Consider the following 144179-nt stretch of genomic DNA (forward strand, 5'->3'; position numbering starts at 1 on the left):
CAAGAGGAAATGAAAGTAAGTGTTATGATGTCTGATCTGTATCTGACATCCTGGCATTGAGTTCTGCAATATTACTCTAGTACTGTACAAGGAAAAATAATTAAAATTAAAAGGGAAATGTATTATATTTAAAGCAATATCCTGGCAAGTCTGGTTGTCTTTGCTTTAATGATCGGTAATACTGAAGTATTGTAAACCATTTTCAATAATTATATCGATCTCTTGCCCACAAATTTAAACTGACTACTTTCCATCACAATCAAATGGATTCCTTGTCGGCAATCAAGACAGCCATGTTTCTCAAAGAAGGGGTAGGAATGGCTTCAATATAATATGTGATGAGAAATGGCTTTCAGTGAGAGATCTATCATCAGGCAAAAGAGATTTGAAACAAATAAATAACTACTTTTCATATCACTATCATGAAAAATGTGGTACCTCATTATCTACAGTTCTGTTGAACAGAAGCTTCCCTGGATATTGCTGCAGTTCATTAAACTACACACCATTCATGATATCCTGCAGCCCGAATATTTCACATGATTAATAATATTTGATATGAGTCTGACCACACAGTATTACAATAACAAGTTTTAAAAATATTGTTGAAACTCTACACATATTGCTATAGTGATCAATTAAGCATATTCTTGACTGAATCCGCATAATCTTAGTGAGAGTAGTCGACTTTGTCAAAAGCTTGAGACTTTTAGGAATCAATTGTAGAAACAACACAACTTTGTGCAATCTTTAACGTTATCTTAAAAGTAATTTCTCCCAGTTCCTCACAAAATTGACCCTGCTTCCTGTTCGAAGGAATAGGCTGAATCGCCCTGACTGTCTTTTGTGTCCCAGGAACTCAGATTTCCTCACAAGAACAAGGAGACGCCAATGTCTGAAGTTACTCGGATCCTGGCCCGGCTGGGCGGCCAGTCCGTTGGCGGACCCATTGTGGAATCCAGCGGCAGGAATGCTGCAGGAGAGCTCTGGGTTGCATCTGAAGCTCCAGCAAGAGTGGTGTAAGAGTGGCAACCTAGTCAAGTCGAGTCAAGTTTATTTGTCACATACACATACAAGATGTACAGTGAATGAAAGTGGCAATGCCTGCGGGATTGTGCACAAACACCAGAACAAACAGAACAACAGAACCAAACGGTATTTACATTAAAAAAAAAAGACACAACAACAATTACTCCCTGGTGAGATCAGTGTTTACAGTCCTGAAGGCCTGTGGGAAGAAACGCCTTCTCCATATAACCATATAACAATTACAGCACGGAAACAGGCCATCTCGACCCTTCTAGTTCGTGCCGAACACGTATTCTCCCCTAGTCCTATATACCTGCGCTCAGACCATAACCCTCCATTCCTTTCCCGTCCATATAACTATCCAATTTATTTTTAAATGATAAAAACGAACCTGCCTCCATCACCTTCACTGGAAGCTCATTCCACACAGCCACCACTCTCTGAGTAAAGAAGTTCCCCCTCATGTTACCCCTAAACTTCTGTCCCTTAATTCTCCAGTCATGTCCCCTTGTTTGAATCTTCCCTACTCTCAGTGGGAAAAGCTTATCCACGTCAACTCTGTCTATCCCTCTCATCATTTTAAAGACCTCTATCAAGTCCCCCCTTAACCTTCTGCGCTCCAAAGAATAAAGCCCTAACTTGTTCAACCTTTCTCTGTAACTTGGTTGCTGAAACCCAAGCAACATTCTAGTAAATCTTCTACTAATCTTCAACATTCTAGTAAATCTCATCCTCTTTGTTTTCGCAGCGTGACAGCGGAGGCGCTTGCCTGACCGTAGCGGCTGGAACAGTCCGTTGCTGGGGTGGTAGGGGTCCTTCATTATCTTGCTGGCTCTGGATCTGCACCTCCTGGTGTATAGGTCCCGCAGGGGGGTGAGTGTAGTTCCCATGGTGCGTTTGGCCGAACGCACTACTCTCTGCAGAGCCTTCCTGTCCTGGGCAGAACTGTTTCCAAACCAGATCGAGATGTTTCCAGACAGGGTGCTTTCTACAGCACCAGAGTAGAAGGATTGAAGGATCCTCAGAGGGACTCTGAATTTCCTCAGCTGCCTGAGGTGGTAAAGGCGCTGCCTTGCCTGAACTCACCTGTGATTGATCCTGTGGGAAAAGGTAAGAGAATAATGCTTTGTTTATTCTACTTTACCTCAGTGCTTTTAATAAATTGCTAAAGTTTGTTGACATATTTGCAGTTTAAAAAAAGATATACATTTATTTGACTGCTAGGGACATTTAAAAATTGCTAAACGTCTTTGATCGAGGTCAGGTTATCCCGGGGGTTTTGCCGCAGATACGCCACTTGATGGTGACTTCCAGTTGGGAGCCTATTGCTTGCTGTCCCGCCACAAGTGCGGGTGGGGTCTGAGTGCAGGCAGCCGAACAGTGCCAGGACAATGAGTTCCACTCAGCCAAGCGAGTCCCTGCTACTTGTGCCGGTTTGCTGCCACTCAAAACCACTGAAAAGCTCATTTACAGCTCTTTTTTGCATATTAAGGCATTTATAATTTATTGAGAAACACCTGTATATTTAACTGTAGGTCAATTTCATTATTTAAGACCTGGTTACCCAAAGACGTTGAATTAGAGCCATTAAAATGCTTTTTATTTTTTTTTAAACTATGTTTTCTTCAGATTACCACTACATGTATATTATTTAAGATTTTTGCAGTTGGTTTCATTCATGGCGTTTTTGCATTTCTGTATTTTTGTTTTAGCAGAAGCTTGCACTTAAGGAACACAATTTAGTCCAATTTTCCATCCTATCCCCAGTAAACAATTCAGCATCCTAAAAGCAGGCCATTTGGCCCATTGTGTCCATACGTAATAATGCACAATGATTTATTTGTGTTTGTCTAGCTGAATTGAAAACCAATCTTTGGTCCAAATATTTGTCATTGATTTGGATTAGCTTGATGGGTGTGTATACAGGTAGTTTAAACTGACACTGGTAATAGACTAGAAATCAGTCACTCTCATTTATCAGTGACATTGATGTGCAGTTGTGTTTGGGAAGCAGTGTATGGAATATTTGAAAAGCTGAATCATTTAATATATGATGAATTTTAATTTTGGTTCAATAAAGCAAATTTAATGATATACTGTATGGTGTGCTTCAATGAAATATTTTTAAGTATCACATGTGCCAGAGATACAATAGCAAACAGATTACGTGGGACAGCATTTAAATGGCAGGTTCAATAAACAATAGTTTACTTGGAAAAATAAATCTGATAAAAATCTAGATTGAGTAGGAAGGAACTGCAGATGCTGGTTTACACTGAAGATAGACACAAAGTGCTGGAGTAACTCAGCAGGTCAGACAACATCTCTGGAGAACAGGAATAGGTGACATTTTGGATCAGGCTTCTCGATCCGAAATGTAATCTATTTCTTTTCTCCAGAGATGCTGCTTGACCCGCTGAGTTACTCCAGCATTTTGTGTCAACGATCTAGATTGACTTTTGTTTTAGTTGTCGTTTTGAATTTCCACTCTAATTTTATTTTAAATATGTGAAACCCTGGAGTTCATTCCCAAGGTTGAGTTTTGATGGGCACAAGTAAACTGCGTTTGCCTCAGTGACTTCCTTTAATGAAACAAAAGCCTCCCAGCTGCATGTTAAGAAAGAAGACTTGGAAAGAGTTGCTATTTTTAAATAAAAGAGAAAGACAGCCACTTTATTCAGCTTATCATACAAGTCAGGCAACAAATTTATGATTGAATTTCAGTACATCTGAGCTGCCAGAGAAATTGTCCGACAACCAATTCTTGCTGTAGATAAGAGAGAAATAAATTAAACAACAGCTCAGGAATAGGACACAGCAGGATAGAGATACTGCAGTCTAATAGCTTGTGCGGTTGACATCTGAAACATATTATTTACATATATTTTCAATTTTATCCTCCAACTATATAAACAAGAACCTATCATTTCTCTTTCTCATTTTGTTTTTCAAAAGCAAGAAACCCTGAGGAAGGATGCCAAGAATACTTGGCATACTTGATTAATGAAGAATGACTTGAAGAATACTTGATTAGTTAAGGGTGTCATTGCTTAGTAATGGTGTCAGGGGTTATGGGAAGAAGGCAGGAAAATGGGGTGGAGAGGGAAAGATAGACCAGCCATGATAGAATGGCAGAATAGACTTGATGGCCCGCATGGCCTAATTCTGCTCCGACAACTGATGAACTTATGAACTTACTTCAGACCCTAAAATCTGTTCTCATTTGTAGAACTGACCAAAGAAAGAATCCTGGGCTGTCACCTCCTTTCCCCATGCCAGTCCTTGCGTTGCTAAATTCGTGGACTGACGTATATAATCTAATTAGGGTATTGAAGGAATGGTGCAATAAAGAGTTCAGCAATCAATGTGATATTAATTTGTTGCTTTCTGCAGAGAGGTTGATTGGTTATGATGGTGAGGAAGAGAGATGAAAAGAACATGACTACCTGAGTTCTCCGTACGACACTACACTAACAAATTCCTCAACGTACCTTCTCCCAGCTAACAATGATCTATTCTACATGTTCCTTGATCTCCATCCACTTTGTCCCGGTTATACACCTTACACTTCCTTATCTATGTATCTCACACTCCCCTGACATCAGTCCGAAGAAGGGCCTCAAACTGAAACGTCACCCATTCTTTCTCTCCTGAATTGCTGCATGTCCCGCTGAGTCACTCCAGCATTTTGTGTTTATCCTCAACAAACCTGCTGAGATTTGGTCGTTGATGGAACCCTAAATTACATTGTTTGTTGATTCTAGATAACAATGCAGTGGCAGCAAACATGACCTTGTTGTGATCACTCAGGTGAAAGTAATTTAAATTTCTCACTAGTGCAGTTGCATTGCCACCCCACATCCTCTCCCAGTTGTACTGAATGATTCAGCTACCTACACTGAACTGGCCTGTATTAGTTGATGCATTACATCTGGATCAACTAAGAATAGAGATAGACAAATTATCCAAGGAAAGTGATCTTGTAGTCTCCCATTGCCTTCAGTAAGTGAATGGATGGTATGATATCTAATTGTAAAATATCACACACCAACATTTTACTGAAAATAATCAATTAAATATGAAACTTATTGAAGCAACTTCTTTAAACGTTATGGCATGTTGTTAATGCAGCAAATTGGAATGCACAGTGTTTATTTGGAAGATATCACCTTGGTTGATCAATTAAGCAGTTAAACTTGGTTATTCACCACTTTGTCTGGGGCTTGGTGGATAACAGAGCTACATCTGCCATCTTTCCTGTGTAATCTTCAGAAATCCACTATCATTTAGGAGTGAATTATTTTGGCTGAAGACCTGCTTGTGGGATGGAGGTGAGTTCAGGAGGATAGATGGTTTATTCACCTTGGCAATTCTGGATGCACATGGTTCAAGTGCTTTAGCTTTGTCTTTTAGTTAGTTGTGTAATGCTCATCTGCCCTGCTGTTTCCAGTATTTGGAATGTACCCTGTCCTGTATTGTAAGTTCATCGCATTATCATTTCACTTTTCAGCATGCATGATGGTAATCCTGACACAATCTTCTGAGCTCCCTGTTGAACCGTTCAATCTCCCGGCCTGATAATAAAGGCATAGTCAATGATATAGAAAACCATGAGGTTTCTGGTTGAGAGGGATATAATTCTACTGATGACCCTCTCTGCTTTGTGAATATCAAATTTTGACCTATGTTATTGATCAGTTTTTGAGAGAAGATGGGTGAATTTCCAGGACAACCTGGAAAGAGCCTGTGTGGACCTGATGGATCATCTGGTGTTTTCATGCTGAAAATATTCTGTGATTTACAAATTAGACTTGTTTCAGTCATTGATTTGGAGACTGTGATCAGATTACTTTCTCCAATAGAATTATATTAGAATAAAATATAAACCATGTTTTGATATGTGTTGATGACACTTCTCTGTTAAGGATTCTAAATATACAAATCTAAACAATCCAGGTCTGTAGATCAATGTCACTCATGTTATGAGTCATGCTCTTGTAGTTACGCCCACTAGCTTTACAGTAACCCTCCTTGCCTGGTTCCCTTAGAATTAGAGAGACGTGCAAGTATGAAGTCATATTTGCTATGTTGTTAATAATGTCTTTGGACCTTTATCATGGTGCAAGGCTTCAGTTATTTACAACAGCCGAAACACAAGAAGGTCCCTGGTGGCATGCGTTATATCTAGACCACTTTTCCAATATCTGAAGCACAGTTTATTTTTCTAATTTCACCCATGGAAAGCAAGCTTCAACCTAACTGAGCGCAGCTGGTACTTTCTGCAGGAAGATGGTGGGCCCTGTTGTTACCAGGTAGTGCCACACTGCATGTTACTAATACAGCATCCCATCACAGATGACCATACACACTATATGGACACAAAATGCTGGACTGACTCAGCAGGACAGGCAGCATCTCTGGATAGAAAGAATGGGTGATGTTTCGGGTCGAGACCCTCCTCCAGTCTTGACCTGAAACATCACACATTCCTTCTATCCAGAGATGCTGCCTGTCCCGCTGAGTTACTCCAGCATTTTGTCTCTATCTTCGGTGTAAACTAGCATCTGCAGTTCCTTCCTATACAGTACACACTATGTAAATGAGAACATGCAAACGTTTCCCGTGACCTTGTCCAGTATTAGTTTGGCTAAACTGGTAACAGTCGTCTCTGTCAGAAGGTTGCGGGTTCAAATTCCACAACATGACGTAAACTGAATGCCCCATTTGGAAGCTATTGCTCTTCAGGTGAAATATTAAGGCAGAGCTCTTTATTTTAAGCTGCATATTAACCAAAGTTTGAATATCAGGCATCTTTTATGACTGGACATCAGATTTTCTGAACTCTGGTTGAATGTGTGGTGGGACCATTAATTGAGCCTGACCTGCCAGAAATTAGCTAAAGGGCCCATGTACCGTCGTTCCATTAAATAAACAACCCTATTGCTTAGAAGGAAGGCGTTTGCAGAAATGAAAGATGGGTTCATGTCATAGATGAGTTTCCATAGACTCGTACAGCAAAGGGAGGTGCCCCCACTTTTTCCTGAACTGCCTTGGTTTTATGGAGATAGACACAAATTGCTGGAGTAACTCAGCAGGTTAGGCAGCATATCTGTAGAAAAGGAATAGTTGTCGCCTCGGGTCGAGACCCTTCATCAGACTGGCGGTTTTAAGGATGACAGTTGATGAGGTGGAGGTGAGTTAATCCGATCCCTGCCAAAATGATGCTTCTGTTGCTCCTCTGGCTTCAACCCAGCCCAGAGTTGTGCCCAGGGTGCTGGTGTTTTCGGGCAGACGTGCACTGTCCATAGTGCTGGTCTTCAGCTCCTCCTGGCCTGTCTACTGGTGACGGGGATCAGAGTGGCCTTCCGGAAGGGCGTATCATCACACACCTCACACTTACCTGCATTGAGCTCCACCAGCCATTCCTTAGCGCATTTGTTCTCACCTGTTCTATAAATCTGGGGATGAAGGAGACTGCAGATGCTGGAAACTCGAGCAACAAATCAACTGCTTGAGGATACACAAAAAAGCTGGAGAAACTCAGCGGGTGCAGCAGCATCTATGGAGCGAAGGAAATAGGCAACGTTTCAGGCCGAAACTCTTCTTCAGACTGATCGGGGGTGGGGGGGGGGGGGGCGGGGACAAGAAAGGAAAAAGGAGGAGGAGCCCGAAGGCTGGGGGATGGGAGGAGACAGCAGGGGGACTGAGGAAGGGGAGGAGATAGCAAGGACTAACAAAATTGGGAGAATTCGATGTTCATGCCCCCAGGATGCAGACTCCCCAAGCGGAATATGAGGAACTGCAGGTTAGGCAGTATCTTTGGAGGGAAAGGGACAGATGATGTTTCAGGTTGGGACCCATCTTTAATCTAAAAAGGGTTCCAGGCCAAAACATAGCCTGTCCATATCCCTGCACAGATGCAGCCTGACCCTTTCAGTTCCTCCAGTGTATATTTTGCTGCTGTAAATCTATCTTTGAATTTTTCCCTTCACACTATTGTCGTAAAGAAGTGCACAAGCCTATGAAGGCATTGTCTCATTGCTGTCTATCAGACGTTTCTGTGCATGGAAACAATATTAGTCTTCGTGGACCACTTTTATTTCATAGATTACAATAAGACGATGCATTAAAGTTAATTATTGATGGATTTATAACATTGCCTGCAGAAGGCTGGAGGAGAATCTCTCGTACACACATGCCACTGTAATGTTCTGTTCCTTTCACATCTTAATGTTTTTCTTTTGTTTCTATTCGAGAACTTAGGTTGCCCAGATTCAGAGGAGGGTTAGGGTTATGGTATTACTGAAGCCGGAGTCTGCATTGATCAGGTTAGCTGACCTTTGCTCTTTCTATCCATCCCACTCATTTTCCTTTAATCCTGTGCACCCTTAACCTTTGCTTTGTAATTAATCCCTCACATTTCCACCACCCCATGGACCTCTCCCCGCCAGAACTATTTGCCTTGTATCTTTCACTTCTCACTTCTTCTTCGTCATCCAGTCATAATTTACTCCTCACAGAGGCAGAGAGAATCTGGTGAGAGAATCCATAGTGCTCAAGTTGTTAAGACAGCTGCAAGGAAGTCCAGGTTCTGCAGTTCTGAGGAGTGACCACAAAATGAACCTCAATCAACCAAGGCTACAGTGCCAGGGACATTGAAATTGTGACTGGACAGATTTTAATAGACAATATGAAGAACTCCATAGGCACTGTTAATGCGGTATTTTTAAGGAAATGGCATTATTAATAGATGATACTACTTTCCATTGAGGCACATTGAAATAATGGCAAAAACCAAAGCACGCTATATATTTTCTTGCAACAGACCAAATATACCATCTGCTCACAGAAGTAACATTATCTTTTTTCAGATGCTGGGAAATACCATTATGAGAACCTTCAAAATTGCACAAGATGCATCGTAAAATTTTGCTCCGTTATAGGTGATAAACTTGTGTGTATGCAGTTGTCTGGGCTTGTTGCTCTGGTACAATGCATTACATCCTGCAACAGAATCTAAAGCATTGGGTGTCTACAATGTAAAATGGCATATTATGGAAAATACCCATCAGATTAAAAAAAAAAATGGTTTGCTGTAAGAACGTGTTTTTATCAGTGGTTGAAAAGTATATTTATGCAACATCTAAATGTTTCACAACTTAAGGGCAAACCAAAGTCTTGGTTTGAAAATCAAGGAAATCGATTGTGGAAAGAATATGGGCTCAGAGACGTAATGTAAAAGATGGAAATCAAGCCAACTTGGGAATTATTTTGGATGGGAAATGAAATTGTATCCAATTATAGCCAGTTACTCAAGAGCTTGAAAATTTGGATTTTAAAGCAAAGGATACTGAGTTGGATGATCAGCCATGATCATATTGAATGGCGGTGCAGGCTCGAAGGGCCGAATGGCCTACTCCTGCACCTATTTTCTATGTTTCTAAATTCACAAATTTCACTATCTGTAGTGTACTAAATTTACACAACTAATATTTTAGCAAAGCTGTCAGGATGACGGCATTAATATTTCCTGGCTCCTCTCTCTCTCTCTCTCTCTCTCTCTGTTCTCAAAAGAGGCAGTGACCGAAGCCTAAAGATACATAAGTGGATTCTCCCTGCGGTTGGAAGTGATTCCATTGCCATGTTAGAAATAGTGAGAAGCCGGTTCTCCTTACACCAATAATGCTTAAAATTTCAATGCATTTTATTAAGTTCAAATCCTTAAAAAGGTACAAGCTGAAAGAAAGCATACATCATTTCAGGGAGAAAGAGATTAGTGATACCTTAACACTGCAGAGTAATGTGCAAACAGCTGGTCTTTAAGCATGCTGTGTTTGTGCAAACCAGCGTTATACTCACCCTCATGGAACCCAGGACTTGGGAATGCTATTAATGTGTGTGATACAGATGCAGAATTACAAGTTGTGGGAAGAGGGAATTGGCCAAGGGCAGTTTTGGGAGATTGAGAGTGAAAGGAATTGAAATGAGGGAAGATGATGAAATGTTCATTTTTGACGATCACAAATAATGACATCTTTCTGTTCAACCACAGTTAGTGAAATTGCAGTTATACTGCATTCTCCAGCTTGGAGCATGGCTCTGAAACTCCTGAATCTAGAGCCAATTCCAGGGTTTAATTATGAATGCTTCTAATGATATAGAATACTCGCAAAAGAATATGAGATAAGAAATACATAATTTAAAAGCATCTTAGGCAGATTTACTGCATGAAAATAAAATACTAACAAATCCAGTATCTGTATTGTATCAATATTGAATCAATTTTGATGAAGATTATGGCAACAGTACACTGATTACTTTGCCTCCTTATATTATGCTGAGTTCTGTATTGAGATGGAAAGCATTTAACCCAACACTACAAAATAATTCTTAAAAATATATTTTGACTGTGCACAATATTTTGCCCTCTAAGTTGGGGTCCAAACATTTGCACGGTTCGTAGCACAACTGGTGTATTCGAAGCCTGGGGCTACTGTGAATTTTCCGCCTTCTTATACGCTAGGTGAAAGACATCTATATTCTGGAATGAAAGCCATGTTATTTAAGTGCACTAAACAGAATGAAACATCAACTGTAATTGAGACAACTGGTACGTTCATTTATGGGTCAGATTCTTATTTTCTAAGAACGAGCTTTCAATAGGTCATTTTGAGGAAGGCAGAAAAAATGTGAAGCCCTTAACCTCCTGTGGACATTTTCAACAAGGTTTGTCAATTTCACAGTTGTAACACCTTAAAACCAAAACTACAATGATATTTCACTTTACTGCATTGCCATGGTAACTTCTAAAATTTGTATGCAGGCTGATATCCTGAAAGTGTTGAATACATCAAAGAAAACCTATCAAAGTAAAATTTCTATGTACAAGCTATTCTCTAAAAACAATAAATAAAAGAGACATTGGGTGATTTATTGTTTAAAGGAACAACACTCATTCTCAACATTGTAAAGTGTAGGATTCAGAAATATTGTAGGGATATAAAAGTACTAGACTGGATATGAGGGGTAAGATTATGGGAATATTACAAATTATGTGAGGCTAACTATTCATTCAGCAGTCAGTGCTGTTAAGATGATGTTATATTAACATGACCAAGTACTGTAAGTAATTTATTACTTGGATATGAAAGGGAATGTTTTATCTTTGGTAGAGGATCATTAAAATAAGGTTTGCAGCAAATGCTTTTAACACAGAGATGCTGGAAGATACAATTTAAATTACTCATGAAAATGGAGGAACATTATAGAGCTACAGAGGGCATGGCAACGATCTTAACTCACATAAAACTGTTCTTGGATATACTCCTTTATAACCTGCATTAGGCCAGCTTCCAAGAAATGTGGCTGAAAGTACATTTTTAAATACCTTCAGACTGAAACAATGCAATATTTAGTAGCACTTCTCTGTGTTTCTGGGTAACAGCTCTTATAATATTTGCTCTGTAATTTCTTTGGGGAGGTGGGGTGGTTGAGTTGACCTTCCTTTTCTCCTCACCACCCCCCCCCCCCCCCCCCGCCAAGGCATCACCTTTTGATGAACGCAAATTTAATCGTGGAGGGTGAGAGCTGGATCATGAGAAGCTTTATTGTAGTGCCTAGAAAGGATGAACAATAAAACAATCTCTATATTCCCAAAGCTAATGTATTGAGCCTTGGTTCCAGTAGATCAACTTTGGGAAATGGCACCCTCTACAAGGTTGAGAAAGCAGAATTAAAAGACATTGTGCAGCCTATTTAATTCAAGCTGTTAGTTTCCACCAAGTGAAGAGCATGCATGGGGAAAACTCCTATTCCTTCTCTCGCCTCGATTCCCAATCTGCGACTCACAACTCCCAGAAGAATCATGATTGTGGCCAATTGTTTTCAAAACTTCATTACACTAGGTGGCAGTCTGCACTTGCAACACTAGGTCCAAGTCTGCCCTCTCATTTAACTTGAGGAGTAATGCAGTTAGAATCACTTTTATGCATCCTGGGTTTCTTACCAAAAAGTGTTTCTCCAAATTGACTCCAATGATGCCCTCATCAATTTGAAACCTTAGACTTTGTTCCTTAATGTAGATATGTTGAAATGAATTAGTTTAAATGTAAGTCCTTTTATTCCCATTCATTGTGAACAATATTCATGGATTCTTAAGGACATGTTAGGTGATTATGTTAAGGAGGCAGGTCAGATCAGCATAAGATAATTCCGAGGTGATGCACATGTTAAACTTTAAATGTTGACATGAACTTTTCTTTACAGTACTGTGTTTCAGTGATAACATTGGTGCCTTTTGTAATGCCCTTACTTAAACCCCTACTGCTAATTTTCATACTATCATTATAACTAGATACATTGCACCGTGTGTCATCTCACCAGTATTATGTCGAGCAGTATCCTCATAATTGCACATTTTCTAAGTTTAATGCTTGTTTAAATCAGCCTCAATGACATGGCAGTATTCAATCTTTAAGTGAAGGTTGTGTCTTTGGTTAGAGCAATTCTTATTCCAAACCTCAAAAATCTTAACATGCATTGATTTGACAGCAAGTAAGCAATGAAAGAGTTTAACTACACATTTGTGGAAAATAATCTCTTCATTTGCATTGTGGTACACACTACAAATCATTCTTAAATTTAAAAATATATATTTTATAGGCTCTTTTCAACATAACACTTTTTTTTCCTGTGAATAAAAGATACTTTAAAAAAATGTAATACAGGTACTCGATTGCCACTTGGATTTCATCCCAGACAGCACATAGCTGATAATGTTTTGGCATCTGCCAGGATACTGACCCCTTTTATAGTACCTCCACATATCCTGAACTAATCTAATTTAATGTACAATGTGCCAAGTGAATAATTGAGAAAAAGAGATAATATAGAACATAGAACAGTACTGCACAGGAACTGGCCTTTGGCCTCCAATGTCTGTGCCAAACATGAAGCCAAGTTAAACTGATCTCCTCTGCCGACAATAGATGAATATCGCTCCATTCCCTGCATTTTCATGAGCCCATCTGGTCTATAATTTCCTGGATTATCTCCACTTTCTTTCTTTAACAAAGGACCAACATTTGCTACTCTCCAGTCCACTAAGACTTCCGTGGCTGGAGAAGATATTCACCAAAGGCCGCTGCAATCTCCTCTTGCCTCTCTCAATAAGCTGGAATCCATCCCATCAGGCCTCGGAGTTTTATCCACCTTCATGTTTTTGAAGAGGCCCACTCCTTCTCAATCTCAAATTGCCCCAAGCATATTAGTAAATCCCACACTGCTCTCACTGTCCTCCATCTTTTTCTTCTTGGTGAATACAGATGGAAAGCATTTGTGTAACTTGCTGAAAGTATGTATTGATTTGCCAATGACACATCATGGCTCTTTTGACTCTTCTAATTGCCTGCTTGAGTTCTTTCCTGCTTGCTATATATTCCTCAAAGACTCTTCCTGATTTCATTTTCCTAAACCTTACATATGTTTCCTTCTGTTCAAAAGGGAACTGCAGATGCTGGAATATCGAAGGTACACAAAATTGCTGGGGAAACTCAGCGGGTGCAGCAGCATCTATGGAGCGAAGGAAATAGGCGACGTTTCGGGTCGAGACCCTTCTTCAGACTGAACTATGCTTCCTTCTTCTTGGCACCCTTATCACTCTTCCTTACTGGAACTCTGGGCAACTGGTTTATGAGCGACTGTAAACCCTAGTTTTTATGGACCTCTATAGATAACAGATTTCAGTTATAGGTGGACTGGCCTACCGACCATCGTTGCCAGGCCAGGCTGCTAACGCCACCCCCGCACCGCACCCCCAAGCTGGGCAGTCAACTACCCCCCCCCCCCTCCCCACCTCCCCACCCCACCAGCCCACACCACCTCCCTGGCTGCTTCTAAGCCGCACTTGTCGCCACTACCAATCCTTAAAGGGCTGTCCCACTTGGGCGACATAATCCGTGAGTTCTGGCGAGTTTGCCCTTGACTCGTACTCGCAGCATGGTCAACACGAGGTCCTAGGAGGTCTTTGTAACTCTCCTTCATGCTCGAGAGTAGTCTCCATGTACTCGAGGCCTCAGCTAGGTTGCTGCGTATTTTTCAACATGTTGTTAATATGCCCGAGAGTAAAAAAAGGTTGCCGTGGAAAAAATCAATACTTTTTTTACTTGTAGGTTTAGTCGAAGTAGGTCGTAGTAGGTCGGCATGTTAGTCGTAGGTAATCGAGGGTAGTCGAAGCTAATCAAAGGTAGTCGAAGGTAGTCATAGATAGCCTTCATCATAGTCGAAGGGAGGTCGAAGGAGATCGAAGGAGGTTGTCTTCACTCTCCACTATTCGGTGTCCAATTGTCCTGAAGTTAGTCGTAGCTAGTCAAAGCTAGTCTTCAACATAGTCGAAGGAGGTCTTCTACATAGCCAAAGGAGGTCTTCATCATGACATTTTTTCAAACTCTCCTTAACTCTTCTAAACTCGCCAATTAGGACACGCAAGTGGCACAACCCCTTCACTTGCACTCCGGCCACCTGCAGGGCATGACCAATGACTCAGCCGATCCTTGCCTCACTCCCGGCTGCCAGCAGGCCAGGGGTATAAACTCACCTGGATTCCAAGGCCAGTTCCAGACCGAGTCTGAAGAAGGGTTCTGACCCGAAACCTCACCTATCCATGTTCTCCAAAGATGATGAGTTACTCTAGAACTTTGTGTTTTACTCAAGGTTCCAGTATCTGCAGGTCCTTGTGTTTTCACATAAAAATTATATGATTGAATCACAGCCATTTGGGCCATTGATATCTCTCCTTATAATTAATCATGAGCAGTCACAAGTATCTGCCAAAGTTTCAGGATTTTTGTGACAATCTCTCAGTATTAATCTTCATCAATGGCTTCTTGAAAATGGCAGTTTGATGTTACAACAGCAATGACGACCTTCCACAGAGCATTGAATAATCCTTTGATGCTGAGTTTGGGAATTATTCTCATAATTACTTCCTTTCTCTAAATCCTGTTTTCTAACGGACTGTGTGCCAACACTTTAATTAAAAAAGAAACAAACTGCTGGAGAAACTCCATGAATTGGGCAACATCTGTGGATGGAAGCTGCCAGACAACATTTTGGGTTGGGATAGACACATAATGCTGGAGTAACTCAGCAGGACAGGCAGTATCTTTGGAGAGAAGGAATGGTGATGTTTCAGGTTGAGACCCTTCTTCAGACTCCTGGGTTAAAACATGCTCATAGAGCTGGAGAGCTGGAATCACAGAGATGGAGCATCAAGAGAAGTGTTGCAGAACTCTGCAAGAAGGGTCTCAACCTGAATCATTACCCATTCCTTCTCTCCAGAGATGCTGTCTGTCCTGTTGCATCAGAATGGTTACACTGAGACTAACGTTTAGCAATGGATGTTACTTGATGGTGCTGGATATAAAATATATCCACACTGCAGTGCTGCTGGCTTCATCCTTTCATTATTGCCCTGATACGTTTTAAAATTGCTGTGTTCTCTTTCACTGGGGAAAACTTGCAAAGTTTAATGCAGGTGTGCGGGGCGTGTTTTTCACACGGTGGGTGCCTGGAACACATGATAGAGGTGGTGGTGGAGGCAAATACAACAGTGGCATTTGTGAAACTTTTCGAGAGGCACATGGCTATGTAGGGAACGGAAGGATATGAATCAAGTGCAGGCAGAGAAGATTAGTTTAACGACATCATGTTCAGCATAGACATCATGGGCTGAAGGGCTTGTCCTGTGCTGTACTGTTCCAAGGTTTATATTTTTGCGTTGCGTGTCTTGTATAAAATCCAGCATGTGTATTCAAAACAAGCTTATACTTTTTAACCATACATTTTCAACGAATTAACCAATTCCATGCATTAAAATATTACTATGTACCTCACAAATATTGTTCATTTTTAATGTCCAATAAATGAAGTGACTTGCATCAAAATATCCTGCTTAATGCAGGCAATGCTCATAGGACTTGAAATGCAGGCGATTTTCCAAGCAGTGAGACAGCAGTGTTGAACCTTTGTTGTAATGCACTGTCGGATAGCTCGAAGTTCAGTGCAAATCTACCATGACAGTGTTCTGATGTTTCAGATAGTAGTACCTGCCATGGGCTTCTGCGGCTCACTGAGTTTCTATTACAGCACAGACTATAACCAATCACCACATGAAGATCAGGCTATAGCCTGCAATGAGACCTGTCTCCAGCTATGAAAGAAATATAACTCAAAGCTAAGTAGCTTGAATTTAAAATGTAAACTACTTCTCTTTGTTCAGAGACATTTCCCAGCTACTTACATTTTGTCCTTTGTGAATTTGCATTAAATTGCCAATAATGTGCTTCTAATGAGCAAATCAATGACGATTTGAGCAAATAAAAGGAAATGTTTTACTGCTGCAGCCGTTTGTGGGAGAAAAAAAAAGATTATTCTCTATCTGCTGCCTGATTAGGCAAGTGGAAAAATAAAACTCATTAAAAATGTTCATGTGCTCTATGTAAAATTGTTCAGATTGCAACAATTAGACCTGGAGTGGATTGAGTTTCCAAGAAAATGTTAAATAACAGATAAGTACATTGGAAAGCACAGGAAATAGATGTGGAAATTGTGAAGACCTGGCTTAGACTGAAAGGACTCGAGGGCCTGAGCTACAGGGAGAGGTTGAGCAGGCTATGACTTTATTCCTTGGAGTGCAGGAGGATAAGGGGTGATCTCATAGAGGTGTACAAGATCATGAGAGGAATAGATAGGGTAAATGCACAGAGTATTTTACCCAGAGTCGAGGAATCAAGAACCAGAGGACATAGGTGAGGGGAGGATGATTTAATAGGAACCTGAAGGGCAACTTTTTTACACAAAGGGTGGTGGGTATATTGAACGATCTGTCGGATGAAGTGGTTGAGGTAGGTACTACCACAATGTGTAAGAAACATTTAGACAGGAAAATGGATAGGACAGGTTTAGAGGGATATGGGCCAAATGCAGGCAGGTGGGACGAGTGTAGATGGGGCATGTTGGTCGGTGTGGGCAAATTGAGCCGAAGGGCCTGTTTCCTCGGTGTACGACTCTATGAAAGGTTCAGGTTCAGCGAGTGCTGCCTGTGGTGTAAACAAACTGCTGGAAGAACTCAATGGGTTGAGTAGCAAATGTGGAGGCAAAGTGATGGTGGACAGTTTGGGTTGAGGACACCACTGATTGGTGTTGATTCGTACCTCTTGGTTTTAGCAATGACCGGCACCAGTTGACGTTGATCACCTGTACCCATTAAAGAGGAGCTTCGTTGTGGCATCAAACCACCCCCAATCCCTAGTCAGCAGGCAACCTATCAGCGAATCTCCTTGCCTGACGTCATCTGTTGTCAGCCCTGCTTTCCCTTGGGCTTTTCTTGCTTAAAGGCCCCTACCCCACTATTAGTCTGAAGAAGGGTCCCGACCAAAACGTCACCTGTCTTTGTTCTCCAGAGATGTTACCCGACTCGCTGGATTTCTCCAGCATTTTGTGTCTATCTTTGAAATGTCCCAATGGTTGGGTAATGCATTGTTAAGATTATATTTGAGAATAAAATTTAAAAACTCAGAGAATCCATTAGTAGTTCATGGTTTGTAACCTCCTTTTGCACAAAGCCAGCTGCGCTGAGTTACAATGTGTTTGCTCTGACCAACTATCTTATCTTTGTCAGCATAGTCCTGAATTGAAGCATATTAAACGATGGACATTCATAAGTTCATAAGTGCTATGATCAGGAATAGGCCATTCAGCCCATCAAGTTTACTCCGCCGTTTAATCATGGCAAATCTATCGCTCCCTCCTAACCCAATTCTTCTGCTTTCTCCATATAACCCCCGACACCCGTACTAATCAAGAATCTAACCATCTCTGCCTTAAAAATGTCCATTGACTTGGCCTCCACAGCTTTCTGTGACAATGAATTCCACAGATTCACCACACTCTGACTAAATTAATTCTTCCTCATCTCCTACGTAAAGGAAGTCCTTTAATTTGAGGCTATGACCTCTGTTCCTCGACTCTCCCAAAAGTGGAAACATCCTCTCCACATCCACTCTATCCAGGCCTTTCACTATTTCGCAAGTTTCAATTAGGTCCCCCTCATCCTTCTAAACTACAGCAAGTAGAGGCCCAGTGCCGTCAAATTAATTATTGGTGCAGCAGGGACATAGAAGGCATGCCTTGGTAGAGGAGAGAAATGGCCACAGCAGATTCAAATTCATTGCCCATTCTAAATTACATACCCAGCCCTTCATTTTAATTGTATCTATTGAATAGTAAAACAGCAGACAATTTATAGCAGAGTGAAGTAGAACTGATTAGAACACCAATTTTCTGTCGTTAAAGTTGCATACAATTCTAGATGATGAAAATTAAAATGCCATATCACCCTTTTAGTGTGGTGCTTGTGTGGAATATGATATGAATATGACACATGTATGTAGAGAGATGCAGTATCTTTAATGATGAATGGAATGGTCATCTTCACACATGCGTTCGTGAACACTGTGCTCTAGGAATTCAGGACCAAAGCACATCTGTAAAATTCTGCTTGGGGTTTTTCAATATCAGACGGGAGGCCATAGACCAGTGGGTATAGTCAAGGAGACATAAGATACTGCAGATGCTGGAATCTTGACCAGAAAATAAAGCCCTGGAGGAATTCAGTGGGTCAGGCTATTTCAGTGCAGGAAGCAGCTTTCCGGTATTTCCGGTTAAGGCTCTTCTTCAGACTGATAGAATAGGGGTGGGGGGGGGGGGTGAGAAACTGGAAAAGAGAAGTGGGGAAGGCGAAGGCCTGGTAAGTGATAGGTGGATACAGTTGAGAGGAGTGTTGCCAGATAGGTGGAGATAGTGTTGAAGGCTAGAGGTGAAAAGGAGACAAAAAGGTGTCCAATAAGGAAGAGGGAGAGGAGAAATATTAAAAGGGATATAGGTGGAAGGAGCTGGTGGATGGGCAAAAGGGTGGATAATAGAGCATGGGAGATGAGCATATGGAGGAGGGGAGAAAGGAGCAGGGGAACTGGGTGGTAGGTGAAGTGTGTGTGCTGGAGGGGGAGGAGGATGGGTGGTGTTATTTCAAATTGGAGAATTCAATGTTCATACCAGGACACAAAGTGTTTGAGTAAATCAGGTCATGTAGCCTGACCTGCTGAGTTACTCCAGCACTTAGTGTCTCTTTTTGTAAACCACCATCTGCAGTTCCTTGTTTCTCAACATTCATACCGTTGGGTTGTAGGCTACTCAAGTAGAACATCAGGTGCTTCCATTTTTGGCAATGGAGGAGGCAGAGTACAGCCAGCATCACTCCGAGATGCCTGTGATAAAACCGAAACCATATGCTCTTCTAATAAAAGTATCCCTCTGTATGTAGTGCGGTCTCTCCTCCTGCTCCTCCAACACCCTGGCCACTGCATCATCATTTGTTTGCTTACTTGAAAGAGACTGACACAATTGCAACTTCACTGAGCAGTGAATGGGTGAACGTTTTCACACATCCTGCGGTCAGCTGAGAATGAAGTCACTTTGGGTATTCTTGAAAACTACCTTAGTTGCTTTCAAAAATACCCCAAATAGCTGTTGAGATGGCTATTAGCTTGAAGAATTCTGGCAGGAATTGCCTCCAAGGCAGAAAAAGAGATTGAATGTTAATAGTATTGTGTATTATTACTATTAACATTTTCAACAATATATTTAAAATGATATCACCAAACAAGCAGCGGTTATGAAAAATGAATGAGATTATATTGTGTTATAGAGGATTTTCAAATAGTGTGACAGGAAAAGTGACACCTGGAAATACATGCAAGGGTTTACACGGATTCTTTTCTATATACATTGCTTAATGTACATTCATGTGCTCAAACAAAACGGTATAGTGTCCATTCTATAAAGCAAATTCCCAAGGTTCACAAATAATGTGTTAAGAGAACCAAATGACTAATTGAGAATGAGCTTTAATGTTCTATAAGATATGTCTTTATTTCCATAATATTTATTATCTCATTTAGAATCAAATATTTTTGCTTGACATTTAATTCCCTTTCCTACTCTTGTAGATAAGTAAGCTGGAATAGAGATTTACCATTGATGCCCAAAGTTTCTAACGTAAAACATTATTGTCCTTAATGATTTAATCTAAATTGTATTATTCGTTATCCATGCTCAAACCACACACAAATGAAATGTATTAAAGTAATTGTACTCGTCGAGTATCCAAAATGATTGCAGTTAAAATCCAAAATGATTAAAGTTAAATAACATTTTTAAAAAGGCAAAAACAAACTGTTGGAGGAATTTAGTGGGTCAAGTGGCATCTGTGGAGGGTAACGAACAGCGCACGTTTTCGAATTGAGACTCCTCTTCAGACTGATGGAGCAGGGAGGAGAAAGTTGTTAGAATAAGGGATGGGACAAAAGCTGGCAGGTGACGGATAGATCCAGCTAAAGAGGAGTTCACGGTTTTTGCTCAAGGTACCAGTATCTGCAGTCTCGCATGTCTCCGTTTTAGAAAGCTAATATTGTTAGAAAATATGAGCATGGACAGATATCAGTATCTGTTTTAACATTAGAATATATTGCTGACGGCATCCCTTACTCTCAATTTCTTCCTTCAACTACAATCAATCTGAAGGGTCCCGACCTGAAACAACACCTATCCATGTTCTCCAGATATGCTGCCTGACTCGGCAAGTTACCCCTATCCATGTTCTCCAGATATGCTGCCTGACTCGGCAAGTTACCCCAAACTTTGTATCTTTATTGTCAAACAGAACCTGCAGTTCCTTGTCTTCAGCTAATATCAATGTCTAAACATAACACGATAGTGTGAAAGGTTAAATGTACACTTATTAAATGCAATATGAGCATTCAGTATTTTCCTTCGACACAAAAAGCTGGAGTAACTCAGCGGGACAGGCAGCATCTCTGGAGAGAAGGAATGGGTGACGTTTCGGGTCCAGACCTCCTACATTGAAATAAGAATGTAAAATATACATCATCTACACAACCATTTCCTTTCATTGGGTTGACTGTTTTGACTGATATCTCTCCAACCACACAGAAGTGTCTGAGATATATCTTCTTCATTATCCTCTTAGTGCCTGTCTTTTTGTAAATTATCTTGCACATATTTTATCTCTCGTTATAAATAGTCCTTACTCTTTAATTAATCAATCACTCTCTGCTCTTTTGCAGAGCTTGGTAATAGAGCCCATATCTATATTGTACAAGTCTATGGCCCACCACGTCCACGTCAATGTTTTTACACATCTACACGATTTGCCAGCATTAGGACTGTGTCTTTCTATGCCATGCTTATTTATGTGCCAGTCTAAATGTCTCCTGAGCACACTAATTGTATCAGATTCCACCACCTTCTTGGGCAGCTCATTACATATATCAACTATTCCATGTATGCCCTCAAGCCCCCTTCTCTCATCTTAGACTCATGCCCTCTTTTAAAAAAATATTATTTTGGTGGGACAGATTCTATCCACCCCATCTATTCCTTTGAATGTTATACTTATGACAGCTTATTCAGCCTTCCCCACTCTAGCGAAAACAAGCCCAGTTTATTCAATCTCTCTCCCGGAAGCATCCTGGTGAATCACTTCTGCATTATCACATCCTTTCAACTGGCAGAAAGCCAGCAGCCAGTACTGCACATAATAGCCCACTTGTAAAGTTGCAACATAGTGCCCCAACTCATATAATTCTATACCCTGACTTATGAACACAAGCATGCCAAATGCTATCTTCATCATCCCATCAACAATTGTTGCCACTTTCAGAGAAATGGGCTCTTGGAAAATTCAAAAGTTCAGATTTTGGAGGAGTGATCTATTCATATCCAGAAGCCCAACAAATCCCTGATTTTTAATGCAAAATCAAGATATTTGCCATAGGGATTTTTATAAAATGTTATTCAATTAAATGGTGGAGAGCAGAAATTGACTAGATGTTAATTAGGCAGCACGGTGCTGCACTTATTTCCTAGTTGTATATGCCCATCTTGTTTTCAGAATATTGACCCGAAAATGACGAATAAGGACTTTTTCCTCTTTTTATTATTCTGTTGTTGGTACATCTTGATAAGTTTCAATTGCTTATTTCTTAACGGATTGATCAGACCTAGAATCTTTATCCACTGACCGAGTGAATCCTGGCAGCATTGCTACTCATAGATATTTTATGTGTTTTCCAAAATACTATACAATTAGTCTTATTTTATTAACTGTCTCAGTACATTTTAGAAATAAACACAATGGCATTTTAAACACCTTTATTTGTACAAATGAATACCAGCAAACATTTTTGGGAATTAATAATCATCCATTTTCACAGCTACCAAAATAATAACATCTTTATCCACAACTCCCCAGTTCATTAAGCCAAATAACAGCTCAAAATGTTAGGATATCAGTGATTTAATTACTTGCCAACAACATTTGTAGTAATGGGAAAAGCAGGAATGTTGAAAATTAATTTTAAAAATGCAGAAAAAGTGGGAACTACCATTTGGGACCAGCATTTGGAAAAGGGTAAAACGAATAGTATCTTGGGTAAAGTGTCTCCGAGGCTTCTCCTCTCGTATGCTGACAGGTCTGTGTTTAGTTTTTATTTCTAATCCAATGACAAGCAAGCTATAAAGAAAACAGTCAAACCTGGAGTTTTGAATGTACACGCACAAAATGTCTTACTGGGTGAACAAATAAAAATGGAATAATTTCAATACATTAATACAAAACAATCTTTATATTTCAGCATCAATGTGTACCATTAAAATGCAAGATGGAATTGCAACTTTCCGAGTTTATATGTATTAAGGGTGAAAAGTATAACAAGTACATTTACATCAGAACAAAAATATTTAAAAATGCAATGCAAACCAGCTATGTTTTCAATGAGTACACCGGGAATTTGTTTGTAATAAAATGCCAATTGCTTTCTATAAATTCCATGTCTACCCGTTTGACAATACTGGAAGAAAATGAATATGGTTTTGATAAAGATAAATTATTGAAACAGATCATTGGTTGCACTTTCGAAAAAAGCTGAGTGTAATTTAATTGAAATGATCTCCAGAGTGGTGATCTTTAGTCAATGGAATAACATACTGCCCCATCAGCATCAATCTTGTTGGGAAAGAGGCACATTTTGCAAGTTTGTTAAAAATCAATACCACTGCCAATATTCAAAGTATAGTGAAGATTCCAGTGTGCCCGCTGGAGTACTTCAGCGTGACGGCTTGCTACGCATTTCTTGAAACATCTCTAGCAGTTGCAGGTCTGAATGACACTGTCATCTTAGAAATTTTCAAGAAGTGCCAGGATTCTTTTCTGTTCACTCTCTTTAAACTCGTCATTCTTCCCGTCACCAATGTTTTCTGCGTATTCTGTAAAACAAATTTCGAAAGAATGAATGAATTTATTTAAAATCTCCATAGATTTTGTCTTAAAATGGGGGATAGGGAGTTCTATCTTCGAAAATCTTTTGTGACCATTCAGTTTGATATGCAAAATCAAATCTTCAAATCAGATAACAATGTGAATGTTTCTAAGGTGACTAGAAAGTAATCATGTACAATATTTTAGTTGACTGGATAGCACACCACAAAAAGCGTTTCACTTGTAATCATGTATCGATTGTAATCATGTACAGGTGCACAACCTTTTATCCGAAATTCCAAATAACGAAAAGCTCCGAATAGAGGACATTTTTTCGGTCCTTGAAGAAAGGTCCTTGAAGACGTTCACCGAGGGCGGCCCGCAGAGGTGACAGCGGAACCTCCGGTCGGTCCTCGAAGAAAGGGGAACTAAATCCCCATTCATAAAAGAGAAGGTGAGGGTATATTGCGTGGGAGGGTTAATAATTGACAATCTGCTGCTGCCTGCCCGCTGAGTTAAAAAGTTCCCACGGTAGACTCACGATACACAGTGTATCGTGAGTCTTGCGTGGGAACTTTTTAACTCAGCGGGCAGGCAGCAGCAGATTGTCGCTCCCTTCAGTTTCACCCCACCTACACCCCTCTGCTTCCCGGCCATGTGTGTGACCCCTTCCCTCCCCTCCCCCCTCCAGCTCCCCGCCCATTGCACCGGCGCGGGGGCTTTGCTCTGTCTTCACGTCGGCGATGCCAGCAGGTCAGTGCCAGTCACCGGAGACGTCAGGACCAACGGGACACCGACCCCCAGGCCCACTGCAAGCACGGAGATCCCAGAGACCCACAGCCAGCAGCAGCCCAGCCCCGTTCCAACTCCAGAGGAACACGCTCCCCGTAGGGACAGAAGCTGACGGTGTGCAAGGTACGTCTTGTTCTTGGGGTTGCGGATGAGGGGGCGCAGCTCGGGCTGTGACGTCTCCGGCCACCCCCCTGTACAGGAGCTGAGACTACACTGTACAGCCCTTGCAGGTGAGCAGGAGAGTGGGGTTGTTTGCAGTTGCAGAGGGAGGGGGCAAGGGCGGTACAGTTCCCAGTCTCAGCTCCTGTCCAGGGGGGTGGCCGGAGACGTCAGGACCAACGGGACATCGACTGCAAGCACGGAGATCCCAGAGACTCTAGCCCAGCCCCGTTCCAACTCCAGAGGAACCCGGGTTGCGGATGAGGGGGCGCAGCTCGGGCTGTGGGCGAACTGCCACTTGTCGCTGTAGCGGCCCATCGGGGAGCGGGTTCCTGTTGGTCCTGACGTCTCCGGCCACCCCCCTGTACAGGAGCTGAGACTGGGAACTGTACTGCCCTTGCCCCCTCCCTCTGCAACTGCAAACAACCCCACTCTCCTGCTCACCTGCAAGGGCGGTACAGTGTAGTCTCAGCTCCTGTACAGGGGGGTGGCCGGAGACGTCAGGACCACCAGAAGCCGCTCCCCGATGGGCCGCTACGGCGACAAGTGGCAGTTCGCCCACAGCCCGAGCTGCGCCCCCTCATCGGGACACCGACCCCCAGGCCCACTGCAAGCACGGAGATCCCAGATCAGCAACTCCAGCCCAGCCTCGCTCCAACTCCAGAGGAACACGCTCCCCGTAGGGGCAGAAGCTGATGGTGTGCAAGGTACGTCTTGTTCTTGGGGTGGCACAGCTCGGGCTGTGGGCGAACTGCCACTTGTCGCCGTAGCGGCCCATCGGGTAGCGGATTCCTCTGGAGTTGGAGGGGGAGGGGGGTATTGTGCTGTTTGATCGCCCCCTGCTATCCCAGGGACAGGGAGACACAGCGGCTTTTGAGAATGGTGGGCAATCACTTCCAAAGTTCTGCCCACACAGTCAGTACACCTCTCCTACACTTGTCTCCCGCACTAAGATCATCTCACAGAGAATGATCCCAGCCTAACCCTCCCTATTCTGCAAGAAAAAACTACATTGAAGACTCAAACTCGTGATCGAGTAACTGCCGGGATCGAGGCGCAAACTCGCGGATATGAGCCGAGCACTCTACCACTGAGCCAGCCGTTAAAATCTACGCTAAAAATCTTCCATTCCAAAAGCCGAAAAATTCAGAATTACGAAAAGTGTCTGGTCCCAAGGCTTTCGGATAAAAGGTTGTGCACCTGTATCGTCTTTCCACTGACTGGTTAACATGCAACAAAACCTTTTCACTGTACCTCGGTACACTTGACAATAAACTAATGACTAAAGTCATTCATACTGAGAGGTTTTCACATTCTCCCAATGACAAGTGATATTTCACCTTTTATTGTGACAAACTGCATGTTATGAAATGAAATGCTTTGCTCAACTATTAATTTATGGCTTATAGATAACAATTAGTTGTAAAGAGGCAAGAATAATATTGAGTTATGGCGACATGTTGGAATTCTAGCTTAATTGTAAAGAAAAGCTGTTCACTCCATGTTGTTAACAATTAAGTTGGATGGGGCAGAAGCACAATTTGTGTGCAGACTGAGTAGAGTTTTGATCTGTTAGCACTTGGCTTTGCATCACGTAAAGAGAAAGAATATGATCGTGCAACTGACAGAGACAAAAGCGTGAAGAGTGCAGCTACTGTTGGCCAGGATTCCTCAAAATAGTTCCGTATCTTAACAGTAGTTCTGTTCGTCAACACAGAAGCATCGCTGCAACAAACAACTATTATTACTAAATAGCAAGAGATCTGGGTTCCTCTTCAAATAAAACAAATTCTTATTGTTACAACACCTATAAATTATTTAATTTGACAAAGGACCTAACAGAAAAGCTTAAAGGTAGACAAAAATGCTGGAGAAACTCAGCAAATGATGCAGCATCTATGGAGCGAAGGAATAAGTGAGGTTTCGGGTCGAAACCCATCTTCAGACGAATGTGGGGGTGGGGGGGGGGGAAGAAGAAAGGAAGAGGCAGAGACAGTGGGCTGAGGGAGAGCTGGGAAAGGGAGGGGAAGGAGGGAGAAAGCAAGGACTAACTGAAATTGGAGAAGTCAATGTTCATACCGCTGGGATGTAAACTACCCAAGCGAAATATGAGGTGCTGCTCCTCCAATTTACGGTAGGACTCACTCTGGCCATGGAGGAGGCCCAGGACAGAAAGGTTGGATTCAGAATGGGAGGTGGAATTGAAGTGCTGAGCCATCGGGAGATCAGGTTGGTTATTGCGAACTGAGCAGAGGTGTTGGGCGAAGCGATCGCCAAGCTTACGCTTGGTCTCACCGATGTAGAGCAGCTGACACCTAGAGCAGCGGATGCAATAGATGAGGTTGGAGGAGGTGCAGGTAAACCTCTGCCGCACCTGGAAAGACTACTTAGGTCGTTGGATGGAGTCAAGGGGGGGGGGGGGGGGGGAGGTAAAATTAAAGATGATCCTGGGGGAACTAGTAGACATTGAAACAATACTTTCACATGATGCAATAAGTCTGGATTTATACCACCATGGAAATAATCAATAAAACATTAGGAGAATTTACTACGATACCAGAATAGTTAAAATATTAAAATAGAAACATTTAAGAGAAAGCTAGATAAATGTGAGCGAGAGAGGAACTGAAGGACACACTAACGTGGTTTGATGAAATAGAGTTTAGTGCGCATTTGTGGGTGAGGGTGAACATGAAGTGTAAAGTTATGGATCTGGTTGGATGAACAGCCTGTTTATATGTTTATTAACAACATGTTAATAAATTTATGCTTAAACTGAAAATAAGGAGAAACTCCATGATGGATTTACCAGTATAGAGAAAAACGATGAAATAAATCATTGTTATAAACCAATTATTTTATTCAGAGGTATTTAAAAATACTTAATACAGGGGTTAGCAATTGGAAACCATATGTTGTGTAAAGGGGTAGGATTATGGGCCTTGAGCAAATAGCCATAATCCTCCCATTGTCACAGACAGTACACCAAACACCTTTGCATCATGGATTTGGCTCTTCTTATTAATCCATCAGGTTTCCTTTATCCTGGGAAACTTGACCTCCATTGTTTAAAAATAAAATTGCACAGGCACTTTAAATTTCAACCGCACCGAACAGATTGGTTATTTCCCTTTAATTTTCCTCAATTGGATCAGACACACGTGTCCAATTTGGTAGAGAAAAAAGTAAACATTTATACAGCATCTTTCACAATGTTCCAAGAAGTGCTATACAGCCCTTGATGTGTTGTCACTGATTTAATTTAGAAAACACTGATCCAAATTATACACTCAAACCACATTGTGAACGCGATCTGTGAATGAAATACTGACTGAGGGGCAAGTACAGGTACATGCCCGCCTCTCCCAAAATAGTGATGTCCTGCAGTGATTTAGATACTCTGGACCAAAATCAGTCTCCAGTCACTCTCCCTATTCTATATAGCTGTTCTCCACATCTGAAATTGGGAATTAAATTTCAGAAATGGAGACACTGTATGTTAGCATATTTACATTTAATGCATGGAACTATAAATTTCCAAAGCTTTCTGTCACACCATAATGATTCTCTCTACATTAGACTACGTTAATGATGTAGATAATTAAACTATAAATTCCATAATGCATTTTTAATGCAAATCAGCTATTTATTATATACTGTGACAGGATTTAATTGTCACAGAAAAAGGACAACATTCACAAACTCAAGCCCTAGGCCTTACTACATCAAAAAAAGAGTGATACTAAATTTACTGAGCCAGAGCATAGATTTAAAATAGAGGTGGGCACAAAGTTATAGTGCTATATGAATATTACAGTTTGCAGGAATGAAGTAGGTTTAACATACTGAGAGTTACTACTATAAAACCATTATTTCTACAATGCTACACAAATCTGAAACCTTGCCATCTGCGGCAATTTTAAAATACATATTTGTAATGGTTGTGGATAGAGCCCCGTCGCTCACGCGCGCATCAAGTTAATATTTTACAACCACTGTGCCGTCGCTCGTGAGAACCCGAGTTCCACTCCAACCGCCAATCCTTCGAGTTCCAACTGCCGAACGGCCCGCTCCCGACCGCGTGATTGGTCGGCCCGGATCACGCGGAGTTCGAGCCTGACCGTTCAACAACGGTTCAATACCAAAATGGCTCAGGACGCCACATGGTGTTAATTTATAACATTATAACATTTCCTGTAATAAAATTTCAATGGTGCAACTAACATTCGTGGAAGAGTGTGGCCTCAAATCAAGTCATGTGATTCAATGACTGAAACTGGCCAATGGCCCTGCAAAGGCAAGAAAAGTGTTCCCCCAAAAAAGAATACAACAAAAACAAAAGTCAGCTCCCATATGGACAAACAGTTACACACATCACCATCTGGAATGACTTAGAAGACATTTTGAACCAACCTTAGTTCCTGATTTATGATTGCATGAGACCAGTTTACATAAAAGTTTGTCTGATTTTTAAAGTATGAGATGCTATTTTAGAAGGAAGAACCATAACCTAACAATATTTGATTTGGAGGATAAGTTAAAACAACCCATGGGAACATGTAGTCATAATTTGTGGTCAGCAGCAGTAATAGTTGCCAGTGACATTGAAAGTGACTCCATAAAGATCAAGGGAGTTCTGTAATTTGGCTACAGTTTACTATCACTTGCTGCATCAGAACCAGTTCAACATGATCCTTGGGACCAACAGTTGCAGTTGAGATGTTAGAGCTGCCTGAACAGCTATTCTCAGCAAACAACACTCATCAATAACATAATCAGGAAGCAGCACAATGACTGACTTTTTAAACAACACTGAGCCTTAAATTTAAAAAAGTGAATATATCCCTATGATTACTAAAAACAAAAACTCAAAAACAAAGTTACATTAAAATTCGTCATTTGGAGCCGAGGGGAAATTAAAAGCAAATACACTTATGTAGTTGGTTTGTTAAGCACTAATTATAGGTTAGGAAATTAGAACACCACTTAGAACATGCAACAAAGTGCAAGATTTAGAGGATGCTTTACAGTAGAGTTAGCTCACAGATAGCTGAAGTTCACAGAAATACAAGTGAATTGCCTTGGTTGGCATGCATATGCCTGCAAGCAGTGTAACACCTGGAAGAGCAATAATATACCTACGTGGGACGTCGTGTCTAACAAATCTGATTTATTTTTTTGAAGACGTGACCAAAAAAGGTCGATGAGGGCAGAGATGTAGATGTTGTGTACATGGATTTCAATAAGGCATTCAACAAGATTCCGCATGGTAGGCTGCTCTGGAACGTTAGATTGCACGGGATCCAAGGAGAGATAGCCGAATGCATAGCAAATTGGGTGATGGTGGAAGGTTGATTCTCGGACTGGAGGCCTGTGACTAGTGGTGTGCCTCAAGGTTCGGTGCTGGGCCCGTTATTGTTTGTCATCTACATCAATGATTTGGATGAGAACATACAGGGCAAGATTAGTAAGTTTGTTGATGATACAAAAAGTGAGTGGTTTTGCAGATAGTGAAGGTTGTGAAAGATTGCAGCAGGACCTGGATCGATTGTCCAAGTGGGCGGAGGAATGGTTGATGGAATTTAATACAGAGAAGTGTGAGGTGTTGCATTTTGGGATGTCGAACAAGGGCAGGACCTACACAGTAAATGGTAGGCCTCTGGGTAGTTGTAGAGCAGAGGGATCTAGGAGTACAGGTGCATGATTCCTTGAAGGTCGAGTCGCAGGTGGATAGGTGGTCAAAAAGGCTTTTGGCACTTTGGCCTTCATCAGTCAGAGTATTGAGTATAGAAGTTGGGACGTTATGTTACAGTTGTATAAGACATTGGTGAGACCGTATTTAGAATATTGTGTTCAGTTCTGGGTACCATGTTATAGGAAATATATTGACAAACTTGAAAGGGTTCAGAAAAGATTTACGAGGATGTTGCCAGGACTAGAGGGTGTGTGCTATAGGGAGAGGCTGAGTTGGCTGAGGCTCTATTCCATGGAGGATGAGGGGTGATTTTGCAGAGGTGTACAAAATCATGAGAGGAATGGATCGGGTAAGTGCACAGAGTCTCTTGCCCAGAGTAGGGGAATCGAGGACCAGAGGACATAGGTTCAAGACTATCCCATTGTTTAAGAAACAGTTAGACAGGTACATGGATAGGACAGGTTTGGAGGGACATGGATATGGACCAAGCGCAGGCAAGTTGGACTAGTGTAGCTGGGACATTGTTGGCCAGTGTGGGCAAATTAGGGCGAAAGGCCTGTTTCCACACTGCATTACTCTTTGACGATTGCAAATTCCAGATTTCCAGTTAAAACTACAATTCACCATTTTAAAATCCAGGTCAATTCAACAGGTTTTCTATCAGACAAGAGAATTAAGTACCTCAAACTAAAATTAGTTCACGCCATATTCTGTCGGTTAGTGCTTTCAGTTATTTTACGTCCATAAAAGTAATGATGTAAAAGGTATGCAATGCATTGAACAATGTTATTTGAATCGGTCAGTTTAAGCTTGATTCAGCATGTACTCCTTGGAGCATTGTTTGTAGAATTGCAGGAAGTCTGGCTGCATGGCTATCTAATTTGCTAGAGAAGCCCACAAGTGGCAACCAGACCTTAAGTGGCAGTTCCCTTGGCCCCATTGCCAGACTGTTTTGGTCTCCATTACACAGCCGATGGCCTTTGAAATGTTATTGAATATCAACAGTTCAAATAGGTTGAAATAATTACAGAAATTTAAGAAGTATTAGAAATTAAAAACAAGGATAAAGAAAAGTAAATAAATCAATTGTTTTTTTAATCAAGGTTTGTGATCCCATTCAAACAAATGTTTGGCAGTTAGAAAAGTGGAATATATTGGACCGCACAGCATAACAAAACAGAAATGTTAAGGAGCAGATATTGCAAAGTGACTTTGTGCTGCGAGAGAAAAATTAGCAGTGTAAATTTAATTAAACAATTCCTTACCATGGGTTCAAAGGGGCCAAAAGAAACTACAACAGAGACCCATATTGTAATTACTGCCTGATTTAATATCCAAATTCCTTGCAACTTAATGGTAAAATAAAATTCATGGAATCTATCATAATCCATTAGCATGATTCATACATTAAAAAGGTATTAAAAAAACATTAATTGGATAAAGCCGCATATTATTTTGGATTTTTAATCAACAATTGCTTGATGTCAATTCCCTTCTTGCCCCATCGACTCTCCATCCCAAACATGAAGACCCATATGTATGGATAGGTTCCTTCTCTCCAGAGATGCTGCCTCAATCGCTGAGTTACTCCAGCATTTTGTGTCCACCTTGGATAGGTTCAATGTTCAGAGAAGTTTGGTGATTCTTCACAACTAAATTATTTAAGTATTGCTTTGAGTGAATCATGTGAACTAGAATTTTGCCCAAGGCTGTCAATTGCACCCACTGAAAGTTTGGAAACAAATAGGACCTATTCTTATTATTGTCATTATTGTGCATATTTAACCTACTTCCAGCTGAGGTGAGTCAAATGTCATGGCTGATCCACATGGGCTCCAGTCATATAAATATATATGCTTCATGATATGATTAAGTGAAAATGTGTACAATCACACACACACACACACACACACACACACACACAGAGAATCAGTAGTCTTCTTTTGCGTTATATTTAACAAACTGAATCAAGGCTCAAGCAGACTGGAGGGGAAATCAAATATTTTCAAAACAGAGCAGATGGTATCTGGAATTCTGTTTGTGTGTCTACTCACTTGAAAATCTATGCCCTTTGAAACATCTCATTTCTTTTTTCCTTCATGAAAATCTTTTCTTCTGAAGTTGCAATACATGGCAAGAATTTACATTGATTTAACCCCCGGTTAATTCCATAGATATCTGCACACTTAACTACAAATTATTTTCAAGGCTGTGTTTAAATGATGCCATACATGCAGTTCATACAGTGGTTCCATTATGAACAATGGGTCAAGGCTGACAAAATTATGCAGGAACACATTACATGTAAGCAAATAAAAAAACATTGTTCAGCCAAATGAACAACTGATAGAAAAGAAGTGGACATGTTATTAACAATTCAGTTCAGTTACCTATCAATGTAATATATTCATAAAGAAATAAATTTAAGCAGGGAAGATACATTTCATTTTGCTGTAAACCCCCAGCTTGAACATTTGAATGAATATAATGAGGGACAGCTTTAAATAAGACATTCATCAGAACATATGTTTTTTTTTAAATCACTGCTGAGGTGTAAATGAGGTTATTGAAAATTCTATCCATCTACTATATTCTCATCAAAACTTCGACAAAAATATCGACAAAGAATACTTCAGATCTTTCCGCTGAAAGGTTAATAAACCATTGGTAGCTTTAGTTAAGGGAAATCTTTGAGAAGTGTAAAAGATCTGTAATTCAGTGTTATACTGTAATAAAAGTGCTAGATGTATATGAGATGGTATTTAACACAAGGAGGGATGCCAAAAGATTCAGAAATTACAATAGGGAAAAAAGGTGCAAATTGTTTCATGAGAAAATTGAATATTTAGTGATTTTTGCATCCTTAGAAGTATTTATACCATATGACAAGAATTTACATTGATTTAACCCCCCGGTTAATTCCCTAGATATCTGCACGTTTTTAACTACAAATTATTTTCAGGGCTGTGTTTTAATGATGCCATACATGCAGTCCATGCAGTGGCTCCATTATGAATAATGGGTCAAGGCTCACAAAATTATGCAAACATTACATATAACGCAATTCAAAAAGATACAATTATTTAGATTTCAAATGTGTGTTTTTTGGTGTTTTACTGAACAATTAGTGCAGAAGTTGGCCAAAATGCATCAATTTAACAGAATGTGAGCAATTAATTCCAGATTATTAAAAAAGCTATTCTCAGTTATGGTGGCGATGGTCAGTTGAATGACTAATGTGAAATTGATGCTTTACAAGCATCCCTATCCTCAGTGATGAGGTTCAGAGTACTTGATCATTTTGGTTTTCACCCATGTTCCCTGCCATTCTCAAAGCACAACATAACTGTGAAAACGACGATCTGCAGGAGGAACTCGGCATATTGAGCATCATCTGTCAATGTTTCAGGTAAAAACCCTGCATCAGGACTGACAGTGGAGGGGGAAGATAAGTACAAAGAAGAAAGAGGGCGCAGTGAGACAGAAGCAATGAGATTGGTGGACTGAGGGGTGAAAAAATGCGGGGCAGGTGGAGCCAGGTCAGGGAAGGGAGGGGATTGACTTGGAGGCAGAGGCAGGTATTTGATGCTTGGAGGCAGACAGAAGAGGGAAAACCAAAATGCAAATGGAGCCAGGTGGGAGTTGGGGAGGGTGAAGGTGGAGGCAGCTGCCGGAACTCAACTGTGGCAGAGGATAATGAAGAAATTACAGCATCTGTAAACTAAATTTGTTTATTTTTCTCCACCATGAGACCAGAAATGGGTGGGTTATGGGTGAATATGAATGCTTGACAGATTTCAGACGTTTAACATACTATTAGCAAATCCATAGAGATATAATACCCTGGCCTTCTTACTCGCACTCTTCCAACTTCTTGCTATTTGCACCCTACAACCCAATCCCAAGCACTCTCAGAGGTGGAGCAAGTCCCCAATACTACCAAACAACAACTGCTAAAGATACTTGGAAACACTATTACACAGGAAGACATATGGTTCATCAGGTTCATGGCGGATTATCTTTTACTTAGTTTTATTTGAAACCTGAATATCTTTCCAAATTCAATGCGTTTAAAAAGGAAATATAAAATGAAATACACTGCAGAACCCATTACAAGAAATATCACGATTCAAACATAAAAAACTGCTAAAACCACTGTACAAGTGACCAATAAAAATGTCATTTGATTGATTCAAGAAGCAGGATACAATATCTGTGAATTATATTGCGCAAAACCAGAGCTAATCGACTTGCATTTATAAATTATATTCCAAAGTACCAACTTTTTAATTCAAAATCATTTTTTAAAATTCATAACCCTCAATGAAATAACTTCATAATAAACATTATAATTCTAAATGCCTAAATCACTATTTATTTCACCTATCACAGTAGATTTAATCCAAATTTCTGATAATCAAATCAGTCAGGCATTTACAGAACCTTATAATGTCCAGAATATGATGTTCAGCTTTCATTATCAGTGCAGCTATAGTGCTCTCCATAATGTTTGGGACAAAGACACATCATTTATTTATTTGCCTCTGTATTCCACAATTTGAGATTTGTAATAGAAAAAAATCACATGTGGTTCACATGTGCACGTTGTCAGAATTTAATAAAGACCATTTTTATAGTTTGGTTTCACCATTTAGACATTACAGCAGTGTTTATACATAGCACCCCCATTTCAGGGCACCATAATGTTTGGGACACAGCAATGTCATGTAAATGAAAGTAGTCATGTTTAGTAGATTGTTGTGTATCCTTTGCATGCAATGACTGCTTGAAGTCTGCGATTCATGCACATCACCAGTTGCTGGGTGTCTTCTCTGGTGATGCTCTGCCAGGCCTGTATTGCAGCCATCTTTAGCCTATGCTTGTTTTGGGGGCTAGTCCCCTTCAGTTTTCTCTTCAGTATCTAAAAGGCATGCTCAATTGGGTTCAGATCGGGTGATTGACTTGGCCACTCAAGAATTATTCATCTTTTAGCTTTGAAAAACTCCTTTGTTGCTTTAGCAATATGTTTGGGATTATTGTCTTGCTGTAGAATGAACCGCCGGCCAATGAGTTTTGAGGCATTTGTTTGAACTTGAGCAGATAGGATGTGTCTATACACATCAGAAATCATTATGCTACTACAATCAGCAGTTGTATCATCAATGAAGATAAGTGAGCCAGTACGTACAGCAGCCATACATGCCCAGGCCATAACACCCCCACCACCGTGTTTCATAGTATGCTTTGGATCTTGGGCAGTTCCTTCTCTCCTCCATACTTTGCTCTTGCCATCACTTTGATAAGTTAATCTTCGTCTCATCTGTCCACAGACCTTTTTCCAGAACTGTGGTTGCTCTTTTAAGTACTTCTTGGCAAACTGTAACATGGCATCCTATTTTTTCCAGCTAACCAGTGTTTTGCATCTTGCAGTGTAGCCTCTGTATTTCTGTTCATGAAGTCTTCTGCGGACAGTGACCGTTGACAAATCCACACCTGAAGAGTGTTTCTGATCTGCCGGCCAGGTGTTTGGGGATTTTTCTTTATTGTAGAGAGAATTCTCTGTCATCAGCTGTGGAGGTCTTCCTTGGCCTGCCAGCCCCTTTGCGCTTAGTAAGCCCGTGCCGCAGCAACCGAAATGGACCCTCATGTGGGCGCCGCAAGGGAGACCTGTGGGCATTGCGCCGCAGAATGACGCAAGAACTGTCTGCGAGCGCAGGTGGCACATGGAATGGAGCCACCCCATAACGAGACATCGGGACGGGAGACAGGACGCCGACCCTCTCCCGCAAGCGCACTAACACAGATGACGGCGACTCCCGGGACCCTATAGCAGCCGGGATAAATTCCCCGGGAAAGGCGAGCGGAGTGCCATAAACCAACTCCGCCGAGGATGATGACAAATCCTCCTTCGGGGCGGTACGAATCCTTAGCAGGACCCACGGCAACTCGTCCATCCAGTCCGGACCCGTAGGGCAAGCCTTCAAGGCGCCCTTGAGATGGCGGTGGGACCGCTCCACCAATCCATTCGACTGGGGATGGTATGCTGTCGAATGGTGGAGCTGAGCCACCAGCAGGCGGGCCATTGCGGACCACAGTTCGTATGTGAACTGGGCACTTTGGTCGGAAGTGATGTCCAGCGGCACCCCAAAGCGGGCAATCCAATTGGCCACAAGGGCACGAGCGCACGACTGGGCAGACGTGTCCATGAGCGGTATGGCCTCTGGCCACCGTGTAAAATGGTCCACCACCGTCAGCAGGTGCGAAACACCCCGGGACGGAGGCAGCGGCCCCATGATGTCCACGTGCATGTAGGCGAAGCGCCGGCGAGGCACTGCGAACACCTGAACGGGCGCCTGGACGTGCTGATGCACCTTTGAAGTTTGGCACGGAATGTATGCCCGGGCCCAGTGACAGACTTGCTACAGCAGCCCGTGCCACATGAATCTCGCGGCCACCATCGCCACCGTGGCCCGAATAGACAGGTGAGGCAACCCATTGGTGACGCCAAAAATGCGACTGCGCCAGGCCTCCGGAACAATAGGACACGACGCACAGCAAGATACCGCCCGACGGACCCAACGGCATGTCCCCGAGCACCAAACCCAAGATCGGGTTACGATATGCCGGCATCTCCTCGTTCACCAGCTGCGCCACAGCCAAGGCAGAGTAGTTTACTCCGGAGGGCCACATCGTGAACAGCAGCGATGGCCGGGCAGGACAATGCGTCTGCAACCAGGTTACATTTACCGGAGATGTGTCGGATGTCGGTGGTGAACTCCGAAATAAACGTGAGCTGGTGCTACTGGTGGGCAGGCCACAGATCCGATTCCCTGGCAAATGCAAAGGTGAGGGGCCCAGGAATTTGAAGCTCTTGACCCTTTCAACCATCGACCCGTTGATATAAACGGGACTGTGGGTCCCCATCCTACTCCTTCCAAAGTCCACAATCAGTTCCTTGGTTTTGCTGGTGTTGAGAGACAGGTTATTGTGCTGGCACCATTTGGACAGTCGCTCGATCTCTCTCCTATACTCTGACTCATTCCCATCAGTGATACGTCCCACAACAGTGAACTTGATGATGGAGTTCGCACTATGACCAGCTGGACAATGGAGCCCACTACTACAGTGTTTAATTGTTAACAGTATGAGTACATACATGGAACCAGTGCATCTTGCAAAATTGCACCAAAATACATTGTCAAAAATTACTTTACGTTTGAGATTTATAAAATTACTTTAAACTTTGGAGATTTAGTACCTTTTATAGTTATGTATGTGAACGTTTTTTACATGAACTGGTTGTATCTGGCAGTATCGAAAATGTAGAGGATAATTATATTCCTCCCCTCTGAAAAGTTTGTCTGTTCCATTCAGTGACTTGCTTCTTTGTTGGAAACACAATCTTTCTCCCTTATTATAGTGCTGGCAGGCACTAATGTGACAATGTGCAATAACAAGTAGAAATCCAACTTAATTAAGCTTATATTTAAAAGTTTTTGATATGTGAGAGGGAGACTTATTATCTTGAAATTGCAAAATTCCATAATCAGGAAAATAAAATTCAATCAAGAAAACGATGTGATGTTGCTATTACCCACGTCTGAGAGCATCAATTTCTCAGGTGACTTTGTGCTAATAGTTTACAAAACAAAACATTCTGGTATCTGTTATGTTCTTTTGTTATCAAGAACATGCACAAAAATATTTTCACATTAGTATAATTCTGCATTAAAAGTACCCAAGTTAGAAACAAGCAGTTTAGAAAGAGTTTATATTGTTGTGTTACGAGTTTAATGATGGGTTATGATAATTGGAAGATAGGAGGCAAGTGTTTAGCATTTGTTAGAGTGAATTAATCATCTGTAGTTTCCTTTATTTAGTAAATACTGGTTGCATGTGGTAAGAGCAGGTATTGAGGGGGGTTATTCTGGGACACCAGAACTAACTGTTGAGCCTTCCTGAGGTGTCGTGGGCCTAACATAACGAACCACCAGTGAAGGGAGGTGCCCACTTGATAACCCCTTGCAACTACACAACCATTTTTTTTAATGTGCTTGTTAACATGTAATTAGCTATTTTTTTGCATTTGAAGTTAGTTATTGTCCTTAGCATAAGTATCAGTTTCGATAGTGCTTTGGCTTTAGGCTTGGTTCTCTTGGTTGAGCTCTTATCCTGGTGTTATAGCACAAGTACTTTGTGTTTTAATTCTAATGTATTACCTTCTCTTGTTTCGCATCTTCACAAGGGATAGATAGCCACTATCAGTCATCACATTTTCTATATTTTCACTTTACAATTGTATTTTTTTCTCCTCACCTCTTTCCATAGAAGCTTGAACGGAAAGGTCATCTATCAAGGTTTAAAGAGACCTTTGAGGCGAAGAGCAATACTATTCATGTGAGACCAAAGAGTGTTGTAGTCATAGAGAGATACAGCATAGAAACGGTCCCCACAGCCCAGAGTCTGTGCCAACCAACAAACATATTTGTTTTAAATAACTACTAATGCTATTCTAACCACTTTATTCTCCTCCAGATTCCACCACTCATCTATACACTTGGAATAGTGGTGAATTAACCTGTCAAGCTGCACATTTAGGAAATACGTGGGAGGAAATAATCGTAAATCTTTTTCCAAGGTGGAAATCTCAAAGACCAGAGGACGTGGCTTTAAGGTAAGAGGGGCAAAATTTAAAGGAGACATCTGGGGCACAATTCCACCCCCCCCCCAGTGGTGGGTACCTGGAATACGCAGTTATGGGTGGTGGTGGAGACAGATACATTATTATAATTTTAAGAGGCTTTTAGATATGCACATGGATCACATGCAGAGGAGATTAGTGTACTTTGGCATCATGTTTATTATGGGCATTGGGCTGAAGGGTCGGCCTTGCACTGCATTGTTCTACGTTCTGAGAAATCCATGATGTCATGATGTCAGAGAGAATGTTAGGACAGCACCAGAGGTCAGGGCTGAACCCAGTGCAGGAGCTGTGTTGTACCAGCTCTACTACATTTGTTATGGGATTTTCACTTACATGCACTACAGTTAAAACTGACTGAGTGCTCCTTTTCAGAAAGCAGCACAATTCTCTCTCGCTCTCTACTCTCTCTAACTATTAACTTATTTGCTGATCATTTCCATGGCAACCCTGGCTAAAACAAGATTCCTTTGTCCTATCCATTCTTCAAACTTAAAAATAACTGGTTTCTCATGAAGGGAATGCGATCTGAAATATGAGTTGTTTCTCTTTCTACAGATGCTGTCTGTGAGTGTTTCCAGAAGTATGTTTTTATTTAAAACGGTTAACTTGATTTGCACTCTAGCCTCAGTCGTTTTACTCATAGCCTTGAGCACCTTTGTACCGTCACTGCAGCAGCTTGCCAAGGATCTCTGAAACATGAAATCTGTACTCTCCATCATCCAACATCACAAGGACGTCTAGTGTATAGATGTACCACTGTCAAGCAGCATGTATGGGGAAATGTCCTGAATATTTCATGTGAATGAGCCTTCTCCATTTCACTGCACAGATGCTACCTGGCTACTGAACATCTCCAACATTTTTCTCTTTATATTTCAGAATTTCAGTATTTGCCATTTTTAGCTTTTCAACAAGAGCAATGGCCTGTGGTAACCAGTGCCTCAGTATTCTATTTTAACATTTATTGCCAGACAGCTCCAAGACTAACGAGCCTGTATTTCCATTTAAATATAATTCCTAAATGAAGGATTCAAACAAACATGACAACCTATTTTGTTTATGGAAAAGGACATTTATTTTTAAATTTCTATTGCAAAATTATATTTCATATGGATTGGTCTATGAAAACCTATTTTTTGAGATATAAATTGGAATTGGTGTTTAAGAATGCATACAACCCCAATACTCCAACAATGAAAAGGAATTATCCTAATTGGATAAAAAAGGATTCAATTTTATGCCTATTTTAAGATGCACTTTAAAAGTACAGGCTTTTCTGGTTTGTTCACACATCCGACATGCTGTTTTATCAATAATGCAGATGCTTTCCTCCATATCTCTATCAGTTGAAGTAGGAAAACAGATTGCACAACGTTTGTAGTTGCAGCAAGTTGCACTGTAAGACAGCAAGATCTGTGTGGTATGGAACTGGTCCCGTTAGCAATTTTCCTCCTCGCTGAAAAGAACTCAATTACTGAGAAATACTTTAGTTAGCAATTCAACCAAGAAATAGCAAAACAGTGTTAATGAAAGCAGCCAAGATCAATGACAACCAAATTTAGGCTGCAACAGAACTAAATCATCCGAGGACTGTCATTGACAAACTACTTTCTTGCTTTATCATATTATGCAGACAACTTCCAATTCATGTTCTCCCCTGGGTTGAACAAGAAACAAGGTTCAAGCATATAATCTAGGCTGACGTATCAGTCCAGTACTGAACAAATGCTGCAAAGTCAGAAATACCATTTCATCGATTAATTTTTAAAAATACAAGGCCTCTCCAGAAGCAGTCATTGCAATTTGACAAGAAGCACAGAGTGCTCAAGCTGTTCTTCATGCATGTATCCTTCACCCAACAAGTCAGAAAGTATTTAGACAGACATTTATCTTATTTCTGGACATTTTCCTGCATATCAATTACAACAATTACTTATATAAGCGGCTATATTTTAAACGGTGACATTGGCCGGTAATCACCAAGACATTGTGATGATATGAAAGGTGACATTGTTAATACAAATTATTTTTCTTGTAATCAGAATGGTGGCCCATGATGACATATTTGCAAGACAGAGATTCATGCATATGCCAGTTCTCTTTTTCTGTAATATTCCTTCATTTGAATTGGCAAATCTCAGATGGAGATAGTGTTCCCCACATAAGGGGGGGGGGGGGGGGGCATTTTTTTTCCATAGAGAATAGAGTTTCTACTAAAGGGAACCAATTCTGTACTCTGCATTCTGAACAGTGGGGGAGTCCAATTTATATCAGGATTAGGGAAATCACATTCAATCAGAAAAAAGGCAATACATCTTATGCAAAATTAGTAACAACGGTGTGCACTGATAATTACACTTTCCTAAGATAGACATAAAAAGATGGAGTAACTAAGCGGGCTATGCAGTATTTCTGGAGAAAAGGAATAGGTGACGTTTCGGGTTGAGACCTTGCTTAAGACATCCTTCTCTATTTATAGTGGGTTCTACTACAATGGTAGTATATAATTACATTTGGTAGTATATTATAGGCATAGCTTTAAGGTGAGAAGAGCAAAGTTTAAAGGAGATGTGCGAGGCAATTTTTTTTTGTTACACATTGGGTGGTGAGTGCCTGGAACATGCTGCCGGGCGTGATGGATGAGGCAGATATGTTGGTAGCATTTAAAGGACTTTTGGATAGTTTTATGGATATGTAGGGAATTGAGGGTTACGTGTAGGTATATAAGTGATGTTTGGCACAGACATTGTGGGCCAAAGAGCCTGTTCTTGTGCTGTACTGTTCTATGTTCTAGGATTCAAATTTTGGATGCTGTATGAAATACTTTAATTAATTATTCATTTGTGAATAGTTTGATATAAATCCTTAAAAGTCAAGGTGCAGAAAATATAAATCTTGCAATAATTTTACCAGTCATTGGGGGTGTCCTTCAAAATCTAATGTTATTAAGCGTTAACTTAAATTTTGAAATCTTTGGCATACTATAGATATGGTTTGTGGCGTAGGGGCATGTTTGTTCCTTAGAGAATAGAGTTTCTACTAAAGGGAACCAATTCTGTACTCTAAGAACTGTTTTACAGCTAATTTCAACACATTTGTCATGGGAGTGTGCTTTCACACATAGCTAGGGGACGTAATAAAACAAACACAAAGTTATTAGGCTGCGAATGTGCAGTTAATGAACCCACAATCTATGATTCTTCAGCTCCATTTCAAACATTATGCACTCCCTCTGGGCCCAAAGACTGTCACAGTCATGGGTAAATGAGACCAAATGTATGTAATATAAAACAAGAAGTATCATTTGTACACAATAATAGTATGAATATTCCAGTAAATAAGCTTGCAGAGTGGTATACTGTCCCATGTGGGTTGTTTATGCCTGATATTTTGCTGTGTTTAACAAACTAAAAGCATCTATTTCAAAACACAATATCATGCAAGGAAGGAAGCCATTTCTGATGTAATATACAAAAGATTAAGTACTCCTTAGAATCACTTAAAGGTCAGATAAATAACATAGATGAGGCATTTACTGACGAATTAACCTCTGTCCAGTTATTATATCACAACAACCAAAGATTTCTGTACATTTTTTGAAAGGCGCAATCTAATCTTATTTTAAGTATAACATTATTCTTTGCCTGAAATACCCTTCGGCATTAGCTCAGCTACATTGTACCATGATTGAGCAGCACAAAGTTTGCCAAGTTCCTGTACGTGGATCGTTCACAATTTAAGATCAAGAAACAACAACCAGGAGCAAAATAAATTCACTTAAAATGAAACATTAATTTAAACATTCAAATCACCTTAAATGACTCAATTCCAGATTTTTCAAAGCATGATTTCTATTTCCTTTGCAAACACTATATTAGCCGATATCATGAAATGCATTCATGGTTTTGTGCCTATGTGACATCGTAAAATTACACGTTATTCGCGAGTCAAGAATTATTAAGTAATCTACATCAACCATATGCAGATTATTTGATTAGGTTCCAAAGTGTTTATAATGGTTTGAAGGAAATGTACAATTAAGCTGCATACAAAATAAACTTCAATGGCAAAGGATGGGAGTATTTCCATGACTGGATGTAGCCCTCTAGGTAGAGATCAATAATTTGAACATTCTGCTGCCACTTAAAAGATTTCAGTTAATCCTCCAAAGGCAAATTTGACAAAGGTGGAGTTCTGGTGGCCCAGTACTGGAAGGATGGGGAGTTCATCAAAACGGTCGCAGAGTCCACATTTGGTCTCACCATTGTACAGGACCTCACATCAGGGAATATCGGATGCAGCAGATGAGGTGAGAGGAGGTGCATGTGAGCCTCTGCCTCACCTGTAAGGCTGTCGGAGTCAAGGGGGGAGGTATAAGGACTGGCATTACATCTCCTACGATTTCAGGGGAAAGAAACCTAGGTAAGGGGTGGTTTGGGTGGGAAGGGTTGAGCGAACCAAGGAGTTGCAGAGAGGGAGTGGTCTCTCTGCGGAAGGTGGAAGGAGGTTGAGATGGGAAGTTGTGATTAGTGGTGTGATCACATTGGAGGTGACTGAAATGTTGGAGCACAATCTGTAGGATGCAGAGGCTGGTGAAAGGCAAGGACCAGGGTCTTTGGTCCTGTCCTTGTTGTGTCTGGGGAGAGGGAGAAAGGGAGTGAGAGCCAGTCGACCCTCGTTCACTAAAGAATGAATACATCGGGGATTGTCTTTGTATAGAAAAACTTACCTAGGGAGCAGATGTGGCGGAGACAGAGGAATTGAAAGTAGGGGATAGCTTACTTGCAAGAGGCATTGTAGTCCAGACAACTGTGGGAGCCGGTAGGTTTGTAGTAGACGACAGTCGATAGTCTGTCTTCTGTGATGGAGAGAGAGAGATCAAGAATGGGGAGAGAGGTGTCAGAGATAATCCAGGTGAACCTGGGCAGGGTGGAAGTTAGTGAAGTTAATGAAATCTACGAGTTCTGCACGGGTGCAGAAAGGCCCCCCGATGCAGTCATCAATGCAGCAGAGAAAGAGTTGGGGGATAGGATCAGTGCATCCCTGGAACAGGACCGTCCGACATAATTAAAAAAAAAAAGGCAAACATAGCCCATGACTATGAAGGGTATGTGAGGTCTCGGAGGTAGGCTGGAAGGGGTTGAAGATTGGGGGGGGTAAATAGAATCAAGATACGTGGAGATGAATTCAATGGGGCAAGAGCAGGCAGAAACAATGGATCTGCCAGGGTAGTCTGGTTTTGGCGTTGGGTGTTTATCTGTACTTTTCTATGTTCCTGTGGATGTCAGGCTGAACTTCTTCTTGCGCATGGTGTGCACAGCCTAAGTTGTAGGTCAACTTGTTCTATTTGATCTTGTTTGTGCACATCGGGTTGATTGCATTAGTCGAAACAGGGTGGACCACGTGAAGGTTGCAATCTCCCTCCCCGTCAGGCTGATGAAAGCACATGAATCATCCCAGATCAACTGCCTCAAGTATTGGATTTACAGGATAAAGTGAACTCTTTCATAAAAGTGTGTGGTTCTCATCCACATAATTACATTTAACTTGTTCATAAAATTTATTGATTGGAACACACTAAATGTTCCTCTGATCTAATACAATATGAACAAATAAAAATGAATGAAACAAATCATGGTCCCCTTGAGGGAAAAATCTTCCCACTCCTGTTATAAGGTTAACAGTTCTATTGCAATACTAATACAGGCAACAATCTGAAGAGAGAAATGTCACCACCTACCTTAGTAAGCTGTTTGATTAGCTTACAGTTGCAAAGAACATGTACAAAGTAAGAACATCCAGATAAAGTGGTATATATCAGCAACAGTACACAATGGTACATAGGCCAGCAAAGTATGGTGGCATCGAATAATTGGGTCATATAAAATGCAATTGGAATGATAAGTGGTTGTTTTCTGGAAACACGATATTACTTAATATGAAAATAAGGTATTTGATTATCCAGCTGGTGAAAATATAGAAACATTTAAAATTACTGCCTTTGCTGCTGAATGTCTTAGATCATACCTCTCATGATATGCCTGACCACTTTGGTTGAACCACCTCGCATATTCAGGATCTGGTGCACACGCTGCCTTATCTGAAAACGAACACAAATATAATTTCAGTGCACTCCTTCTCCAGTCACAACTGGCTATTAAATCTCTAGTTGTTCCAATAGTGTTTCTTTAGAGTGAACATATCAAATAATTCTTAAGTTTGTTAACATGTACATTTATCCAATGTCAAAGCTAGCTAAATATTGTTCTAAAATAGATTTCTTATTTTTGGCAGGCAATAGCTGTGATATTGACAGGAAGAAAATGGAACTGGGGAGATGCATGTATTCCAGGTGAATCAAGTACCTAAGAAGTTACCAAACTGGAATCTTAATCAAGGGGTAGACTTATGGTCACATTTATCCTTTATGTGATTCAGTGCTCAACCAACTGAATGATACAATAACAGAGCTGCCAAGTTTTCTCAAGAGCATTTTAGTAGTCTAGCACCTGAAAATCAGTATTTTTCTAAGGAAATCAGTATTTTTACACGGTGCCATTTTGCTGAAAAAAATGTTATTTTTAATGTACCCAAGAGTACAAGAATGCATACCTTTGCTACGAATTGACATGTCTTCTATACACCTTACTTGAAAGTGCATTCATTGCCATCTCTTTGTATACTGCTGTTTGAACGGCTGCTTCCTGCTTTTAGCACCAGATGATGATGTAGAAGCCATTTTGGAATCTCCCTCTCCCTCCCCTCCCCCTCCATCCCTCCCTCTCCCCCCCTCCCCCTCCATCCTTCTCTCCCTCTGTCCCTCCCACCCTCCATGTCTCTTCCTCCCTCCTTCCTTTTTTTCTCCCTCCCTCTCCCCCTTGAGCCCACCCACCGTTCTGTAAAATCAAAACCAATCCCAATGTAACTGCAATCCCATTGGTAACCTTTCACCACTAGGCTTATCCAGAATTCTACCATTGCCTGAAAAATAATCAAAGGCTCAACTTCCACTGAGAAAGAGAATTCCAAAGACTCATTGTTATATGAGAATTTTCCTGAACAGTCTGTGACCCATAGCGCTGTGGCCATAGTGCTATGTGTAAAGCCCATAGTGCTTCAGCCGGTAGCGCTACATTTAGAACCCATAGCGCTGCAGCCGACAGCTCTTTGTTTAAATTCCCACGCGTTAAACTGACAGTGCTCTGTTTAAACCTAGAGCGGGACAGGCAGCAACTCTGGAGAGAACGAATGGGTGGCGTTTCTGGTCGAAACCCTTCTTCAGACTGAACTGAACTCTCGTCGGTGAGAGTACTTGTGATTGTCTGAATAAGGGTCTCAACCTGAAACGTCACCCATTCCTTCTCTCCAGAGTCACTGCCTGGCCCGCTGAGTTCCTTCAGCGTCTATCTTTAATTTCAGAGTTAAATAAAAAACATAGAGTGCTGGAGGAACTCAGCGGGCTAGGCGGCATCTGTGGAGGGAATGGATTAGGAGTTGTTTCGGGCCAGGTTCTTCTTCTTTTGGAAGGAACTGCAGATGCAGTTGTCTTTGAAAAACACCAAATGATTCCGGGAATGCCGAGGTAAGAGTGAGTGAGAGAGAGGGAGAGAGGGAGAGAAAGAACGAGAGATAGAGAGATTCCAGCCTCTTAACCCCAAGCGCTGTGGTAGATCAACACTTACAAAAATAATCATTCAGATCTTGAAATTAAAAATACTAATAGATTTATTCTGCTATAATTTTTAGAGGTACAGTAGGCCTTTTAATATCCTTGCATTTTTTAAGCACCAAGATCTTAATTCAATTACACCGGGTTATTACTTTTCCATTGGTGAGTGGTATGTTAATGAAACAGGAAGTCTAGCCGAGGACGTCTAGTAAAGGAAAGGGAGAAATTAGTGTGTTTATATGAAGCAATGATCATAATTAATAATTTTTGAGTCAACCTAAATTTTCTCACACAGTATGTAATAAAAATGACCTCCTCCCACATACACTGTGATAAGAAGAATTGTTGGTAAATGGATTATTAAATCACCTGAGAGATTCCAGCATTGCAGCTCTCCACCATTATGTAGCAAATTAGCTGAAGGACAAAGAGGCCAGCGTCCAAACGCCTCAGATAAAATTCATCCTCCATATCATCATCGATTATTTCCCCTTGGCGGACCATATCCTGGATAAACATGGATAACAGGATAAGAAACATTTTCACTGACATCAAGGTACACTGGCTTGAAACCCAAAAGGAAGAGACCCAAGTCAGCAGTTTTAAAAAGTAAATAAAAGGAGGAAGCAATCCAAAAATGATTTAAAAAAGAGTAGATCAAAACCAAAAAATTAGATTCCACGACTCTAGGTAAAGGACTCTGTATTCACCCCGTCTATTCCCCTCACAATTTTACCCACCTCCATAAGATCGCCCTCAGTCTTCTGTGGTCCAAGTGATAAAGTCCTAGCCTGCTCAACATCTATTCCCTTCATCAACATCTCCCTACAGTTAAGGCGGTCATGGTGGCGCAACGGTAGAGTTGCTGCCTTACACCGAATGCATCGCCAGAGACCCGGGTTCGATCCCGACTACAGGTGCTGTCTGTATGTAGCTTGTACGTTCTCCCTGTGACCTGCGTGGGTTTTCGCCGAGATCTTCGTTTTCCTCCCACACTCCAAAGACGTACAGGTTTGTAGGTTAATTGGCTTGGTAAATGTAAAAATCGTCCCTTGTGGGTGTAGGATAGTATTAATGTGCGGGGATCGCTGGTCGGCGCGGACCTGGTGGGCCGAAGGGCCTGTTTCCGCACTGTATGTATAAACATCTCCCTACAGTTCAGACCCTCGAGTCCAAGCAATATCTTCGTAAGTTTTTTCTACACACTTTCCACCTTAATGGCAACTTTTTGTCTAGCAGGGTGAACAAAACTAAACAATACTCCAAATGCAGCCTCACGAGTCTCTTGTACAACTGTAACAAAACATCCTGACTCTATACTTTATTCCCTAACCGATGAAGGCCAATGTGGCAAAAGCCTTCTTCAACATCGTACCTACCTTTGATACCATTTCCATGAAACTATGTACTTGCACTCCTCGATCTCTCTGCTCTTCCAACACTTCCATGGGCCCTGTCGTTCAGTGTGAAAGTCCAAGCACCCCATTGTTCACTGTGAAGGTATGACTTCCCAAAATAAATACCTCACATTTATCCGAAATAAACTCCCAAATTTAGTTGCAAGCAACCTAGTTACATATGACTTCTTTCTATGGTTTTAGGCAATTACAATAAATAAATTAAACTTAAAAAGCTGAAAGCTTTTATCTATAAACCTATTTTCATTGCCCCATGTAAAATGTATTCACAAAGTGCCAAATGTAACCCTGTAGAGCTTTGGTGCAATGCTGTGATTCCCTAAAATTACCAGAATCAGATTCATCTGACTAGTTGTTGAGGTAGAGATTAACATAAAGGTTTGCAAGAGATGCATAAAGGTTTTGCTAATGCATACATGTTTTTCTCCATCAATCTTCTTGTCCGCTATCTGCACAGCCTCCAGATACTTAAAATGCAGCTCCATTAGTCGATCGACCTATAGGAAACATAAATAGCCATTAATCAAAGGCCACTTTAGCCTACAAAATGCAAGAACCCAATTTCACCAGCTTCTATTGAAGACAATTCATGGCTTGTCACATTTGTATGAAGGAAATAATCACAATTTACAGGCAAGAATTTATTGCAGTTAGTATTTTGACCAGTGATGAATGCTATTTAGTAATGTGCAAATCGCAGGCCAATTTCAGCTTTTCTCTCTTGGCTGAGCCACATGTGACAACAGGAAGTGGTGGCAATAAAGCTTCAGCAACCTGTCTGAGGCCTATGAAACCATGAAAACTATTATCATTGCTGCAGTATTGGCATCATTTACCAGGGGCTTTGAGCGATGGGAATCACAATGGCTTTGCCAATTACCACATTTAGTTTAGTATAGTTGAGAGAGATAGGACTGAAACAGGCCCCTCGGCCCACCTAGTCCGCACCGACCAGCAATCACCGCAAACCTACACTATCCTACACACACTGGGGACAATTTACATTTATACCAAGCCAATTAACCTACAAACCTGTACGTCTTTGGAGTGTGGGAGGAAACCGAAGATATCGGAGAAAACCCATGCAGGTCACGAGGAGAAAGAACTAACTCCGTACAGATAATGGTTTCCCGATTGTGCCCTGTAATGGGCGGGCTCATGAACCACCTGCCCCAAAACTGTTTCATTTTTGGCACTAATGCAAAACTGTGCATGTTTAGGAAAAATACATGAATGTTCATTTGATGAATAAGAATCTACATTGATGCTATAACTAAATCATCATTATTTCTGAGACTCTCTGAACAGCACTGTGCTTCAGTGATGAAAAATAAACTAGAGACTTCCTGACACCAACTTGCAAAAGCTATTTGCATAAAAAGATTAGTAAGGCAAAATTGATAGCCTGTGATTAAATGTTTTTCTCAATAACTGTGGGCAATGATGTCACATTAATACTGGGACGAGGCACCAGATCAATTATGAGGATGTTATAGCACCTCATTTAGAAATGTAAGTTTTACTGCAATTGTGTAACTACATTTCAAATATACTGTCAAAACAATGTATACAGTTAGCATTTATGTACACATAATTTAATAGTTACAATATATTTGAAAATACCGTGTAATGGCCTTGCGCGTGAAAATAACCATGGCCATTATAGGACTTTTCCTTTTGAGATCCACGTAATTCACAGCTTGCTCAATTTAACAAATTTTCTGTTGATAACGTGCACTGAACTTTTAAAAGAATCTACTCTTTTAAAAATGACGAGAAAGATGACTCAAAAGAGATTACCTAATAATGAGCATTGTTGACAAAGCTCTTCCTAAACTGCCATGGAATAAGTCATGGTGAGCAATGTAAATGAACCTTGTGTTGAGAATGTCAGTACAGATTTGCAGAATTTTGACCGTCACCTCCAATGCGATCCCACCACTAATCACATCTTCCGCAGATACCACGCCCTCCGCAACTCGCTGGTTCACTCATCCCTTCCCACCCAAGCCACTCCTAGCCCAGGTACTTTTCCTTGCAACTGCAGGGGATGCAACACCTGTCCTCGTATCTCCACCCACAACTCCAGTCAGGGACCTCGACAGACCTTCCAGGTGATACTGAGATTCACTTGCACCTCGTCTAACCTCATTTACTGTTCCGGTCTCCTCAACGTGGCTTCCTCTACATCGACGCGACCAAACGTAAACTCGATGACCATTTCGCTGAGCACTTACACACGATCCACCAAAGTCTACTGGATCTCCCGGTTGCTCCCCTTCCCATTCCCATACCGACCTTTCTGCGATGTATCCCTTTTGTGATTACACCATCCCTAGCCAACAGGCAGCCTATCAGTAAACTTCCCCCCACCCCCCCTCCCCGCCTCCCACAATCAGTTTGAAGAAGGGTCCAAACCCAAAACGTTTCCTATCCATTTTCTCCAGAGGTGCTGCCTGACCCGCTGAGTTACTCCAGCATTTTGTGTCTATCCTTGGTATGAACCAGCTTCTGCAGTTCATTTAATTTGCAATATTTTACTTGCTGCTCATTTTCAAGTTTACTGATTCAAAATTAGCTACAGTACTTCATTCTCTATTGCTAGATGAAAGCAGGTGTTTTCCCCATTAACAACCCAGAATAAAAAATAAAGATAAGATTACCTTTTCACAGTCATTTTCTGTGAATTTGTTAAGTAGTCGAGTTCGCTGTTGACCTTTCAAATTCCGAAGCATGGAAGAAAGAATTGAACAAACGTGTTCTGTGAAATAAAACAAAGAACATAATAAATAATAGCAGGAGCAGGCCATTCAGTTCCTCATACTCTCTGCCCAATTCTATAAGGCTAAATTATTACTTCAACTTCACTTACTTTAAAAAATATTAAAAAATGTATCAAAATGTTGGCTAAAAGGTTTACAAGATAACTCTGATTCAATGACAATTATGGAAGAGCATGCTGGAGCAATGCCATGCATACTTAAAAGTGTATGGCCGAATGCAGGAACACATGTCCAGGATATTAAAAGATCAAGAAAATCCAATCCAGCTAATTACCATCCCAGCCTTACCATTGGCACATTAACAGTGATCATACATGTTATTTGCATCTTCCTCCATGTCAGGAGTAATGATGCCTACTGATGACGGCATGAAGTTAATTTAATTTACTTTACTGCCTCTCAGATAACGAACCTACCATGACTGCATGCAGTGAATAACCTTCAGGCTCAAATTGATAAGTAAAGGGCCTGTCCCACTACGGGGACCTAATTCGCGACTTTAGAAGAGTTTGCCCTCGACTAATACTCGCAGCATGGTCGACACGAGGCCCTACTCTCGAGCATAACTCTCCTTCATGCTTGGCAGTTGCCCCCGCGTACTCGAGGCCTTAGTTAGGTCGCAGCGTTTTTTTCAGCAAGCTGAAAAATGCCCGCAAACAAAAAAAGGTCGCCATGGGAAAAAGAAAAATCAATATTTTTTTGCTCGTAGGTTTAGTCAATGTAGGTCGTAATGCTATTCGTAGGTAATCAAAAGGCAATCAAAGGTAATTGAGAGTAGTCGAAGGTAAAGCTTGTTGAGAAAAAAAAGGTTAGTAAACCGACTAGTAATGTTAAATGCCCGCTAAACTTTATTAAAAGATGTCTGGCGTCTTAAAAGTATTTACTCCACTCCCCCCCCTTCTCTCTCTCCTCTCCGCGCTCTCTAATTGTGTGTGTGTGTGTGTGTGTGTGTGTGTGTGTGTGTGTGTGTGTGTGTGTGTGTGTGTGTGTGTGCGCGAGCGTATGCGTGTGTGTGTACGGACGGTAGATCCGGCTCGCGGTTTCATCGCTGACGGTCGCTCCGGCTCGAGGTTTTTCAGGCAAGTGCCCTCGAGCTTGAAGGTCGAAGACAGTCGATGAAAAGTCGCGTTCGTGGGACAGGCCATTAACATCTGTGCTACAATGCAAGACGTTCAGGCAGCCTCCATCAAGGGAGTTGTGTAACCTCTCCTTATCATTTAATAGCAGTAGTGTTGCTAAGTCCATCATTAACATCATGGGGAATATTACCACATAACACAAGATCAGCTACAAAAATATTGTGACTGCATGAACATGATAGATGCCAATATTCTCTGCTGGGCATAATTCCTCCCATCTTCCCAAAGCCGTTCCAACTTTTAATAGGAACAAGTCAGGAATATAATTAAATATTTTACATTTTCAGAATGCCTGCATTCTCCAAAACAAGGCACCTTGCTTCTATATCTGTCTACTGTTTATTTCTTCCATCATCAGCACATTCCGACAGGACTATGTTCCATGATACAATGCATTTGTCAAGATTTCTTTGACAGCACTGCCCGAGGCTACCACATCCATCAAATTGGACAAAAGGACTGGGCATATGCGAACTACTTGCAAGGTTTCCTCTAATTAACTTTCAATCCTGACGTAAATATGATAGTTTTTTTTATTGTTGAGTTAAAACCCAGGACGACACCGCAATAAAAAGAATTCTAGACATACCTTCACCACAAGAATTTCCAAGATATGCTTTTAATCTTAATTTTACTGTCAAAAATATGGCAGGCAATGTTTACACTATTGGAAAGTAGTAATGGCCATTGTTAAGGAATAACTATTGAACAATGTTAGAAAAAGCCTTTCCTTTGTTTGAAAAGTGCCCTGACATTTTAAAGTTCCACTGAGGGCATACAATATAAAAATGGACGACGTCAAAATACTCATTGCCATAGAATCATACAGCATGGAAACAGGCCCTTCTGCCCAACTTGGCCATGCTGACTAATATGCCCCATCTACACTAGACCAACCTGCCCACGATTGGCCCATATCCTATCTTGTCCAACCTGCCCAAATATCTTTTGAATGTTGTTATAATGTCCGCCTCAAACACCTGCTCTGGCAGCTCGTTCCACATACCCACCACCCTCTGTATGAAAAGGTTGCCCCTCAGGTTCTTATTAAATCTTTTCACTCTCACCTTAAACCTATGTCCTCCGGTTCTTGATTTCTCTACTCTGGGTAAAAGACACTGTGCATCTACCCTAACTAGGCGTCATGTGATCTCATACTCCTGCCCTCCAAGGAATAAAATCCAAACCTGTCCAACCTTGCTCCATAGCTTAGGCCATCAAATCCTGCCAATATCCTCATAAATCTGCTCTGCACCCTTTGTTGAATGGGTTAAATTACCAATATCTTTTATTCTTTACTACATTGAACTACTCATGAACTACTTCAAACTACTTCAAGGACCTTCACGTGGTCCGCCGTTTTGACGAATGCAATCAACCTGGCATGCACAATCAAATAAGGTAAAATAGAACAAATTGTCCTACAACTTTAGGCTGTGCACGCCATTCGAAAGAAGAAGAAGAAAAAAAAAAGCAGAATCTGCTGCTCACAAAGCTTTTCAGATGAATAATTAGTTTGTTGGCATTATTTGAATGGTTGATCCCAAATGCATTGTCATTATATTATTAGAATACTCCCTGAGAAGAAATACAAACCACATTTTAATCATTACCTCAGATTTAGTCAACTTTAAATGAAATAACAATCACATTCATAATAAGCTATGATTTTCTTAAAGATTTTGCGACATCTCTCATTAAGTGTTATGTTGTGGACGTAGACCATCAATCAAAACAACCTCCCTTCCATCTACACTTCATGCTGTTTCAGCAAAGCCACGAGCATAATCAAGATCCAGTCTCATCCTGGTCATTCCTTCTTCCTCTGCCATCAGGCAAGAGGTACAGAAGTTTGAAAACACATATCTCCAGATTGTTGACCAATGAAGTGAGCTACCTTTAAAAAAAAACTATGGACATTCAAATATTCCTCATCCTTTGATTCCAATTTGGCAAACATGATTTTCCTTACATAAATCCAATCTGACTGCTCAATCCTATTAAAATACTAAATGAAATCAATGTAATGATTTCAAAACATAATTTATGGATAGGTTTTCAGCACTAGTAAGATCATGTTAAATGTCTTATCCTTGGAATACCTCACAAACAAGCAAAAAAGTTATAAAAAGCAGAGGGGGCACAGCAGTAGAGTTGCTGCCTTATAGCGTCAGAGACCCGGGTATGATCCTGACTACGGGTGCTGTCTGCATGGAGTTTGTAGATTCTTCCTGTGATCGTGTGGATTTTCTCCGGGTACTCCGGTTTCCTCCCACACTCCAAAAATGCACACATTTGTAGGTTAATTGGCTTCTATAAAATTGCAAATGTCCTAATGTGTAGGATAGTGCTAGTGTACGGCTGACTGCTGGTCGGCGCGGACTTGGTGGGCCGGTGGGCATATTACCACGCTGTATCTCTAAAGTCTAAAATCTATAGTTTCAAATGAAGAGAACTAAAATTTTTGCTGATTTGATAGAACGCAGAATTGAGTTATTACATTTATGCATCTCCCTGCTACCTTCAGGTAGAAGGTACAGGAGCCTGAAGACTGCAACGACCAGGTTCAGGAATAGCTACTTCCCCACAGCCATCAGGCTATTAAACCTGGCTCGGACAAAGCTCTGAACATTAATAACCCATTATCTGTCATTTTGCACTTTATCAGTTTATTTATTCATGTGTTTTGTAGTCAATGCCTATTATGTTCTGTGTGCTGAAGCAAAGCAAGAGTTTCATTGTCCTATCAGGGACACATGACAATAAACTTGAACTTGAACTTGCAAACAGCTTTTTGCGGCATAGTGGTGCGGTAGGGCAGCACAGTTGTGCAACGGTAGAGTTGCGGCCTTACAGCGCAAAAGACCCAGGTTCGATCCTGACAACAGGTGCTGGTTGTACAGAGTTGGCACATTCGTCCCGTGACCATGTGGGTTTCTCCAGGTGCTCCGGTTTCCTCTCACATTCCAAAGACGTAAGGGTTTGTAGGTTAATTGGCTTGTTGAAAGTGTCCCTAATGTGTAGGATAAAAATAATGTACAGGTGATTGTTGGTCAGTGCAGTCTCGGTGGGCTGAGGGGCCCGTATCCACACTGTATCTCTTGAAAAAATACAACCGGTAATAAATGGTGAAAATTGCACTGAGGTATTTGGATAGCCGAGTATGAAGACAAAGGTGTAAATGTCTTGTTTGGATTAAGTGTGATGTTACTGATATCTAAAGCAAAGCTTTACTTAGGCCAAGAAAGACTTTAAGTAAAATCTTCAAAAATTCAAATCCCATGGAAATGCCAAAAAAAGACTAGATTGGATTTGAATGCTTAATAGTTGATGGGGCATCGAGGTTACTGCTTTAAATAGAAGCTAACTTCGAGCACTAGAATGCAAATATCTTATAAATCGTTCCAGAGGGCAAACTATGTGTCCTGGAGTTCAAATGGCCAATAAATTTAAATTACATTTTCTCCTCCAACTAAATGTCCTAGCACAGTAAAAGTAATTGAAAAGGCACTATGCATAAATTAAATCAGTCACTGATTATAACCTTTGATGTCTCTGACATACCAACACAATGCCATCAATACAGCACAAATATAAACGACTCTACATAGATTTCTGTGTATAAACGTTATGCCTGATGTTCTGATGTACAAACGCATGCCCCAAATCCTGTGCAGAAGCTCAGAAGAAATGGACTGGATCCCAATTGATTTGAAGGCAGATCAGGATTGCTCTCCAGGTTATGATTTTAGGTCTGATTATGCATACAGCCTAATTGTCATTGCTGTCCTACAATACATGCCTCATGTGGCAGATTATGAGGATGTTCCTGATTGCCTGGTAACATAATTTATAGCACAAGGTATTTTTAAGTAAAAGGGAACTAAAGAATTTTAAAAAATCCACGTTGTTCCACAACGCATTTAACTTTTTAATCACCTTTATCAATTTCATTCAAATGAACAGAGTCGTATTAGGTAGGTCAAAACTGAGGCCGATGAGAACGGGCATCGAGCACTAGCTCTTCGGATATTTCTCAGTCTCACATCTAATGGTTGAACAAGCCAGGAATACTGACTGCAGCTTTGCAATATGCCAAGACAGAAGGAAGAATGAAGATAACCCACAAAGAGGACATCTCCAGCAACTTTCTATGAAATCACAGGTAATGAGTAAATATATTTTGGGACATTAGTTAATTTCAAAAATATATCAGCTTCTGCACTGAACTCCATTCCATTGCTCTGCATACCCGTTTCTTCTTCCAATTAAATTCCAATTTTTTTCCCCCATCTCCAATTTAACCGTACTCACTCTGAAAGGATTACATTCGATTCTCTTTCTTTCCTTCTTTATCCGCACGTCTGAAATGGCCCATAGATTGTTCATCAACAGTAGCAACCGCTTCCATTTCTGTGGTATTGGCTTTACCCTTTTTATTGTCCATCACAAATTATTTAAAAAAACGTTCTTTAGCCTCTCTACGATCTCAAATATTATCCAGTATATTAAATGCCATTATTCTCGAAGCAATTTTGCACATTGCTTTCTTTCTACACTGTCTTGAGTATAATAGTTCACAAGTTAAGTACAGAGTTCACGCAGTCAAAGTTGACAATTCCTAATCAATCATCTTCTTGCTTATTTTCTCTCCACTCACAGGCAACCATTCCATCCTCCTTATCATTCTCCATTCTCACTCTCCCCAAAGCCATGTCAATTAGTTTGTACCATGAGCTTATTCCATCTTTTAGTGAGTCATTAATTTGTGGCTTAACCTGGTTTGGCTTGGAATCCTCAAATAACAAATGTTTTTGATCTTATTCACATGGGCGCATAATAACTAATATCTACACTTCTGAGGAAAAGAATGCCAAAGATTCACAACTGAGTAAATTCATTTCTCCTCAATCCTGGTGCAAACAGCTGACTCCAAGTCTTGGCGACAATTCACTATTGTTTGTTTAATAATCCCGATGCTTCAGCATCAAGTTCATTGGGTGACGTTTCCCACATTCCCGTCTCCTGGGATCTGTATTCAATCCTTCCTTTAAACAAACAGGCCCTTTGGCCAACCGAGTACGTGCTGGCCAATGGTCACGCCTACTCTAGTTCTATCCTACAGACGAAGGACAATTTACAGGAGCCCATTAACCCACAAAACTGCACGTCTTTAGAATGTGGGAAGAATCTGACCACCCAGAGAAAACAAATGTTCATAAACATAGTTTGCTATACTTTCTACAAAATTGACGCTTAATATTTTCCCACATTATTGTCCATCTACCCTTGCATTCCACTCATTTAACCATCTGCTTTATCACAGCTCACTATTCCATCAATCTTTCTATGATCACTAAATTTGGATATGTGTCTCTCTCCGTTCAAGTCATCCAATATAAATCATATAAATAGTCGGATGCCCAATGACACCCTTACCAACAGTGTTAAAATGTTCTTATAACTTTCTGTCTTTTAATCAATTCTCTAAATATACTAAGTCATGCTCCAACACTGCATGTTCTTTATTTTATTACTATTTTTTGCCTTTTGAAAATCCATATATCTTATGCGCACTGATTCTCCCCATCTACCTTGCTGAACATGGTCAGGAAAGAAACTTAGATTTGTCAAACACAATATTCCTTTTATAAAAGCATGTTATTTATAATAAATCACATTATGATTTAAGTGCTCTGTCACCATGTCCTTAGTAATGAATCATGTTATTTTCCTACTTGCGCACATTGGGTGAACTGATCTAGTTTCCTCGTCCTTACTTCAATTGCAATGTTAAATTCCAATCTTTTACTACGTTGGCACTATTCTAGAACACACAGAGTTTTGGAAAATGATCACCAATACATTTAACACCATTCAAGGATTTTGGGATTATCAGGCCGAGGGGATTTGTTAACTATGTAAGAAGGAACTACAGATGCTGGTTTAAACCAAAAATAGACACAAAAAGCTGGAGTAACTCAGCTGGATACGCAGCATCTCTGGAGAGAACTAATGAGTGATGTTTCGGGTCGAGACCTTTCTTCAGACTGGATCTGTTAACTCCTGGCTTCCTTCATCTTCGAAGGTAATACACTCCTCACTTTAATTTCACTCTTAGCTCCCCTTTATTCTGACTTCCATAATGAAAATAAATAGTACCACCCATTTCTTTATCACCCAATGATAATTCTTCCTGCCTTTCATTCCCACATATATTTTTTCTGCCCTCTATCTTTAGTTGCACAAACCTATTTTACTTGTACTTTAATTTTCTACCACTTCTGAATTGCAACATCTACAATCTTTCAATATATCCACTGGAAAGAGTACAATAACTATGGCCATATGTTTCTATACAAATTCACCAGTGCACTTTTATTTTTTAATTCTCTCTCACTTGCTATAAACCCCAGTGTTGCATTACCTTTAATGGACAAAGTCATGAAGCAAAATCATCAATGCCTGCTCATGCTGAGTTTTAAGGTCATTTACATCTCAAACACGAAACAAATGTCAGAAATAGAGACCATTTGATACACTAATATTTTAGGAGATTAAAGTGTGCCGATCGAACCCCATCTGGATGATATGCAACTCCAAACACAAAGGTTTAAACCGTTTTCCAGAATTACTCAGCAAACCATTCCATTTAGTAAAAATTATGGAAAGGAAAAAAATTAATGTGGTTGAAAAAACTAGACTTTTGATTGGAGGAAATGATCCATGCACTCAAAACAACTGTAAACAGGAGAAAATATGCAGTATACTATTTTACGAACATCCAAGAATAATTATATTTACTATGAGCAGAGCAACTGAATAACTGGATGTGTTTGTGGTTCTGAGTAGGTAATTGCATGAAGAATTGATTGCTGTATATGATCAAATTAAAAAACCCCCCAGCTTTGTACAGGAGCGCGAGAAATCAATGTTGCCGTGGTAACCTGTCAATATGCTTTGTTGTTGGTTTCTTGCCAATACTGTTTGTAGTGGAGGTTTTTCCATGTTTTGTTGTGGCAAAATTGAAATTCCCGATTTATATTTTCAAATATTTGTGCACTGCACTTGAATTATTTCAGCTAAGACTTGGTGATATGACAGTATTGATGAAAGAACAAAGTAAGGACCTGAATTTTTCATCAGGATACTTTTTTTAATATAGCAAATTTTTAGAATTGTGCTGTACTAAGAGAAGAACCAAAAATGATTTTATTTTTCAATGGGTAAAATACTAGCTTCCTTTCCAGATTGCGCAAAATATATATCAGAAACATTCTGATGTTAGAATAATATATTGAATGAAAAGAATCCGAGATTTGGAGATTAACTATTTGTTGGTCTAGTTTCAAGCCACAAACTCTAGTTCTAATCTGGAGTCCCGTATTAAATCATTTCGTGAAAGCATGATTAATTAATGCCCTGTATCCAAAATTCAGAAGTGATAGACCTGGGCCTTAAAACCTATTCTGCCATTCCATATGATTATGGTTTCTCTGCCTCAGTCCTGAACTACACTTATGTACCAGTTCGCACAGCGCTCAACTCCCCGATCTTTCAAAATGTTATCTATTTCTAGATCATCAGTGACCTAACTTCCACAACCCTCCAGGGAAGAGAGATTCAGCACCATCTGCGAGAACAAATTCCCTTGCAAATCAGTTTTAAATGACCACATACGTATCTTGTAACTATGTCTCCTCCTTAGAGACTTGCCCGCTAATGGAAACACCTACCCTGTCACACCCCCTTAGTTCTTCTGCTTCCATAAGATCACCCATTCTTCCCTAAAGAATATCAATACAACTTCCTTGGAGGTGATTGAACCTCCCATCATTGTTTTAATGCACTCCACACATTGCCCTTCCACAGCACCCATGCCAGCTTGATTAGTCCAGTCAAAATGCTCAGTAATACCACTGAATTACTGCAGTTCCCTTCTATCATATTTTTGCACTTTCCTATTAAAGCTGCAATAGTATTACTTGACTATTAGTGTTTGTTTTATTTCTTGCTTATTGCTTAACATAACAAAGGATGTATACACATTGCTTATTTCTAATTTCCAAAGCCTCTTAATTACATGCTAAATAGATTTGAAAAATTCCTATGCCAGTTTTTTTCAAACACATGTAGCATTCAAATCTATGCCTTGCAGTGGTGATTTAACCAATTTCGACTGCATTTTCATTTGATATTACTTATTTATTTAGATCTTGACACATACACAAGAATGCTCTGCTTTTCTGCTTTGTCCCTAAAATGGATAACATTACATTTCTCCAGATTATATTCTACCTGCTTTGTCCTATCCCATTCACTTCATCTATCTATGTCTTCATATAGCCTCTCTGCATCCTCAACTCAGAGCCACCTAGTTAGACATCCTCAGTAAAGTTGGATGTATTGTACGATCCTTTCATTCATTAATTAGCTAAATCTTTGTTTATTATATATGGTGCATATTGTGTTTACAGACTTGTAATTCTGTTGTGAAGAGTGGGCCTGTCCCACTTAGGCGATATTTCAGCGGACTGCCGGCGACTGTCAAGTAGCCGGCAGTCGCCTGAAAAACCGGCGACTGGAACGGCGACTGTCAGAGTTGAACACACAAACACATCGCTTCCTTCATCAGCCCGTTATGCAGGCGGGGGACAGGGCAAGCGGGGGGAGCGCTGTCTAAATAATTCACACGGTGCAAAGCCAAGGTGATACAGACACACACCGCGATGAACAGGAAGGTTGGCGCTGTAATTAAGACGGCTAAAGCACAGTGTACAGTAAGTCCTTGGGAAGAGGGGGGAGAAGGAGTGGAGACAACTTTTAAGAAGCCAGAGATACATGGCTGTGAAGCTCGGCGGACATTTAACATTACCAGTCAGTTAAAACTAAACTGCTTTCCATTTTTTCCCCAATGAGCCAATGAAATTCACCGGTCAGCACCGGCTACAACCTACGAGAACGTTCGACCTCCTGTCAACCCATTAGGACCTCCTGGCGACCCACCTATGGCTCAAGAATTCTCGCTACTCTTTTGCTCTTTGATAAAGTAAAAGATTCAGTTTCGTGGGAGGGATTTTTTTTAATGCATTTTGTTTGGAAATATTTGAACAGTGCTTTTATAAAAATTAACTAAAACTGTGTTTAGTGGTTGTCAGTGGGTAACTACTCTGGTAATCCTGTAAACTTTCCTTTAATTCTATGTAAAAATCTATAAAATGTTGGTAAGATTGAGGGATCCGACCACTCAGCTTTACCTTCATGTTCTTTTTCTGTCATTCCAGCTTTTTTCATTTTCTTCGGCGTTTTCATAAAAAGGGGAAATATTGTTCGTAGTCCAAGGATGTCTACAAACTTATGACAGTTATCAGAGCCTTCTGGACCGATCACAGCATGATCCAACACCTTTAAAGCACTGGCTCGGGACATTTTCTTTTCCCTATAAAACGAATCATTCAAGATGTATTAAAACACTCAAACCCTTGTCTTGATGCAACTATTATAAAGATTTCTGTAAAACCTTTAAGACTTGCCTTAAATCATATTTATAGTAAAACTACAATAATCCGTCACCAATGTGATGTTGGTAGTACCAGACAAGCAGTTTTTCTGAACTCATGGATGTTATTCTTATTCATAACAAAACACACTTTAATTTTTTTTAATTTATTTAAAAAAAATTGGTTTAGAGATAAAACGTGGAAATAGGCCCTTCGGCCCACCAAGTCCGCGCAGACCAATGATCCCCGCACATTAACACTATCCTACATACACTAGGAACAATTTACAATTTTACCAAGCCAATTATCCTACAAACCTGTTCGTCTTTGGAGTGGGGAGGCAAGTCAAGGTTTATTCGTCACAGTCAAGTATGCAAACTCCATACCGACTGCACAGACAGTCAGGATCGAACCCGGGTTTCTGGTGCGGTATGGCAGCAACTCTACCGCTGTGCAACCGTGCCGCCCAGCCGCAAAATGTTACCCAGTTGAAAAGCAAAATATACAAGCATTCTGAACTCCAGTTTCTGCTGCTGACCTTTGATTTCTGGACCTCAATCCTGACTCAGGCCCACACCCAGAGTGCTGACTTTGGAACCATGCTCTGCTCGTGCTTTGAACCCCAGATCACATCCCGGACTAATGAGTGCAGCAGACACTGATGCATTGGTTTTTGGATGTATATCTAAATCAGTGGTGGCATTTCAACATGGGCAAGGAAGTGTCAATCATGGCTATTTTCTATAGAAAACTATTGGAGCTTATATGCTTAAAATAAAAAAAAGTTTTTTTTAGCTCTTAAAACTTTAAATTATCTTTGTTTTTTTTAAATTGTCTGAGATTAATAGATAATGGTAAGTACAAAATGTTAGAATGTGTCATGAGGCGGCATAGTGGCGCCGGAGAAGAGTTACTACCTTACAGCGCCAGAGACCCGGGTTTGAACCTGACTACGGGTCCACTATGTTTAGTTTGTATGTTCTCCCTGTGACACCGTGGGTGTTCTCCAGGTGCTCCGGTTCCCTCCCATATTCCAAAGACATAGAGGTTTCTAAGTTAATTGGCTTCTGTAAACAACTGTAAAATTGTACCGAATGTGCAGGATAGCGCAAGTGTACGTGGTGATCACTGGTTGGCACAAACACGATGGCCAAAGGGCCTGTTTCCATGCTGTCTCTCTAAAGTCTAAAGTAAAGGTCCTCCTCAGGTTATGAATGCCTGACTTGAGTCAACCTACAACCTACGTGTTTGGGAGACCAATTGGATGGATTTGCCAACTGCTACAAAGCTGCATGCACCTCTGCCTTGTGGGAATATCCAAAAGGTCGAGTTAAACGCTCTGCACAGTTTACAAACAGTTCTCAGAAACAGAAATGCATCATAACATGGGGAGGATCGGCAGAATCTTGTTAGACTTTGAACTTGGAGTGGTCCTACTTATTTCTGAAGCTAAAAAACAAATTAACTGGAAAGAAACGTAGGTTAACCGTGTACTATTCCAAAAGACCTCTGGATAAACTGGTAATTTGGTGTGCATGACATTACTGAGGAGACAATTCCCCTGTGTGGCATAGTAACAGGACATTAATTTGAGAAGGAAGAAACAAAAACAAAATAAGGATATTTGGATGATATGAAAACCTGTTGCAAATAGTATGTTTTATTAATCGAAATCATCCAATACCAATTTTTGTTCGTAAGTACATCTTGATATTAAAAAGCCTGCTTCAAGCTTCAGATGTTAGTGCCCATCTTTATGTTATTCCTCTAATATTCCCTTTTCAGTAGTAAGGAGTAGAGTTAAATTCATGTCCTATCCATATTGAGGACCTACTTGCATCTTAAATGGTACGGAATGCCAGTACATTATCCTTTCTCAGAAACATAATTTGCCCTTTAAAACAAAACTTAAGTATCATCTTAAAAACAAAGTAGTCTATATTAATCCCTCAAATGACATAACTAAAATATTACTACTGCATTATTTTAAAATAGTACCTTGGGCCCCTTAAGCTTTTGCTGAATTATGTAAATAATACATTTTGTTTTACGTCAGGAACTGTTAATATTTGTCATTTGCATTAGCAGGGTTCGTTTCTTCCAATGTCCAGAGATCAAAAATGAAATAACAGCATAAAATGAAGAGATTCCCTTTGGTTGGGCGATTCTTGCATCTCAATCTCCCGCTTTCACATTGACACTGAAATACCAGTATGCGACTATGTAAGCAGAGATCGAAAGCCAGCGATCCAATGCTCAGGAGTACCTTGCTGTGATAACTGAAATAGACACTTCATCACAAACACAGATGTGGACCATATTATCAAGGATGTACATTTAGCCTTTGTAAAGGTAAATTTGATATAGGATCTGTTCTTTAAATTTAAAACTCAAACGAGTCCTAAATATATAATCACCGTACCAGGACATCAAGAGCAACATGCTTAAGGATGCAGTTGTAAAATGTTGTCATGGAACCATATAACCATATAACAATTACAGCACGGAAACAGGCCATCTCGACCCCTCTAGTCCGTGCCGAACACATAAACTCCCCTAGTCCCATATACCTGCGCTCAGACCATAACCCTCCATTCCTTTCCCATCCATATAACTATCCAATTTATTTTTAAATTATAAAAACGAACCTGCCTCCACCACCTTCACTGGAAGCTCATTCCACACAGCTACCACTCTCTGAGTAAAGAAGTTCCCCCTCATGTTACCCCTAAACTTCAGTCCCTTAATTCTCAAGTCATGTCCCCTTGTTTGAATCTTCCCTACTCTCAGTGGGAAAAGCTTTTCCACGTCAACTCTGTCTATCCCTCTCATCATTTTAAAAACCTCTATCAAGTCCCCCCTTAACCTTCTGCGCTCCAAAGAATAAAGCCCTAACTTGTTCAACCTTTCTCTGTAACTTAGTTGCTGAAACCCAGGCAACATTCTAGTAAATCTCCTCTGTACTCTCTCTATTTTGTTGACATCCTTCCTATAATTAGGCGACCAAAATTGTACACCATACTCCAGAATTGGCCTCACCAATGCCTTGTACAATTTTAACATTACATCCCAACTTCTATACTCAATGCTCTGATTTATAAAGGCCAGCACACCAAAAGCTTTCTTTACCACCCTATCTACATGAGATTCCACTTTCATGGAACTGTGCACAGTTATTCCCAGATCCCTCTGTTCACCTACATTCTTCAATTCCCTACCATTTACCATGTACGTCCTATTTTGATTTGTCCTGCCAAGATGTAGGACCTCACACTTATCAGCATTAAACTCCATCTGCCATCTTTCAGCCCACTCTTCCAACTGGCATAAATCTCTCTGTAGACTTTGAAACTCTACTTCATTACCCGCAACCCCACCTATCTTAGTATCATCTGCATACTTACTAATCCAATTTACCACACCATCGTCCAGATCATTGATGTACATGACAAACAACAGTGGACCCAACACAGATCCCTGTGGCACCCCACTCGTCACTGGCCTCCAACCTGACAAACAACCATCCACCATTACTCTCTGGCATCTCCCATTCAGCCACTGTTGAATCCATCTTGCTACTCCACCATTAATACCCAACCATTGAACCTTCTTAACCAACCTTCCATGAGGAACCTTGTCAAAGGCCTTACTGAAGTCCATATACACAACATCCACTGCTTTACCCTCATCAATTTCCCGAGTAACATCTTCAAAAAATTCAAGAAGATTAGTTAAACATGACCTTCCAGGCACAAATCCATGTTGACTGTTCCTAATCAGACCCTGTTTATCCAGATGCTTATATATATTATCTCTAAGTATTCTTTCCATTAATTTGCCCACCACTGACGTCAAACTAACAGGTCTATAATTGCTAGGTTTACTCTTAGACCCCTTTTTAAACAATGGAACAACATGCGCAGTACGCCAATCCTCCGGCACTATTCCCGTTTCTAATGACATTTGAAATATTTCTGCCATAGCCCCTGCTATTTCTACACTAACTTCCCTCAATGTCCTAGGGAATATCCTGTCCGGACCTGGAGACCTACCCACTTTTATATTTCTCAAAAGTGTCAGTACTTCCTCTTCTTTGATCCTCATAGTTTCCATAGCTACTCTACTTGTTTCCCTTACCTCACATAATTCAATATCCTTCTCCTTGGTGAATACCGAAGAAAAGAAACTGTTCAATATCTCCCCCATCTCTTTTGGCTCTGCAGATAGTTGGCCACTCTGACTCTCTAATGGACCAATTTTATCCCTCGTTATCCTTTTGCTATTAATATAGCGGTAGAAACCTTTCGGATTTACTTTTACCTTACTTGCCAAAGCAACCTCATATCTTCTTTTAGCTTTTCTAATTTCTTTCTTAAGATTCTTTTTACATTCTTTATACTCCTCAAGCACCTCATTTACTCCATGCTGCCTATAACTATTGTAGATCTCCCTCTTTTTCCGAACCAAGTGTCCAATTTCCCTTGAAAACCATGGCTCTTTACAATTTTTACGATTTCCTTTCAACCGAACAGGGACATAAAGATTCTGTACTCTTAAAATTTCACCTTTAAATGTACTCCATTTCTCTTCCACATCTTTCCCATAAAACAAACTGTCCCAATTTACTCCTTTTAAATCCTTTCGCATCTCCTCAAAGTTAGCCTTTCTCCAATCAAAAATCTCAACCCTAGGTCCAGTTTTGTCCCTCTCCATAATTATATTGAAACTAATGGTATTGTGATCACTGGACCCGAACTGTTCCCCAACGCATACCTCTGCCACCTGACCCATCTCATTTCCTAACAGGAGGTCCAGTACTGCCCCTTCTCTAGTAGGTACTTCTATGTATTGTTGCAAAAAACTATCCTGCACACATTTTACAAACTCCAACCCATCCAGCCCATTTACAGAATGTGTTTCCCAGTCTATGTGTGGAAAATTGAAATCTCCCACAATCACTACCTTGTGCTTACTACTAATATCTGCAATCTCCTTACATATTTGCTCTTCCAATTCTCGCTCCCCATTTGGCGGTCTATAATACACCCCTATAAGTGTTGCTACCCCTTTCCCATTTCTCAGTTCCACCCAAATAGCCTCCCTAGACGAGCCCTCTAATCTATCCTGCCAAAGCACTGCTGTAATATCTTCCCTGATAAGCAATGCAACACCTCCACCTCTTGCCCCTCCAATTCTATCACACCTGAAGCAATGAAATCCTGGAATATTTAGTTTCACTAATGATCTGTGCTGTTCATGCCTTGCCTTTCAAGGTACCTACTTCGTCTTTATTCCCCTAAATTACTCTTCAAGGAGAAATTAATTTATTGTTCTGCTTGATCTGAAGTTCAAAAAAAAAAAAAAGGAAAATGTATTCTGTAAATCACATCAAAAGTAAAAGTAGGCTACTATGGAAATCTGGCTTCCTTTTCTAGCTGAATGATAATTGACCAGGCATCAATTTCTAGTCTGAATGATAACTGATCAGTATCAATGTAATCAGTCTGAAGAAGGATCTCAACCCGAAACGTCAGCCATTCCTTCTCCCCAGAGATGCTACCTATCCCACTTACTTAGTTACTCCAGCATTTTGTGTCTCTCCCTTTTCTAATCACTGGCCTTGCAAGCATAATATGCAATGATTTCTTCAGCCTTTCTAATTACACCAAACCAGCAGCAACAGTAATTAGTTTGCTAAATTATGAGTCATAAAAATATAGATGGCTTTATAATCTTTATAAATAAAACCACACAGGTAATCCATGTTTAAGCAAAATCTAATTAAAAGCAGTGTTGGGCCATTAAGGAGTGCTGTTGATTCATAATATTTTAAAGTTCTGCTGTTAATAACAGAAATGTCCCAAGTGTACAGAAATCAATGGATCACACGGTAACAGTAATGACTTATGCCTGTTATTCTGTTTGTCAGAGGCACCGTTGCTAGTGTTAATCTATTACATCAAGTACAACTGAAAGATACACAATTTTCTCTGCACCATGAGAAATTCATTGGTATATAAATAATTGGCTGAGTGCTTCATTATAATACAGGTGAATAAAATATACACTTGTTATGAATCTTACATTTATTGAATAAAGATTAGGTTTAGAAATCAATGAAATACATCAAATTCCTTACTTTATGACAGTTTTAGTAATATTTGTCTTATTGTTTCCATCTACTAACCAGTCAATTTGAGTTCTATGGGGTAAAGCAAGCCTGAATGATTGTCGTTAACATCTAGCTTTTAGAAATCAATGCAGTTATTATGCGGTCCCCAATTGATTTTGGAAATATTTATTCTCTCAGCCTCAAATGAGTTCCCTGTTTCAATAGTCTTATTAAACTGTCTGCCTTTACACTTGAAGGGAAATGGAAAAAGTTTGACATACTCCAAATACAGAGCTATTATGTCTTATTTTCACTATGCTCAGCCTAGGAAAGGAATTCAATTTTTCAAATTAGCAACTGCAGTTTTAAACTAATGGCACCCTCGCCTTAAACAACAACTAACACAACCAAATAAACAGCAAGTTAAGAATATTTTTTTTTAAATCTGGAACTGCTGGAAATCTGAAATTTAAAAAAAATAATACTGGAAACACAACAGGTCAGGCAGATTTTATTGAAAGATAATTAATGTTTCAAATTGGATACACATTGCCAGAACCTGTCTGACAATGTGCCTCTGGACTGCAATGTTAACTGTTTCTTTATCCAACAATCCTGCCTGATATGATGAGTATTGCCCACATACTGAATTAGTCAACTCCATATTAGTTTCAAGCATAGGTTCTGGCATTACGCAATAATACAATTCCGAAATTTATTAATTTTACCATTCTAGCCAAATCCTGCTCAAACCTCAGCAAGAATCACTATTGAAAAAGCCCGGGTAATAGACTTTTGTTTGGATGGTAGTGTGAAAACTTCCTTTACCTGAGCATTAAATTCATTAGCTGGAGCCCTTCCCCCTTCAGAAAACGATCCCGATTGGAGCTCAACATCAGACAAGAACAAAGACTATCGAACAGGTTCTCCATCATTTCCAGCTCTTCGTTTGTACTGGGATTATGACGTTTGAACAACTAAAAGAAAAGGATAGCCATAATGGAATTAGTGTGACATTAAGCAACACCAGTCAAGATTTCAAATCGTCAAAGATGTTTCTATTGGGAAAATATTGAAAAGCTAGATGTTCGGAATGTACCATGACATGCAAAGATAAGAATACATGCATTGTTATGTTTTTCTTATCCAGGAAGTTCAGAAGTTCTTCAGAAAAAAAATACTTTTTAAATAGTCAGTTGTTTGTGAGCAAACATGTTGGCAAATATGCAAAACAAATATCCACCATACACTATGATCAAAATGAATATGCTCTTTTTTTAAATTTTCCTTTTATTATTAGACTGTTTTACTCACAGATGGAGTACCAACTGAAGGTGGCATTTGCAGCAACTGAGCAATTTTGGACACTGCTGACAACATTAGGACCAAATAGTTACTCAAACTGGTGTTCTATCAGTAATTGAAGTTAATAATACCAATTACGCCTTATATCGCAAAAACAGTATCAATTAAAAATCTATTTGGTGCCAAAGGTTCAATCATATTTTCAGGTGAAACATGACCTGATCTATTTACTGTAGATTACAAGAAGATTTATTTTGTCAAAAGAGTAGAGCACATTCCTGTTGAAAGAGAAATACCAATCCCATTACAAATTAGATGACCAATATTGTTGTGCGCACAATTTATTGAAACTCATGCATTCAAGTGATTAGACATCTTCATATTCCAAAAAAGGTTAAAAATAAAGGGATTTTTATAAAATACCAGACAATGTGACCAGTTATGAGTGCCATCCTTTGAATGAGCTTTCACAGAAATATTCTGATAATTCAATCAATCTTAAAAATTATTTATAATATACGAGTGTTAATAGGAATAACATCAAATAGACAAGAAAACCTGCCAGCCTGGCATCACCAAAGTTCCAAGCATGCTGGATTTTCAGAGTATTCTAAACCCTAGATTTGTCCCTATAAATGTTGTTTAAAAGTCATATAGAATATGATTCCACACCATTTTAAGACAGTGTGTTCCAGACTTCAGCAATATATTGTCTGGGAATTAGCTGTATGCAGAAACAGTTAAAGGATATTCTACCTTTACCCATTTTAACTTCTGTTTGATCTGGTCACCATTTCAAATTTTAGCTTGAACATCATAATCCTGGTGATTTCTCCTCCATTAACATTATAATCATAAACATTAATTAGCGACACAAATACTCTCTCCATTGTAATTTTGCTATTTAAAAAATAAATAGCAAAATAAAAATATGCTGTGCCTCATTTCTTAAATAATCTGTCACCTATTTCATGGAGGTGCCCAAGGAAGCAGGGCCAATTTTAGGCAAATGTACCTTATTGGCTCAATCCATACAATCTTAGTATTTTATGGATAATATATTTTATCTTATTAAAATCTTTTATTTTTTAAAGCAAAGATGGATTTAACTGTACAGAGTCTGAAACACTATAGGTAAAATTGACTGCAAAGCATCAGAGAGCATGCACTTCAATACCTGTTAATCATGATCCAATGATTCCCCTCTCCCTTGTGACACAAGGACTAACCTTCCACCTGTTTTAGCCAATGCCTTTCATCTTGATTGTTCCCTTACCCTTCTATCCCAAACTATTATACCTATTTTAACAAAGGATATGCTTTGCTTCCAGCAGCATCAATCTTTACCCACCTTTGATTTTTGAAGTCATTCTATCTTATCAATCCCTTTTCAAGTAAGCTTTCTATTTTTTTGTATCAGCATGATCACTATTTTTATCAAGTGTTTGTCTCCATCTGTTAAAAGATTATCTCAATGATTCTTCCTTTGCCAGCCAGTTCTTGTAAAGGTATTCAATGTGATATATTTTACATTTTGACCATTATTCACATTCAGGTTCGTGTATGACATTTGATGGTCCTCCCTCCTGATCCATCATTAGCCTTCTTCCGCTAATGGACAACAATTCTTAATCATCATAAGTTGAGTGCATTAGGATGTGCAAATGTTGAAGGGATAGTACACACTGGGCACACATAAATACACACAAACATATACACGCACATATATACACACACACGTGTGTGTGAGTGTATAAATAATATATATAATATATATAATAAAATGGAGGAGGACTGGCCAAGCTCTGTGCCTTCCACCACAGTGATGAATGCTGTGGTGGATGTTTGTGTAAAATTTTTATTGTGGTTGTGTTCTTTATTACTGTACCGCTGCTGGCAACCCAAATACCACCGACCTTGGTTGTGTGGCAATTAAATTATATAAATTATGTCATATATGTTGTTATATGTGCATATGCACACACACACATGTACATGAGACAATATATAATGTTTTTTCTTAGATCACTCTTTGCACCTCAAGGACTAACCATTCAATTTCTGAAAAGAAAAACCTGAAGGCTTGGTAATGTATCAATGCCTTAATTAGAAGTATTTGAAACACAAAAAAAAAACTCCTGCCAGAGACACCAGAGAAAAAGACTCTTCAGGCCAGAGTTTGTTCTGACCAACAACTACTCATTTGCAATAATCATAAATGTGTTATCAAGTTTATTATTCTCCATACATTCTCTCACTTGCCACATATTCTGTCGCTCATCTACACACTAGGAGCAACTTACAATGTCCAATTAGCATACAGACCTGCGGTATTTGGTACATGGGAGGAAACCCGAGCACTCAGAAAACCCATACGCAGAGAACATGCAAATTCCATGCAGACAGCAACCAATTTGAACATGGGTCTCTGAAACTGAGACAGTGGCTTATCTAGTTGTGGCACTGTGTAGTTCAAAATTATGATAGTGTAAGAATTGTTTTAATCTTGTATTTCAGAGCTTAGAAAAACATTCAAGGCAGCATCAATAGTTTCCATTAATTCTTATCTACTAACTGTGGAGCATTAAAGCCACACAGCAGTACTTGCATCTTAATTAATCTTTGCATCTTACATTTGACCAGCCAACAGTGTACAAATTTTGACCATGAAGGCAACAAAGATGATCAGTAAAATAATTGGGTGAGTGCTGTAATTACCTGTGATCTTACAAACACAAAATTTGTCACTTTAACAGTTCTAATGATGGGCTTTGTACAGGAAATGTTAATTCTGTTTCTCCTGTCACAGATGCAGTCTGACCTGCTGAATTTTTTCAGCATTTTTATTTTTTACAGTTCTTTGGCAGAAATTGGTGTGTCTTCACAGTCAATCACAGGAATCTACCGGACTCAAATATAAAATGGGAAAATTAGCAACTCTATATTCTCTCCTTTTTCATGGTGAAGCTGAAAATAAAAAATCAATAAGTGCCCAAAAGGTAGAGAAGGTTACATTATATATTCTAGTTATGTATGAACACGGATACATGCATATAAAACGTCACCTTTGCTCGGTAACAACATGTCATCAGGTTCAAGGGAATTTCGTATTGTATAATCAATGTAATTATATTTTATGCGATAAACTCATGTTTTTGATCTATTTCTACATATCTTGCATCATTACTAGCAAGCAGTGAAAGCCCAGGTCTTATCAAAAAGATAATGGGAAGCGAGGGTTGAGTGAACATTTTATTACCATCTTGCATTGACTATGCTTTACAAGTCTACATAGTCCACAAAGATTCTTGAGCATTTCTGGCTGCCATAGCCAGTCAAATAAAACAGTTACTTCAGTCACCCTATTTTAAAATCAAAATGTTTTTGTGCGTTAAAAAAACAAAATTTAACCATTTATTAAAGCTGTTTTCTGAAATTGTCCTCCAGTTGTTTCCACGTCAACCCATTTTTCGGAAGGATTTCAAATCCCATCTGAACAAGGTCAGATTTTAAACAGAAACATACGTATTTTGTGGGGTATATTATGTGTTGATTGGCAATGAAAAAAGAAACAAAATGCCCCATTTATACGAGCATGGTTTGCTCTTTATTTTGCATCATATGGAAATATATTGCAATCTAGTGAATCTAATCCTTATTGCAGTCATGTATGCTCATTTTAATGCAAAATAAAGCAGCTATGCAATCAATATTAATGTCTCAAGGAGTCTTGTCATGTTCATCTTCAAGGACATTGGATTACAGCTAAGAAAAAATATTGATACATCTACAGATATGTTATTGTACAAATAAACATAGCCCATTTGGCTTCCATAAAAGGTGTTTGAACAGTTTACAGATGAATTAGTTTATAGACTGAATTAATCATAGTGTCATACAGCAGAGAAACAGTCTTTGTGGCACATCGTATCTATGCCGACCAACATGTCTATCTATATGAATCCGTTTTGCCTGCATTGATTCCATATACCCACATGCCCTGTTATATTCGTCCATTGCCTCTTTAAATGCTGTTGCTGTTCCTGCCTTTGTCAACATTATCTTCTAGATACCAACTCTCTGAGATACAGTGCCCTCCTTAATGTTTGGGACAAACATTGGTGAATATGTTTAGTTTGTGACTTTATTTGAAGCAGAAATAATATGTGAATGCTTCACTGAGCATAATTCCGACTGGTAACTACGCACTTCGTCTGAGCACATTATCGCAAGCCGTCTTAAATGACCACCTAGACTGTCATTTGGCAACCTAAAAAGCTGCCTAGGTTGCCCGGCTGGCAACAGGGATAAAAAGTTCAGTGAGAGCAATGGCACTGTGTGAAAAAGTTGTTCTACAGGTACTTTTTAAATCTTTCTCCTCATTTCTATTAAACATCACCTATCCATGTTCCCCAGAGATGCTACCTGACTGCTGAGTTACCCGTTATAACGAGGGTTTACTAGATCACAATACTCTTTTGTGTAATTGGGTTGCACATAAAACAGGTCCCCAAAGTGCTCAAGTAACAACTGAATCGTCATTTTAAAATTATTCGTAGATGTGTATATCCTATGTATAATGATCAGGCTTAATGATAAGTATTACTTAGCAGTTAAAAAAAACTAATTTGTTATACATTCAGCAGTATATATTTATTAAAATATATTCTGATCTTACTTCTGGATCAAAATGCAGTTTGAATCATTGATGGGTACAATTTTCTTCTGAACAATAAACAGAAGATAACACTGCAATGAGTTAAGAACACCTGGCAAGTATGAGCTCAGGACTAAGCAGATACTTACTGATAGTTGCTGCAACAACACATCAATCCCTTCCTGGTCACCAAGTAGTTCTCTGTTGACTGAAAATAGTGGAAACATGTCAAATATTACAGAATTAAATATGGATATACTTTGCATTATCAATACTGTATTACATAAACAAATCGAAAAGGAAGGACGAATTTAGCAAAAAAAGGGAGCAAATTAAAGATTTAGAAATTAAATTAAAGAAATAATAAAGATTCAGTAAAAACTTATGATGATTAGATACTGAAAGCTACAAACCTCAAGATAATTGTGACATCTACTGATCATAGGTAAAGCAGATCTTAAGTTGGTTCAATGGCAGGAGCAAATGGTAAATGGGTCTGCAAGTCTGTGCTCAATCTATTACTTTTTGTGATAAATAATCATGATTTAGACTTGAATATAAGAGACACTATGAGGTGTTTGCTAATGATATAAAAACTGGATGTGCAGTTGTAAACAAGAGGTTTTAGGATGCAAGAAGAAAAAAAGTCAGAAATTCCTATTGAACATAAATGCTGGTTAGAAAACAACTAAATGTATTACTTAATAAAAGTGACGTCAGTAATTCCTCTATAGGACAAGAACTGTAACCAAAGACATTACCTTGTTAAAAAGTGAGTTACAGCATCTCAACAAAAATATAACTAATAATTAAGTGTTAGCACCTTGACCATTCATCCACAGAGAAGAATGCAACTGAACAGTACATTAAATGCAAACCACACAGCTTGGAATATTTAAACAAATCAAACTTACATAACAAACTAAGCTTTGTTTTCCACCAAATCTTAGTACGAAATTTTGCAATAACCTTGGAAACAACAAATTGTGCAGACAATAACTATGAACTAATCACTGCATTCAATGCTCTTGTCATTTTTCTCATGATCTTAAGTTTGTTGCAGTTCTAACATTTCTTAGCCAGAAGCCAGTTCCTTGACCATTGAAGCAAATAGGAAAACAGAGGAAAACAGTCACGACATCAGGCAAACATGCCTTTTAATAGTTGTCTGGAGTACTTCTGCAGAATACCTATTCAAGCTCAGATCCAACATGTCAATCTTTACTGATAGTTGTATCCTGCCATTCAGTTTAAAAAAAAAAAAACCTGATGTTGGATGCTATTATATTTTTCCCAAACATTATTGGAGAGCAAATTAGTGTTTGCGAGTACTGAGATCAAGGTGTGGGGAATAGAAATGCAGGATGGACAAAACCATAGTGGAATTTAGAGACTGGAAACATTTACCATTTGTTCATTTCACTGTCTTCATATAATTCATCCTCTGATAAATTCAGGACAACCTACCATCATTATTCTGAAGCAAAATAGCAAGAATTTCACTGCAGTAGAGCTTGTTGGCATCGAAAGGTATCTTGGCCTGTGTTAAAAAGAACAAACTGATTATCATTTGTTGATACTCTGCAATAGGCAACTAAAAATACAGTGGAAAGTAGTCTGTTCTCAACATACATATGGAATGATCCTTCAGAGCTCATCAGATGCTGATTTTAACCCCCAGAGAATTAGAATGACAGGTTTTCGGAAGAGCATCAAACGCACAACAGTTGTGGTACAGATTGCTATTCAAAAATCAGTGCCATGGTCATATCAAAATTAAACTCCATGCGATTGAGAACATCTCAGCTTCAGTTGAAAAGGAAATAGAGGACAATTGGAAACCCTTGATTTCTGTAAAATAACAGGAACCTGATAATAGATTAGATTAGATTACTTTATTGTCATTCAGACCTTTCGGTCTGAACGAAATTTCGTTTCGCTGCAGTCACACATATAATAAAAAATGACAAAAACACACAATCAACACAAATTTAACATCCACCACAGTGAGTTCACCAAACACCTCCTCACTGTGGTGGAAGGCAAAATCTTAAAGTCTCTGTCTCTTCCCTCTTTGTTCTCCCTCTGCGCCGAGGCGATCCAGGCTCCAGATGTTGTGACCCCACCGGGTGATGGTAAATCCCGCGGCTCAACCGTGCTCCGCGAACGGGCCGGTTCAAACTCTGCGGGTGGTCGCTGCCGCCGCCACAGCTCCGAGGCCCGAGTCGGGTCTCCGTTGCCGCTGCCGCCGCTGCACCGCCACATCTCCGGGGCCGGGTCGGGTCTCCGCTGCTGCTGCTGCCGCCGCCACAGCTCCGGGGCAGAGTCGGGTCTCCGCTGCTGCTGCCGCCACAGCTCCGGGGCCGTGTCGGGTCTCCGCTACCGCTGCCGCGACAGCTCCGGGGCCGAGTCGGGTCTCCGCTGCCGCTACTGCCGCCGCCACAGCTCCGGGGTCGAGTCGGGTCTCCGCTACCGCTGCCGCCGCCGCGACAGCTCCGGGGCCGAGTCGGGTCTCCGCTGCCGCTGCTGCCGCCGCCGCCACAGCTCCGAGGCCGCCAGCTTCACCATTAGGCCTCGGCGCAGACGGAGACGGGGACGCGGAATACGACAGAAAAAAAGTCGCATCCCCCGAAGGAAGAGACCAAAACATGTTTCTCCCACCCCACCCACACACACACAACTTAATAAAACAAAATTAACTAAAACATGACAAAGGAACAAAAAGATATAAGATAATAGTCACTTCCCAGCAGATCACCAATCAATTAGCATATTTCAGTTCAATGAGGCAAATCTTATTACATCAAGATTGACTCCATTATAGTGGTCTGTAGCATGTTCAACGGATCCATGCTCTTTTAAACCCTTAACAGATAATGCACATGCAAGAAATAATATTTATTCAGATAAAATCTGTTAAATTTGTAAACTTAAAATATTATTGTTGTTATTTTAGTGTGAAATGGATACTTCAAAGTTTTGACAAAGTCTAAATATTTAAATATTTGTACAGCAAATTTTAAATATTTGTACAGCATGTTTACAGATAATGCAAACTGAAGATTTCTGATAGGCATGAAAATAATTGAGGTGCTGGTTAAGATATTCTACACCAACTGTTTATCCTCCCAAAGTTTAAACAAAAATATTACAAATGGATAGAATTGAGCCACGAGTTAATATATCTTGCTCCCCTTTCCCACAAAACAACTACGTTTGGACAAGCCATCAGCCTTCCTCAACTGGTCCCGTGGGCAATATGGGAGAGGCAACAAATATCAACTTTGCCATTGACTTTGTATTCATTTGAATAATATATTTGAAAAGGCATTTCGAATGTGCATCAAATAAAGTTCATGGTTTTATTCCAACCAACCATTACCTTTACTCGCTTCAACATCCACTGCAGAAGACCTTGTTGAGCTGCTTCAGTGCACATTTCAGGACGAAGCTCAGCTAGATTTTCTATAATAGCTGTTTTAGAAAGAAACAGCAGTGAATACACAATTCAGTTGTTCATTAAAAGAGACAATATACCTTTTGCCGAAGCATTGCAGATATTCTTCAAAGCTAAATAGACACAAAAAGCTGGAGTAACTCAGCAGGTCAGACAGCATCTGAGTCACTGAAATACTCCAGCTTTTTGTGTCTATCTTTGGTTTAAACCAGTATCTACACTTCCTTCCTACACATTCTACGAAGCTATATGTTTTCAATCTGTTACCTCTACCACTATAAAGGACAAGACAACTGGAACATGGGAACCCTACCACTAACAAATTACATGCACCATCTTTACTTGGAAAGATTTTACTATCCCTTCATCTTAGGTACAAATGCTGTGACTCCGTAGATTTGGCACAAAACTTGAACATTATTAATTGTGTAGTGAATAATAATAAAAGTAGCAAGATATAAACAGTTTGGTGGAATGGGCAGACACATGACCAATTAAGTTCAAAAGCTGTCAGATAGAAGATGATGCATGTTCGTGTGCACCATGAGAGGAATCAATATAGAATATATCGATTGAAGGGGTTGCAGAGGGACCTGGAGGTATGTGTGGATAAATAATTGAATGTAGCAGGCAGGTTCAGAAATTGGTAAATGAGGCTTTAATAATTCTGGGCTTTATGAACAAGAATATAAAGCAGAAAGTCATGCTGAACCTTGGGGAAAAATATGGTTCAACCAAGATGGAGTTGTGTGTTTACTTTTGCCATAACATTTTAGGAAAACATTAGGGTGCAGAAAAGCTTTACGAGAATATAAGCAAATACAATGAAATCCTTACACATGAACTAAATTTATTTGACCTATTCTGGTCAATAAAACCATGCACATCCTCCTCCTCTTAGAATCATTGAATTACTATGGATCGGTGTTGACCATTTGACCGACCATATACCTAAATAACTTTCTAGATCCACACCCCTGTCCTTTATCCACAGCCTTGCAAACATTTCTTAACCTTGTATTTATCAGATTACCTTTTAAATGCCACAACGGAACCTGCCTCCACAATATGTGCAGTGCATTCCAGATCCCGCCCATGCGCAAATTTGTTTTTTCCGTGTGTCACTCTTAATTATCTTCCCCTTTATTTTACATCTGTGACCTCTGTCCCCGAGCCCCCAAGCAAAGAGAATAAAACTCCCACTATCCACTTTATCCATACCCATCATTTTTATTTACTTCTATCATGCCTCCTTTCAGCATTTTACTAAGAAAACAGCCCAGGCTCCCTTAATCTATTCTTGTTCCTCAACCTAGAAACCATTCTTGCAAATCTTTTCTGAAATCTCTCTAATCCTTTCACATCTTCTCCATCCTATCTCACTTCTACCATTTGTTGAGGGTGATATAATATTTATTACCAATTTCTCGCACAAATGGGATCTTCTTTTATACTTTTACTTCTAGCTTACTTATGAAATCCCTCACCATTTATTTTTATGTTACACCTAGCCTTTCCTTTAGTCATTATTGGTTATTTGCCAGTTTGATAGCATGGAAGAAAAAAACAAAACACCTCAATAAGCTTTGAAAAAAATACAAGATTTAACATAACAAATATTCAAGCCAAGCTATTTAGATCAGCCTGATGCCTTGTAAAACAGTGCACACTATAGAATCCATTCTTCATTCCCTGTGCTAAATGTGTACAGATGGGTTTGCATCTGTGCCAACTGACTGAGACAGACTGGTGCACAAGAAATTGTTTTAATTAGGTAATTTTTATGCTATTGATTTTTCATTAATGTGATATACACTCATGACAGAAATCTGGCAAAATGTAAAGAATGATACTGTCCTGCCAGCTGTGTAAGGAACAGAAATCAATTTTAGCACTGAACCATTACAGAGATCAAATTTAAACACTAGTGACTAACAGAATGCAATTTAATATTTAATTTTATGCCCCTAACAGTAATACAATTTTGAGCAATCTCAATCACATTTATGAATTTTATCCATTCTCTGCACTTCTCCGCAAAGAAAAATAAACTAGCAAAAAAATCATGCCATTTTGCAATTTTTGAGCAATCTTATTATCTAAAGGAGACTATGGCTATTAAAACATTAATCCATTGCAAATTTTTAATCGAGGCAGCTAACAGACTTGGCAACTTAATGCACAATAAGCCAAATGATACAAGATTGCAAATTTGTATCATCTCAGCCTTTTCTGTAGAAACCCTGCAATTTGTTTTGCCCAAAACAAGAGATGAGAGAATCTGGCCTATTATTAATTAGCTAGGCGCTGACATATGTACTTGGTGAATAATGAACAAGAAAAAGCTCCTTAAATCTACTGTAAACATGTTGTTCCACAAGACTGTTAACACACATTTCTCCAGGAAATTGTACAATATTTATCAATGTTTAATTTTCTCAAGACTAAACTGCCATGATTAAAAAGCAATAAAAACAATTATCTAATGACCGTATGGCAGACTCATATGAAAAATAACCCAACATCCCTAAATGGTATAAAATCAGTAAGGCAGCAAAATTTAAATTGCAAAAAACAACTCACTGATTTAATCATTAAAATAGAATGCAAGAATAAAAGATCTATTCATTACAAATAAACAACTTCTCAACATAGCAATAATTCAATCCTTTGGATCGCTGGCTAAGGTACCAAATATTTGCACTCCAGAATAAGGGGAACATCTAGGCAAGGTGCTCATTGCAGTCGCAGCAATGGTACGTACCTGACAATGTGGAGAATTGACCAAGTAGGACCCCATTCAAAAGGACAAATTCAACGCATTAGATTACCATTGAATAGTTTACTATCACATCAGCAATTTGATGGAAGGTGTCATTGACTATGCGATCAAGTAGCACTTACCCACCAATAACCTGCACATTAATGTCCAACTTGGGTTTTGTCAGAACCACTTGGGTCTGGCTTCATTACAGCACTGGACCATAGAGCCGAAATACAGCTGTAAAGTAGGAATAATCGCCCATGGCATCAAGGTATCATTTGACTGAATGTGATAAGAATAACTACCTTAGGATTCAAGGTGTACATATAGTGTACATATAGCTGCTAAATTTGTATAAGATAATTATAAGCAGTTGAATAAGGGGTGGGAATTAATAAGCTTTGGCTTCTTCCTGCTCCTTTTCAGACACATACAATTTCATTTATTTATAGATATTGTTTATGACACTTTATAAATATTCTTGTTTTGTTTTTTTGTTTTTTGTATGCTGTTTCACACTTGCTTTTTATTTTTTTATTCTGTTCGAAATAAAGAATTAAATAAAGGTATCATTTAATGTGGCTGAAGTTAACGGGCATCAAGGGAAAAACAGTTCTAGAAATAGAATGGACGAAGATGGTTGTGGTTATTGGTGGTTGCAGTTAAAAATCATTCAGTTCCACAACATCACTGCAGGGTTTTTCAGGACAGTGTCCTTGTCTCAGCAGCTTCTTCAAAGACACTCCCTCCATCATAATGCCAGAAGTCAGGATGTTTGCTGATGATAGTGCAACGTTTAAATCTATTTTCAATTCCACACCAAATGAAGCACACATGCTGCACCAACCGCATTAAGGCATGGGCTGGTAAGTAACAAGTAATATTCATGTTATTAATGTGCTATACAGTGACCAAGCCATTGGCAAATCCACACCTGACTCATGAAGAGTGTTTCTGATCTGTCGGACAGGTGTTGGTAAGCCTAAGGTTTGGCTGATGTCTCTAAAAGTTTTATTAGTGTTTCTCAGTCTCATAATGGCTTCTTTGACTTCAATTGGCACAACTTTGGTCCGCATGTTGATAAACAGCAAAAAATGTTTCCAAAGGTGATGGAAAGACTGGAGGAAAGACTAGGGGCTGAGAGCTCTCTTAAACCTGCATTAAGGAGGCATTTAAACACACCTGAGTAATTACAAACATCTGTGAAGCCATGTGTCCAAAACATTATGGTGCCCTGATTATGGTGCACCAAAATATTATGGTGCATTGGGGGAATGATGTATAAACACAGGTGTAATTTCTACGTGGTGAAACCAAAATGTATTAAAAAAACTCTTTAATAAAATCTGACAATATGCACTTTAACCACATGTGATTTTTTCTATTACAAATCTCAAATTGTGGAATAGAGGTGAATAAATAAATGATGGGTCTTTGTCCCAAACATTATGGATGGCACTGTATGTAACACGTATTCAAGAATGCAAGAAGTTTTCCCTTTTTTGTCAATTGAAGATCATTCTAATTTAAGTTGGTAGCTTCCAGTCTGAAATGCTTTCAATTGAAATGCTGCAAGTCAGGGTAGGTTTCTGTCCTTCACTAAAATGAGGCCAAAGCAGGTGAAACATTCTGATATAGTGTGCTGAGTGAAATAAATTAGAAAAAGTAATAGGAGTGTGCGAACAGTTACACGATGTCACAGGCTATTAGCGTTCCCAGGTTGTATCCCCATTAGCATTCCCAGTGGTGGGTTCATTTTATAATACAACTGGGCCTTCCATCCCAAAAGATTAACTGGGCTTGACAACCACATTGCTTTGCTTCTTTCCAAATACAAGCCAAGCCAAAATGAGTAAACATATACCGTGGCACATATCTCACTGAAAGTAATGGGATTTAGAAAAAACAATTAAATTCACAGATTGACCAGTTCTTCCAGCTTTGTTTTCACATTCACTGGCAGTGGTTTTGCTCAGGCTTCCTGAGCACCAACTCGATGGAGCAATGGCAGTCAAAAATCATACAGAATTAACAGCTGCATGGGTTCCACAATTTCCAATCATTGCTTTGCCAGTGCTGTTTGCGAATTATTAGTTTGAAAACTTAAAAATCATTAACATAATGTGCCTTAAAGGTGCAGCATTACCAGAATTAAGAAATTAATTACAGTACCTCATGGTCAAGACCATGAAAAAATACAAATGCTTGCTCTGCACCGAGACAGTTTTCACAAAACACACAAAAAACCCCAAATCATAATAACATATATAATGCTGAAAATGCAATCAAAGACAGTTCAAAACATCTCAACGATAAAGCACAATAATGCCTTTCTGTGATTCTTCTAAATGCTGAATATGTGCTACAATGTGTGCTTTGTGCTATAATGTGCTGAATGGTCTTTCATCATCATTTTAATATCAAGAAACTAGGGTTACAACAAAGGTCAGTGGAGAATCTTTGACCTGTATTACAAATACAGGCCCTGAATTACAACTTTGCTTATCATCATCTCCCTCCAAATTGTATCTGTCTAAAGTTCACCTTCTCACAGCTGTTGTGAATATACCCTATAAACTGAGACTCCAGCCCATACTCTCATCACATCTTTGTTTTGCACAGGGTTAACCTTCAACTCCTCTCTTAGCTCAGTTATGACAACAATAAAGAGTCCGAAGAAGGGTCTTGACCCGAAACACCACCCATTCCTTCTCTCCATAGATGCTGCCTCACTCGCTGAGTTACTCCAGCATTTTGTGTCTACCTTCGATTTTACCAGCATCTGCAGTTCTTTCTTACACAAATAAAGTTTCTCCACTGACCTTTGTTGTAACCCCAGTTTCTTGATATTAAAATTATGATAGACCATCCAGCACATTATCCCAATTTCACCATTAGGTGCATACACTTCAAGGCCATGGCCATTCCAATCAGTCCTGATTTGCAAGTTTTTTCTTAAAATGAACTTCAAGCATCGCTCTTCCCTTATCATTCATGTACTATTGTATTAACGGCCCACAATTGATATAAAACTGACAAGGAGTCCCAATGACTGCCATCGCTCCCCTCAGTTGCAGTAATGGTATACCACCTTCTACGATGGTCACTCCCCAGCTGGTGCCATGATCAAACTTGCCCGTTTACTGCAATGTTACACTATAAGCAAAGGAATTAATGGACTAAACAGAAAAACAAAGAACAACAGCTGTGAAGAAAGCAATGTGAAATTAGATTTACAAGGCACTGAAGGTCAGAAAGATGGAGCGGGGTTGGAGAGCTGCAAGTAGTCAGCCGGGAGAATAGGATGATAGGGTGGGTAGAGGCGATCACTTGCCTCAGGAAGCAAGTTTTGGGGAATGAGGAAAGTGGGCACGGAATGTATTGACAATTGTAGAAGCCAAGAATATAGGTGTGACAACTAGTATAGAACTAATATTTTTAATTCCAAATAAATTTACTAACATTTCACACAAATATATTTTTTGTTATTTAATACAGTGCTCTTTTGTATATGCTGATTCATTTGTTTGCCACCAAAGTTGTAGAAAATAATAACCTCTTAGGCAAAACACAATGCGTTTTGCTACTGTGTCATGTTTTCACTATTATATCCCATGTTTGTGGCTGTTAATAATGTATTTAAAACAAATTGCAATGAAATCTTAGAATTGACAAATTATTTTAATATAATTTTGAAAACATTACCTCCGCTGTAAGACCAAAACATGAAGGATGTTCCCATTTCTTATATGCATCAATTATTTCTTCACATTTATTAAATACTTCATCTTCAGAACTATAATGCATTTTCCGCTAGTCTTACCATCCATGCACTTGTTAGATGAGCTTCCCTCTTACTTTGAGGAAGGTAAACCACACAATTATAACCTCAGAAAAATCACAAATAAGGCTGGATATATTGCTACTTAGTCACGAATCTCATTACAGGAGACTTTCCAGAAAGAATAAAAATCAGGCAAAATAACCTACCTAATGTATTGTGAACACCATCTGCTTCTTCCTTCACCGTCTCATCCAACCGTTCCAGGTTCTGAACCAGCAGCGCTACCACTTGTCCTTCCAACTAAATTAACAAAGGATCAGATTACTGTTAATCATTTGCATACTCAAGAATATAATATATTCCAAACAATGTACATTTTTTGCTGATAGACATAATTCACTAACAAAATAAATCGGAAAGCAACATGTAAATATTTTCTGCTTGCCCAGCAGATGAGTAAATTTGCCAGATGACATGCAAATGGGATTTGTGGCTGTTTGTGAGATGGAACAACTTGTGTACTGCTTAAAGCCCTGTCCCACGGTACTAGTTCATTTCAAGAGCTCTCCCGGGTTTGCCTTGATTCGAACTCGGAGATTTACGGTAATGTTGCGGACAGGAAGGCACTACAACGGGTGGTGAAAACCGCGCAGCACATCATCGGTGCCCCGCTCCCTGCCATGGATGCCCTCCACCGAAAACGGTGTCTGAAACGGGCTGGGAAGATCATTAAAGACCCCTCCCACCCCAACCATGGACTGTTTGCCCTCCTCCCATCAGGGAGGCGGTACAGGAGCCTCAGGTCTCGTACCAGTAGGATGAGGAACAGCTTCTACAATCATACCGTCGCATTGCTGAACTCGGAGTCCCGCCGATAGATTCCTCCGGTCCCTCCGTCCCCATTGTTTAATTATTCTGTATTTTTTTATTATTCTGTATCCTCTTTTTTTTTAAATTTCTATATTGCACTACTACGGACTGACGCAAAACTGCATTTCGTTGTACCCATACTCAGTATTTGTGCAATGACATTAAAGTTGAATTGAATTGAATTGAATGGCCACTCGTCGGTACTCGGGGCTCTCATGGACAATTTTCAACATGTTGAAAAATCTTCGCGAGTCTTCCCGTGCTTACCTGCCGATAGCGAGTCTTCCCGAGTGCCTGCCGTTAGCGTTACGAGCCGCTAAGAGACGTCCCCGAGCTCCGACGTACCCGCTACGTTCATTCTCTGTGCTTACCACGAGTTTGATTTTTTTTAAACTCGGGAGAGCTCTTGGAATGAACTCGTACCGTGGGACAGGGCTGTTACAAAGAGGCCAATAGAAATGGACAGACATTTCTATCTGATTTAGTGCAAAATCCAACTTCAGCCACTCACATTCTATTTTCATTGTCAGTCTCCTTGCAGCAGAGACTTTTGCATTCCCTCAATATTTCAAATGACTATATTACTACTTTAAAGTATAAAATAATGTCAAAATTTATTTGAATGTAATGCTTAAATGATAGCTGAAGAGATAGCATCCACAAAGTAAAATCAGATTTCCTCTTCCAACCAATCTATATGAAAAGTGATCAAGTCCCTTTTTAGGAGGTAGTTTATTTTATTTACAACCTCCCATGTTGAGCACCAAGAGACACAGTTTCCCCAAAACACAGAGGCATGAGGAACTGCAGGTGTAGCCTGAAGAATGGGCTTGACCTGAAACATCACTTATTCATGTTCTCCAGAGAGGCTGCCTGAACTACCTACTCCAGCACGTTGTATCTTTCCTTGAAACATTGACTGCTTGTAGGGGACAGTGGGTATAACATGCCTCACCCAGACCAAAAACAAGGCTTATATTGTAGCTATTTCTGCAGTAAGAATATCACGGCCTTTGAGTGCTTCCTGATAGCTTAAGACCCCACCCAATTTATTCTAGACTTTCACCATTCACTCTTCCTCCACTAAAGCTAATGGCTCAGCACCCATCTATTCACAACAGTAGCCCTGCATCATTTAGTTGCCACCTCGCCTCCATTTCAAAATCTTGTGAGCTCAAATCCCACAGCAGAGAATTGAGCACATGAGAAATAAAAACTTGAGCTTATGACCTTTACTTTTAAGTTCAATTCATCAGGTACTGGAGGCAGGGAAGGGTTAAATTCTACGATAAGGTGGAAATGATATTAAAATTACTAGTGCCATCAGGACGCATTCCTTCACACAAAGAATAATACAAAATTACTAACTTAGATTATCTTTGATACCTCCCTCCCTTTCGTGATCTCTGATTCCATTTCATCTCGCTCCCAAGATGAGGCTCACCACTCTGAGACATCAAAGAGTCCTCTTTCTTTAGTACACGCTGTATTCCCCCCCCCCCCCCCCCCCCCCCGCTGTCATAGATGGATCTCTCACCTGTGACGCTTCTGTGACCAGCAATTCTGCTCTTGCTTCTTCTCCCTCAGACAAAATAAGGATAGTTTGTGTAGGGAGGAACGGAAGATGCTTGTTTAAACCGAAGATAGATAGTTTCAGAAGGGTCTCCACCTGAAACGTCACCCGTTCCTTCTCTCCTGAGATGTTGCCTGTCCCGCTGAGTTACTCCAGCATTTTGTGTCTATCAAAGATAGTTTCCCAGGTTCTTACCTTTCACCCCAGAGACCTGCATCCCACACATTTTTCTGCCACATTTCAGTCACCTACAACATAAACCCACCACTAGTCACATTTTACAATCTCCACCTCTTTCCGCTTACCATAGGGACCACTCCCTCAGCCACTCCGCCCCCTCCCCAGGTACTTTTCCCTGTAACTGCAGGAGATACAACACCTGTCCCTACATCTTCTCCACCAGCTCCATCCAGACTCCAGCAGCCCTTCCAGGTAAGCCAAAGGTTCACATGCATGTCTTCTAATCTCACCTGCTGCAGTTGTGGTCTCCTTATTTCAGCTACACCACTCCTTTACATCAGCTAGACCAGCATAGATTAAGTGACTGTTTTGACAAACACTTGCATTCGGTATGTCTAGGCCTGCTGGATCTTCCTCCTGATAACCTTTTAGACTTTTTCTGCCCGAGGGTTTTGGCCCGAAACGTTGCCTCTCTCCTTCGCTCCATAGATGCTGCTGCACCCGCTGAGTTTCTCCTGCATTTTTGTGAACCTTTTAGACTTCCCTTTCCCATCCGACCTTTCAGGCCTGGGCCGCCTCCATTGCCAGAGTGAGGCCACAAGCAAACTGGAAGAACAGTGCCTCATATTCTGCTTGGGTAGCATACAACCTAATTGTATGAACATTGAATTCTCCAATTTTGGGTAACAAATCTACTAACATAACACCTTCCCCAATATTTTTTCTCTTTTCATCGCCCCTGCTTCTTTTCCCGTGGCCAAACCCCCACACCCTCCCATCTACCTATATTTCTCCCTTTAGCTTCACATTTCACTACTCCTCTTTTCTTATCTGGCACTCTTACCTCCTTCTCTTTTATATTCCTTTAGTTCCCTTTTGTCTCCTTTCCATCCCTATCCTTTGTCCACTATCTACTCATCAAAAACAGTCACCTATATCCACCTACCATGCTCTGCCCCACCCAACCCCTTTTTGAGCTTTCTTCCCACTTCTACAATAAATCTGAAGGGCCCCAACTCAAAACGTCGCCTATCATGTCCTCCAGAGATGCTGCTCAGTTCCTTCAGCATGTTATGTTCTACCAGCATCTGTAGCTCCTTCTGTCTGCATAGAAATCAGATAGCACATAAACGATTCGATTTATTCTGAGACAAGGATACAGGAAATTTAGGCCAATTTCTGAAGGGCTGCAAATATTCAATTGATTGAAATGTTTCTATTACACTTCTCAGGAATACATGGCTCAAATAATGATGCGGGTTACAAGGGTTTCCACTAAGAGCAGCAGCACAAATTCTAAGGAAAAGATGCCACTCCATTGCAAAATGCATTGTTTGGACCAAGCTGGGCTAAGAATTCTGGAAAATCAAATGACTGAGGACATAGAGATTTACTTAGACAGGGAAGAAATTCATTAATGTTAAGGGAAAACTAAAGCCTTCAGGCTGTGTAATGATTTGCAAATTATAAACAAAATGTAACAAGAATAGGGAGCGAGATGAACATTCAATTTACAGTGTCCAAGATGAACAGTGGTAAAAAAGTTGTAATTAAATTAGCTTTATCAGATTGGCAATCCATTCATAACCAGCTACACAAATTAATATTAAAATAGACATGCAGATCTAATCTAATAATTATAAAGACTTGGTAGACAAAAATGCTGGAGAAACTCAGAGGGTGAGGCAGCATTTATGGAGAGAAGGAATAGGTGATGTTCCGAAATGTCGCCTATTCCTTCTCTTCATAGATGCTGCCTCACCCGCTGAGTTTCTCCAGCATTTTTGTCTACCTTGGATCTTTCCAGCATCCACAGCTCTTTCTGAAACTGTAAAGACGTGGGTGAGTGATGACTAAAGCTAAGAATTAAATATTCCTGGTAGTTGTCATTACAATGAACAAAAATGTGAAAGGTTGTGATGGAGAGGGGATGGGTGGGATTGGATCCTTAATGATGAATTTTGCATAGACACCAATAATGATAATTTGTCTCATTGGTTCAGGAAGCACAATCAGTTTAAGTAGTAATATGAAAGAGTAAACAAGAAAAGTAGGTGATAATAGTTTATAGACCCTGAATACAATTAACTTATTATTCAGTCATGGTTTATCTGGGTTCCTGATCAACTCTGTTATCTCGATGCCCCCACCCCACCCCATTACAAAACATCGCCCCTGTATATCATTTTCAAACCACCTCTGTTAGTCTGTCTACGAGTCTCTGGGACAGGATGTATGATGGAGAATGGTTAATTACAGAGCGCGCCATTGTCAGTATGTTGCGCTAAAGTAATGTCAAGCCTTCGATGAGACATTAAATTGGAACCGTGTAGGAAGGCAAAAATTCCAGGAGTAAAATCCAAAAGGAACAGGATTGACCAGGTGTTCTGGTCAATATATTTCCCTTAACATTAATTGGGTAACTAGAACACTGTTGTTCATAGAACTCTACTATGTGCAAACTGATTGTTGTGTTTGGCTTAAAAAAGTTATTTAATGATTAGACTTCAAAAGTGATTCATTAGCACAAGGGGACTGTGAGACACCTCAGTTGCTATAAAAATTCAATCATGTTCTTATTAAAAATTGGCATACACTGCGATTTGCTTCAATCGATATTAACAAAAAACCATGAAAATATTTAAAACTCAAACATGCATATTTCAGAGCTATTCATCAAATGCTGGTTTGTTGATACTCAATAAAAAAAGAGCACAATTACCAGCCATCGCTTTCTTGTTCTGACAACCCAACTAAATAAAAAATACCAATATGCAATTTTCCTTCAGCAAAGCTTGCAATTACATCAGTAAGAAAACAAAACACAGGGCTCATTGTCATAGGTTTAACCTAACCTGGCAAAGAACTGCCCTGAAAACTATTTTAAGGTTCTGCTGATCACATTCAATGCACAATAACCAATTCTGTATGCAATGTTTGCTCACTAATACTCCTGCAAAGTAATTAGTTCATTCATGCATAAACGACACCACAGAAACACATTGACCTTATCCATCATCCCACAATTTTGCAAAGACTTTTTTTTATCTCACAAGGACGATGTACTTTCAGCTCCACACTCATATTGGGGAACAAAAGTTAACCATCAACCAACTTTCCGTACACAATGTTGAACACACTATGTTAAACTGGGGACATCATATTCTGCAGAGGATGGCTAATAATATTGCAACAACAATAAACAATGACCCTCAGTTTATTAGCATGCCAGTTAAATTGAGGTTATTAAACTATGTGCCAGTGTGTTCAAATGTACTTTGACATCCATCATTAGGAATAGATTCAAGGCAATAAGTATCAGTAAGTACTATTACCGAAACTTTATTGTGTATTGAGGAGCTCCGACCGCCGGAAAATGGAGGGGGACTGGCCAATTTTTGTGCCTTCCACCAGTGATGATTGCTGTGGTGGATGTTTGTGTTAAATTTTTATTGTGTATTGTGTGTTATTTTTTTATTGTACCACTGCTGGCAAATTCATTTCACTTGCACTTTATGTGCAGGCGATGAATAAAACTTGACTTGATGGTGATGATGCAGGTTTATCATGTATATGTCACGTATAGTCCAGGAGGTGTCATCCCACATAGCCCAATGGAGAAGAACCTATATCTTCTTCCCATCAACTCCCCAGTAAGTTCATGACACACAAAATGCTTTCTACCAGTATTGCCGCTTTCCTGGCGTGATAGGGGCAATTGATTGCACACATGTCCCAATCAAAAGTCCAGGTGGGGACCTCGCTCAGATGTTTGTCAATCAGAAGGGCAGATATTCTGTGAATGTACAAGTAAATGTAAATGTTAAAATCATTTTATTTCTGAGAAATATTGAATGAAATCCTTTTAAAGATATCTGAATTCATGGTTTTTCATGAGAAAATGTAATTGTCCAAAACAAAATAAATGTGTCATAGCAATTTTTTTGTCATAGCAATTGTAATTTTATCGGCTTGTAACGTCAGGAGAAATTCTTTCTTGCTGGCGTCCCAGTTTCCTTTCCGCTGTTTCTTTTTGTCAGCCATGTTGAAGTTGCGTCTGCTCGTGCTTCTGCTATTACATTGCACATGTGCAGTACAAGCAGACATCGTCACCATGGCAACTAAAACACGGTCTAACTTTAGACTCAGCTAAAACCAAAGTCTAAAGTTAGACTCGCCTTAGACTTTAGTCTAACTAAACCTCGCTACCAGAATACAAATTATTTCTTAAACCGAGCGTCGGGTTTAGTTAGACCGAGCGGCAGGTGTAAGGGGTATATTTAAGAGGGAGTTAGATGTGGCCCTTGTGACTAAAGGGATCTGGGGTATGGAGAGAAAGCAGGTACAGGATACCGAGTTGGATAATCAGCCATGATCATATTGAATGGCAGTGCAGGCTCGAAGGGCCGAATGGCCTACTCCTGCACCTATATTTTCTCTGTTTCTATGTTAAGGAAAGTCTAACTGCAATTAGTAGAATACAGGCATTTATGTCCAAAACGACTCTGTTCTTTAACTCTTTCATGCAGTTAAAGAACATGTCATCATTACTCGCATTTCCAATCTTGCTTATTTATTTAAAGTCTCTCCACTTTCCATATTTAACTCAGTTTTCTTTTGCATTATGAATTTCGTAGTTGCTGCATTTTTTCCTTACTCACTTTAACCTCAGTTTTTTGTTATCCTTGAAGACCCAAGTATTCAATACACTTTCTTTCTTCTCATGGGAATGCCTGAACACTCTCTCTCATGGGTTCTTATTGTTTAGTCACTACTTCTGCTACAAATGTTTTATTACAATATGCCTAGAGTCCCCTACTCAATTTGCTGAATTTAAACTTTTTCCAAGTTTAAATTGTCAAACCTTAATACTATTGTCAATTTTTTTCACGTCACATTGAGAAGAAAATCACTGTTTTAATAAATGTATGTTTTTACTATCAGATGACTTGAATTGAATCAGTTTTTAAATGCACAATTCATTCTTCATTTTCTCTTCCGTTTTACATTCTAGGTAATAAATAGCCAACCCTGTATGAATTTTGGTTTGCCTTCACAAATGATTTTGTGGTGATACACTGAGCCAACACACACCACAGAATATGCTGACAAAGTAAACAGCTTAGAACAAAGACATTATCCGATTCCTATAATGTTTTTTCACAAATCAATAAAAGAGCTTACTCTGAATTTGTACCTCTAACATTCTAAATTAACTTGATCCTTGATTTTGGAGGGTCAATTATGCAGAATTAAAACCATTTCAATATATTAGGTAAGAATATTCAAATAGTTATCAATTTATTTATTTTAAAACTATGATATGCAATGATCTGTTATGCAATCAGATCTAGTCAATGAAAATTAATTTAAATAACAACTTAAAGTACAGTACAGTACTGGGATGTAATGTTAAAATTGTACAAGGCATTGGTGAGGCCAATTCTGGAGTATGGTGTACAATTTTGGTCGCCTAATTATAGGAAGGATGTCAACAAAATAGAGAGAGTACAGAGGAGATTTACTAGAATGTTGCCTGGGTTTCAGCAACTAAGTTACAGAGAAAGGTTGAACAAGTTAGGGCTTTATTCTTTGGAGCGCAGAAGGTTAAGGGGGGACTTGATAGAGGTTTTTAAAATGATGAGAGGGATAGACAGAGTTGACGTGGAAAAGCTTTTCCCACTGAGAGTAGGGAAGTTTCAAACAAGGGGACATGACTTGAGAATTAAGGGACTGAAGTTTAGGGGTAACATGAGGGGGAACTTCTTTACTCAGAGAGTGGTGGCTGTGTGGAATGAGCTTCCAGTGAAGGTGGTGGAGGCAGGGTCGTTTTTATCATTTAAAAATAAATTGGATAGTTATATGGATGGGAAAGGAATGGAGGGTTATGGTCTGAGCGCAGGTATATGGGACTAGGGGAGATTATGTGTTCGGCACGGACTAGAAGGGTCGAGATGGCCTGTTTCCGTGCTGTAATTGTTATATGGTTATTATATGGTTACAGTAAACCATCAGCCATTCAGGGGAATAGTGGGTGCTGGTTGCCGGAGAACTGTTCGAACATTACTCTTCCCCCGAATGGTAATCTCTTCCCATAACAAAGCTTGGAATAGTGTGGCAGACATGAAAACGATAGACCCAGGTGCAAATTAGAGAAGAAATGCTTGGAATATTGGTGATTTATTGGCTACTAGTCCTCCATTTTGAGTAAAAACAGCTCTAATAGCAGTATCCTTCAAATCATTACGAATAACTAAATGTCATCCAATGCAAAGCTTACAAAGACACATCATTCTTACATAGATACCATTTCACTTACAATCCCACATAACTTGCCTCTCCAAGTTTATCCAGGTCCTACCTTTATCTCTCAGCCCAAGTTCTCCCAAACCTTTTGGCTTTAAATTATGTTAGATATGTTAGATGGGACCTTTCTTCAGACTAATTCAGTCAGCAGAAAGATCGCAACCTGAAACCTCACCCATCCATGTTCTCCAGGTGTGCTAGCTGACTCACTGAGTTTCTCCAGCAGTTTGTGTCTTTCCTTGGTAAACCAGCATCTGCAGCTCCTCGTTCCACAAGGATGCTTCTTTCCCCATCTCCTCCACTATCTAACTTCCCTGCCACTTCATCTTTCACAGTACTGTATGCTAACTCTTCCCATTGTCCAAACAGGTGTCATCTATGAGTCTTAAGCATAAAATGTAGCAGTACTGGCAATGCAGTCCATTAAAATGAAATATTATATAGAGGATCTATCTCTTCATTCAAGCAAATGTTAGAGTTCAGAACATAATTTGAGGAACACGAATATTAAGTTAATTATGAGTTTCATTCAGTTATAAATTAGACCACTTTATAAAGCGAGTTCATTATAAAACCCAAGTATAATTGTTTTGCAATTTTCTGCGTGGGGATAGGAAGGCAGGAAGGTATCTGTAGCAGATAATTCTAACCAGAGCAGAATGCACATTTAAAACCATCATAAATATCAACCCTGGGAAATCACATTTAATTCAACTCATCCCTAAACTGAAGTGCACTCACATTCGTTTGCATCTGCCTCAAAAGCTATATCCATTTAAAGATTCCAATAAAACTCGCAATGGCATTTCAAGTGCACAGAAATGCCGTTGGGAAACGTAGAAAAATCCCAAATGCACAGGGCAAAAAAATAAGTAAAAATATTTAGTAAGGAATAGACAATTTTTTGAGCAATCAATTGACTACAGTCAAATCATCTATAAAGGGACCAAAAAATCACTGCACTCACCAAAGCATCTATGATAACTTCTGCTCCTTCTTCACTCTCATGCAGGGTATCTATATCTGTAAGCTCCTGCAGGAGATCCACAACCGCAATGGAAACATGTAAACATTTGTTAAAGATCATTCTATGTATATTTAAAGATCTGCACTCAAGCGATATTATTAAATAGTGATAACATTCATTTTTGTTAATATTTTTGGACAGACCAGGCTGATGATGAGCAGATCCAAAAACTGTCTGGTGGAAGTCTGAAGAGCAACTAGTAAATACTGGAAAAATTGCATAGGCAGCATCTCTAAAACGAGAAACAAGTAACATTTCAGATAAAAGGTTCTTCATTAAACTGAAACATTAACACTGTTTCTTCCACAGAGACTGAATGACCTGCTTAGTGTTTCCAGCAAGAAAAAAATAAAAGCAGAATTAGTTTATGATTTTATCGCCCTCAAATTCTACCATTCACCCACACACTGGGGGGGCAACTTACAGCAGCCAATTGCCCGAGCAGCACGCCGTCTTTGGGATGAGGCAGAAAACCAGTGCAACAAAGGGAAACACGCGATCATTAGAAGAACATGCAAACATTGACAGTTTCAGAGGTCAAGATTGAAGCCAGATCTTTGATGCTGTCAGGCAACAGCTCTACCAGCTGCGCTATTGCACCACCCAGGTTACAACATAAAGTAGCGATGTTACAAAACCTATCTTCAGTGGCGCTGCAGTTCTGCCACTGGCCGTGTGCGCTGTGGGGGGGGGGGGGGGGGGGGCGGGATTAAAATGCAGTTTTGTACTGCTTGTCGGAGAGGGATTTCCTCGGGCTGCTAGCTGATGAAGAAAAATCGATCGGACTTCCCATTTTTAAAACAAATGTTAAATAGCTGGACAATTTAATAATTGGTTTAAAATAAAAAGCGACTTTGAACGCCCTCCACGCCTACAATGTGACGGATCGTAATGACAGGACAAAACAAAGGGTGTTGTATATTTTACATATAATCTTGCTTGGGATGGCTTTAATCTAATTTTACGTTGCGAAAATGTTATTTGGGCCCCATACGAATAGGCAGTGTTTTTCCTGTCGATATGGGGTTCAAATTCACCACAACCGCACCGTTCCAATTGATCGCGTTCCAGAAAACCCCACTCGCAAGATGATTTAAATGCTCTTTTTTTTTTACAATCATGTCATGAGCATCTAAATAGTCTATATTTTGTGTTATTGTCTATCCATAAGTCAATATTTTTATACTAAATATACAAAACAGTTTTAGCCATATGTATTGTGCAAAAAATAATAATTTTGATTATATTGAGAGGATTCTAGATTAATTTATGGGAAGTAAACATTAAATTCCTTCCATCTGGCATATAAATTCATGACAGTGAGATTTAAAAATCATGTTATATTGTGAATTCTAGTGTGAATGGGATTAGTTTGTTATTTGGATACTTAGGCTATTTAAAAAATATATACTTTTCTTAAGAAATGGAATCCACAGGACATTCTTAATGGGAAAGTAGTGGGCAGAAAGGCATGTCATGAGTGGTTTGAAGAGCAAAAACCTGTAGTTTACAATGCCACAATTGAAAAGCTGAGGAAAAACAAGGTGTACGAGTTGCTTATTGGTTACAATTTGAGGAGTATGATGATGCTGCTGATTATGATATGCCAATGTACCAGCGAGCAACTGATCTTCTCCATAAAGACCGTCTATTGCTAGAAATTGTAATTTATTTACCTATCTGTTACGGACTTACAGCATTTAATACAATAATATTAAAGTTCTGATCTTGAGAATATCATATTTTTGAATTTTCAACGCAGTCTGGGTGTTTATTACTATTTCTGTCACAACGATCAATTTTGTAATTAGCTACAATTAGGTAATTATCTAATTATATGCTTTAATTTCAGGTCATCCAAGTAAGATGTTTTATATTCGTTTCAGAATGCTTCAATCTATAATAACTGAAACTTTCATTCAGTTCTCTTAATTTTTAAGAAAGTTATGGGCTTTTAACTTTCGATCCTTTGTGTTAAGTCAATGGAAATGCAATAGGGAACAAGATGCTAATTTCCGAGTATGAAAATGGCCATAACTTTTTTTAATACTGAAGATGTGAAATTGAATTAGGTGTCAAATTAAACTTCTTTTTATGCTTTATCTGATGGGATCAATTGCAGACTTGATTTTTAAAATCTCACAAATTTGTAACATTGCTACATAAAGCATCCCTTTCCACTCAGGGATATTGTCTGAGTTATTGAAAATAAATGAGTCATAGGATATATACTATTGCTCATCTTGGATGACATCTTATAACCTACATATTATTTTAGTTAGTTCAGTTTTGTTTAGTTTAGAAATGCAGCATATAAACAGGCCCTGCAGCCCGCCGAGCAGCAATCAAACCTGCACGTCTTTGGAATGTGGGAGGAAACCGGAGCACCCGGAGAAAACCTACGTGGCCACAGGGAGAACATACAAACTCCGCTCAGACAGTAACCGTAGTCAGAATCAAACACAGGTCTCTGCCGCTGTAACGCAGCCGGGCCACTGCTGCGCCACTGTGCTGCCCCTGAAGTTCTGAGGTTATGTTGTCAAATACATTAAGATATAAAAAATCTGAATGGCAAATGTACATCACTAAGTTCCAAATAGCTTTGTTTTAAACCAGCATTTAAAAGATATCAGTGTTTTCATGGCCAAGAAGACCAATCAGGGACTGAACAGCATTGAGCTCCACAAGCAAGTGGTATAGATCTGGCATGGTGGCAATCACATGCATCTCCTGTATAATGTCATTCAAATCCAACTCGGATTCCATAAACCTGTAAGACAAGCAGAAAACAACATTTAAAATACATTGGCAGCATTACAAAATGAATAACTGATTGGATTTTGTAAACAACCCTCAAGAAATCAAAGGCTCTCAGTATCCAGATCATTCAATAAATGGCCCAATACACACTGTTAATTTACTGATCACTTTTTGATCTTGGATTTTGTTATACAGTAGCACTATTCATACATTAGTACAACATCATTAGGTGGGAGCTCAGAAAGGTACACTAGGAGCAATTGTTATTGGGCAAGTCCACATCTGACATGTGGGAATCGTTTAAAGACCAGATGATCGAATTTTAGGGCCGGCATGTTCCAGTAAGGAGGAGCGATAAGGAAGGCATAGTAAAGAAAACTTGGATGACCAAATAGGTTGTAAAATTGGTTAAAAAGAAAAAGGAACGGCAAGCAAGGCTTAAAAGGATGGAATCAACAAGGCCTTAGAGGAAAATAATAAAAGGGAGGAAAGAATTCAAGCGGGTAATTAGAAGGGCTAAAAGAGGACATAAAATGACCCGACTTCTTCAAAGTTATATTAAAAACAAGAGGATAACCAGGGAGAAGATAGGACCACTAAAGGATAACAAAGGGAATGTGTGCTTGGAGTCTGGGGATGTAGGCAAAGTATTAGATGAGTACTTGCTTCTATTTTCATCAAGAAGGACATGAAGGACAATGAGATGAGTCCGGAGAATACTAATATGCAAGCTCATTTGAGATTATAGAGGTGATGGTACTGGGAGTATCAAAGTGGATAAATTCACAAAACCTGAAGGGATTCATTCTAGGCTATTCAGAGAGGCAAGAGAGGAGAATGCAAAAGCTTTGACAAAGATCTTTGTGTCTTCTGTAACCACAGGCGAGGTCCCGGAGACTATCCGTCTGTAGCCAATGTTATTATTCTATTTAGGAAAGGAAATAGAGAGAATCCAGGGAAATACATCAGTGAGCCTCGTGTCAGTGGTAAGGAAGCTATTTTTATTATTCCACATACAAGGTACTTCCATTTAGAAGAGAATGGGTTAATTGGGGACCGTCTGCATGACTTTGGACACGGCGTTGTACATGACTTAGATCCTCGACATCCTCATTCACAGACCACAGTCTGTTTGTATTGGTGGAAATGTGTCAATGTCGATAACAATCAGCATGGGAGCACCTCAAGGCTGCGTGCTCAGCCCCCTGCTATACTCTATACTCATGACTGCTTAGCCGGTCATAGTGCGAACTCCATCATCAAGTTCGCTGACGACACCACTGTTGTGGGACGTATCACTGATGGAGATGAGTCAGAGTATAGAAGGGAGATCGACCATTTGACCAAATGGTGCCAGCACAATAACTTGGCTCTCAAAACCAAGGAACTGATTGTGGACTTTGGAAGGTGTAGGATGTGGACCCACAGTCTTTATATCAATGGGTCGATGGTGGAGAGGGTCAAGAGTTTCAAATTCCTGGGTGTGCATATCGGTATGTCAAGGAGGACTCTCTCGAACTTCTACAGGTGCACAGTAGAGAGCATGCTGACCGGTTACATCGTGGCTTGGTTCGGCAACTTGAGCGCCCATGAGCGGAAAAGACTGTAAAAAGTTGTCAACACTGCCCAGTCCATCATCGGCTCTGACCTCCCTACCATCGAGGGGATCCATCGCAGTTTATTAACTTGATCAAATGTTTTTGAGAAGGTGATCGGTGACGGTGTTGGATGTTGTCTACATGAATTTTAGTAAGGCATTTGATAAAGTTAAGATGCACAGGATTAACACTTGGTCGTATGAATTCACAACTGGCTTACTGATAGAATGCAGAGTGAGTTGTCTGTATGGACATGTACCACCTCAAATTCAGGCAAACATCAACCATTGGCACAAAAAATTGATGAAAGCAACCTGGTAGCAATCCAATTGTGCTTGTACAAGGAGTGAAAGATCTAGTTAGCTGCTGTGGGAAGTTCTGTTCCCCATAATACCTTTTGTAGCTTTTGTACTGCCCAGGTGATATGCAATTCAAACTATGTATAATCACTATTGCAATCAAGGAGCAACTCACATATACTGACTGCACAGTAACTGATGACCAAGTTAATGTGAAAATAAAAGATCCAAAGATAATATAAAAAGTACATATCCAAACCCCACTTTGTTTATATTGTTTGAAAAGGGAGAAATTATTGAGATTTGTTAAATATCAGTACATAACACTCACTTCTCTGGGTTCTCTGGGAATTTGATGCGTAGTTCCTGATTTTTATAGGCTCTTTTCTCAAACGTTAAGATCATCTTCTTCACTGAGCTTTCATCCAAAGGTTCAGCCTGAGGCAAAAGAAACAATTTTCATCACTAAAGAAACATTTCTTTGGATTTCAAAATATCTATACAATCAAAGTCGAGTTAACCAGTCAAACTCAGTCTTCTGGGACTCTTTTACACCTGACTATTAAGGAATATGCACTCACATATTCTCAACAGATACCAGTAAACTGCAAGAGTAGCCCAGGCGAGTAAATGCAATGCATTTTATAGATGGTAAACACAAAAGCTACTGCAAGTTGCATTTTATCCAAGATAAAAGTTGCAATTAGCTGCACTCATTCCCACAATGTGCCTTGTAGATGTGCAAAGGGTTTGGGGTGTCAGGCAAGTCACTTGCCATGTGATACCTATTGTAGCATCTAAACTGTATTTGTAGTCATAGTAGGGTTATTATTGTCATTTGTACTGAGGTACAGCGAAAAGCTTTCAGTTTGCGAGCTATTAAATCAAATTAGAATATATGGGAACAATTAAGCTTTAATATAAAAGGTACAGTGAATAGAAAGGTACCAGAATGCACAATACAATTGTAACATCACAGTTTGAGAATTTTTTTTTTGTGTGGCTGTTCCAGTTGAATTTCTGGTCAATGGCGATCACCAAGCTTTTTAGGTTGATAATGACAGTTTAGGTGGTCATTTAAGATGGCTTGCATGACGCGTGCGATAATGTGCTCGGACGAAGTGCGTAGTTACCAGTCGGAATTATACTCAATGAAGCATTCACATAGAAACATAGAAACATAGAAATTAGGTGCAGGAGTAGGCCATTCGGCCCTTCGAGCCTGCACCGCCATTCAATATGATCATGGCTGATCATCCAACTCAGTATCCCGTACCTGCCTTCTCTCCATACCCTCTGATCCCCTTAGCCACAAGGGCCACATCTAACTCCCTCTTAAATATAGCCAATGAACTGGCCTCGACTACCCTCTGTGGCAGGGAGTTCCAGAGATTCACCACTCTCTGTGTGAAAAAAGATCTTCTCATCTCGGTTTTAAAGGATTTCCCCCTTATCCTTAAGCTGTGACCCCTTGTCCTGGACTTCCCCAACATCGGGAGCAATCTTCCTGCATCTAGCCTGTCCAACCCCTTAAGAATTTTGTAAGTTTCTATAAGATCCCCTCTCAATCTCCTAAATTCTAGAGAGTATAAACCAAGTCTATCCAGTCTTTCTTCATAAGACAGTCCTGACATCCCAGGAATCAGTCTGGTGAACCTTCTCTGCACTCCCTCTATGGCAATAATGTCCTTCCTCAGATTTGGAGACCAAAACTGTACGCAATACTCCAGGTGTGGTCTCACCAAGACCCTGTACAACTGCAGTAGAACCTCCCTGCTCCTATACTCAAATCCTTTTGCTATGAAAGCTAACATACCATTCGCTTTCTTCACTGCCTGCTGCACCTGCATGCCCACTTTCAATGACTGGTGTACCATGACACCCAGGTCTCGCTGCATCTCCCCTTTTCCTAGTCGGCCACCATTTAGATAATAGTCTGCTTTCCTGTTTTTGCCACCAAAATGGATAACCTCACATTTATCCACATTATACTGCATCTGCCAAACATTTGCCCACTCACCCAGCCTATCCAAGTCACCATGCAGTCTCCTAGCATCCTCCTCACAGCTAACACTGCCCCCCAGCTTAGTGTCATCCGCAAACTTGGAGATATTGCCTTCAATTCCCTCATCCAGATCATTAATATATATTGTAAATAGCTGGGGTCCCAGCACTGAGCCTTGCGGTACCCCACTAGTCACTGCCTGCCATTGTGAAAAGGACCCGTTTACTCCTACTCTTTGCTTCCTGTTTGCCAGCCAGTTCTCTATCCACATCAATACTGAACCCCCAATGCCGTGTGCTTTAAGTTTGTAAACTAATCTCTTATGTGGGACCTTGTCAAAAGCCTTCTGGAAGTCCAGATACACCACATCGACTGGTTCTCCCCTATCCACGCTACTAGTTACATCCTCGAAAAATTCTATAAGATTCGTCAGACATGATTTACCTTTTGTAAATCCATGCTGACTTTGTCCAATGATTTCACCACTTTCCAAATGTGCTGCTATCCCATCTTTAATAACTGACTCTAGCAGTTTCCCCACTACCGATGTTAGACTAACTGGTCTGTAATTCCCCGTTTTCTCTCTCCCTCCCTTCTTAAAAAGTGGGGTTACGTTTGCTACCCGCCAATCCTCAGGAACTACTCCAGAATCTAAAGAGTTTTGAAAGATTATTACTAATGCATCCACTATTTCTGGAGCTACTTCCTTAAGTACTCTGGGATGCAGCCTATCTGGCCCTGGGGATTTATCGGCCTTTAATCCATTTAATTTACCCAACACCACTTCCCGGCTAACCTGGATTTCACTCAATTCCTCCATCTCCTTTGACCCGCGGTCCCCTGCTATTTCCGGCAGATTATTTATGTCTTCCTTAGTGAAGACGGAACCAAAGTAGTTATTCAATTGGTCCGCCATATCCTTGTTCCCCATGATCAACTCACCCGTTTCTGACTGCAAGGGACCTACATTTGTTTTAACTAATCTCTTTCTTTTCACATATCTGTGAAACATATTATTTCTGCTTCAAATAAAGTCACAAACTAAACATATTCACCAATCAAGACATGATATATCCCACAATGACATGCAGCAAAATTATAAGACAGTATCTCAACTCTTTATACACATTGCAATTAATTAAATTTCTATTAGTTCTTTCCACTTCCAAACAAAAATGTGGTTGGATTATTCAGCGTATGATCAACCTGTGTCAATAAATCCTGGACCATGGTAACATATATGCGTAAGTATAGTTGTGAATGTTGCTCATTAAATAACTACAGTACTGATACTCCATATTAAGAGCATTGATTTGCCGTTAAAATGAATTCTGTAATAACGTGTCAACGGCAGCAGTGACAATCGAACACTGCGGTTTTAATGTTTCACGTGTTCACAATTTAATTAATCCATCTTTATGGATTAAAACAAATAATGGGAATTAAAATACATTTGATTGCATTCCGTTATCAAACAGTCAATGTTCGTTCTGAAAACATTTCCAGGACAATAGGGTCAGGGAGGGGGTGTGTGTGAATCAGTGCGGGGTGGATAGATGGCGGGGGGGGGGGGGGGGGATGGGGTTAGAAGGCAGTCGGTGCAGAATGGATCGATTGAGGCAGGTGAATTAGTATGTGTTGGTTGGAGTAGGTAAAATTGTGAGGGGAGAGCACGGGGGATGTCAGTGGTGTTGAATGGGGGAGTTCAGTACGGGATGGATGGGGGTAGACAAAAGTGCTGGAGAAACTGGTGAGGCAGCATCTATGGAGCAAAAGAAATGGGCAATTTTTCGGGTCGAGACTCTTCTTCAGACTGTTCCCCACATTCTTCTTGAATGGGAGGATCAGTACAGGATGGATGGGGGGGGAGGGGGGGGGAAGATCAGCGCAGGATGAATGGGGGGGGGGGGGTCAGTACAGTGTGGATCGGAGGGTCTGTGCAGGATGAATGAGGGGAGGGTGCAGGATAAATGGAGGGTGGGTCGGTACGGGATGAATGCGTGGATTAGTACAGGATGGATGGAGGAGAAGTGCAGGATGGATGGGAAAGGGGTAAGTACAGGATGAATTGGGGGACCAGTGTAGGATGGATAGGGGGAGGTGGCAGGAGAATCAATGCAAGGTGGATAGGGTGATCAGCGCAGGATGAATAGATTGGGGGGGGGGGGGAGCACAGGGGATGTCAGTGAATAGAGGCGGGAATGGGGATCAGTGCGGGATGGAGAGGAGGGGTCCCGGGATGGGGGGGGGGGGGGGTGGAGGGGGCGTACAAGTAGAGAGAGAGAGAGAGAGAGAGAGAGAGATGAGAGAGAGAGGAGAGAGAGAGACGAGAGATGAGAGAGAGAGGAGAGAGAGATGAGAGAGAGAGAGCGAGAGAGAGAAGAGATGAGGAGAAGAGTTGAGACAGATGAGAGAGAGAGAGTGAGAGAGAGAGAGAGAAGGGGGGCGCAGGGTATGAGGAAGGCGGGTCAGCGCTCCTCGAACAACATCGCCCCGTTGCCTTGGCCGTTGGGAATTCCTCGCCACCGCCTCCGCCTCCCTCCTCCGCCAGCCAACAGCAAGGTGCGGGGCCGAGTGGTGCAGCTCAAAGATCCTATAGCTATAGTATCTTTGGTGCAGCTGCTTCAGAAGGGTCGGAACGAATGACGGGTCCCGCACAGTGGCAGCAGCGGCCGCGACAGCGGCTCCATCTCCCCCGCACCCCGCCCGCCCTGATAAGGGCCTCTGCTTGCAAATGCGCTAACGGCACTTTCAATACAAACCCTCCCGCACGCCGAGGCCTCCCCCTCCCTCCCTCATATCATATATCATATATAGGATAGGGAATTAGATCTTCTCATGTTGGAGAGTCTCTGCCTCATTCCTTTTGTGATGCAAATATTTTCCAAATGACCCAATCCTGAACACAATCACAGCCCCATCAAAGTTGGATCAAATTCCAAAGCCTCCAATCTAAGAGCAATAAATTGCAGAGGTTCAGAACAAAAAACAGCTCCAATCCATCTCTGCAAGGGTGACTAAAGGAGGCAATATATTGTTCTTGCCAGCAAAGCACATAACTTCCGAATAAATGAGAGTGAAAGGAAGGCTTACTTTTGCTATTCAGAGGATGATGGAAAGGTGAACCTCTCAACATATGCATTTTTCTTGCAATCAATTGAAATTGTCAAGACTGAGATTGATAGGTTTTCTTTTAGATAATGGTATCAAGCGGAATGATCAATATGAGATTGACCCTGATCTAATTTTACCCAATAAAAGAGCAGATGTCTTGGGATTTGACTGGCCTTCACTATCTGCAAAAACTAAATATTAGCCACAAACTAGTTTCGGAATGTTTCAAATGCAAAGTACCAAAGAAAGCTGGGATAAATGAACTAATAATTTATAAGGTTGTAGCAGTAATAGAAATGTGGCAGCAATATAGTTAGAAATGGCAATTAATATAATTGAGAATAAAACATATTCACCCTGTCTTCCCACCTCTGGATGTGTTTTACGCATTCTTCCCCAGGCGGTTGTGAACACAGTGGCAAATTTTGTTTCCTTCCAACCTCTTGACAGAGGTTCCATAGTTGGCCCAGATTAGATTCCACTTTGATCGCGTTCTGTACTGATTCCATTAGTTTCTTCTGTTTCTAGTAGCGTGGATAGGGGAGAACCAGTGGATGTGGTGTATCTGGACTTCCAGAAGGCTTTCGACAAGGTCCCACATAAGAGATTAGTATACAAACTTAAAGCACACGGCATTGGGGGTTCAGTATTGATGTGGATAGAGAACTGGCTGGCAAACAGGAAGCAAAGAGTAGGAGTAAACGGGTCCTTTTCACAATGGCAGGCAGTGACTAGTGGGGTACCGCAAGGCTCAGTGCTGGGGCCCCAGCTATTTACAATATATATTAATGATCTGGATGAGGGAATTGAAGGCAATATCTCCAAGTTTGCGGATGACACTAAGCTGGGGGGCAGTGTTAGCTGTGAGGAGGATGCTAGGAGACTGCAAGGTGACTTGGATAGGCTGGGTGAGTGGGCAAATGTTTGGCAGATGCAGTATAATGTGGATAAATGTGAGGTTATCCATTTTGGTGGCAAAAACAGGAAAGCAGACTATTATCTAAATGGTGGCCGACTAGGAAAAGGGGAGATGCAGCGAGACCTGGGTGTCATGGTACACCAGTCATTGAAAGTAGGCATGCAGGTGCAGCAGGCAGTGAAGAAAGCGAATGGTATGTTAGCTTTCATAGCAAAAGGATTTGAGTATAGGAGCAGGGAGGTTCTACTGCAGTTGTACAGGGTCTTGGTGAGACCACACCTGGAGTATTGCGTACAGTTTTGGTCTCCAAATCTGAGGAAGGACATTATTGCCATAGAGGGAGTGCAGAGAAGGTTCACCAGACTGATTCCTGGGATGTCAGGACTGTCTTATGAAGAAAGACTGGATAGACATGGTTTATACTCTCTAGAATTTAGGAGATTGAGAGGGGATCTTATAGAAACTTATAAAATTCTTAAGGGGTTGGACAGGCTAGATGCAGGAAGATTGCTCCCGATGTTGGGGAAGTCCAGGACAAGGGGTCACAGCTTAAGGATAAGGGGGAAATCCTTTAAAACCGAGATGAGAAGAACTTTTTTCACACAGAGAGTGGTGAATCTCTGGAACTCTCTGCCACAGAGGGTAGTCGAGGCCAGTTCATTGGCTATATTTAAGAGGGAGTTAGATGTGGCCCTTGTGGCTAAGGGGATCAGAGGGTATGGAGAGAAGGCAGGTACGGGATACTGAGTTGGATGATCAGCCATGATCATATTGAATGGCGGTGCAGGCTCGAAGGGCCGAATGGCCTACTCCTGCACCTAATTTCTATGTTTCTCAATTAATCTGGTAACCTGTTTCCATAATTTGTTTCTCTCCTTCTCGGTTTCATTCAGGCAGGCAGCTTGTGTATTATCTGTTTCTTCTCGATACATGAGTTTTCTGTAGCTTTCTATTGACTCGTTACCATTTTCCCATATCGAGTTTTCCTTCTTCTTAGTTTCCTTTAGGCAGGCAGGTTGTCCTTGACTAAGCTTGACTTCGCCACCTTGTGGTTCCTCAGGCATGGCTCTTTCTTCATCGTCTGGCTCCATGATTTTAAAGAGGTCTTGGCAGATTGCCAAGTCTTTAAATTGAACAAACAAAGTCTTCTCTGAATTCTGCTCCAACTTTATGTAAACATTGAATGGCTATGTTGAAAACAAATTTCTCAGAACAATAACAAACTGATATTGTCGACAACATCTCATCAAACATCCATGGGCTTAATGATGATGTTAGTTCGAAAGGAATGTGTGTTATCAAGACTTCAAAACAAATCCCCAGGTCGGACTGACTGGAATCTCCAGACAGTGGAAAAACACTTTTATGCTATCTTCCAAGCTAGTGGCTCGCATTCATTATCTGGCTCTTCTTACAGAAGCCGTTTAAAATTAAAGCTCTGCAGCTTCAAAATTCAAAGAAATATCGTTGATTTTTACTCACAATTTCTTGATAATGTCTTTAGATCTTCAGATAAGTCTCTTGGCTGTCGATAGACCTCCAGGCCATCCCTTGCCGAGATCTATTGTCTTCAGTTCCTCGGCTGGAACCGGTCTTCTGCCAAAACCTCTTTCGAGATCTTAGCCAAAACTTCTGTCCCACTCTCTGGGACTGGCATTCAACCGCTACATTAAATCAAAGGAGGTTTCCTTTGATTTAATGTAGCGGCAAATTTTTATATCGTTCAAGAGATTACGCCCTCTAGCCGCTAAGTGGACGGCATGATTAACGAGAATGTCATTATACGCATGCGAGCTTTCCGTCAGGGACCTTCAGAACTTCCTCACAGATAAATCTTCATAACAGTCTTTTGATTAATAGATTCTTTATTGTTGATGAAAAACAATAAGGTACATCCAAACTTCTTCCGACTCGTACACTATAATCTTCATCGAACTCCGGCTTATCGCTTTAAAGGTTAGAAAACTCCTTGTGTCTCCGTTATGCTTCGCATGGTCAAAGGGTATGCCTTTTCCATGCTGGTCCAAAACTAAACTAATAACTAAGCTTCTGCACAAGAAACTTAGCTCTAAACACTCCCTAGAATACATCACAAATCCCACCCACAATATAACGGGCATTCTAAAATTTAAAGACACATGCCATAATTAATGACACAAAAAAGCCAAATGGCCACTACAGCTTATTTCCCCTTATCCCCCAGCACTCCCTCCCCCTCTTCTGCAGCCTCCCAATTGCACTTGCTGCCAGGACTTTAAACAAAATAATCCAATTGCACTTCCCCTGCCTCCCCCAGCACTCCCTCCCCCTCCTGTTAACCTCCCTGCTTTTAAACTTTAAAAACTTGCTGGCATGAACTCAGTGTTCTGTGATTGCAACATTGTTGCGGGCAGGGTCAGGAAGGATTTGGATCCCATTGTGATTTCATAGCTGTAACTGCCAGCGCAGATGGAAGACATTTTTCTCAAAGTGGGATTTTGTAAAGAAAAAAATGTAAATAACTTGAAAAATATAACACCAATCTCAACAAAACGTGATATATCACACCACAGGACAATTGTGAGTAAGGTGGTCCAAAATCTGGAGCGCCATCTTGTACCGTTTTTGCATAGTTCCAGGATGACATAGGCAGACAGGCACACACACACGCATAGGAACAACCAAGATGAGAGTTTTAGTAATATACTAAACCAAGTGGGACCTGTTGGGTCCCGTCCCCTCAACGTGCGGTTGCAGGGGTGGGGGTGGCCTGCGGCGTCACACACACTAACCACCCCCCCCCCCCCCACACACACACACACACGCATACAATAACCACTCCCCTTGATATTATTAATTGGCTCTGTTTACACCATCCCCGCCCTATCCACTGGCACATAGCCCCCAACTCGCAGGTGTGTCTAGAGAGGGTGGGGAAAGGGGGTGGGGTAGAGAGATGGCAGAGAGAGAGAGAGAGAGAGGGAGCAGAGACGCAGAGAGAGAAAAACATTTGTTTACATCAGCAGGGGACCGCGGGTCAAAGGAGTTGGAGGAATTGAGTGAAATCCAGATATGTGAAAAGAAAGAGATTAGTTAAAACAAATGTAGGTCCCTTGCAGTCAGAAACGGGTGAGTTGATCATGGGGAACAAGGATATGGCGGACCAATTGAATAACTACTTTGGTTCCGTCTTCACTAAGGAAGACATAAATAATCTGCCGGAAATAGCAGGGGACCGCGGGTCAAAGGAGTTGGAGGAATTGAGTGAAATCCAGGTTAGCCGGGAAGTGGTGTTGGGTAAATTAAATGGATTAAAGGCCGATAAATCCCCAGGGCCAGATAGGCTGCATCCCAGAGTACTTAAGGAAGTAGCTCCAGAAATAGTGGATGCATTAGTAATAATCTTTCAAAACTCTTTAGATTCTGGAGTAGTTCCTGAGGATTGGCGGGTAGCAAACGTAACCCCACTTTTTAAGAAGGGAGGGAGAGAGAAAACGGGGAATTACAGACCAGTTAGTCTAACATCGGTAGTGGGGAAACTGCTAGAGTCAGTTATTAAAGATGGGATAGCAGCACATTTGGAAAGTGGTGAAATCATTGGACAAAGTCAGCATGGATTTACAAAAGGTAAATCATGTCTGACGAATCTTATAGAATTTTTCGAGGATGTAACTAGCAGCGTGGATAGGGGAGAACCAGTGGATGTGGTGTATCTGGACTTCCAGAAGGCTTTCGACAAGGTCCCACATAAGAGATTAGTTTACAAACTTAAAGCACACGGCATTGGGGGTTCAGTATTGATGTGGATAGAGAACTGGCTGGCAAACAGGAAGCAAAGAATAGGAGTAAACGGGTCCTTTTCACAATGGCAGGCAGTGACTAGTGGGGTACCGCAAGGCTCAGTGCTGGGGCCCCAGCTATTTACAATATATATTAATGATCTGGATGAGGGAATTGAAGGCAATATCTCCAAGTTTGCGGATGACACTAAGCTGGGGGGCAGTGTTAGCTGTGAGGAGGATGCTAGGAGACTGCAAGGTGACTTGGATAGGCTGGGTGAGTGGGCAAATGTTTGGCAGATGCAGTATAATGTGGATAAATGTGAGGTTATCCATTTTGGTGGCAAAAACAGGAAAGCAGACTATTATCTAAATGGTGGCCGACTAGGAAAAGGGGAGATGCAGCGAGACCTGGGTGTCATGGTACACCAGTCATTGAAAGTGGGCATGCAGGTGCAGCAGGCAGTGAAGAAAGCGAATGGTATGTTAGCTTTCATAGCAAAAGGATTTGAGTATAGGAGCAGGGAGGTTCTACTGCAGTTGTACAGGGTCTTGGTGAGACCACACCTGGAGTATTGCATACAGTTTTGGTCTCCAAATCTGAGGAAGGACATTATTGCCATAGAGGGAGTGCAGAGAAGGTTCACCAGACTGATTCCTGGGATGTCAGGACTGTCTTATGAAGAAAGACTGGATAGACTTGGTTTATACTCTCTAGAATTTAGGAGATTGAGAGGGGATCTTATAGAAACGTACAAAATTCTTAAGGGGTTGGACAGGCTGGATGCAGGAAGATTGCTCCCGATGTTGGGGAAGTCCAGGACAAGGGGTCACAGCTTAAGGATAAGGGGGAAATCCTTTAAAACCGAGATGAGAAGAACTTTTTTCACACAGAGAGTGGTGAATCTCTGGAACTCCCTGCCACAGAGGGTAGTCGAGGCCAGTTCATTGGCTATATTTAAGAGGGAGTTAGATGTGGCCCTTGTGGCTAAGGGGATCAGAGGGTATGGAGAGATGGCAGGTACGGGATACTGAGTTGGATGATCAGCCATGATCATATTGAATGGCGGTGCAGGCTCGAAGGGCCGAATGGCCTACTCCTGCACCTAATTTCTATGTTTCTATTTATGCTTACAATACTCTGTTGTGCTGCAGCAAGCAGAAATTTAATTGTCCTATCTGGGACACATGACAATAAACTCTCTTGACTTGACAGTTAATGAAAAGACTCTTAACAGCACTGATGTACAGAAGGATCTCCAAAAAGGCTACAAGTAGATAGAGAGGTAAAGAAGACATGTGGTATGCTTGCTTTCATACTTTGATCGTTTTCTCAGCAGCGCCAGAGGCTAATGGCAGACCTGATAGAAACATATAAAATAGTTAGGGTGGACACTCAAAATATTTTTCCACAGGGTGGAAATATCAGACTAGAGGGCATAGGTTTATGGTGAGATGAGCACCATTTAAAGGAGAGAACCATGGTTGCCTGGACCGACTCCGATGTTAAGTCCACGAGCAATTTCTGCCAGGGTGGCGGTGGAGGCAAACACGATAGTGGCATTTGAGGCTTTTGGATAGGCACAAGGATATGAAGGGAACAGAGGGATATGTAGCAGAGAAGATTAGTTCAACTTACTCGGCACGGACATTGTGGGCTGAAGACCCTATTCCTGAGTTGTACTATTCTTGCTCTTGTTCAATTTGCTGAGCTTTTTCAGAATATATTTGGTCAGGATTCAAATTATATACTGACTACTAATCTAAATGTATACAACCCAAACAGAACAGATGCTCAACAAAATCCAAGACAAAGCTGTCAGTATTACCAGCGTCCACAATTGTCAGAAGGGTCTCGACCCAAAACATCACCCATTCCTTCTCTCCAGAGATGCTGCCTGTTCCGCTGAGTTACTTCAGCTTTTTGTATCTATCTTCCACAACAATCAAGCCTTCCCAGCACTTCTGTCATTAAAGTTTGTAATCTTCTGCATTGTGACTGTATGGGCTCATTTCAACAAGAAACATGACCAACAACCGAATTAAATATAATCTCCTTCAAGTTGCTCTTCAAATCAATACCATCCCGACCTTGGGTTAATTAATCATGTCTTTATTGTCATTGTATCATTACCTTGAAATTCCCAATTAATACAATCAAGAAAGCACAAGAATAGCAATAGTTGAAAGGACCATCGTGCTCTTAGGACAATGTCTTCTACAGCTGAAGAATTATTTTTTTTATTTTTTTTAAACGATCTCTTGGATGACCAATAAAATTTTACCACCAGGGGCGCCACACAATTGGCAGCCCCGCCAACAGTTTGTCTGTTTTTTCATCTTTTTTAAATTTTTTAATGTGTTAAACATTTGGTCACTACTTAATTACCTTTATAAAGCTACTGCTAGACCTATCCAAGTGGTACTTTCCCCCATTAATTTTACAATAGTCTAGCTAGATTTGCTCTAAGTACTCAAAGCTCTGTCTTTTTAATTAGAAGTACAAGGGATATTATTGTTCTTTTTTGCACCCTGAAAAAAAATTAGATTCTGTGTGCCAAACTAGTGCATCAGTTTCATACAGTGCTTTTGTTGAAGATTATATTTTTACATCATGCTCTTACCAACTTCTTCAATAAAATGTAGTTTTCATTGAATTTCAGAACAATTTTCTTTTAATTGCTCCCAAGTCTCAAAAGCTGCTACACCAATCAATACTGGATGGGAAGTATGCTCTGTTGGGATTACGTAGTCCAGGCATCAAAATATTTCACGTTCCATGATGAAAACATCTTTTCAAATAGCAATTTCTCAGAAACCATATATACACTGTATCAAATGTATCCTCCTAGATTTACTGTTTCAATATTTTTTTTAATTTATTTTGCTTGTTAAAGGAAAATGCTCTTAGCAATATCATGATGGGAGCGAGATCCCAATTGGAGCATTGAAGGCATTCTCTTCTCAATTAATGCAGTAAGCAATTAACTTTATAGTCCACATCATAAAAACATGATTGGCACATTTTAATGTAATTAATCATCCAGAAGAGGAAGACTCGGTCTTTTAAAAATGATAATTAAAGCTTGCATGTATTTTAAAAATCTTAAATTTCCCACAGTGCAGTTTGTGACTAATCATATATTGCACCATTTTATAAAGACAATGTAAAACACAAAGCATGACTTTGATGTACTAAATCATAAGATTACATTACAACTGTTCAGAATGAGAAAGAAAATCACTTGGTTGGGAAAACATAAAGAGGCGGATATCACAATGTGTTCCTGGAGAATATTTATGTATGATGTCACGGATTATTTTTTGTGATCTCAATTAAAAATTGGATAACAATAGATATGGCATTTTTTTTTTCAGGAACTACAATTTAATAAATGTTACAGAAGTACAGTGCTAATTAAAGCTACCGTAAATGTTATTAGTACTATCAGATTCAAGGTGTACAAGGAAAAACATTTGTTTCATTTGTTTTTAATTTAATTGATTTGACTGGTTTATATACCAACAAACTTTCATTAAAAAAAACAAAGGTGTCTCTGGAAATACTTAAGATGTTCCAGCTATCTGATTGATAGTAAGCTTTCAAAGAATGTGTGCATATGCATGCAATTTCTATGTGATTCCAAAGTCTGGATTTAAACATCAATCCAAAAGACCCAAACACAAAATAATTAGGCTGACAAACTCAGACAAAACTGAGGAATTGCTGCACCATCTGAGTTATTGGTGTCTTATACTGTAGGTCGTCTCACACCAACTTAAAAAAAATTAACAGCATTACATCCAAAAAGTTTTCTCCTGTTATCTTGGCCAATACAATATTTAGTCCTCCATCAACACCACTAATCATTTTCGGATTACCATGTTCCATTTTGTGGAGATTGTTGCACAGAAAGTGACTACGGTCTTCTAAATAGCTCTTCACTGGCCGAAAAGCTGTGTAACATCCCTCGGTTATAAAGATAAGTGTAAGTCTTTCTGATCTTTCTACACTGAAGCAATGGCAAGCAAATTAAAGACAAACCAGCCAGAAAAAACGAGAGCTTAAAATGGACGTTGAAACTGGAAAGATCAAGTAAACACTCCAACTGAGAAACCTACAACAGATAATGGAAAATCTAACAATGTTTGTAATGAAGCATTACCAGAAAATGTATATTCCATCATTTTCTATTAAATGTGATGAAATAACCAGAAAGGAAGCAGATTAAATGGGCGAAATAGGTAAGTAAGGCCTTCACTTTAAAATACAAAATGCCCATACAAATATAGGACTAACCGACAATAACATCTTGCCATCATAATTCCAGTTTAACAAAAAAATCAAAAATATTAGTTGCATTCCCATATTTGCAAGTCATATGACAAAAACTAAAAGCTAGCCAATTTCTGTATTCTCTGTAGTAATAATAATAATAAATATAAATTTGTCAAAATGTTCACCATGCTAAGCTTACTGAATGTTTTTTTCCACAAAAAGCCAACATAGCATTTTGGAAATCACGCTAAGAAAAAGAGAGAAAAGACTGATCAGAAATATTATTACCTCATCAGTTTCCATTAAATCAAGGATTTTCTTCTTGCTTGCATCTTCCTCTTCATCATTAACCATAGTTCCACTCTCTTCAAGGTAACTTCTTTTAACCGAGCCATACTTGTGTGATGCTTTTAAATCGTCATCATCTTCATCAATACCACGGAGACGTTTTGCACCCCTGTCAGGCTATAAAACATGTACCTAATTATCAACAGACCTTTTAACACTATGGCCTAGATAGGCTACACCTTTGCTATTTTTAATGATTTTGAAGACATGACCTTTTAAAATGTCACACAATAGATTTAGTCTACCAAAGAATTATTGGCCGACAACAAACAATACTGCAATTACATGGAAAAACACAAACAGTAGCCCATACATTAAATTCCCATCTATTCAATTAAACAATAGCTCACAACTGTTCAATGTACACATGTTAAGAGACATGACAGCCATAGAGCAAAGTAATGGTAAGTACACATGCTGCCCAAGCAGTTTACTCAATGCAGAATATTAAACTTTAACGAATGTTTGCTGTTTATACTCTTATTGAGAGTAAATTAGCTATGTAGAGAGTTTAGTACCGTGCAAAATTAAAACTGAGTCGTTTGGTAATTTCAAAGTAAAATGGTTACAAAAAAATAGATACCAAGGATACTGCAGTTAGGATGCAACATCATTGCCTATTTGACACAAGACACATTAAGATTCTGCCCCACTTGGGCGTCATTTGCGCGACACGCAGGTGGCGAGTAAAGATTTTGTGAATCCCAAAATCCTGGGGCAATGCGCGCGACCGCGCCTCACTGCCTACGTCACCACGTACCATGCGTGCATAATGCACGCCATGCGCGCATCATGTGGCCGTCGTGCGTCGTGATGCGTAAATGATATTGCGTAAATGACGTGCAAATAACGCCCAAGTGGGACAGGCTCTTTACATTCCAGTTTTGCTTAGTGAAAAAAGATGTACTGTGTAACAAAAACTGAGGTACATTTTTGTGCCCTTCCAGATATTTCATATACATCATCTAAAGCTGCTTGCCTTGGAAGCATAGATCAGCAAGGTCTAAAGTTCAACACATGATCTGTGCAGAGGTTAATTATCCCAGCCGGGCTAACAACAGGAGTACTGCATGGACTTATTAAGGGGAAGAAGGTCATCAAGTGTCTTGGTTACTAAAAAAAATACACAAGAGAGTAGAATCAGGCCGGGAGTAAGATAGTCAATAAACTCCTAAATGTGGTCATTTGACCAAGGTATCAGAAAAGCCAGAGCCAGCAAATATTTATCATCTCATTAACTTTGATGGACTATTCTGTAGGATATTGTAAATTATAAAAGCAAATACTGCTGTTACTTTTATCATGAAAATGAAGATCCTATCTTGAAAAAGATATAGGACCAGAATAATTCAGTGTTTAGCAATTCTAATACGGAACAATTACAGTTGCCCGTGAACCTATGCATGTGAGAGAAAACTGAAGCACTTGGCGGAAACCCAATCTTTAACATCTCCACCACAGTGAAGAATATCCTCTCACGTTAATGCAAATTTGTGATCACTTTGTCTTATGCGTGCACCATCTTTACCCAATGTAATTACTTAATATATTTTTAAAACACACCACAACCAAACCAAAATCTATTTCTAATACATGTAATTGTGGTTGTAAGTTACTCATTTGTACATAAAATTGGATTAAATTAAATGCGTATCTGTCGTTCACATGCTGCAACAATTGGAATTTACCATTCGGTTATTTGACTAACAGAGAAATACAAAATTGAAACATTACAGCAGTACATCTTTGGGATTACATGTCCAAACTGAATTTGAGAAGTTATTGTAAGTTAAGTAGGCAAATAACAGTTACATAAGTGACTGTCACTATTTCCTGAAAATAAAGTAGGTTACTTATTTGTTTAAACTGATACTGTAGCTATAAAATGCAAAAATAAAGACAGGCAGACAACACTAACGAATTAATGTAATGTAACAATGTTAGTGTTTTGCTAGCTTAAGAGTACTAAAACTTAATTTGCGTTTAACTGAAGTTATCTTGACAACACCACAGACATCCCCAAGTAAAGAATATATCACTCATTGTTTAGGAGATAATAAAAATACATTTGGATAAAGGGTGACTTGTTTCATTCCCAAAAAGGACATTGACAAACCAGTTCGATTTTACAAGGATGCAGATTCATTTTACAACGACCAAATTTTTGAACTGAGTTCAGATGGTGTATTGTGATTTAAACCTATGCCTTTTGGATTATAACCTAGATCTTTTGATTATTATTTAGCAATGAGATCCTGTGCAGTGAGCAAAGGATTGTTATTGAAATTAGCAAGGAGCATTTTTGATCATACTCACTAAACCTTAAACTTTTAAGACTTTTGATTTAAAGTGGTTATTATCGCAGTATTGCACATTAGTTCCAGGATATCTAGTCACCTATTAACGTTATTTGCCTTCCAATGTAAGCTGTAACTATACAATTGAATACATTGAAGCTCAGATTATACTGTAAAATATTAGAGCTACTCAGAGCATTAAAAAAAAAAATCAATTACCCTTAAAATATTAAATGTAAAAAATAATTATATCAGATCAACCATTTAGTGATAACATAGATTGAACTTATCCTATGTAGAATTTTTCCTGCATTACACATTCTAGCTTAATATTATTTGAAATTAATTTGGATCACACCCTTCATTAGCTTGGCCCATTATACCGAGCAGGAATAGAAAATTGGCAGTAGAAAATAATAAAGCTCCTAGAATATCATTCTAGTTTCTCTAATTGCACCTTCAAAATGTGCTTCATGCTAATAACACTGGTTAGCTCAGCTAGGTGTTCCAGAATATATTAGGTAATCATTAAAATTTATTTTAAAACAATCTAGATTTTTATTCAACAGCTTTCCCAGTCCATTATCATAACAAAAAAGGCATTAAATTATTTTATTCGACTCATCCTTAACCATAATCAAACATGTGCAATATCCTCATACAAACTACGGGGTGGGAGATTGCAACCTTCGCGTGGTCCGCCATGTTTCGAGAAATGCAATCAACCTGGCATGCAAAATCAAATAAGGTCAAATAGAACAAGTTGTCCTACAACTTTAGGCTGTGCACGCCATACGCAAGAAGAAGATACCAAACTACTTTAAATCTGAAATCTCAAAAAATTTGGACTTCAAATTTTGAATACGATCAAAAATGTATTTTGCTAATTTCAATAAAAGGTAGTAATGGTTTGTTCAATGTACAACATCCAATATCTAAAAATCAAATATGCCTCAACCTCAAATAAATGTAATGTAACCAACTGCATAAGTCAAATAAGCACTGCATAATAAATTTAGACTTTAAGCTTTTATTCTATTCTTGTGCTTAAAACTTCACAGTTCAAGTCATATGAAAACTGTAATGTTTTCCTGCACTGACAAAAGAGGCCAACTCCATGAGATTTGATTGTACTTTCAGCATTACAGAAAAAAATGCTGTATTCTCAAAGGACTTTTAAACAGTTATAGGAAACAATAATACAGGGTTGAAAGTGCGATTTTGATTTGACAAATGGAGTAGTACTCAGCAAAGCCACCGAGATACAGCATGGACGTCCCTTTCTCCCCTTGAAATCTTTCTTCCTCCTAGGAATGTACTGATCATGCACCTTCTGTATTATTCCTAGAAACACCTGCCATTTTTTGTTCCACTGTCATCCCTGCTAGTGTATCTTTCCACTCAACTTTGGCCAGCTCCTCCCTCATGGCCCCATAGTCCCCTTTATTCAACTGCAACACTGACACCTCCGGTCTACTCTTCTCCCTCTCCAATTGTAGGTTAAAGCCTGACCATGTTATGGTCACTGCCTCCTAATGGCTCATTAACCTCGAGGTCCTTTATCAAATCTGGTTCATTACATAACACTAAATCCAGAATTGCCTTCTCCCTGGTAGGCTCCAATACAAGCTGTTCAAAGAATCCATCACAAAGGCACTCTACAAAGTCCCTTTCTTGGGGTCCAGTACTAACCTGATTTTCCCAGTCTACCTGCATGTTGAAATCTCCCATAACAACCACAGCATTACTTTTGCTACATGCCAATTTTAACTCCTGATTCCTGATTAACTCCTATGTCCAGGCTGTTTGGAGGCCTGTAGATTAATCCCATTAGGGTCTTTTTACCCTTACAATTCTTTAATTCTATCCATACTGACTCCACATCTCCTGTTTCAATGTCACCCCTTGCAAGGGACTGAATTTCATTCCTCATCAACAGGGCAACCCCACCCCCTCTGTCTTTTCGATAGGAGGTATACCCTTGAATATTCAGTTCCCAGCCCTGGCCCTTTTGCAGCCATGTTTCAGTAATACCCAATATTCTAAACAGATTACAAAAGCGTGCAGGTTTGCAGGTTAATTAGCCTCCGTAAATGGACCCCAATTTGAAGGATAGAACTAGTTAGTGTAAGGGTGATTGTTAGGCAGGCGGACTAGATGGGCTGAATGGCCGGTGTCCATGCTGTATCTCTAAACAACATCTAGATACTTATCTATAAATTGAAAGCTTTACATTTGACATGCACTTCCTAGCCACGTACTTCTGATGTCACAATCTCTCTTAATTATAACAGGGCGCCCTTGTAGTCAGCACTTTATACTTCAGTGTGGATAAAACATGTTAAAACCAAAGTTATAAAAATAAAGATCAGCCAGCATCTGTGGAGAAATCAATAAAGTTAATGTTTCAAGTCGACAATTTTTTTTGTGAATTCAGAGGCATAAGAACATCAAAGTGATAAGCAGGATGTTTTGTAACGTTGAACTGGATTTTCTAATGTTGAACAGAAGAAAGGATATCTACAGGTCAAAGATTGAATAAGGTGCATTCTAGGTGGTTAACTTTGCTCCAACCGGCAATAGTTAAGAATTTCTCATTTATTCAGATATTCGACACAAATCTGAAATCTTTTGAAAGAATAATAGTTTCATCAGAAGGTTCTTCAAACTGAAACGTGAACATTGTTCCACTCTCCTCAGATGTGGATGTTACATGATCTACTGAGCATCTCCAGCATTTCCTGTTTTCAGGTTTATAGCAACTGCAGGTTATTTTCTGCTTCTTGGCAACCTTGCAACAGTGAGCCACCAAGCACCAGTTGTCCAGGCTGCACACCATTGTTTTCTCACTTAATGGCTCAATGGTAAGAAAGATTGGTGGAAGATTGTTTTTCAGACTGAAGGCCTGTGATTCTTGGTGTGCCTCAGGGATCAGGATGGGGCCTATTTCCATTTGTCATCTATATCAACAACTTGGACCACAATGTACAAGGCACAATTAGTAAGTTTGCAGATCACACCAAAATAGGTGGTATTGTTGACAGTGAATTTCACTGCACTTTATTGTGTATGTGATGAATAAATCTGATTGATTGATTGAAGATGGTAATCAAGAATTACAGGGGGATCTTGATCAGTTGGGCAAGTGGGCAGAGGAATGACAAATGGAACTTAATTCAGATAATTGTGCATAATTGCATTTCGGGAAGTTAAATTAAGGCTGGGCATTTACAGTGAACAGTAAGGCCCCAGGAGTGTCATGGAACAACAAGATCTATAAATACAAATGCATAGTTCCCTGAAAGTAGCTTTGCTGATGGATAGGGTGGTGAGGATAGGATGGTGAAGAAGCCTTTTGAGATGCTAGTGTTCATTAGTCAGGGAACTGAGTATAGAAGTTATCCAGTCTGAAGAAGGGTTTCGGCCCGAAACGTTGCCTATTTCCTTCGCTCCATAGATACTGCTGCACCCGCTGAGTTTCTCCTGCTTTTTTGTGTACCTATAGAAGTTATGATGTTATGTTACAGTTGTACAAGACGTTGGTGAGTCCACACTTGGAGTACTCTGTTCAGTTTTGGTCATCCTGCTAGACAAAAAGATGCCATCATTATGGAGTGAGTGCAGAGCAGATTTACGATGATATTACCAGGAATTTGAGGCTTGAGGTATAGGGTGAGTTTGGACAGGCTCAAACTTTATTCATAGAAACATAGAAAATAGGTGCAGGAGTAGGCCATTCGGCCCTTTGAGCCTGCACCGCCATTCAATATGATCATGGCTGATCATCCAACTCAGTAGCCTTCTCTCCATCCCTTTAGCCACAAGGGCCACATCTAACTCCCTCTTAAATATAGCCAATTAACTGGCCTCAACTACCTTCTGTGGCAGAGAGTTCCAGAGATTCACCACTCTCTGTGTGAAAAATGTTTTTCTCATCTCGGTCCTAAAGGATTTCCCCTTTATCCTTAAACTGTGACCCCTGGAGATTATTCCCTGGAGCACAGGACACTGAGAGGTAATCTCCCAGAGGTATATTAAATCATGAGGGGGGATAAATATGGTGAATGCGCAGTCTTTCTTCTGCGGGTAGAGAAATTAAGAACCAGAAGGCATAGGTTAGAAAGAGGGGAAAGATTTAATACCTTTTTAACTTGGAGAATAATGGGTATATGGAATGACCTTAAAATGATACATAGATAAGAAAGATTTAGAGGGATATGGGCTAAGCACAGTGAAATAGGACTAGCTTGTACGGGCATCTTGGTTGGCATATTTCCATGCTGTGTGACTATGCCTAATTAAATGATGGGCAAAGTAAATAGAGCATGCCATTAAATTACCAGAATATGGTGCATCCTGACTGAAATTTATAATCCGTGAGAATTATGAATTTTTAATCTGAGAATTTACTTTCTTCAGTAACAGTGAATCCTGTGGGGAATGTACAATTAAAATCGACAAATTATTAATTCTGACAGTCAGTTCAAGTATACAGTAATTAAACCATTACTCTGCAATTCTTAAAACTTCATTATATTTGCATTGCATGTGCTTAACTAATGTTACATCTGGCATTTTTGTCATAGCAAGATCAACATCAATGACAGCAGATTAGAAAATAATAATCCCAAAGTCCATTTCCAATGGAATTAAATGAAAGGACTTTCTCTCATAATGGGCCATTCTTTGGAAAGTGAACCAAAATATCACACACATGACATCACATCAAGTAATACATTAAAAAATTATTGTAAGAGATTCATCTTATTCATTGCTATTTTCCTATCTACAGAACTATAATGCATGTCTGCGAAAGATATGAACATTCTAGCTTTTTAAAATTCACAGAGATTGTAATGGAGGATTATTCTGGAGGTAAAGATAACTTTCATTTATACCAAGATTTTTAATTTAGGAAACATTTCTGCACATCACCTAATACTCTTTGTTTAGTACATTGTGTAATGAGCAGAAGAAAAATAAGAATTGTCCAAACATTACTAAAACAAAGTCCTCCTATAACTAATAGTCTGAAAATAACTGCCCATGACTAAGTTTCAGGACAATGTTCCACAGTGTAAGAACCAATGTGGTTGAGGTCTTTGCTACTGTAACTTACTAAAGAAAATATATAAAAGGCAATCTTCATAGTACCAAAGGGTGCAACTTCCATTTTACCAGCTATCTTGTTTAATTCTACTTTCATCATGGATGGAGGTATCAAGGTGGCCCCAAATTACAATAGCCCTAAAGAACTTGCAAACATTTTTTAAAGTAAGTTAAGTTTCCTTAACTATATATCAAAACTTCAGAGGCAAGTCTGTGAAGCAAAGCAAGTAATTTGACGTTTGTCAACTGAGTCAGAGGTGTATGCTACCGAGGCGGTGCCAATATCTTTGTATGTTCAAAGATCAGTATGGGATGGATTTGTCAGCTTCTGAATCTTTATCAGGTTTGAACATGGTACATCCCTGGACTTTTGGGAGACTGGCAGTGTGGGTGGTTGCAGGCAACTTCTGCTGAGTGAAAATGGGGCATTTCTGCATGCCTTATTTGCCCACCAAACCTCCCCCCACCACTAAGCCACAACAATAATGGCCTGAGCTGCATCTCACCAATCCGAAATGACAAGATCCATATTTACAGATAATATTATAGTTTCCCTGCATCTTAAGCATCAGGGCCTCAGAGCACCGCCTCCTCCAATTAAAACCAGACCTTTTAACAAATGTCCACATTATGTTATGAATTTATCTTAATCCACCTGTTCCTGTTATGAGGGCTTCAAAGTCTTTTTTAGCCGCTTCCACAACTTTCTTTAACTTTACTAACGACTGGTGTGCTGTTGCAAAAAGGCTGTGCATAGTGGTTTTAATATAATTCCTACAGGAACGGGTCATTCAGACCTCAAACTGGGGAAAGATTGGTCTGACTGAACCCAGGTTACAAACATCTCCAACCACCACCCTCGCCAGCCCAGCACCGGCCGCAAATCGAGCGCCAGGCTTTGCGGCCTCTCATGCTTCGTCCACACCAAACAGTCCTGGGAAAGGTGACGATCCAAGGCCGGGTTTTACACGACCGCCGTGAAAAGAGGCGAAACCTCACCTGATAACTGAGCAACTCGCCGACATCCATCTCGGTGCCGTTAGCAACAGCAGCAGAAGCACGGTGCCGATGGCTGGGGTGACACTGCCACACTGCCGCAAGTCAGGATCGGGACAGGACACTGCCGTACACCCGCAACTGTCGCAAATCAGCTCCAAACTGCCGCGATTGCCTGATGCACTTAGTCTGTGAAGATTGCAGGAGGGAGAAGAGCTGAGGCAAGGAATTATTTAAATGTTCATGAGATTTAATCCTTTTGTTGAGTTCATAGAAAAGATGCCTACCGCCACATTGTCTTTTGGCACTTATATCTCTTGTCTTTGTTGATGAAAGATGTTACTACCTCCCTAAAAGGCAAATTTAAGATTGAGCTCTTCAAGCAAGAAATAATTGGATTAAAAATTGTCTTGGCGAAAGGACGCAGAAGCTAGTGGCTAGTGACAGGAGGGCTTTAATCTGATTTTAAATCTACTTTGCTGAAAGTATATTGGATCTTGCAACAGTCAGCAGAGGATAGAGGGCAGATATGTAAGCAAACTGCAGTGGGATATAATTAAGATAGTGATAGGAACTAAGGGAATTCAATTTCCTTAATATTAACCAGGATTGTTTTAGCATAAAACAAAGGAATTAAATGCAACATCTCCAAGTTTGCAAATGACACAAAGCTGGGTGGCAGTGTGAGCTGCGAGGAAGATGCTATGAGGCTGCAGGGTGACTTGGATAGGTTGGGTCAGTGGGCAGATGCAGTACAATATGGATAAATGTGAGGTTACCCACTTTGGTGGCAAGAACAAGAAGGCAGTTTATTATCTGATTGGTGTCAGATTAGGAAAGGGGGAGGTGCAATGAGATCTGGGTGTCCTTGTACATCATTCACTGAAAGTAAGCATGCAGGTACAGCAGGCAGTGAAGAAAGCAAATGGCATGTTGGCCTTCATAGCAAGAGAATTTGAGTATAGGAGCAAGGAGGTCCTACTGCAGTTGTACAGGGCTCTGGCGAGACCACACCTGTGCAATACTCCATGATAAGGGAATTTGAGATAAAGGAACCATTAGGAGGTAGTGACCATAATATGATAAGTTTTAATCTGCAATTTGAGAGGGAAAAGGTAAAATCGGAAGTGTCAGTATTACAGTTGAACAAAGGGGACTATTGAGGGAGTGCAACGTAGGTTCACAAGATTAATTCCCGGGATGGCGGGACTGTCATATGATGAAAGAATGGAGCGACTGGGCTTGTATTCACTGGCATTTATAAGGATGAGAGGTTATCTTATAGAAACATAAAATTATTAAGGGACTGGACACGCTAGATGCAGGAAGCATGTTCCCGATGTTGGGGGAGTCCAGAACCAGCGGCCCAGTTTAAGAATAAGGGGTAGGCCATTTAGAACTGAGATGAGGAAAAACTTTCCTATGTCTATGTATCTATGTAACTTGACTGGATGTTTTGGCTGGACAAGTTCCCACAGGAGCATCTCATCCAAAAGATCAGATCCCTTAGAATAAAGGTAGTATAGATAAGGTAGACTGCAGAAAACGTCTTCCCATATCAGATGTAGATATAGGTTGAAACTTAGATGTAGAACATATAGAGGGAATCTTTTTCAAGCAGCAAGTCATGAGTACTTGCCTGGGAAAATGGAATCAGAGACACTCGTCGTTTAAATGAGCACATGATTCATATATTAGGAATACATTGGGATTGATACAATTGCGTGGTCTTTGGTCAGCATGCATATTGTGGGCCAAATGCTTGTTTCCTTGGTCTATAATGTAAAAAAGACTGTGGAAACCTTCTTTCAGATAAAATGTGTACACAATCCTCAGAGGGTGATACAAGCAACTTCTCTCAACATATTTCATAAAATAAGGCAATGAGCAGGTGTTGTGTGGATGCATTAAACTGGACACAGACACAAAATGCTGGAGTAACTCAGTGGGTCAGGCAGCATCTCGGGAGAAAAGGAATAGGTGACGTTTCAGGTCCAGACCTTCTTCAAACTGTGAATAATTCTTCTTTTCAGTGGTGAGGTGATGGCACGAATGGCCATCTCCTCACCACTGAAAAGAAGAATTTAAATTAAATGTCCATGGGATTGAGTCATTTTGTTGAGTCCATAATTGTAGAAAAGTTGTTAACCACCACATTGTCTTTTTGCATTTATACTTCTAGCCTTGCACCCAAAAGTATAGACATTAAATTCCAGCCTTGCCAGTGACACTTAATTACCATGAATGACTGACTTCACAATTCTCATTTGCTGTTCTTTCTATGACCGCACAAATCATTTCCAGCCTCCATATTTCATTAAGAACTGTAAAATCACCACTTTCTTTCAATTCTCATGAAATATATCAACTTTTTACACCACTGCTGTGTGACATAAATATATTTAGTGAAATTCTGTTTTAATTTCAGATGTACAGCTGCTGCAATATTATTTTCCAAAATAGTAATCTCCTGCACCCATGCAGAACTCATTGACTTCATTAACTTCACTACTAATTTCTATCCTGCACTCAAATTCACTTGGACCATCTCTGACATTTCTCTTCCGTTTCTTGATCTCACCATCTCCATCACAGGAAATAGACTATCGACTGACATCTATTATAAACCAACTAACACCCACAGCTATCTAGACTACACTTCTTCTCACCCTGCCTCCTCCAAAGACTCCATCCCCTACTCCCAATTCCTCCGTCTAAGCCGCATCTGTGTCCAAGATGAGGTGTTAAGATGTCCTAATTCTTTAGGGAACTGGGGTTCCCTTCTTCCATCATAGATGAGGGTCTCACTAGGGCCTCCTCGATATCCCGCAGCTCCGCTCTTGCTCCCCCTCCTCCCAGTCGCAACAGGGACAGAGTCCCTCTAGTCCTCACCTTTCATCCCATCAGCCGTCGTATACAGCACATAGTCTTCCGATATTTTCACCACCTCCAACGGGATCCCACCACTAACCACATATTCCCATCTCCATCCCTTTCCGCTTTCCACAGAGAACATTCCCTCTGCAACTCCCTGGTTAACTTGTCCCTTCCCACCCCCTCCCCAGATTCTTTCCCCTGCAACGGCAGGCGATACAACACCTGTCCCTATACCTCCAAGGACCCCGACAGTCTTTTCAGGTGAGGCAGAGATTCACTTGCACCACCTCCAACCACATAGAAACATAGAAACATAGAAAATAGGTGCCGGAGGAGGCCATTCTGCCCTTCGAGCCAGCACCGCCATTCATTGTGATCATGGCTGATCGTCCCCTATCAATAACCCGTACCTGCCTTCTCCCCATATCCCTTGACTCCACTAGCCCCTTGAGCTCTATCTAACTCTCTCTTAAATCAACCCAGTGACTTGGCTTCCACTGCCCTCAGTGGCAGGGAATTCCACAAATTCACAACTCTCTGGGTGAAAATGTTTTTTCTCACCTCAGTCTTAAATGACCCCCCCTTTATTCTAAGCCCCTGGTTCTGGACTCGCCCAACACTGGGAACATTTTTCCTGCATCTAGCTTGTCCAGTCATGTTATAATTTTATATGTTTCTATAAGATCCTAAGGTCCCATTCGCCTACCCAATACTATTCCTCGCCTTATGAAAATTTCTTTCAGTTCCTTTACCCCCTTACAGTACATCTGGGAGATTGTTTGTGTCTTCCTCAGTGAAGACAGATCCGAAGTACCTATTCAACTCTTCTGCCATTTCCTTGTTGCCCATAATCATTTCACCCGTGTCTGCCTTCAAGGGACCCACATTTGACTTTGCTACGCTTTTTCCCTTTATATATCTAAAGAAGCTTTTAATGTCCTTCTTTATATTCCTGGACAGCTTCCCTTCGTACTTCATCCTTTCAGCCCTTATTGCCCGTTTTGTTTCCTTCTATTGTCCTATGAAAGTTTCCCAATCATCTGGCTTCCGGCTACTCTTTGCTGTGTTATACATCTTTTCTTTTAGTTCTATTCTATCCCTGACTTCTCTTGTCAGCCACGGTTGCCTCCTACTCCCCTTAGAATCTTTCTTCCTTTTTAGAATGAAATGATCCTGCGTCTTCCGGATTATGCCCAGAAATTCCACCATTGCTGTTCCACCTTCATTCCTGCTAGGATCCCTTTCCAGTCTACATTGGCCAGCTCCTCTCTCATGCCTTTATAGTCCCCTTTGTTCAACTGCATCACTGCCACTTCCGATTTAACGTTCTCCTTCCCAAATAAAGCCGTCTTTGGTTTCAAAACGCTAAAGCTGCTTTTGGTTTCAAAACGCTAAAACTGCCTTTGGTTTCAAAACACTAAAGCTGACTAAGGTTTGAAAACGCTAAAGCTGCCTAAGGTTTGAAAAAGCTAAAGCCACCTTTGGTTTCAAGACGCTAAAGCCGCCTTTGGTTTCAAAACGCTGAAGCCACCTTTGGTTTGAAAACGCTAAAGCCGCCTTTGGTTTGAAAACGCTAAAGCCGCCTTTGGTTTGAAAACGCTAAAACATAGAAATATAGAAAATAGGTGCCGGAGGAGGCCATTCGGCCCTTCGAGCCAGCACCGCCATTCATTGTGATCATGGCTGATCGTCCCCTATCAATAACCCGTACCTGCCTTCTCCCCATATCCCTTGACTCCACTAACCCCTAGAGCTCTATCTAACTCTCTCTTAAATCCACCCAGTGACTTGGCTCCCACTGCCCTCTGTGGCAGGGAAATCCATAAATTCACAACTCTCTGGGTGAAATTTTTTTTTCTCACCTCATTCTTAAATGACCTACCCTTTATTCTAAGCCCCTGGTTCTGGACTCGCCCAACATTGGGAACATTTTTCCTGCATCTAGCTTGTCCAGTCATATTATAATTTTATATGTTTCTATAAGATCCTAAGGTCCCATTCGCCTACCCAATACTATTCCTCGCCTTATGAAAATTTCTTTCAGTTCCTTTACCCCCTTACAGTACATCTGGGAGATTGTTTGTGTCTTCCTTAGTGAAGACAGATCCGAAGTACCTATTCAACTCTTCTGCCATTTCCTTGTTGCCCATAATAATTTCACCCATGTCTGCCTTCAAGGGACCCACATTTGACTTTGCTACGCTTTTTCCCTTAATATATCTAAAGAAGCATTTACTGTCCTTCTTTATATTCCTGGACAGCTTCCCTTCGTACTTCATCTTTTCAGCCCTTATTGCCCGTTTTGTTTCCTTCTATTGTACTGTTGAGTATGTGATAGAAGTGGTGTTATCTGCCTCCAAGTTAAAGGGGGAGGAGTGTTAGGTATGTGATAATTAGCATATGTAATTAGCATATGTAATGAGTGTCTTGTCATATGTTTTGCAAGTACGCATGTGCGGGAGACTCAAGGTGGCCTCCTGTAGTAAAGAAGCTTGTATGAATACTCCCGTGTCCGAGCCTTTATTCAAGTGTGCTAAGCATCCCGATACACAACATGTACTATGAAAGTTTCCCAATCCTCTGGCTTCCGGCTACTCTTTGCTGTGTTAAACATCTTTTCATTTAGTTTTATTCTATCCCTGACTTCTCTTGCCTTCCCAATTTCCCAATACTAGATCCAGTGTTGCCCTTTCACGTGTGCGGGCCTCCACATACTGTTTAAGAAAACTCTCCTGAACACGTTTGAGGAATTGCACCCCATTTAAACCCTTCACGCTATGATTTCCCCAGTCTATATTGGGAAAGTTAAAATCCCCTACTACAACAACCTTATTTGACCAGCAGCTGTCTGCAATCTCCTGGCACATTTGTTCTTCTAATTCCTGTTGACTATTCGGGGGTCTGTAGTACACCCCCAACAAGGCGATCATCCCTTTCTTGTTCCTCAGCTCCACCCATATAGCCTCACTAAACGAACCGTCCGTAATGTCACCTCTGAACACTGCCGTGACATCCTCCTTACTCAACAATGCAACCCCCCTCCTCTTTTTCCCTCACCCCTGTCTGCCTTGAAGCTCCTGTACCCCGGGAACATTGAGCTGCCAGTCCTGCCCCTCCCTTAAGCAGGTTTCAGTCATGGCTACAAGGTCCCAGTCGCTCGTACCTATCCATGCCCTCAGCTCATCTGCCTTCCCCGTCAGGCCCCTTTACGTGCAGTTTAAACCAACCCTCCTTCCTCGATCTCTGCCTTTCACCTGCCTATTCTGACCGGGGTACTGATTGTGGATGATCAGCCATGATCACATTGCTGGCTTGAAGGGCTGAATAGCCCACTCCTGCACCTATGCTCTATGGCCTATTGTCTATTTATCGGTGGTTCAGTGTGACTGGGTGTCCTGTGGGAGGGTGTGTTCAGTACAGAGGTGGGGAGGAGATGGAGGAGGCAGTGGGGATGGGTGTGACCAGGTGGAGGAAGGGAGTCTGTGGATCCCCGGAGCACGTACACATCTACTGTATCCGCTGATTCAGGTGTGGACTCTTATATATCGGCGAGACCAAGTACAAGTTTGACGATCGTTTCGCTGAACATATCCGCTCAGTTCACCTAAACCTTTTAGTTGTACTCTAGATAGCTGTTCGCCCACCACTGCCCATTTCTAGCTCCTCATGAAAATCCACAAATATGACTGCCCTGGCAAACCTATTGTTTCTGTCTGCTCCTGCACAACCGAACCCGTCGCCACATGCCTTGATTCCATCCAAATTCCCCTTGTCTCGTCCTTATCAATACGCGACCCTTCAGCTCTCACCCCTTCAACTTTTTAATATCTTTCAATTTCTAGGCCCCCATTCACTCATCTTTACCATGGATATCCAGTTCCTCTACACCTCCATCCCCCACCAGGAAGGTCTCAAGGGTCTCTATGATTTTTTTGTCAAACAGACCCAATCAATTTCCGTTTACTAACATTCTCCTCTGGTGCCGGAACTTGTCCTCACCCTGAACAATGTATGTCGTCTCCTCTCACTTTCTCCATGTTAAAGGTGTAGCGATGGGCACTCACATGGACCTAACCATGTCTGACTATTTGTCGGTAACGACGAACAGTCCTTGTTCCAGTCATACGCTGACAACATCTACCAACTCTTTCTCCGCTACATCAATGACTGCATCAGGGCTGCCTCCTGCTCCCGCGCAGAACTCGGTGATTTCATTAGCTTGCCCACTAACTTACCCACTGGCCTCAAATTCACCTGGATAGTACTACTCAGCATGAATATCATTCAAACTACTGACAATCATGGTCCTACCCATCCTTCCATCCTACCCATTAATCCAACCCTTGTGTTGTACACAACACAAAATTATAGCAATCCTTGTACTGGTGTCAAATGCCCTGTAATCCCTATGAATCACTATTGGCATAGATTTTGATGTACAACACAGAAATCTAAGAACATTTTAGATGAATAAAATTAAGAGGATGTCACACAAGACAATAGACTTTGTCCAGTAGTGTAATAAATTTAATAGGATGTTGCGAGAAGGAGGAGGGTGGGGAGCTGGAATGGCAGGGCAGAGGCAGTCTTGTTTAGTTTCCCACAAATCACAGATAAAACACCTTCCAACTTGCTATGAAAAATGCTATGATGAAGGGTGGCTAGATTAAATCATTTATTTAAATACATCTGGAAGCACTCTTATCCATATTGAACCTAAATATCACAACTACCATAACACTGTCATAAATAGTAAGATACCAAGCCATGAAGCAAGTTCCTGACCCAAACATTGCTAAAAGGTGAGATCTCAATCAGAAGCCTCAGTAAGATGAATTGGCCTAAATATGGCACAGCCAGATGCCTGCAACATGTTTCACATCCATTGGAGAAAAACAATTACTTGGAAGAAGCTCTAAAATCAAAAATTATTAAGGTTAGTAAGTTTGTTGTGCTGACTGACCTGAATTTCAGGAAATTTGTCATATTTAGTTTTGTTAATTTGAATCCTCACAATTCATACTTGCTATAAAATATAATTGAGTTAGCTGTACAAGCTTTTCAAAGGCTTTCTGATCAAAAACTTTGTAAGAGGTAAATAATGTTCTTACGACCGGAGAAACAAACAATCCCCGTCTACTGATACTCTCCTCCGCCTAGAGGAGCTGGGCCTTACCCTTAATAACTTTTCGTTTGACTCCTCCCATTTCCTCCAAGTACAAGGCGTAGCTATGGACACGCGCAATGGCCTTGCTATGCCTGCCTCTTTGTAGGGTACGTAGAACAATCCTTGTTCGGGACGTACCGTGGCACTATCCCCAAACTCTACTTCCGCTACATCAACGACCGCATTGGTGCTACCTCCTGCACCCACACACAACTCACTGGCTTCATCCATTTCACCACTAACTTCCATCCGGCACTCAAATAGACCTGGACCATTTCTGACTTTTCCCTACCATTTCTTGACCTCACTATCTCCATTGCAGGTGATAGACTACTGACCGACATCCACTATAAACCCACTGACTCCCATGGCTATGTGGACTACACTTCTTCCTACCCTGCTTCCTGTAAGGACTCCATCTCCTATTCCCAATTCCTCCTTCTACGCCGCATCTGCACCCAGGATGAGGTGTTCCACACCAGGGCATCGGTGATGTCCTCATTCTTCAGGGAACAGGGGTTCCCCTCTTCTACTATAGATGAGGCTCTCACCAGGGTCTCTTCTATACCCCGTGACTCTGCTCTCACTCCCCATCCCCCCACTCGTAACAAGGGCAGAGGCCCCCTTGTCCTCACCTTCCATCCTATCAGTGGTCACATACAACAAATAATCCTCCGATATTTTCGCCACCTCCAACGTGATCCCACCACTTGCCACATCTTCCCATCTCCTCCCCTGTCTGCTTTCTGCAGAGACCATTCCCTCCGTAACTCCCTGGTCAATTCGTCCCTTCCCACCCGAACTGCCCCCTGTCTGAGCACTTTCCCTTGCAACCGCAAGAAATGCTACATTTGTCGCTTCACCTCCCCCCTTGACTCCATTCAAGGACCCAAGCAGTCTTTCCAGGTGTGGCAGAGGTTCACCTGCACCTCCTCCAACCTCTTCTATTGCATCTGCTGCTCAAGATGTCAGCTGCTCTACATCGGTGAGACCAAGTGTAGGCTTGGCGATCGCTTCTCCAAACACCTCCCCTCGGTTCGCAATAACCAACCTGATCCCCCAGTAGCTCAGCACTTCAACTCCCCCTCCCATTCCGAATCCGACCTTTCTGTCCTGGGCCTCCTCCATGGCCAGTGAGGACCACTGTAAATTGGAGGCACAGCACCTCATATTTCGCTTGGGCAGTTTACACCCCAGTCGTAGGAACATTGACTTCTCTAGTTTCAGGTAGTCCTTACTTTCTCCTCGCCATCCCAGTTCTCCCTCAGCCCACTGGCTCCACCTCTTACTTCCTTCTCCCCCCACCCCCCCCTCACATCAGTCTGAAGAAGGGTTTCGACCCAAAACGTGGCCTATTTCCTTCGCTCCATAGATGCTGCCTCACCCGCTGAGTTTCTCCAGCATATTTGTCTATGTTCTTACCTCAATCTTTTTCTCTAACCTGCTCTCACACTCAAAAAAGGAAATAAAGACAGTCTCAGCTGCATTTGCTGACCACCACATCAAAATTAATAGATAAAATGCTGCTCAACTATTATCCTTACTTGACAATATAGTTAGATCCCAATACTTTGTTCAGTCAATTCAGCCAAGCTAACTGACAAACGCTCACGGTGGAAAGCAATATCAGAGAATACCTAAATTAGCCTCATGGAAAGCAATATCAAAGAGATGACCTAAATTAACCTCATTATTTCCAAGCAACTGCAATATGCCAATTTAAACAATTCACGATAGCCTAGCAACTCTGGTGCCACCAGATAGGAGCAGCTTAATCAACATCCTGCTTTGCACAGTTCAAGAAATTAACCCATTAAATGTAAATCGTGTCTTACATTTACAGTAATATTATGACACGCAATAAAACAAGATCCTTTTGCAGTCAAATGATGGAAGTTTCAAAATAATCCAGAAGTCTCACAGCATGCTGTTACACTCTGAGACACATGTAATAATGTAGTTTAGAGGCAAAATAAATAAAAGCAGGAATAGTCCCTCTTTGCTGCTCCAGCATTCTTCTGGTTGATCCTGTGCCTCACCCACTTTCTTGCCAATCAGTTTAGTTTTTTTGCTTCTCTTTAATGTCCTAAAATCTAGCAGTGCCAAGCTTGAGTACACTCAATGAATAAACATCAACAGCAATTTATGATATAGAATTCCAGACATGTAGTTGAAGAGGTTCTTTGCTCCTCCTTAAACTTCTTAAGTCACAAGTCTACGTCTCAAATTAAACGAAGGATTTGATCAAGGCAGGTTTGCCTGGGCTATGTTAAAAAACTAATTGAAAGAAATGGAAGCATGGATACTGCATTTCTAAGATCCTGTGTAATGAATGGAATTGCTTGGGCGAATGTAATATGTTGTTTGACAGCCAGCTGAAGATCCCAAGATAGATTGCTGAGCAAGCATATCTATTGGTGTGTCAGTGTTGGGGACTAGATCAAATGTGAAGTTTGAAGTGTACTAAATCTATTGAAATGAACAGTCAATTGGCACCTCAGAGATTGCATCCCAGCAGGTTACATGGGAGGCATTCGGAGAATGCTGAAGAGCATTTGGTACATTGGAAATAATTGATGAACTAAACAGTCCAAGCAGCATCAGTAGGTCCACATATTGTGATAATCACATGAGGTTGTCATTTTCCTAATTCACTATATTTGGCACAGCATGTACAAAAAGAGTGGCTTTCTTTTACATAATACCTTCTTTCCATATTTCCTACTTGACAGATATTATCCTGCACATTTATGATATAAACAAAAATCCTATTCTCCTGGCTAATAGTCTAAAGCAGTGGTTCCCAATGTGGGGCGTATGCCCCACAGGGGGGCAATTTGATTTTTAAGGGGGGCATCAGGTAAACATATGTAGTTTATGTTTCAGATGTTATTTTGAGTAAATTCCATTTTCTGAGAATTATTTCTTTGCTCGTGCTAAAATATGGGGGGGGGGGGGCATCAGGATTTTAGAGGTGATTAGGTGGGGCATGGCCAAAAAAAAGTTGGGAACCACTGGTCTAAAGGAAAGCTTAGTTTGCCAGAGCCTGCCAAATAATGCTGTCATCCATATCGTACAGTCTTGAAATACCAGTCATGGATAAAATTGGGCTGGACAGTAGACGTCCCTTTTAATGAGAAAGCCGAACCCCAGAAACGCGAGGACACTCCAGGATAACATTCAGGTACATTTTAAGAGGATTTCAGATGAGATGGAAATGTTAGACTACAGCTGCCCACTCAGTTGGACATAAAAAATTCATGGTGTTTTCGAAAAAGGGAACCAAGCTGAATGCAGTAATGAAGCTGAGCATAGCAAAGAACTATGCTGTATCGAGCCTAAAACTTAACACTAAAACACTGAGGGAAACCGAAGAAAGGAAATAAATGTCAGAGCAAGTCATACGAAACTAATCAGATTGCATGGAAGAGAATGCAAAAGTTTTGATGACAAATAAATAATATTAGGGTAGTCAGAATGGATCAAATACGTGAACTTGCCATACTATTGAATCATTATTTTTCATCTGTCTTCACGAAAGAGGAGTTAAATAGGAGGCTGTTCTTATTATAGTAAAGAAGGAGATAATAGAGAATCTAAAAGGGAAGATAAGTGGTATGAAAAAGATTGGCAATTTGCAAAGTAGAAGGCATCTTGTTTGAATGAAACACATCTTGGGTTACAGGAAGAGATTGTGATGTAAATAGCAGGGCTATAACCGTCTTTCTTAGAAATAAGAGCGATGCCAAGAAATAGGAAGATTGAAGATGTTACAATTCTGTTTAAAAAAAAGAAGAATCAATTAAGTACCCAGTCCTTCACACGGCCCAGACTTCCCACTTGAATACCCAGTCCATCACAGAAACCAAATTTCCCATCATTGAAGCCATCTCCATCTACCATTTGTGCTGTCTCGAAAAGGCAGCCAACATATTCAAAATATTGTTCCACCCCGGTCATTCCTTCCTCTCCCTTCTCCCGTCCAGCAGAAGGTACAGACGTTTAAAAGTGTGCAAAAACAGACTCAGGAACAGCTTTTTTCCCCACCGTTGTCAGGCTTCTGAGCAGTCCTTCTATAAGCTGGGGTACTGTTCAATTCACCCCTACTCTGTGGGACAACAGAAGTGGGTTCTGTTATCCCACTTTCCTCACCCACTCCCTACACATTAGGGACAATTTTACAGAGACAAGTTAACCTACAAAGCCAATGCATCTTTGGGATGTGGGAGGAAACCCACACGCTTGCAGGGAGAATGTGCAAATTCAACACAGACAGTGCCCGAGGACAGGATCGAACACAGATCTCTGGCATGTGAGGCAGCAAGTCTACCAGCTGTGCCACTATATTTTGTTTCCCAACACACAAAAAATTTACGTTGATAACTTTGGTTACTAAAAAAAATAAACTATCCATTTTCAGTCTTAAATCTCTAAGTGACGCTATGTCCCCTTTTACAGCTACTGTATGTTTTAATTCATTTCAAGATTATGGGGCAGTACATTGGCCATAAAGTTGCTGCCTAAAAGTGCCAGAGACCCGGAATTGATCCTGAATATGGGTGCTATCTGTATGGAGTTTGCTGCTTTTCCCTTTGATCGCATGGGTTTTCTCCGGGTGCTCTTGTTTCCTTCCACATTCCAAAGGTGTGCAGGAACCTTTTTCAGACCCAACCTAAAATGTACTATTTTCCTTACGTCCAGAGATACTGTTTAACCTGTTGAGTTATTCCAGCTTTTTGTGTCTATCTTCAGTTTAAACCAGCATCTGCAGTTCCTTCCTACACACATGATGCTATACGATAGAACTTTATTAATCCCAGGAGGGAAATTGTGTGTGTGTGTGGGTATATATATTATTATCAGATTTGAACCGCAGGTATCCCGGGTGCTTGCCGGGCAAAATGACACGGCTTTTAGGTTGCCCGGCGGGACATTAGTTGGCCATTGGCAACAGGGCAACCATTAATTTCGAGCCCTGCATTACTGACTTCATCACTTCTGGCTCTCTGCCCCCTAAAGCCTCCAACCTTATCGTTCCTCAACCCCGCACGGCCCGATTTTATCTTCTCCCCAAAATCCACAAACAGAACTGTCCTGGCAGACCCATTGTCTCTGCGTGTTCATGCCCCACCAAATTAATTTCTACATTCCTTGACTCCATGCTATCCCCCCTGGTCCAATCCCTCCCTACCTACGTCCATGACACCTCACACGCTCTTTGTCTCTTCAATGACTTCCGTTTTCCAGTCCCCCACTCCCTCATCTTCACTATGGATGTCCAGTCACTATACACCTCCATCCCCCACCAGGAGGGTCTTAAAGCCCTCTGTTTCTTCCTCGACCGCAGAACCAGCCAATTTCTGTCCACCAATTCTCTCCTCCGCCTAGCAGAGCTGGTCCTTACCCTCAACAACTTCTCCTTTGACTCCTCCCACTTCCTCCAGATCGAAGGCATAGCTGTGGGCACTCGCATGGCTGCCTCTTTGTTGGGTACGTCGAACAATTCCTGTTCTAGGCGTACACTGGTCCTATCCCCCAACTCTACCTCCACTACATTGATGATTGCATTGGTGCTATCTCCTGCACCCATGCAGAACTCACTGACTTCATCAACTTCACCACTAATTTCCATTCTGCACACAAATTCACTTGGACCATCTCCGACATCTCCCTACCGTTTCTTAATCTCACCGTCTCCATCACAGGAAACAGACTATCGGCAGACATCTACTACAAACCTACTGGCTCCCGTAGCTACCTTGACTCCACTTCTGCTTCTTGTAAAGACTCTATCCCCTACTCCCAATTCCTCCGTCTATGCCGCATCTGCGCTCAGGATGAGGTTTTCCATACCAGGATATCAGAGATGTCCTCATTCTTTAGGGAATGGGGGTTCCCCTCTTCCATTATAGATGTGGCTCTCACTAGGGTCTCCTCGACATCCCGCAGCTCAGCTCTTACTTCAACCTCCTCCCACTCGTAACGAGTCCCCCTTGTCCTCACCTTCCACCCCATCAGCTGTTGCATACAACTTATAATCCTCCAACATTTTCGACACCTCCAAAGGGATCCCACCACTGGCCACATCTTCCCATCTACACCCCTTTCTGCTTTCTGCAGAGACCGTTCCCTTCGTAACTCCCTGGACAACTTGTCCCTTCCCACCAAAACGACCCCCTCCCCAGGTACTTTCCCCTGCAACCGCAGGAGATACAACACCTGTCCCTTTACCCCCCTTCGACTCCATCTAAGGACCCAGACAGTCTTTCCAGGTGAGGCAGAGGTTCACTTGCACCTCCTCCAACCTCATCTACTGCATCCGCTGGTCCAGGTGTCAACTTTTCTACATCGGCGAGACCAAGCGCAGGCTCGGCGATCATTTCGCTGAACACCTCCGCTCAGTCCGTCTTAACCAAGCTGATCTCCCGGTGGCCCAGCACTTCAACTCCCCCTCCCATTCTCAATCTGACCTTTCTGTGCTGGGCCTCCTCCATTGTCAGAGTGAGGCCCAGTGCAAATTGGAGGAACAACACCTCATATTTTGCTTGGGTAGTTTACACCCCAGCGGTATGAACATTGACTTCTCTAACTTCAGGTAGCCCTTGCTTTTTCTCTCCATCCCCTCCCCCTTCCCAGTTCTCCCACTACTCTTACTGTCTCCGCCTAAATTCTGTCTTTGTTCCGCCCCCTCCCCTGACATCAGTCTGAAGAAGGGTCTCGATCCGAAACGTCTCCAATTCCTTCTCTCCAGAGATGCTGCCTCACCGGCTGAGTTACTCCTGCATTTTGTGTCTACTTAAAGGAATTATTAATTGGAAAATCGTGGGTTAAGGAAGAACAGCTAGCATTTCATTTTTAAAATTAATTGTAGTAACTTATAGTTCTTGACAGTGGATATTGGTGAACAGCAGATGTAATAAGTTTTCAAGAGATTTGTTAAAGTATCGTATAATAGATTTGTTTGAATAAAATCTTGGGTTTAAAGGGGCAGTAATTATTTGCAAATAAAGTTGGTTACGAGCGAGACAACTAAGAGTAATATTAGTAGTGCAGGGAAGAACTACTGATGCTGGTTTAAGCCGAAGATAGACAAAAAAAAGCTGAAGTGACTCAACGGATCAGGCAGCATCTCTGGAGAAAAGGAATCGGTGATGCTTCGGGTCGAGACCCTTCTTCAGAGGTCATGAAAAGCTGGAGAAAAGTATATTGTGATATCTCCCATACATTGGATTTAGGACATCTATGCTTTAAAAATACATAATGATTGAACATGAATGTGCAGGTCCTTAAGTTGAAAGTTTGCAGATGATATATAAAAATTATAAAAATGGGAAATAAAATTCAATGAAGAGGAGTCCAAAGTGATGGAGCTTGGAAGAAGGAAGATAAACTGAATAAGATAATTCTGGCATGCAGAAAAAGGAGACCCAGTGGTTTGTGTAAAGTAAATTTTGATGGTAGTAGAACAAATTATAAAAGCTGTTCAAAAAGCCAATATGAACTTTAGTTAACAAATAACAACATAAGGCTTAAAAATAAGGAAGTTTGAAACAAGGCAATTATGATTTCAGGTCAGTTGTCAGCTGGAATACCACATCAATTTTCAGCACCATGTTTGGGAAGATTTTTAAATGTGAGAGTGCTGGCATGGTTCCAAGTATAGGGGTTTCAGTTTTTTCAAGACACTAAGAAGACTGGTGCTTAGCAATTCAATCTCACAGCCCTACAATTTAATTTAAATGAGAAATATAATGTGAGGAAATGTCAGCAACTTATGCAAGTTTCAGAAATTCAGTGATTTTCCTTCTAGGCTCAACAGATGGAAGATCTCAGACTTGTGTAATGGCCTCTAACATTGTGCAAGCTGGCTTGGGTGAGGGATTTTCATCAACACACACATGTCTCATGTCGAAACAGGATTTCAGACTGTGAGGCTTTCTTCAAGATACTTAAAGGGGATTTACATGAAAAATCTGGTGTTGTAAAGTCATGCTAGTTAGATTCCCTTTACGCGGTCTCATCTGGTGTACTGAGCACCAACTATACGAAACAATGAAACAGATAACATTCTGTTTCTAGGTATGGGATTGTTTTTCTTGGACAGGAAAAGGTAAAAGGAAGTTTTAAAAATTTCAAAGACTTTGAAAGAGCAAATAAGTAAAAAAGATGATTTGATGGCAAAAGGAGCAGCAGAAGACGGGGAAGATGTTTAATGGAGTTGAGCAGTTTATGTTTTTGAGGGGACATTTTTTGAGGGCATGAATCCTCCATGATCGCCCCTACAAGCAAACCTATTACATTCAGCTTCACATCCTATGGAGCACACTTTTTAAGAGAGAGGTAGAAGCAGTAAATACTTTCAAAATACACTTGATAGAAACTAGAGGAGAAATAATTTACTGGGCTACAGGGAAAAAATGTAGCCGATGGCTTTGACTGGAATGCTGTGGAACGCAATTGTAAGATATCACTGGGCCAAATTACTTCTTTCTGTCTTTCTGTGATACATTGTAGTCTGGAATGAAGTGGCAAGAAGGGCAATGCAGTATTTTCAATGGTATATTTTAAAGATAACCAGGGAAATGACTGAACAGGAAAAATTGTAAAAATTAGCAATGTAAAATGCAAGCACGATGGGCAAAAGATCTTCTGTGCTGTCAGATTTCTCGATTCAATTATGCTATGAACAGGAAGAGTTTTGTCCCACTGTTATGCCTTCATTTATCAATTGATATTACCATTATACTTATGGATAAACATCACAAAAAAAATTGAGGGATGTTATAATTCACAAATGAACTGGTACGGAGTCTTACACTCCCAACATTTGCTTCACTGACTAAAATGCCTTGTTACAGTATAGTCATAAATCAGTGCTTTTTTCATATATTTATAACACACATATAAATCATCAATATGCAAAGGGAGAATGAGGGAACGAGGAAATAAAAGAAACAAAAGTATAAGTAGGATCTTAAAAAAGACATAGAAAAAATGACAAGGAGATAGGAAGATTGCACCAACCATTCATATAATTGCATATGATTTTTTAAGCTATTCCCTCCTCCACTGCAACCTCTGTTTATAACAATTCAATTGTATCACTGGAGAACTGCAAGTGCTTGTCCTCAACTCTGTTTTTAGGGAAAGCATGCATTTCTGATTCTTGGAATGTAATTCAGTGATGTTATGTATGGCATACCAGGTTATAAATCTTACTGGAAGTTAAAATGTGAAAAAAATTCAAATTACTGCAAAATATTTATTTTAAATATAAAAGCCTCTGCTACTATCTCGAAGCATCACTGATTATTTTTTATTGTTCCATCTACAGTACACAGGAAAAATAAGTTTCAAATTGGTTGCTGAGAGCAGCCATTGATTGCTGTGGAGAGAGATCATTGGAAGCTTTTGTTAGCAGCTCATAATAACTTACAGCTTGCTGCTAGCTGAAAATACATGAAATATGAACAATTTAGTATGTTTGCATTTTGTCCTTATTAAAAAATGAGAAGAATTATTAGTCTTTTAATTGCTGATTTAAATGAATTAAAAACTCAAAAGAAATGTGATATAAATCCTCTTACGCAATACTAATAACCAATGCTTATCCTGTGGGTTTTAATAAACAGTAGAGTGACATGCATTTAATGACAAGGGTAATTAAATCTCCCTTTGAAGGAATACATTTCTCTTCTAAGTAAATAGAATCCATTCACCACACTTTGATCTGGTGTTAGTATGGAAATTATGCTAAACAAAATGATTGAACTATTGGAATATTCTTTCAAGAAATTTATATTTGCAGCAGACATTGTTAGAAATGTGGGTCATATAAAAGCAAACTATTTCCTGAAACATTTTGAAAATCGATGCAATGTAATGTTTTCAATCCAGGCTAATGAAATGGCAATAATTAAAAAAAGAATGTCAGTAAACAGTTCTTGCATTAAATTTAGTGACAAATATTCCCAGGTATGTATAACATTTCCAAATGGATCTTAGATACCTCATGTGATAACAAGAGAAAAATAGATGGTCAGCATTATCACAGTAAAGTTCATTGTACGATGCTTTGCCAATCGTGGCAAACGTGTTTAACCCCATAACTTTGCCAATTTTATTTTCAGAATTAAGGTTTCAGTATTTATACCACTGAAGAGATATCAGCTTCCTGTTCCTCAACTTAAAAATCGACAGTGAGGGAGCCTTGGTTGCTCCAATAGTGGCAAAGGCGCAATCTTTCATGGTTGAGAAACCTGTCCATTGATACAGTTGAGGAGAATGCATATGTGCTTAAATTGAGAATTCCAATCCAGTTATGGGATTCTGGTTATGATTCCTGGGTTTACAGTTAACATGCTTTCCTATTTGTTATTAGGTGGTGAAAAGCCAAATCAGTGAATCATAAAGAGGTGATGTCTACTTGTCAAGTAAAAGTGCCAAACCTTTCTCATACATTTATAAATTAGAAGCTCACCGGTGTTAAAATTCCAGTGGAATCTGACCTACCTCCTCCCACAGTTCAGTCGTGTAAACGCAAGTGCCTGAAAATTGGAGTTCACCCTCGCTGAGTGTACTGAATGGGTGTTCTGTATGGTACTAATGGATACAGACTTAAAAAATGCTTTCCATAGCAACCACAGTACAGCTGCATATGCGTCTCCCGCAGAAATGAGGATAAAGTACAGGGAAGAAATGTGTGTCTTTGTTGTACGGTCACATTCCCCGATCCCCACCCCTGCCATATTATTACCTCCATAATCTCTAACACATATTAAGTTCCATACCCTGAGTGGCTCAAAGGTTTAGGTTTAAGTTTATCATCACATGTGCTGAGGTACAGTGAAAAGCTTTGGATTACATGCTGCCCAATCAAATGTGATAACACAATACAATCAGGACAAACTTAAGCACCATAGGTAGAGCAAAAGGAAAGGTACAGAGTGCAGTATATAGTTCTCAGTATTGCAACATAACAGTTCCAGAGAAAAAGTCCAATGTCTGTAGTGAGGTAAAGGAGAATCAGACGGTACCCTAGCTTGGAGAAGGACTGTTCAGAAGGCCAAATCACTATATGGATTTAAGAGAGAGTTAGATAGAGCTCTAGGGGCTAGTGGGGTCAAGGGATATGGGAAGAAGGCAGGCACGGATTATTGATAGGGGATGATCAGCCATGATCGCAATGAATGGCGGTGCTGGCTCGAAGGGCCGAATGGCCTACTCCTGCACCTATTTTCTATGTTTCTAATAACAGAGCGAAGGACTCGCTCCTGAGTCTGGCATTGCGAGGTTTCAAGCTTCTGTGTCTTCTGCCCAAAGTGAGAAGGAGAAGAAGGAATGACGGGTGGAAAAGGTATTTGATTATGTTCACTGCTTTTCCGAGGTAGCATGAAGTACAGATGGAGTCAATGGTGGGGTCTGGTTCGCGTGATGAATTGGGGTATATCCACAAATCTCTGAAATTTCCTGTGGTTTTGGGCAGAGCTGTTCTCAAACCAAGTTGTGATGCAACCCAACAATATGTTTTCTGTGGTGCATCAGTGGAAGTTTATAAGAATCGTTGGAGACATGCCAGATTTCCTTAGTCCCAGAGGAAGTAGAGATGTTGATGCCTTCTTGGCTGTGTGGTTAGTTTATGGCAGATCGCTGGTAATATTTACGTCAAGGAACTTAAAACTCTCATCTATTTCCACTTTAGCATCATTGAGGCTGATGGGGCATGCTTGCTTCCTGGAGTTAATAACTAGCTCCTTCACCTGACTGACATTGGTTGTTGTCCTGACACTATTGTACAGGTTCTCTATGTCCTTCCAGTACTGTGTCTCATCATTGTTTATGATCAGGCCCACCACAGTGGTGTCACCTGCAAACCTGGGAAGCATGGGTCTATCACTAGGAAGATTATGGCGTGGATTTTTGCTGTGTATTGTTGTGAGAGCTAGAAATTATGTATGAATATATGAAGCAGGCAGCTGCAGATGGCTGCACATCTCTAATTCATATCTCCATGCCAACTTGCAGCAGAATTATGCCATGTTTTACTGCAAGTTGAAAAGAAAGAGAGTGCGTGGCATCTTGTTGCTGTCATTTCTATTAGGAAGGTTGTTGTACACATTGATAATGTCGTTACATATGCAAATGATGCCCCCACCACATCAAATCTAACTGTTTCCAATGTTTCTTCTCATACAACTGGAAATACGGTACTAATCAACACTGAATTACATACCGTTTTATGCAACAAATTATTTTGATAATGGATGTGATTTTAGAAATGAAAGTGAATGTTATGGAATTTAACTTCAGAGGACTGCAGTGCAAATCAAGCAATTCTGAACTGATTGTTCATCTTATATTTTGGTTGCTTTTAAAGGAAGGCAATAAAGATGCAGTATGAAATGGGCTGCCTCTGAAATGTTGCTTGATATGCTTTACTGTTCAAGCCATGGGGCCAAAGAAGTGTCAGCATAATAGATGGCACTTACAGTATTTCCCAAAACAGTAAGTTAGTTCAGGGCTCATGCACAAACCTGGAAGTTCAGTACTGTTTAGTTTATTGGTGGCACTCCCTCATAGGAGACTCCCTGGTGTAGAGCATCCTCAGAATTCTAACCACTCATGCTGCAAAGTCTGCCCATTAACTTTGCTCTGTATTATTCATGCCACAAGTCTAGAAAGCTGACTACTTGAATGTTAAAGTACAGCTGCAAGAGGAATAGCTAAATCTTAATTATATTTGATATGTTTTTGAATGAATTGAACTAATTTAAATATATTTTTATTTGTAATCTAGTCTCATAAGTAATTTAATTTAGTTTATAAATGCGTTAATAATTTTAAGACGATTTAATGGTGTGTTTAATTTGTAATAGTCCCTTAATGTTTATGAATGACAGGCAGGTTCATGTGATTAGGGATTGCTACCAATCATCAGAAAGGCCCCGTGCTGCACTGGGCCTAACTAAACAGTTTGGGGCAAACTTACTTGTGCAAGTTCTTACATGGGACTTGTTCCAAGTAACAACGGGAGATGGGTAGCAGATGAGCTTGGCAGAATCTTTTAACAGCTCTCAGAAACTTATTTTGATGCATCATAAATATATATGTTAAATAGTGAAATTATAAAGGAAAGAATGTTTTTCCTTCTTGGATGACACCACGACCAGCTAGTGGAGCCACTGTCTTGTTATGCCAGTGACAGAGTTCGATAAGGTTCTGGGCTTCAGTGTACCCAGAGCTCGGGTGCTGGCTGTGTGGAGTTTACACGTTCTCCCAGTGAACGTGTGGATTTCTTCTGAGTGCTCCTGTTTTCCCCACGTCCCAAAGACGTACAGGTTGGTAATTTAATTGACCACTGTAAAATGGCCCTAGTATGTGGGTGAAGGTAGAATATGGGGAGAGTTGATGGGAATGTGCGGGAGAATAAAATGGGATAAGTGTGGTGTTGGTGTAGTGTAGGGGTGCATGATAGTTGGTGCAGATGCAGTGAACCAAAGGGCCTATTTCATTGTTATCTGGCTCCAAGTCTATATGAAAAGTATTAATTGTTGTTAGTTTCTGTTTTTCTTCATGTGAAGCTAGGAAGGGTGTTGGGTTTGTTCTTTCTGTTGTGAATTCCTGAACAAAAAGAATATGAATTTTCGGAATTGCACTCATTTGAACTGTGAATTAAATTCACTGGCAAATACTGTATATATCATCATAGAACATTAATCTCAGATGCAATAAAAGGCTTAAAAATGCATGCTACAATCCGCTAAAGTGGGGCATTGCTCCATTCAATTTCACAATATGTTGACAGTTCATGAATATATTGCTATCATCTCGATTTATTTGATGAGATGTAAAAAATGCATGATGTATGCAATATTGATCTTGTTTCTCTGGGTTCTTGTTGAAGCTTCCTGTCTGGCTCTGCTGTTTCTATTGCACAATAAAGGCCGACAAAAGGATTTACTCAAGATGACAATTCTATTTCATTTTGAAGGTTGAGGCAGTGCATTCACAAGGCTGAAATGTGTCACTATATTTTCTCTTGCCCATTTCAGATAGTGATGGACAAGTAAACAACGTAACATTTGAAATGCCGACAGGAATTCTTTTAACAAAAACTTGAACAGGAGTAGGAAAGGAACAGTGTTTAATGAATTGGCAATAAATTGCTGAGGATAATGATTTTGCGAAGCATCATCCTAAATGTTAAAATATTTAAGCCCTTTCAGTGTTAACTGCCAAATTGCACGCTTTCCCCATTTCCTGATTTTATTTCCAACATATTCACAAAAAACAGAGCTACATCAAAGTCTGGAATTAGGGCCTCATTATATCCCTGCGATTTGCATACCTCACTGTACTTGTCCATATGACAATAAATGTTGGCTTGACGACTAGACTTTCCTCGGGTAGAGGCTGAGAAGAGTTATGGGCTTGGCCCACTTAGGCGACTTTTTAGTCGACTGCAGGAGACTACACAGTCGCCACATGGTCGCCACATGTTCGTGGGTGGTTGCCGGGTAGTCGCTTTCATGGTCGTGAGGGGTTCCCGCAATCTGGGAACTAGTTGCGGCCTCATTATGGTCGCCCAAAATTTGAAAAATTAGCGGCCACCACAATGAAGCCGCCATGGAGAGTAGCGAGAATTCTCGTGCCGTAGGTGCAGTGGTACTGGGTCGCCAGGAGATCGTAGGTCGTCATAGGTTGTAGCCAGTGCTGACCGGTGAATTTCATTGGCTCATTGGGAAAAAAACCCCGTAAGCAGTAGTTTTCAGAACCAAGGATAACCGACCGGTAATGTTAATGTCCGCCGAGCTTCACAACCGTGTATCTCTGGCTTCTTAAAAGTTGTCTCCACTCCTTCTCCCCCCTTTCTTCCCCCTTCTCCCCCCTCCCCCCTCTTTTAAAGGACTTAAGTGACCCTTCCTGTACATTGTGCTTTCACCGTCTTAATTACAACGCCAACCTTTCTGTTCATCGCGATGTGTGTCTGTATCACATTGGCTTTGCACCGTGTGAATTTCACTCAGACAGCGCTCCCCCCGCTTGCCCTGTCCCCCGCCTGCATAATGGGCTGGCGAAAGAAGCAATGTGTATATGTGTGTGTGTGTGTGTTCTACTCTGACAGTCGCCGATCCAGTTGCCTGCAATCGCCGGAAAAATCGCCTAAGTAGGACAGGCCCATAAATGTTATACTGTAATTAAGTCCTCTTCCACCTAGCATTTGACTGACGGAGGTCATTGCTGCCTCGGGTTGTTCTGCTCCACTGTCACAGCTTCTTCATGGAGCTACCTTTGCACTGGCCATGGTGATTTCCAGCTGCCCGATATTGTGGAACAC

The 144179-nt window shown here is 40.4% G+C and overlaps 1 protein-coding gene across 1 annotated transcript; it reads right to left on the reverse strand.

Annotated features, from left to right (window-relative positions):
• Positions 1 to 22300: 22300 nt before the first annotated feature.
• On the reverse strand, positions 22301 to 120893 carry ctnnbl1 (catenin beta like 1). Its single transcript, XM_033041615.1, has 16 exons — positions 120802 to 120893; positions 112337 to 112513; positions 98305 to 98411; positions 95947 to 96086; positions 93257 to 93354; positions 83567 to 83660; positions 76738 to 76829; positions 74823 to 74895; positions 73505 to 73563; positions 68222 to 68370; positions 61039 to 61220; positions 50523 to 50620; positions 48276 to 48356; positions 46811 to 46948; positions 44800 to 44872; positions 22301 to 23430 (listed from the first exon to the last, which is right to left on the reverse strand). Exons 1-16 carry the CDS (start codon positions 120829 to 120831, stop codon positions 23342 to 23344), a joined length of 1680 nt encoding a protein of 559 aa, XP_032897506.1. The 5' UTR covers positions 120832 to 120893; the 3' UTR covers positions 22301 to 23341.
• Between the last annotated feature and the right edge of the window lie 23286 nt (positions 120894 to 144179).

This window comes from Amblyraja radiata, chromosome 23 (genome assembly GCF_010909765.2).
Source record: "Amblyraja radiata isolate CabotCenter1 chromosome 23, sAmbRad1.1.pri, whole genome shotgun sequence".
NCBI lineage: Eukaryota > Metazoa > Chordata > Chondrichthyes > Rajiformes > Rajidae > Amblyraja > Amblyraja radiata.

Bases quoted from the DNA above. Each gene is read 5' to 3' on its own strand.
- ctnnbl1 (XM_033041615.1), bottom strand. From the start codon at position 120,831: ATGGATGTCGGCGAGTTGCTCAGTTATCAG. The intron at 112,514-120,801 runs GTGAGGTTTCGC...CATGTTTTATAG, and splicing joins GCGAGTTGCTCAGTTATCAG to CCTGACAGGGGTGCAAAACG. The intron at 23,431-44,799 runs GTATGATCTAAG...TTTGTTTTACAG, and splicing joins GGTCAGGCATATCATGAGAG to AATACGCAGAAAACATTGGT.